Source organism: Hippichthys cyanospilos, chromosome 21 (assembly GCF_059441005.1).
Source record: "Hippichthys cyanospilos isolate Australia breed blue-spotted pipefish chromosome 21, RoL_Hcya_1.0, whole genome shotgun sequence".
In the NCBI taxonomy this organism is placed as follows: Eukaryota; Metazoa; Chordata; class Actinopteri; order Syngnathiformes; family Syngnathidae; genus Hippichthys; species Hippichthys cyanospilos.
The window spans coordinates 7,247,256-7,388,218 of NC_142389.1; the positions used below are offsets into that span (position 1 = coordinate 7,247,256).

Below are 140,963 nucleotides of genomic sequence, written 5' to 3' on the forward strand. Positions count from 1 at the left end.
TTACAACGTAATGTATGTGAATGTTTGTGTTTTTATTTATTTATTTATTTATTTATTTATTTTTGGAGGTGGTGGGGCAGATAAATAAAACCATTCAGTATAAAAATTACCGCAGTGAGGTCACATTACCAGTTTTTTTTTTTCACCTTCCAGAATAAAGGTTCAAATAATGCCTTTCCATGCAACAAATTGTATTTCCTCAACACTAACATGGCATCTTTGGCAACTCTTGAGTCACCGCATCCGGAATTTTATATTAAATTAGATTTTGCATCATGGTTGGCTATATAATCTAAAGCTCATGATCATTTCTTCTTCATGCTAACCTATTTTTGTATTACTGCCATCCATACTGATAGAAAACCTGCAAAAGAAAAATCAAATGTTCTAAGTGGTATTCGCCTCCTTGTTTTGGACAATATTCAGCATGTTACACTGCTGCTGGGGCCAAGTCTTGAGCTGGTGTGTGTGGGTCTTTTTGAACATCGACATGCATATAGAAGCTATCATAGTCTCCCTCGCCCCTTCTTTCCTCTGCCTGATGTAGTGTGACAGTGTGTTAGCCCGCAGCACTCTGCTGGCTTGGAAACAATCAGCTTTGACAGAAAGGGGGTGGAGGACGTGGTGCTGGTGGTGGTGGTGGGGGGGTGGAGCTCGGGGGGAGAGCAAGGAGGGGTGAGGAAGGGTGAGTGAGGGTGCAGGGAACTTGCGGCCGGAGGCCTGTCGATGATGAACTGGATGAAAAGAGTTGTCGACTGAGGCAAAAGCTGGATGGGCGGATGCATGGAAGGATGGATGGACAAAGTGTGTTTGACAGAAATGAGGATTGCAATACTTTGCTACACAGTTGGGTACCGGTGAGAAAATGTGAAGGCCATAGGATCAGGAAAGGAATTCGCACCAAGCTCCCGGACTGACTGTTCAGTACAGCGCGGCAAATGTGACAGCAACAATAAAACAGAAGGAGAAGTCTTTATCGAGGGTGCTGTTAAGTTAGAAACTCTATTTTATTATTTTTACATTGCATTTACATTGACGATTGCGTGAGTTATGTTTGGCTACGGCATCAGGATTTTGCAGCCGATAAGCGATCACCGAGGACCAATCGTGAGTTTTAAAAATTATAACTGATCGCCAGTTCAATCAGAATATGGACCATCTAATCTGTTGAAATAACTTGTTTAATTACAGTACAGGTGACCTCTGCTATACGTGATTGGGACCCATCTGGCCATTGGCTAGCCAAAATTAGCATATAGCTAATTGATGCAATATTAAAATTAAAAAGGGATTAAAATAATGAAATTTAACAGTTAACCTCTATTTTCTCCAAGACATTGATAAGTGTTCAATACGCTGAAAATGGATGAGAAAATCCAATAACCCCCCCCAAAAAAAAAAAAAATATGCAGGGGATTCTGTATATGCTGAGAGGAAAAAAACGACATAACAGATCATGATTTCACATAAAATTCCAAATATATGCAAATCTGTGTAAAAGTTAGCTAAAATATTTAATTAAACAAGGATTACTGTATTTGTATTTCCAAAATGTGTTGTATGAAAAAAACACAAGTTGGTTCAATTTGAAATGTTCCATGGCATGCAGTAGATAAATGAAAACTATCATTATGGTCAATCAACATTCCTGTGCCACATAAATGCCTCATAAAGTAAACGTTTCTTTTCATTTAATGACTTTATTAATGTTTAGTCTTAATTCACACACTTAAAAATCACACTCATTATTCTATTGTGCCTTTGCCCTTCTCATGCAATGAACTATTCCATCTCCTCACTACATATGCAGATTGACTTTATGAACATGGGAGAAAAACCAAGTAGCACATTTGTAGATGCTTTTAAATGGACATTAAACTTAATTAGCCTTTTTCACTGGAAAAAAATGGCATTTTATTAGAATTATTTACTATTTAAATTTCCCACTCAAGTCATGAACAAGTAATACGTTTTAAAACACATTTTGCCATTTGTTGTTCACTGAAAACAACATTACATGTAGTCGGGGCTTAGGTAACAACCAATCGCTCAGCTTGCAAAGATCACATGACCAAACACATGACCAATATATATATATATATATATATATATATATATATATATATATATATATATATATATATATATATATATATATATATATATATATATATATATATATATATATATATATATATATATATATATATATATATATATATATATATATATATATATATATATATATATATATATATATATATATATATATATATATATATATATATATATTCGGCTAGAAATGGCTAAATAAGTAAGATTAATGTAATTTAAATCAATTTAAATCAAGTTGAATGGTCGCAGCAAGGATTGTGCCGACCCAAAAAGGGCTTTGGGGACATTTGTCTAGTTCGGAAAATATGAGAATTTTCTGAAATTCACAACTAACAAATGAATATTCAAAACTTTGAGAGTGCATGAATGACGCGGGCCCTATGACTGGGCTGACTTTGGCCTCTCAGATGACTAAAATATACCCCTGGGCAAATTGTGTTAGACTAATTTGCTCATTTGAATTCATTTTAGTAGACATTGGTCAAATTTGATCAAACATTAGCCAGAATGAGATGAACTTTGACGTTATAAGCAGAATTAGCAGAATGTTGGAATCTTACACTATATTACAACAAAACCTGTTGTATTGAGCCAACCTTTTGCCAACCTTGTTGTCGCTTAACCACTTGACTTCAGTAATTTAGTTAGTAGAGCAATTGGATTCATTATAAAAGCCCCCCTCAAAGTGCAGCCACTTGTCACTCACTGATTCACTATGCGCGCGTGCGTGCGCATGCGAGGCGGTGCCGTTGACGGCTCAGCTGCCTCGCCTGCTTTAACCAGCTAATAAATATGAAAACAGCAGGTTAAAGTTTTATGTCTGAAAGGATTATAGTCTTCTATAGAGTCCCGTGAAAAATCCTGCAAACCTCATAATGCTCAACGTTGCCCCATAAAACCGTGTTGGACAAAAGAGAGAGAAGGGGTGCTTTTTCACGCATAAGGGGTTTTCTCAAGAGCACATTGAGTGGGAGCAGGATCCCGGACCCGCCCAGAGATTATGTGGCTGTCAAATGAAAGCACGGCTGGGAACGGCAGGTGCGTGTGCCAGGCACGAGGGGAGGGGGGTCACGGGGGTCTGGTGACCACGCAGGGTGGAGGTGTGTGTGTGTGTACGGAGAACTACGCAGCTGCCGGCGGGAATGTTTGCACATTGTCACTTCCATTTAACTTGCTCTTTTTCTTTTGTCTCCTCCCCTCACACGTCAACGTAGGAAGGCCAGGGGTCCCCCATGCCTCTTCCCCGGCGCAAAGATGGAGCTAAATGGTGACACTTTGACCACAAAGACCACATGGGGGGCAGGTCATGCCCACCTCCTTGCTGTGAAATGGAGAATTAAACTGATAAGTTACAATAGGGATGTGAATAGCATTAGGGCTGGGCGATAATGTCGATATATCGATGTATTGCGAAATGAAATGAAATGACACAATATGCAATACGACGTTCTCTTTCCAAAATATTGCGTGTCATTTTTAATACACCTTGTTTTCGTAACATTTTATCATACTTAATTATAACAGTTGTTTATGAATACATCACTATCTATCCATTTCTTCTTGGTTTTCGTCTTCAGTTTTTTTCCTTTCGCCAACTCGATGACGTCACAGACCCGGCGCGTTTCACTGATAGTTTAGTAGCAAAAAAAAAAAAAAAGTTTAGTAGCAAATGGCCGACCAAGATAAAGTGAATTTGTTTGTCAGCAGAGGGCAAAATCTCCCGAAATATTCCGGCCTTAAAAAGAGAAACAAAAACAATATCATGGATAAATTGCAATAATTTCATTGCGTGCAAAACGAATGTAACAATTTAACATGTGACGTCATCATGCTGCCACAAGCATGTCGGAAGTAGGATCCAACAAGTCCGATCATAAAATGGAAATTAAAAAAAAAGTCCAACGCAAAAGTCCCTCAGGCAATCCCTTTTTAGTGCATAGGACCAACTTGCTGGCCTGCTATGCCAAAGCTACAATCATTTGTATGTTTTTTTTAATGATAATTTGGAACACAGGCTATTGATTTTTACTTTTTTTTTATAAACTTCAGTCTCACTTGAGTGTGGTCCCGCTTTGATTCTAATTTTGATTTCTGCCTCCACTTATTCCTTTGTTTTGTTTGGTATTCATGCTAATTGTAGAACTTTAATAGTATTGTGGAGTGGTTAAGAACTCAACAAGAAAGTTAAATTTGAAAAAAAAAGATAACATGCAGCAAAAGGCCAAATGATTTAAAATATGTGCATCATATTTTGTGAACCTAAAAGTACTTTGTATCAGTGATACTGGAACAGTATTTCCTTATTATCAATCGCTACCAAAATCTCAAGTATCACACAGCTCAACTGCTAGCGCTCTTGGTAGGAGCTTTCTCAAAAGGATACTTAGGTTTGGAATGGTACATTAAATGTTTCAATTTAAAAAAAAAAAGTTCCAATATTATATATTAAGTTCCATCAATAATAATAATGCATCACCTTAATATAACGCTTTTTGACACAGACAGGCGGCGCGGTGCCAAAGAGGATAATCAATTCCAGCTCTCTCTGGCTTTCCTGTGTGGAGTTTGCATATTCTTCCCATGCCTGCTTGGGTTCTCTCTGAGCACTGACGTGATCACTGACTTAATAGCAATCTCGCCAACCAGAAATGTAAACATCTGTGGTTAGGCGAAAGCATAGGTGTCGAACTCTTTAGCAAGCTATGCATGATCTTGAAAATGAATCTAATCATTTGAATCAGTCTTTGAGAGAGAGAGTTGGAAAACATGTAGGACACGGGCCTTCAAGGACTCGAGTTTGACACCTGTGAGCTAAAGGATCGTTCAAAAGAAATAGTGATTCACATAAGTTAATATGTGATTATTGCAGCAGTTTTGTGATTAATCAAATGTGTTAATGCTTTAGCGTGATATGCTAATTTCTAAACATAATAAGTGCAACTTTATTGATGATCACAATTTCACAAGATTGTTAGAATGAAGGTTGTCCTGGTCAAATAATTGCCTTGCAATTAAAAGAGTGCCATATGAAATGTCACGTTCTTCATGTAAAAATAGCCTCACAATTTTGGTCAAGTAAATTTCAGATACTCGTTGAAGTGGGTACTCATTAACTAACATTTATCATTAAAGTTTGCGTGCAACGCGCAAACTGTAATTCATTACAGGGAGACTCAAAGCATCAGATGGTAACTTAACATGCTGATCTCGGACCAAACATTTTCTGGCGTGTCACATCGGCAACCCCCTCCTCAAAGACGAGCTGATAAAAAAGCACAAGGACACACTTTTCTCTGCAGGATAAACAGGCGGCTGTTTTGTTATTCATTTTCATTGCACATAATGGTGGAGCCATTAATCCCATTTTGCAAGAAGATGGTGTGAAAAAGCGGCCTTGCCCTTCTTCGACATGTAAGAGTTTTTGCCAAATCCCAGCGGAATACGTGAGACTTGGGTGTGTGTGTGGATGGGGCGGATTAAGTGAGCGCCCACACATAGCCTTAGGCCACAGTTTGGAATGGGACGGGAGAGATTAGACAACAAGGTATGGTGCAAACAGGGGGAAAAGATGCAGTTTGGGTCAGCATGGCGGACCACCGTCTTTTATGGCAAACTGTAGTCTGATAACAATGCACGGACCTTATTGTGAATGCATGAGAAGAAATGATAAGGCTCCATGAAAAGCCACATGACATGAGATTAGTTTGCAAATTTAGCGTGGAGCCTGATTTCCATTGTGTGTGTTATTTGATTGATTTTTGGCAAAGTTGCTTCGATAAATTCATGAGGCGCATTGTAAAACTGCTTTGTCTACAAGCCACCATATGTTGACGTTGTAGCTTCAAAAACGGAGTAACTTGCACGAAGGAGGCCTCCAGGATTCAAGTTTGACAAGCCAAAGAGTGTGTTGACGGTGAGTTGTGTAAAGCTTTCCAAGAAATTTGCTATTCAGGGGTGATTCTCGGAACATTTTGCTTTGTTCTATATTTCAATGCAAATGTGCCCATCCTTAGTGTGAGGTACAGTATGTGCACTGTAAAAAACAGAACTTCAAGGCAAAAACTTCATTAAAATGTTGGGCAATTCAACTAAACATTTTACGTTTTGCTGTTGCCTTTGTAGCGTCCCCCAACTCAAATATATATGTAAAAATAATATTTTTGGAGCAAGCAATCATCTTGCTTTGTTGTACTAACAGTGAGTTCATAAATGACTGTTTTAGCCCCCGCCCCCAAAACAAATCTATTCAATTTATACTGTTCATATGTACACTTTTCACTTCTATCATGGCTTCTTTAATTAATGCTGCAATAATGAGCTGAAAGCAGCTGAAACACTGATTGGCAGGGAGAAATGACATACCGTAGGTTAGGTTATTACAAGTAATAGTTTAAAAAGCACAATAATTCATCACAAATATAAGTATGGACACCGCGGGGCGATATTTGATGAAAATAATAAGATTGACCCAATAGGCAAAAATAACCAAGACAAATCCAGTTGACAGAATGTTCCACCGCTGCATTATTTTTCCTCACTGCACTATTTTTCTGTCTTTTTCCCCAGCAAAAACTCCATCACCGCAACTGCCAAGTCCGACTAAGCGGCTCGCATGAAACATATGAAAATGAAATATGAAACAGTGTGTGTGATAAACTGGTAGATAATCATCTTTTCATTAAAACTTTCATCCCGAGTGACTTAAATATTCAAGGGGCCAATTACGGCGCTTTGTATCTCTTTCTCTCACACTCTGGCTATCCTTAACAAGAGTAGTCAGCTAGCTGGGGAGGGAAGGGCGTGTGGCTTGAGGGGTTGAGTGAGAGCATCATTATGGAGTGGTCCAGTGGAGGGAGGGAGGAATAGAGGGGGTGACCTACTGTCCCTCATTGGGGGAGACAGGGAGCAGCCGGCCTAATAATGTCAGGCTCTCCAAAACCTGGGATGGGAACAGGAGAAACGGGAGACGCTAGGACTTGCAATGCAGGTGCGATGGATGATGACGGATGGAGCCGAGTATAGATTTTCCACGCAGATAGTGGAAAGATGCTCGCATCCTGATGAGTGCCACAAATAGGGTGCACGGTTCTCTTGTATGTAGAGTGGGTGTTGTGTGCATGTGCGAGTGTATTAGCAGTCGGAGCAGTGAAGCCCACAGGCGATTCCTGTGTGAGCTTGCGATAAAAGGGGGGAAAGGGAGAGGAAGTACAATGGGGGGGTGAGAGGAGGAAGTTAGTTGGTTGGATGGGAGGGTGGGGGGGGGGGGGGGGGGGTTGGAGGAGAGGGGAGCGCTTCCTCTGTGCTTTAAAAAGCCTCTGGATCATGTCCCCGTCGGTCCTTCTCGTTCCACACACACATACACAGAGAATTCCTCACCCAAACGCCCCCCCCTCCCCTCTCAAAAAGAGTGTCTTGGCAGGGTAATTAAGAATGGCCTCTAAACACAGGCGTAAGGCAGCCACGCTCCAGATGAAAGTAAATGATTAAAATAATTACAGGCTGCGAGATGACGAGCCGGAGTGTGGGGTGGCCGCCGGACATTTGTCAGTAATTAGATAATTAATCTGAATGCAAATGATGAGCCCTAACGAAGCAGTCAAGCTGAACCGGCGACAACTGCCGTGAGTGAAACGGGAAGGGGGGGGGGGGGGGGGGGGGGGGGGTAGAAAAGGGATGGGAGGAAAAAGGGGCAAAACACATCTATATTGAGACTGTAAAATATCCACCCCGCTCAAAAATCAGCATGAAGACACTCCCAATCAAAAGGCAGCATTTGGATTTGGTTGCTCGTCGTTGACAGCTCCTGTTTCACTGTTTGGAGCTTTCAGCGATGGTGACAGGCAGGCTTGTTAAGAATATTCAAAAAAGCCTTGCATGAAGTGCGACATGCTCCTCTCCCAGGCAGCTGAAATGTCAAATGAAGGATAGCAATACAATGTGGCACCAGAGGAAGCAAACAGAGCACATCCTTAAATGTATGAGCAAATTGTGGATTTACTCCCTGGCTGCAAACACTCATTATTTCTCTGCATCATACACATCCATACTAAGATAATACAAGCGATGGCAGAATAAAAAAGGATCTAAGGATACTGGATCTTTGTGACTCAATAGTAGCCCTTGGCGGCCCACCGGGAATCTTCACAGAGCTCCAGATGGGCCACTCCGGGCCTGATTAGATGCATTTTGGACCCATTTCCAAATCGTCCTTGAGAAACTTTGTTAGGAGGGTCAAATAACAAGCAGGCGTGGATTCGCCATGATTCAACTGTCCAATAAACCGAAAATAATTATGCTGACTGAAAAAAATTCACGCAGCTTGCTCATAACACCTACAGACAGCGATTTGGATAAAACGACATATGTGAGAGTCAAGCACTCCTCCTGTTAGAACCAGTTAAACAACACATCAATTTAGCTGTTAAAAAGCCTTCAGAGGCAATGTTTTACCTGCCCACGTGTCATTAAAACGTAGACTGATGGCTCACTCATTGAGCTTGACATAATCATTGGAGACCACTGCTGCATGAAGGAATGTGGTGTATTTGTCTAACAAGTCTCAGCTGTACACACTGAGCAACAGCGTGACTATAATTTGTCCACGAGCGATATACGGTATGATCATTCATTTGACTATAAGATTGAGCGCTGCAAAATCTAAGTTGACAACAAGCCATTTTCCGTTGCTGGTATTTCTTATTTGAAAATATTTATTTCCATGAGTTAACTGATATCATCAGTTTCAGCAGAAAATGGCCATCACTGAACATGCATATATTTTTTTAAAGTAGGGGTGAGATTATAAACTCCATGTATTTTATTTGTGGTGCTCCAATACTGAGTCATAAATCATAAATTGATCCATAACCCACTTAATATACTTGGTTGTTAAACCTTTTAGTGCCATTTAAAAGCAATACTTCCTTCTGCCACAGGGTAGCGCTTATCTCGAATACATTGATGCTTTCGGTTAATTTCTATTGAGACTTTGTGATAAATAAGCCTGTATGAAATGAAAAAAAATCGTACAAAACATTGATGAAATCACTTGTCAGTATTGTTGAAATTTATGACGGAAGAGCAGTGTCAAAAAGACGTATGCGTGCTTAACCTTTTGTATCTGTTGTTTAACCACTCATATCTGGAACTTATATTTTGTGTGTGTGTGAGTCTGAAATGTGTGATTATGAAATTTTGTCATTGATTTTTTTTGAGTCGCAAAATGCAAATTGAGATGACGTCACGACAATCGACCAGGAAAAGTAAGTCAATATGTGAGTCATCCGGCGCAGGTGACAAGCAGAGACCAAAAATGGTGGATGCTAATGCTAAACCAATGGTGAATCTATTTGGACTTGTTTGCTGTCGCATGGCGTATGTTCACAGTTCCAAAGTATGGTCTCTCTGAGACACCGTAGTGAGCATGCTGCATTCATGTTACACCAGTAAAGAGCAACTCTCTCAAGGGGGCTTTAAATTCAAATAAATTATAAATTGAACATTCAGTCAGCAAAGTTGTTCCAGATCAATTTTCTTCCATTATTATTGACTGATTTAATATTTTTTTCAGTATCAAACAGTTCAGTTTCTCAAAAATGTTTAAATATGGACTGACTTAATTTTTATTTCTGTCGCTTTAAGTGTTTTTGTTTGTTTGTTTCAGACTAATCTTAAAACCCTGTAAAAAGTCAAGTTAACATTAGTTAAGTTACATAGCTTAAAGTGCTAATATTGGTGCAACTGAAATTCATGTTTTGGTTGCATAAAATGTATTTTAAAAATGTAAAATTCACTCAAAGTAATTTATTTCAGTTATCAAAATGTCAAATGTGACATTGTTATGTAATAATTAGTGTACTTATTTGTTGTATATGTAAAAATATCTATTTTATTGCCTGCACTGTTTCAGTGTACATGAGTTAAGAATATATTATAAACAGTAGATTGAGTGAAACACACTTCATATATGTACTACTTATCCAATTCTAATCATGCTAATCTTTGCATTCAACAAAATTCATTGCAGTGCTTTTCCCTTCGGTATGAGGCGTTACACACTGTTGTTGGAAAATATTCCCCTTGATATTATTATGGACTCAATTTTGTTAATTGTGATGTCATATAACAAAAATCTCCAGTATTTATTTAAGAACAGCTGCAGAAATACAAGACATTTGTCTGAACATGTCCACATTACTATAACGTTACAAACAGATCAAACTGATTCATCGGAGAAAATGTAGCCTACTTGACTTGTATTTCTCTAACAATGCAAGTCGATTTCTACACAGATGGTGTGAATTTCAATACCTTAAACTTAGCAACTAAAAGTGGGTAAAAAGACAATGAAAACAGAATACGCACAAAGAACTCTCGAAAGAAAACACTTCAAAATGCTAGAATAAACTGTAAATGCGGGAACAGCTCAAACATAATAGAAATAAGTGAGTGTATACATTTAACTGAATAAAGCAGGTCATGTCCTCTTAAGTGACATTTAATCAACATGTCAATGAACACAACATGTTTCCACGTTTATTTTACTCCACAACCAACTCAAATTGTTCAGCCTCCTGGAACTCTGCGTTCATCTTGGCCGAAAGCTCTTCCACCTCCGAAAGATCTATCTGCTGGACCTTCCTCCGGCTCTTCTTCTTTTTAGGCAAAGTCACCCCAGGAATGTCAAGGTCAAGACTGCAGTTCTCGGCGTCCGAAATGAAGGAACCTGGTCGAGATGAGGTGCTTGAAACCTCCAGGACCGTCCTCGTTCGGTCCATTTTCCGTCCCACCTCGGGAGTCAGCAGCGTCTCGAACCCGAAAAGTGTCTCTCGGGCGTCGGGGCTGTTGAAGGATCTGTCGCTGATCCTGGTGTAGGATCGACGCACTTTTTGCGACCACATTGCATCGCGCGGATCCTCCACAGGATGCTGGGGACGAACCTGGTCCGGCGTTGATGGCGGAAGGATCGGCGAAGGCACGACGGCCTCCTTCCTTGCACCGGAGGACTTCCTGCTTTCACGAACGGAACCAGGAGTGGAAATCTTTTGCTTTTTCCGTTCACTTCCCCCCGAGCGCCTCGGCGTGTTTTCTTTCTCTCGCTCAGATGCAGCAGTTGTTTTTCTGGGCACTATTTTTCTCACGGTAATGTGCCGCTTGACGGGAACATTGCTGTCGCGCGCCATGCTGTTTTCTGTATTTACCAAGGGAGACGTCAGTCGCGGGGACCTTCGCCGCTGCGACGACTCGTTTGATTTCTTAGAATCGGTCATCGTCTTGTGCCTCGGAGATATTCGTCCATTCACTCGATCTTCCATCCGATCGAAGGTACGGGTATTCCACTTTTTCGAGCAGAAAACGGCGAAAATGCAGTACAAGCACCAACACAGCAAGCAAAGTCCGCTCAAAATGCCCGCCCGAGTCGCTTGCAAAATACGTCATTCTATTTCCGGTGACGATTATACGCAGCGCCGACTACTTGTAACTTTTGCTGTGTAATCTGAGCAAGCGAGGCTAGAGCACGTCATTTATATTTATTATTCTTGATTAAAATAGCTCTCGAAAAAACAGAATGGAATATTTAATCGGCATACAGGGACCAGATTATGTTCTTGTCGCTGCCGATAATGTCGCACTCAACAGCTTCCTGCAGCTGAAACAAGGTATGTGACAATGTTAGCTTAGCATTATTACCCGAATACAAACTCACAGTATGCTAATATTGTTTTATTATCCCAAGCTCCCGAATTTCTTGAACGAAATGTTTCTGTCTGTCATATTTGACCGTAGCTTTTTATTCTGAAAGTACTCCCATTCATTTATATGTTTATCTAGCCAGCCCGGGTAAAACTGCACGCTTATGAATCGCATTTTTTTCTTATGCCGTCTTCCTTGCGTCTTTCAGCATTTGGAATTAGGTCGTGTGTCGTATTAATATATTGCATGTAGCTTCATCATAATGCCTCCAAAAGACAGACAAATTCTCACGAAAACAACAACGAAAGTGAAAGTCCTGGAGTTATTACATCCGTTCATGCAACACTATTCACCGAAACAAAAACCCTCATTTACCCAATTAAAATGAAATAACAGATATCAAGCAATATCATTAGTTGAATGATACCATAATAATTACTCATTTAATATTAATAGCTTTGAACAGGCCATAAAAAGAAATAATTTTACACCCTAACAAAAATATTGACTCGTGTGAAAAATAGAAACATTCGGAATATGTAATTACAAATTATAACTATTATAAGGTAATTTGTGTACATATCAAGAATTAATTTAAAGTAAATAAATATATTTTTGTTTTCTATTCAAATCTAATATTAATTGGATAATTAATAAGGTTCTCATTTATTATTTACTTAGTACTAAGCGGTGCAATTTAATATCTCTTGTAATCTGTCGCTTCTTTCTAATTGAGTTTTTTCTTACAGTGGTCTTGCCAACAGGCACTCAAACGTCTGAAATGTACTTTGTGGTTGTTAATCCCTCTCCTTACGTTTCAGATGATGACAAGATGTTCAAACTAAGTGAGAAGATCTTGCTGCTCTGTGTGGGAGAAGCAGGAGACACAGTGCAGTTTGCAGAGTATATTCAGAAGAATGTTCAGCTGTACAAAATGAGAAACGGTAAGATCTGTTTACTATTGGAATTGAAGTCTGTTTATGGAAGGTCTTGGTAGGAGTTAATTTTTCATTACTTTGGTTTGCAGGCTATGAACTTAGCCCAGCAGCTGCAGCAAACTTCACCAGAAAGAACCTTGCAGAGTACCTTCGAAGCAGGGTAAATCCACTCAGCAATCCTATTTTTAATTTAATTTAGTTTTTTAAGAAGAAGGTAGGACTGGTGAAATATTGTATATAGGGAGAGCATGGTAATCCCTCACAGCATACAAGCCTATTCATTTCAAGGTAACTGCCATACTTATTGTTTATTGTTATTTTTCTTACAATGATTTATACAAATATTTACTGTAATCTTGAGTTCACTACTTTGAGATTTGTTTAATGCTGGATTGTAACTTTATTGCAAAAAGAGCACATTTACTTTTATGTAATTCAAGATAAATAATACCACTTAAACTTACTGTTTTACAGTCTGGTCAAATTATTGAAGGTTCTAATTTGGAAATAGGCTGTTTATGTATAGATGAACTGCTAATTGCATATATTTGGTTCTAAATTAAATCTATATCAAAATTTGCGATTATAAAACTTCACTGTACTGCATACAGCGTCTCAAAAGTAAAACTGGAAACATGTTCCAAAGAAAATAAAACATCAAATCCTTGTAATTTATTAGCCTTCACTAAAACATGTTATGCAGTAGCAGCCTCTGACCAAGTGTGCGTAACAGATTGGTTTAATTTAAATTGATATTTTGATCATTTCATAATTTATTTTTGTTGTCTTTGCTGCATTTTTTAATGTGTTAAGTTTAAGAGTGCCACTGCATTTTCACCAGTTTTCATGTAAACCGATGATGACTTTTTACCTAAATTGGTTGAAGATGTTTCTCCCTCTCAGACTGCATTTTGCAGAGTGTTAAGCCACTGAAAAGCAAACGCGCAACCTATTGATGTTGACTCATGCTAACGTTTGACTTAAGTTATCTTTTTTAGAACTGTTTTGGAAAAAAAACATCATTTGCAGATGTCGTGACGCCTACACTAATTTGTTAGGAGTTGTGCAGCTGCTTCCTTTCACAATAGCAGAAGCGTGAAAATAATTACAAAAAACAATTAGTGCGGCCGGGAAGGGAATGTGGGACACATCGAGCCAGGGATAGGGTTGGCGTAGTGGGAGGAGGGGCTGGGTTGGCGGAGGGAGGCTGTTGGTGTCCCAGCGGGGACAACTTACACTCAGAAGCCCCACACTGTACAGAATGGAGTGTGAGAACTAGGAGAAGTCAATGTACACATGGCTTTAAATTCTCCAGTGCACCAGGGAATTACTGAATCATTCCAAAAGGGTGTCATATTTCACTCTACCTGTAAACCATGATCTCATCTATAAATTCAAATGCCACTTTTTTGTTTTCCTCTCATCCATTTAATTAATTTTATGATAAGGTACCTGAAGGCAGGCTCTGACGTATTGTCAAGCTCTACCCTCCCAAAAATGCTCATGGAAGAATACCCAAGATACCGTATTTTCCGCACTATAAGGCGCACCGGATTATAAGGCGCACTCTCAATTAAGGACATATTTTAAAACTTTTTCCATATATAAGGCGCACCGGATACTCAAAGTAATAAAAATAATAACTCAAATAATAACTCAAAACTCTCAATAGCATAATAACTCAATGTCAATATGGCCAACCTTCTTCAACTGTAAACACACAAAAGAAACAGTTAAAGCTTACTTTATCAGGACATTCCCCATCTACCAATCCCAATCTCAATATTCACCCATATATAAGGCACACCTAATTATAAGGTGCACCTCCAGCTTTTTTTTTTTTTTTTTTTTTTAAAGGCTTTTAGGTGTGTCTTATAGTGCGGAAAATACGGTACTACAACTGGCTGCCCAAAAAACAAGGGATAGAAAAGAGGCATGGGTCGATTAGGTTAAATTTACACCTTTATACAATAGAAGCTATAAAATGCATACTGTTCAAAACTAAATTGCTCTTTGGAAATGAGAGGATATTCACCTAAAAAGAATCCTCGATTTGCACATGGAAGAGGGCTTCAGCATCATTTGTATTCAGTCAAGGTTGGAAAATGTTGAGCTGAATAACATTTTTATTCATGTCTTGTCATACGCTGCAAGGGAATCTTTATTTTTTGTGCCTCTTGGTTACGACTTTGGCTTTGTGAGTGCTGGATTCATCAATGCTGCATTCTCGGGAGTGCTGAGAAACCAAATCCAAAGCATTTTTTTTTCCCAACCAGCATCCCACACCTTCCTCCAGCTATGTTTCCTCACACATTCGGCAACCTCCAGAGTATTCGGACGTTTGCAAATTTTGTTGGATTAAGAGTTTTTTTCATGTTATCTCTCAGTCCGTTTTGACTATAAGGTCTTTAAGATCTTGAGCATCAATATTTCACGATCAATTTTCTTTTGTTTTAATTTTGGCTCTCCAAATTGTTTATGAACTATTGGAAATGAGGACAAAATAAAAAAAAAGCTCAATTGGTGAACTCCCTCTTATTTCCGCACTGTATCTGCCCAAATCTGCATTCTGTACTGCACTAATGAACTCACTGTTTAAAATGGTTGGCAGAAGAAAACATCGTTAAGTATCGATTTATATGAAGCTGCCTGTAGTCCTAACCTTTTATTCATTTGATGTCTGGGCAATTGTCCCAGATATTTGAGAATCGGTTTTAATTAATTTGATTAAATCACAGCAGATTCATATCTTGCCACATCCAAAAAAAAAGAAGGATTTATCAAGATAACGATTTGTTTTCTATCCCAATTGTTACTCCTCGATCCTCAAGTCATTATTTGAGTGCCCCGCCCCCTCCCCAAAAATGATCACCGCTCTGCCAGCGTATCCAAAGCCCTAGGATAAAAACTACAGGCTGATAAATTAATCAGCGCTATATTGTTAATTCGTATGGCCCTGTTCCCGCAGGATACATTCCAGATGAGTTCTATAGACTGAGAGATGTCATACTTCAGTGACTGCCGACCTCCGGGAGGTGTAGTTAACTCTCGTCAGCGGAGCATGTCTGAACGGAGGAGGCCCGACTCGGTTTACGTAGCGCCGTTCTTACCAAGCTGACTTCCAGGAAAACAACTAGGCCGCGTTATTAACCTCTGGAGAACTGCATTTACTCCAGCTTCGGGGAGCAGGGAGAGCCAGAGAGAAGCGAAACAAAGAGAAAAAAATTGGCGGTAAACATAATCACCTGAGGCTTTGACAAGTCCGCATCAGTAATGAGGCGCAGGATTCAGCGCAGAGAGAAATACAAGTCGAAGTGCCGTCGAATCCTCTCTTCTGCTGAGTTTTGAAGCTTTGTTATTGAATAGAAAAGTCGATTCAACAGAGGCAGCTGCTGAATTTGGGTCCTTGAACTCATTCAATCCCAAAGACGTACATGCTTGTTTGTTTCTTCTTCTTTTTCCCCCAAGAGTCCAGATATTCAATCCCAGTTATTTATATTCATATATTTTTTAAGTATTTAGCTAAATGAGGGCCTACAAATTGGTGAATTAAGAAATTATTAATTAATGTTTAAGGTCTTAAACTAATAGATTATTTTAGGGACAAAAATTGCTAAAGAAATTAGTTGTGAAAGTACTAATTATGTACTAATTATTTACATCAAACATTCAATGATAGTTGACATTTTCATGACATTTTCATTGATAGTGGAAACAGAAATTGTAGCAATTAAACATGACTAGAATAGTTCAGGGCACTATAACACGAATTTAGGGCAACCCTCAACAGTGATTAAAGAGAACCCTTACAATATAGATAGCTCCAGTGACCTGTTCCATAAAGCAACAGTTAGCCTCGCCACGGCCGCGTTCTACAGCTGGGCCCATATTTGTTGATGATACATTTCTAGCGCGGGCACACAATGGGCACAAATAATTACTGGCACCATATTGCACACAGCTCAACAGCTCCCGCACAGATGAACAATTAATACAACAGATTGAGGAGAAATGCCAATAAAGACAACGTGCCCCGGGGCAGGGTGCAAAATGAGGGGAGTGGGTGACGGGGGAAGGGGAAAAAAAAGAGCTGAAACTTAGAAGAAGACTTTGAATTTTGTTTGTGCTCTTGGATTTTCCTAAATATTTTCAGTTGTCTTTTGGAAGGTTAAAGGTAACACGTAGCTCTCATTATTGACTCATTCAATAACATCCACGTGTTAACTGTTTTTTTTTTTGTTTTTTTTTGGTATTCCAAGTTGGATGCCATCCACAAGTGAACTCGAAGAGGCAAGAGTTTGCAGCCGTTTTAGAGCGTTTGCACATAACATCGAAAAAATGCACTTTCATCACGCGCCGCCTGATTGCCTTTTTGTTGTCGACAACGTGACTCATGTCGAAGGACTTTGACCCATTATTTAAAAGGAAAAGGCGGCTTGACTTGTGTGGAGCCCGTGGCTGTGTGCTTGGAGCCGGCCATTTCAAACAAATCGGACAGGTCCAAAGATGACTTGGAAGAGTAAGGAGGAAAATAAGGACGTTCCGCAATTAATGGGAGGAGCTGTGTGGCATGTCAGTTTATGCGATGATATTCAGCTGTGTCAAAAAAGAAAGCATTGGAACGTCAAATCATTTTATGATTGCAACATTAGTTTCAGCATGTTCATCAACGTGCATGCGCACACTATGTTATTTGATATAGGATGAAGAAATTAATTTAAAATGACTGTCATTTTGTCATTTTATTAACATACAGCATGTGGTTTAATTGGGAAGCTATGATCTATGTAACCACTTATACTCACATTTTTGTAAAGTTCACCCAAATTGAGGTGGTGGTGGGGGGGGGCAACTTATAAGTGCATGGACTTGTACTCAGAGGAATACAGTTATATATGTGTGAGATTTCCGACAGCTTACCTGGGTTTTCTGAAGTGACCGCAACAAAAACAAAACAACCGAGACAACTGCATATAAGAAACACACTTGGGTGTCATTGTATCTCATCGCTCCTGGATGGATAATATGTGCTGAATTTGGAGTTATCACTAAGTATTATAGAACATTCATCCTTTTGTCTTTTCGGTTTGTGCATTAATACAAATGTGTTATATTGTTTGTCAATGCGAACCGAGGTGTGAGTTCAGGTGGCGGGGTTAACAAGGTGCCTTTGAGGTGACATGGGAAGGTTATTTTGATGCCAGGTTTGTATTATTGTTACTTTGTAACCAGTGAGGCAGGTGTCTGGTGGGTGGGGGTGATGCCACTGGGGCGTTCGCAGTCTCACAGAGGAGTAAAGGAGCACGTAGAAACACCCGCATGCACGATATTCAGGCCGTACCTGCTGCGCACCAACTCGCGCACACACAATTCTGCTTTCGAGTGTGTGTGTGTTTGTGTGAGGCCATTATTAACACTCAAACTAAAGCCCGCTCCACAGGGGATATAACAATCATCCCCCTCGTGGCAAATATAACGCCAACACTAGTCACAGAAATAAGCAGGTCAAATGCGAGCTAAATTGAAATGACAGGGCAGGTGTGGTGATCGTAACCCGCCCGGATCGAATGAATCACCTGGCTGCGAGACAGTATTATTATTGTTTTGTTTTTCTTTTTGCTTCTATTCCAACCCCCTTTTTCTCTGTCAAGCATTTAGGCTTCAAGATGTTTTGGAGCCCCGCAAATTGTGTTTTTTAATTGAGGAAAGAAATTAGGGTACTGGAGGGAGAGAAGAGGCTGGAAGCGTGGAAGATGTAATTTCTAAAGATGGAGAAGGGGGTGCAAGAGAAACGACTTTAGAAGTTTTTAATGAGCCCTGGCGTGACTCGGGGGCTCGGGGTGAAGGCAGCGGGAGAGGGGCGGGGGGCGAGCAAGCGAGCGAAGAAACCAAGAGGGAGGGCAAGTGCGATGGAGGAGGCAACAGGGGTGCTGACTTCCAGCAGATGTCACACTGCGAGTGACTAACCCCCCCAAAGAAACACGCATTTGCACGCTTTTGCCCCATGTCCTTCTTTCACAATCCAGAAATTGAATGAAAATGCTTCCTAGTATGTATGTCACGCAAAAAATGGAAAATAAATCCATACACCACAGCATAACTGTATACGAGTTTTAATAAATCAGGTACCATGAAATGTATCTAACAATATATCGCCTGCGACTGTCTAATCAAACTTTTCTAATTTTAAGGGGCTAAATGTAGCTCGGCTTCTGCAGATTGAGGGAAGAGGCGCAGTTTTAAAAATACACACATTTGAGTTTTCATGAGAGTAGGGCTGTAACTAACAATTGATGAATGATAATAAAAAAATCCATAATAAAATAGTCATCATTTTTAGTCAACAGCACGTAGAAAAATGTGGTCCCCAACCACTGGTCGTGGTCCGTGGATCAACGGGTACCGGGTCGCATGAGCTGCACACTAAATAATGATCTTTTGGAACTGATTTAGTTTATTCTTTAACAGTTAATTTGTTTGTACTTTGTTTGGCTTGATCTTTGTTTTTTGGCGCCGCCTCTGGCTGCTGTTGATATTACATTTTGTGGTGAGGAAGGATGACATGGCTTCAATTGAGAGCATTCTCTTGTCGGCGACGCACACGTTCTGTCTCTGTGAAACTGGCCCACGAGTGTGTGCAAGTTGTACTTTCCTTGTAAGAATGTGTCATTTATGATAATATGGCCAAAATTAGTTTCTTGATCCGACAACTTGTGACTTTGGAAATCATGCTAGCTCATGCTAGTTCTTATCTTCAGCAGGTTATATGGTGCTGCCTTGTTTGCGTTTAGCTCGTTGTGTCAGGTATTTCTTCCTGGTTAACCGTGAGCTCATTTTTTATGCGCACTTTATATTGTCCATTTGAAAAAAGTTCGAGGACCACTGGCTTCAAGGATGAACTTCACAGCTTTTTGCAGTTAGTCTAAGCTGTTTATCACAGCTGAGCAGAAATGCACATGGACCCACAGAAATGTAGTGTATGTTGAGACATCAGCTCCAAGGCTGATCTTGGGCCGCTTTCACCCTCTCCTTTCTTCAGACACCATATCATGTCAACCTGTTGCTAGCGGGCTATGACGACGCGGACGGGCCGGGTCTCTACTACATGGACTACCTCTCGTCGCTGGCCAAGGCCCCATTTGCCGCCCACGGCTACGGCGCCTTCCTCACACTCTCTATCCTTGACCGCTACTACAGACCAGGTGTGTGTTGGATCGCTACTTCGCACATGTTTCGTCTCCTGTTTTTCACACTCCACCATCCTTGCGTTACTTCCAGATCTGACCAGAGAGGAAGCGGTGGATGTCTTGAAGAAATGCATCGAAGAAGTTAGTTTTCCAACATTTCAAACTGCTTTTTTATACCATAACTTTTCGGGAAATCGATCAATTGCCACTTCTCGGTTAATTACGTTTTACTCGATTTGTTCTGATGCCGTTGTTGTTTCCGCTTCCACCAGCTGGACAGGCGCTTCCTCCTCAATCTCCCCTCCTTCACCGTCCGTTTGATTGACAAGGAGGGCATTCATGACCTGGAGAAGCTCTCTCCCAACAAGTGACTGTTCCCGGCTTAGCTACCAGCAAATCACAACCTTTTTTTTTTTTTCTACCGCTGTCCTCCTTGTTCTTTCTGTTCCAATAAAAAGTGACGCGCAGTTGAGATATACAACTCGTCCCTGTGGTGCTTTTTGCTATGTTCTCTAGTTTACTCATCTGCAACATGGAACGAGAACACGCTCCTGGCTGTGTACTTTTGCACTTGAATTCAATCACTGTGCTGTGGACACTTGCTCATGCTGGTGCACATGCAAAAAAAAAAAAAATGTGTGTGTTGGGGGTGGGGGGGGACTAAAACCATTTTAGAAACACAAGTACATGAAAAGGACAGATATGCTGTAAGGTGTAAGGCATGAACCACTACACTCACCGTTTGTTTGGAATCTTGTGAACATATGATGTATGATTGTTATCATTTGTCAGTTCCTTTTTCTGGGACTTTGATTCAGTCTTCAACTGTTTCGGAAATACATATACTGTATATATGTGTGTAGGGTGTATAAACAAAAGCATAACTCTCCTAATTTGGATCTGTATCATACCCTATTTAACCACATCATCTTAATATAATTACTCTACATCAGTAGTACATTACAGCTGTCAAGTTTAATTGAAGTAATACTCAACTATTTTAATAATCAGGTAAATATTTAGAGGTATTGTTTAACATCAAACTGTCCAAATCTTCTGATTTCAGCCTCTCAACAGTACAGTAGATAATAATGGTAATAATAATAATCATAATGATGATGGTGAGGTGAAATTTAACACACTAAAACAAAATGAGTATCATTATCCCCATAACAATATGGCCTCTAAATTTTAATTATTGAGAAAGTACCATTTTAGCTGTCATATTTTTAAATGCATATACTTCATGAACACTCTTGGGAACTTTTTGAAAACTTTCTTTTAAAACTTTATTCATATAATTTGCATTACAATAGCTATGGATAGTTCATATCAAATGTAGCCCGAAGCATTGAAGGGGCTGCCAAAAATCTTGCCTTTATTAATATTCCTCTTTTCTTAGAATTACGCAAGCATGTGAAATGACATGTTTGTGCATTCATGTTTTTTTCAACTTAAGGTTGAGTTTATTAAGACAATCATTTGATTGTATTCAAGGGGCCACATTCTGTTCATGGTTTCCCTTAGGGATTTTATGACTAGGAAAGCTATATAAAAGCACACTGGATATAAACAGTCTATATGATAGAGATAAATAAGACCATGAAAAATGATTTAAAAATATTTTTCCCCACCATTTACGTGACCTAAAACTGTTATACAAATTTTTAATAACACATTGATTTTGAATTTAGAAATTATGGAAAAACGGCAATAATTTTTTTTAACTCATTCAGTGCCAGCGCAATAGAAGTATAACTTTAACGTCTATAGCCGTCATTGGCAGTCCATGAATTAAATGTTCTTCCACCGTATGTCAGAATAAGTCAGTTATGTATGTCATTTTTATGTTTTGATATCTTTTAATGGCTGTATAGTCACAAGCAACATTAACTCAATCAACGCCAGCCCTGTAAAAAATGGATCGACCGCTAAGTGCTAAAAAATTTAGCAAGAAAGTCGACAAATATTTCCCCCCTCAAACATAATACAACGTTGGGTGGAATCTGACTTCCAAACGTTGGGTCTGACACCAGTAATTTTACAAGTACTTTCCAAATATTTTTATAGATATTTATATAGATTTAAAACCAGGACAAGCCAGTGACGCCACTGAATAGACTTTGTGTGTGTGCGCGCACGCGTGTGTGTGGCTCCATCGTCGTCTCGCCTCCCCAATCCACAGACAGGTGATTAATAAACATTAAACAATCCCTCCTCTCTCAAACACACCGGAATCTTCTTGACGGGAAGAGCAGCATATGTTTGCCTGCAGGCACACACACGGAGATGGGGAGCGGCCCTGCTGAGTGTCAGATAGGGGTGTGTGTGGGGGGGGGGGGGGGGGGCGAGGGGGGGGGGGGGGGGGCTGGGAGAGTGGCTGATGGAGGAGGAGAGCGAAGGTTAGGTTACTGAGAGGAGTAATGAGATGTGAGGAGAGCGAGCGAGATAAGACAGGTATCGGAGAGGATGCGCGCGGCCTCTGGAAAGCTGGAATAGCGTTTGGCGGACCAGGAGAGGTGGTCCATGGGAAATCGGCGGCTCACAAACAGATGGTTTGAGAGATGAATCTGAGTCGGATGGCTTATTGGACTCGGGGGGTCAAACCTCTGCATGTGCCCACCCAGGCTTTGTGTTCAAGGCTGCAGATGGAGCGGAGGCCCCTTGAGTCCCTTTTAGGCCCCCTCAGTTTTACCGCAGTCACCATTTTTTGAAGACTTTGAACTCATTCAATCCCAAAGACAGGTTTTTAAGATTCCAGACATGAAATCATCATCTCAGATACTTATTTATATACAGTATATATTTTTTTAATTTTGTCCACCTGTGTGGTTAGTCGTGCATAAGATTGGCTTGTACTAAATGAATTAAGAAATAAAGTACTGTAATCATTACTTTAAGTAATTAAGAACTAAAGATATCAATCACTCTATACATGAAAGTAATCAATTACTTAGCTAGTTTAAGTACTCATGTAATTGAGTACTTTAGGTAATGTGGTAATTGGTTAATTAGTGCTTTACCCCCTAAGGTAATCAATTACTTTTGTTTATACAAAGTAATCCATTACTTTATTACTTAACTCCTTTTGGCTAAAGGTGGGGTCTTTACATTTTTGGTACTTAAGTGATTACTTAGTACTAAATTTAGGTTTATGGTTAATTTAGTACCTTACTACTAAAGTACTAAAGGGAACAACTACTTTTGGTACCAAAAAAAAAAACAATTACTTCAGTACCTAAAGTACTTCGTACCTTAAATAGTTATTACTTTTGTACTTTTCGTACTCATATAACAACAGCCATTTTTAGTGTCACCGCATACACTTGAAAGAAATTTTGGAATTTGGACTACAGCAGACACTTAAAAAATGTAACACTATGATTTGGGGTTGAATTACCTATTACCTAAAGTAATTGGTCACTTGAGTACAGTAGTACTTAAAGTGATTAGTAACTTTTATACATTTAATACTTAAATTACCTTAGTATTACGTATCTAATGCAACCAATTACTTTAGAACTTTTAGAACCATTACCTAATTTTTTTGTGCTTTTTTGCTTAATTACTTAAGTACTTTTTGCCCCTAAACAATTACTTCAATTACTTTAGTACTTAAGTACCTTAAGTAATCCGTTCCCCTAGTACTTAAAAAGTACCTTAAATTGAATGCTTGGATTGTCAAAAAAAAAAAAAAGTAAAAATACGTCTTTGGTCTTAACTGTATTAAGACTAGTCAAGTTATGTCACAGGGGCAACCGAGCACGAAGGCGTCAACGATCCATCTGCGGCTTTTCTGTTTAAATGTTAACCTGCAGGGCATCGAGTTAAGAAGTCATGAAAGCATTAGAGCTGGTCCTCTGGAGACGTTGATGGTCTTTGGGAGCAATCTGTTTTGTAATGAGAGATGTTTTAACGTCAGAAGCGTCTCAACCTGCAATAGAAGAAAAGGAAGGCTTCATCCTAATGTTGGTGAGTCCGTCTAAAACATAACAAAACAAAGGCATGCAATGTTTTGTAAAGCAGAGGTCCCCAAACGCCGGTCCGCGACCCGGTACCGGTTCGTGGATTAACTGGTACCGGGCCGTATAGGCTGCACTCGAAATAATGGTGTGTCTGTAAATTGTACTTTATTTGTAAGAATGTTGTCATTTATTCGCAAAATGTGTTTGTTTGTTGATCTATCAACTTGTGCCTGTCTGTGGTGATAAAAAGGTGGGGAACCTCTGTTGTAAAATACGTATGCATCAAAACTAAGAAATGCATTGCTTCATGTTCCAATTCATTTGCTCTCAATTTGAAAAGAAAACAGCACTGTTCCTGTCAGGGCATAAGAAACATTACGTTTGCTGATATTTGCAGAAACTTAGCACGGTATCGTAGTCAAAGCCAAACCTTGTGAGGAAGTCATCCAATACTTCAAAATAAACTGTACTTATGGTACGTGTAACATACGACACGAACGGCATTGCCATGCTTTTATTTTGAAGTTCTTCCCGGAAGCATAGTCACTCTGTTGTTTGGTAATGAAGTTCAAACTGTCAATTCAGGGCACTCAATAAACAACAATCAAGTGATGAACTCGCGTTCATTTTTTTTCAATCGCCAGTTTTTTCTTGGCATCCTTTTGTTTTTTTTTTTGGCTGAGTTCATTTTTTGTGTTCATTCTTTTAAGTGCGACCAAAATAGCTCGGCGCATCGAGCACTTACCAAATCAAATATCATATCAAATATCATTATATACAATTTTTTTTTTTTTTTTTCAGACTTCAAAATGTAAAAATGAGACATTAGGTCAACTGGGTTTTAATTTCTACTTCCTTAGACATTTTTTTTTGTTTTGTTGCAAATGTGTTGTAATTACTATAAATTACCACTATGAAGAAATTCTTATTTTTAGATTTGGTTTGTGCATATGAAATATTTCATTAAATGTACCCAAAGGAGAGTTGTTTAAAAAAAAGTTTTGATATGTGATCAAAACATCGAAAACGTGCGTGAAACAGATCCATTCTTATTTTTTAATAATATATTACATTTATGTCGTAATACAATAACAACAGTAATAATAATAAACATACACACAAAGTACAAAATGATTTTGCTCTTTTCTTAATTTATATACACAACACGAAGAACTTCCAAACAAAAGCCAAGCCACGCCCTTAAGCTGCATTTTCAGTCTTCTCTGTCCACTGAAGAAACATGCAACTCCATTTCCCATGAGCACCCTGTTAAGAACTACAAACCCGAGCCGAGATGGAAGTCTGTCAGCAAAAGAGCAGGTTGTTGTATGGCTTATATACCGGCAAGTCCAAAACGTTTAAAAAAAAATCCGCTTCCACGAACATCTCATAAAAAAAAAAAAAAGAAATCAAACAATACTGCCATACGAAGTATTTCATCCTGATGCGGATGTCGAGGTCCGTCTGAGGTGAGGTTTATGGACCAACATTACAGTGCAGTACAGTACATCTCCTCGTGCCTGAGAGTCCAGGCTTGTTTTGTCCCACAACGCAGAGGAGGTTTGGCCTCTTTTCTCGCCTCGTCTCCGTCTTATTTACGATGCTTCATCTCCTTATCGTGGTGGCCCTTCCCGCCGCCTTCTCCTTTGTCCAGCATTTTGATGGCTTCCATCAGGTAGCTCTGGAAAGCGGAGAGCGCGGCGCAGATGGCGGGGGTGCCGAAGCCGTGGGTGAGCAGGCTGAAGTGGGTGAGGCTCCCCTGAAGGCTGGGCTCCAGGCAGGGGGTGGGTCTGCTGCCCCCGAGCGGAGAGCGATCCTGGGACATGAGGTCCACAAACTCCTTGCAGATCTCCCTTTGATGAAGGAAAAACGAGGTGAGCGGGTCACATGGCTAGATTCTGTTGGAAACGTACGCTTGTGGGACACAAGACTTGACGAGATCATCAATAAGTCTGCTTTCGCGATTGAGAAGAATGACTGATATGTTTGTTTGCACTTATGCATCATTTATCATTTCTGTCGGGTTGAAACCTATGTCTGAATTTTTCAATGTTAACTGTTTTGTTTTGGTTTTTTTCACAAATCAATACTGTTGGTCAGTCCTCATATTTTTGGTTATGAGCCAATATTTAACGTTGAAAATAGCAAGCAGCAGCATTACTGTTAAATGACATTGATTCAAGGCAGTACTTCTCAAATAGTGGGTAGGACGCCCCCCCCCGGGGAAAAAGCTTTGTTTTCGTCATGTGAAGTGAAACGACAATAAAAGATGATTTTTTTTTTTTTAATGTTTTAGGCACTTTGATGCGCTTGGTTATTTTTTTCAGTTTTAGACTAAACTGTAACCCATATAAACACGTTCAAAAATAATTTGTTGAAATGGATTTATAGTCCTTTATTCTTTTGTTAGTGTTAAAAAGGACACAGGTTTATGTATACTTATATCATTTTTATAGATAATAATCTTATAGTCAGTCATACTGGTATCACTCCGAAAAAAAGTGGTTTCGAAAATCCCTGATATTTACATAGTTGTACCCGGACTTACTATGTGCCCACCAACTTTTTGATAGTCACTTTTTAATTCGATTTAAATGTGATGAGATATGTTTTGAGTTATTGATGAACATTTTCAACAAAGATGTCTATTTTGTGTAGAATTCAAGTGCAGAATTAGAATACATCAATAGCTCAATTTTTCATGAAAACGCATCACAAATATATTCTTTTGTTTTGTACAGTGGGCTAAAATTTGAGCGAGTTAAACATATGCCATCACTTGAGTGACGTGGAAAAAAAGGAGCATTAAAATATGTTTTAACACGTGGGCAAGCAGAGCCAGAATGTCCAGTTGAGAAGGACAATCATGAAAAAGGCAATTACACCCTTGGAACTGCATATTCACTCATTCACTGCCATTGACGGCTGTAGCCGTCAAAATCTATTTTTACTGATCTAGCAGTGAATGGGTGACTTATTCCACCTGTCATTTTATGTCTCTGGTATACTCGCATTTAAGAACATTTAACTCATTCACTGCCATTGACGCCTATAGACGTCAAAGATCCATTTTCACTGGGCTGACAGCGAATGAGCGAAACGAATAGCTTTCCAAATGTCGGCCATTAATCAAAGCACTTGTATTTAAGACCGTGTACCTAATGAAGACTCGCACTCACTTTGTGGCCAGCAGCATGCTGCGTCGCGTCGGGAGCTGGTCGGGCTCGCTCTGCCTGCACAGATACTCGGCGGCGGCTCTGGCGGGGAACTCGGTCTCGCACACGTACCCGAAATCCCTCGCCAGATGGACGGCCTCACCTGGAAGGGGAGGAGGAAGACGGTGAGGCACTGTTGGCGGGTTTAATTTTAGCACAGCCAAAACGGGGCAGTTATTGTGACATCTGCTTGGGTTTCCTATTTAGTAGTCGAGAAAATGCTTGAAAGCGCCACACAATCTGCCGCTTTGTCACGTCGGGTCGGGGGAAACATCGTGCAAGCGTTTTCTCACTCGCGCTACTTACACAGTTCACTGGTCTTTTGGCTTCTTTTAAAGAACGTGCTGGAAGTATGTGTGCCTCCCTTGCTTGACTTAATATTCACATCAGTTGTAATAGCAACATATTTCCGCGTGTCTCTATCTGTTAGGATGTGAGCGGGTCAGTGTGTGCGCGTCGTACCCTCCACCAGAGATGTGAGCAGAGTGACGTTGGCTGCCTTGCGTCGCCCGGCGGGCAGGTTGAGGCCAATCTTCTCCAGACGCTCTCTCAGACAGCGGCCACCATTCTTGGACTTTGCCCTGAAGGGAGGTAGAGACAGAGAGCAGTTTTTAGTATATGCTCCGATTTGTGTGTGTGCGTGGGTGTGTGTGTGCGTGTCCTTGGTTTTTGCCGCATGGTGGGGACCAAATCCCGGGTTTTACTGGGTTTACTTTGTGGGGACTTCTTGGACGTTTGGGGAACGTTTAGGTGGAGCCCATAAGTTCAGACCTCTTTTTGAGGGTCAAGACTCACTTTTAGAGTATAGGTTTGTGTGTGTGTGTGCGCGCCCTTGGTTTTTCTACATTGTGGGGACCAAATCCCAGGTTTTACTGTGTTTACTTTGTGGGGACCTCTTGGACTTGTGGGGACCATTTCGGTGGACCCCACAAGTTCAGACCTCTTTTTGAGGGTCAAGACTCACTTAAGTGTAGAGCATATGTTTGTGTGTGTGTGTGTGTGTGTGTGCGCGCCATTAGTTTTTCTGCATTGTGGGGACCAAATCTCAAATTTTACTGTGTTTCCTTTGTGCGGACCTTTTGTACATGTGGGGCCCATTTTAGTGGCCCTCCCAAGTTCAGACCTCTTTTTGAGGGGCAAGACTCACTTGTATAGATTTGAATTGGATTTTGGTTGAAGTTAGGGTAAGGGTTAGGGTTACACAAAATGTCGTAATTGTTAGAGTTAAGGTTAGGGGATAGGAAATGCGTTACGTCAATGGCATGTCCGCACTATGATAGAAAAGCCACCGAGAGTGTGTGTTTAAGGCTCTGTTGGTTTTTATTCATGGACCTTTTTTTTTTTTTTGAAAAGCTATGACAGAGACGGATCGCCATCAAGCAGGAGGTCGCCTCACTCCATAGAGGAGAAAGAAACTTTTACTTCCCTTTAGATCCTTTAATGAGCCCCATCCATGAGTTTGCGCTCTCGCCCCGAGGCCCGGCTTCATTAAAACGTTGCCTCCACTTGTGATTTAGTCCCATGACCCATTTTGGGTCCTCAAGCTCTGACCTCACTGTTACTTTGTATAAGTGCTTTTACTCGGAAGATATCATCAAAGAGGTTCGCATGGACTGAGACGACATCAGTTCCACGACCGACTTGAGCTTGGTCACTGAAAGCACAAGGCTGTTATTGAGGCAGCATCGTGGTAAAGCGTTTTTGGTGTCATAATCACAAATCACTCTGCCAATATGAAAAAGCAGCGGAACAATGAAAGCCTTTCAGACGTTATTATAAGTGGCCAAACATTACAATATGTCTGTATGGCATTTCTTTCATTTTATGTACCGGATTTTGGAATGACAGACTCACTGCTCCACTAACAATAATATGCGCGATAAATATTTGATTAAACATCTACATTCTTACTGTGGGTAACCCGCCGACGTTTTCACTTTTCACTTTTCACTCACAATACTGCCACCATTGCAGAGTGAATGTTTACTTTTATTTTGTAATGTTCATCATATAATGCTTGTTATTGCATATTTCCTTTGCCAACGCTTACTTTTTCATAGTAAAATACCAGTTGATATAAAAATACTGGAAAATTTGACATGCCGCTAATTTTCTCAAGCAAGGCACAGTTAGCTCACTAACTGAATCCTGATGCTACAATGCTAATAATAGCAAGAAATGTCAAATGTCATTTTACTGTTTTATTATACTGTTAATGTACTTGACAAAAGTAAAAAAGGTAAAAATTAATAACTGTCAATTACATCTCTGTATGACAGATATATATATATATATATATATATATATATATATATATATATATATATATATATATATATATATATATATATTTTTTTTTTTTTTTTTTTTTAATGCTGCCTGACAAGATAAATCAATTCCTGTAATTAAATTGCTCCTCCATGCATGATACATTCCTTATTTTTTTTCCACCTTATGAAACCCAAGCTCTCAATCAATCATGGTTTCTGTCTTTATTCGTCAATGCTGTCGTCATCCACGGAGGTTGAAATAAGTAACAAGCCTTTGTTGACAATGTAAAACACAGGTGTTAAACTCAATGCCGGGGGGCCAAATCTGACCCGCCACTTCATTTTATGTGGCCCGCAAAATGCTAACTATGACTTCAAGGTTCTATCTAAAATATTAAATTTGTTAGTTGTCTTCAACTTTTAAAAGTTTTTGGGGAACAACAAGAATTTTTTTGTTCCCAATCTTTCTTTTCAACCGTTTTTGTGACGAACTTATTTCAAATTTATTTATCTCCACAGTCATTCAAGCCCTCTGACTGAAACTATAACGTCAATGTGACCCACGATAAAAATGGGTTTGACACCCCTGATTTGTAAAAAGTCAAAAGCACAGGTATGTTTTCAAATGTAGGGAATAAAAGTCAAATATTCTGAAAAATTAACACTCAGTTATAGCACAGATACCTGGCAAATATAAAGTAATAAGTCACTTCACAAGGTTAGTTTGTGCTAATGCTAGCGAGCTTGCTATCTAATAAGAATTCATTTATGTCTTTACTTTTATACTTAAAAAAAATCAGTTCTTATTTTTTGAAGGTGTAAATCAGTGCATATTTACTTTCAGTTTTTTAATCTACCCAAATACCTGACTTAAATTCAGATAATGAGTTTTTTTTCACCTCCTAATTTTTGTAACAACCAAGTAGAGGGTTGCACACAAACTACCAATTCTTGAGACCAAAGTTGAATATAAAATGCTTGACAGATTCATCTCAATTGTTTGTAGCTATATAAAGAAAATGGAGAGATTTTTGACGTTTTGTTTTTTTTCCTCTCACCTACGGAGGACTCCGCCCAGCAGAGAGGCGTTGAGGCACTCAGGCGGCGAGAGCCGTCGCTGCACCTCCCCGACGGTGACCTTGTACTTGGATGTGGAGCTGAGCAGGGAGAGGCGGCCGGGCACCGAACAGAAAACCTCGGCCGGGTTGGACACGGCGCCCATGCCAATGCCATCTTTACCGAGGGACAGGGCAGACAGGGACGAACCATTCAGCTTGGATGGGATAGGAACTGGAAAACCATAGAAGAAGAAGGTATGTATTTTCTGTGGTATCTTGACAGAGCAAGAAACTTATCCTAAAGTTTTCCCATGAAATGCAAATAATCAGAATCAGTATGTGAACATTAAAATTCCAGTACACGCAAGAATATTGATTTAAATCCCCTTTTGTCTAATTTATTCAGTGTCAAGTTGCCCCAGTGGTGACAGCTCTAATTGTGGAGTGCGGCTTGTTGATTCTGTTGTTTAAACTGCAGGTGGTTAAGTTTTATATGTCTGTTCTAAAATAACAGTTTCACACCTCAAATACATTAATTCACACTTAATTATCAGTATAACGCTGTAGAGTTTTTCTCAACGTTTTAATCTGTCCATTAAAAAAATGATATGATCATTTAATCTCAAATTCACATGCTACACATTGTGAATTGATCTGATCGGGATTCGAGGCTTAAACTGAACCCGCTTTTAAATGTAGTCTAAACCCTAATAATTTGCGATGGATGTTCGGTCAGCAAATGCATTTTTTTTACTCTCTTGTATCAGACTCCAGCAGCTTTTCGTGCTACTTTGAATTTTCTAACTGTGCTCTTGTCTTCTAATAGGGCCACAAAAAAAGCGTCACTCAGTATCTGTAATATTAGCAAGATGGTACTGCAAATTTCCGCACAACTCTGTTTTTATCTCCGTTTTTTCCCTTGGCCCACTTCTTTTTCCTTTTCCTTTTTCACTTTAATCCCTTTCTCTCTTTCTCCTCTCTCTCTCTCTCTCTCTCTCTCTCTCTCTCTCTCTCTCTCTCTCTCTCTCTCTCTCTCTCTCTCTCTCTCTCTCTCTCTCTCTCTCTCATATGACCATGAACAGTTCATTAAGAATGTGTGCCTTTGGGGTGAAAGTCTGCAACTGAGTATTAGAGGACTTCTTGACTTCAAATGAAATAGCAAAACAGAATTATTTATAGTTTGTGTGCGTGTGTGTGCGTGCGGGTCTGTGTGTGTTAGCAATGCAGGACTGGTGTAGAAGCGCCATTACTAAACACAAAAACCCCTTCAGCATGTATAGCACAATTATATAGTTGCACACTTCGAACACAAGCCCATGCCATCTCTCTTCATATATATATATATATATATATATATATATATATATATATATATATATATATATATATATATATATATATATATATATATATATATATATATATATATATATATATATATATATATATATATATATATATATATATATATATATATACACACACACACACACACACACACACTCATACATTTTATGTATATTGGGAGCTTACCTTTTTTAATGACGGAGTGGTCCAGGATGCCCAGGGCTGAGCCTTCCTCCATCCCCTGTGTGTCAGACAGACAGTCACTATCATCAATTCACTGGCCTTATGGTTGACACACACACACACACACCCTCACTAACAACAATTCAGATTTAAAAATCAGAGAAATGCACACACACACACACATATATATATATATATATATATATATATATATATATATATATATATATATATATATATATATATATATATATATATATATATATATATATATATATATATATATATATACAAACACATATACATATTTTTTTTGAGTTATCAAGTTGCACTTTTTTAAAGTTGGTGCTCTTTGTTTTTCTGTCATTTAATTCCCTTTTTTTCCACTAACATACTGTGTTAAAGTTCCCTTAAACATTCACATGTAATAAAAGTCTACAGTCTAACAGTGAGTATTATCATTTTTAAGCGTTCCACATAAAACAAAAACGCGAATATTGGGTCTGTGTTCGATGAAAACTATTACTCAGGTTGGTGTTAGTTTGACTTAATTAAATCCGTGAAATGCATTTGCTCCATTCATTCAAACGGTGATAAAAGGAGACAAGGCGAGCTCCTTTGTGCTAAATTCATAGTCCGCTTTAAAGGTGCAGGATATCGTCCATTAATCAAATAAAGACGCTTGTCGAGCAGGCCTCCGTTTAGCAGCGACATGCTTGCCCGCCTCGACTGTGTTCTTGGCGCGCCTCTCCGACTTGGCTTTTCTTAATAATGAGCGTGCACATCAATTGGTCGCGGTGTGTTTGTGCTGCACGCAGGGCAACAAACAGCGTCTGCAGCTGCACCTGCTGCGGGGAAGCTGACTGCTCACGAAACCTTACAAACTATTCTTCTGGGCTGGAACAAAAAAAAAAAAGATGCATAAAGGCGGGGGGTCATTTTGTCTCATACGCCACGCGCAAAAAAGACGCGATCCATTGAGATGTCCATGAATAGGGAGTTAAAAAAAAATGGACATCCGTTAAGGAACATCTCACCTCACAATGTTAGAAATTTATTTGAGGCGAATTTTACATTTAAAAAATTAACGGCTTAATTTTATTTTGTGTATTGAGATAGAAATACATTTCAAACCGTTATAACTAACAGGCTAGCTGATTTTTCCATTTAGATTTTTTTCAAATGAATTTCATTAATGCGATGCCTTGTGAATTTTAAGGCAGACTTTTAGAGGGAAAAAAACACTTATATTTATTCAGCATCTTAGTAATTTTACATTTTTTGCCAACCTTCAAACGGTGTATTTTGGGTATGATATAGTACTACACAATTAACGTTTAGATTTTCCACTATTTTCACAATCTGATAAAAGTGGGCTATTATATTGTTTTCGTAATATACATAATCGCCTTAATGTCAAATCAATCATATTAAACTGATGTCGTTTCGATTATTTTATTTGATTTGCATTTTTACGTCATTGCTCTTTAAAAATGATTATAACTTTACGCATTCGTGGTTCATTACTCAGCCTCAACATTCCAACTAGAAGACTGGCAAAAAAATATGAGAGACCACCTGAAGCTCCTCCAGGCCGTGATGTCCTATGTGCATCCCGAGGGGTCCTTCCCCGAGAGCGGCGGCCCCTTCCCCGAGACCGTGAAGCAGGCGAGGCACGGCCGCGTACTCCCTCCGGGGGTCGAGCCCGAGAGCCCGATGCGTTTGTGACAGAAGCCCCCCTTCGTCGGAGCGCGACCTCTGGGAGTGCCATGCGGCTTGCTGATGCTGATGGATGGAGTTAATGGAGGGGTAAGGGTCCGACAGGTGGGAGTAGGCCGAGTCCTGACTCTGCGAGTATGACAGGGAGGACTGCGGGTACGGGGGTGGGAAGTACGGGGGCTGGAAGTCGGAGGCCGGAGTGTGGCACAGGGGGGGAGCCGAGGAGTAGGCGGTCTGGTTGAGGGAGGACAACTGCGAGAGGCGTCCGCTCGGCGACGAGCTGCTCAGTCCGTCTGTGCGCTCCTGCACAAAAAAAATAATAATTCCAAAGTTTGATCGAAGAAAAGAAATCAATTCGTTGGTAGCTTTGCAAAATGTATATGAATCTGCAAAACATGGCAGGGTAATCTTATTTAACTGAAAGAATTGCCCATCGGAACTTGCGATGCGCTCCAAAATTATGCACCGTCATATATACGCAAAATCGCTTTTGGCGTAAGTCTGTCAAAAAGTTGTTATTTCCGCCGTAGCCCGTGCACTTTTAAACTCACACACATCCTGACAATTGGATTTTTTTTTTCCAGAGCTGGGTCAGACGGATCAATGTGGCTCCATTATTTGACAGACATTCTTTCCTCTTTATCCGAAGCCAAGTTTTAACTGTACAACATTTTTATTATCTGAAGTGAAATTTAAAATTGTACAAATAAAAAGAATCCACTTTGAATGCCATTCATGCAGATCGTGCGCAAGGACCGTAAAATTAAACCCTCTTAATACAAAACAGAAAAAAACGATTTATACTCAAGTGAACCACACACAAAAAAAAACAATCAAATGGGCGCACAATTAGCTGTCACATTCATTTCAAAAACAAGCGCAAATATTTCAAAGTAAAAAGCGCCACACTCACCATAGCCGAATAGGTGTGGATTAACATCAGGACCCACTTTGAACACCCCCAACGTTAAAATTGAAAAGAAAGCAAATCAACAAGATATTTAACCTTCCAACGGATCACCAAATTTCTCCGCGATGTAATCCAGCTTGGTTTCACCGATCCATTAATGAACTGGATGTGTTATTTACTTTTTCTTCAAGGCTCGGCACAAACACACACACACACCCACACCATCACACGCACACACATACACGGAGGCGTGGATGCTCTCCATGAAGGCACTACTTATAGTTTTGCTGCAGCTGCGAGAATAAGGGGAGGGGTCGACAGGGTCCACTTCTCTTAAAGAGATATATTCAGTCAATTAGTACGACATTCCCTTACATTAAAAAATACGCGCCGTTATGCTGATAATATAACAGAGAAACTGCATTTTATGTCTGAATTGGAATATTTTTCAAGTGACTGAAATCAGCATAATTCGTATGCATTTATGAGTTAAAAATGAAAACTTCCCACTTTCAGTTGTGCATTAAACGCACCCGACGTTTACGGACGGTGGAACTAACGTAAATAAATAGAATCGATACCTGCATTGCATCAGTCTTGTTCCTGGCCTTCCACAGCATGCTTTCGGTAGAAAGAATGCAGGTGAAGGGTTAATGACAGAAAAAGAGGAAAAGAAAAAGTGATGTTTGGTGGCGAGGTGAGAGAGATGAAGTGAGTTAGTGTGTCACACCATGCAGGAGTTTGTATGAGTGAGGAGTCGAGAGGACAGAAGAGGGAGTAGGAGGGCACATTTCAGAAGAAAGAGGGCGGGAGGTGTGAAGTATAGTAAAGGGGGTTGATTGAAACTTTTTACGTTTTTTGTGGCGAGCAGAAATTCTCAAACGTGCGTTACCTGCCCCCACTAGTGTACATTAACGCCCTCTAGCGGCACGATAAAGAATCACTGCACAAGCAGTTCAATTTACAGCTACTGTAGTTTGTGCGTTAGATTTTTAACATTTAAGTCGAATTCACGTTTCAATTTTATGTGCAATACATTGGAGTTGAAACATTATCAAAGAACATTTATATTTTATATATATTAAGCTACAAACAGCATAAAGGCTCGCAATATACAGTACAACCCCAATTTCAGGGAAGTTGGAAATAAAAACAGTACAACGATTTGCAAATTATCATCAACCAATAATCACCTGAAAAGACTAAGGCAAGATTTTTAATGTTTAAAATGATAAACTATTGTTTTTTATGCAAATTTTTGCCAATTTGAAAATGGATGCCAGCAACATGTTTCAAAAAAGCTGGGACAGGGGCAAACAAAAGACAAAGAAAGTTGATGAATGCGCAAAGAACACATTTTTGGGACATTCCACTGGCGAACAGATGAATTGGAAACGGGTGAATGTCGTGAGAGGGTATAAAAGGAGAATCCCAAAATGGCTTCCACAAGCTAAGTTGCAGGCTGAGGGTCACCACTTTGTGAGCAACCGCAAAACTATTCCTATAGTTGGAGAGCAAGGTTTCTTTAACTGTGAGAAATTTAGGGATTCCATCATCTACAGTCCATAATATCGTCAAAAGATTTTGAGAATATAAACTTTTCCACATGCAAGCAGCAAGGCTGAAAACACCCACTGAATGCCCGTGACCTTCGATCCCTCAGGCAGGACAGCATTAAAAACAAAACAAAAATGTCAGTGTGTAAAGGATAGTACTGCATGCGTTTAGGAACATTAAAGATAACCGTTGTTAGTTAAAACAGTTTGTTGCTACATATACAAGTACCATGCAAAGCCATGCATCAACAACATCCCCCCAAAAAATCATGGACGTAGTTTGTTCCCAGTTTCACATTAAATATCTTTTCTTTGTATTGTATCCAATGCAGTTGGTGTGTTTGGGCGCTGGTGTATCGTTGGTATGTAGAGAACTTTGTTGAGGTCCCTTTGTTTGTACCTTTTTATTTTACATTTCCAGTGATTCAGGCATCATTTAAAATTCCACAGGAGCAAAAATATTTATTTTGGGAAAGTTTTGGTTCGCTTAAAGCTTAGTTTAAGGTCATTCCACTGGATGTGTAATGAGCATAAGGAGCTGCATTTAGAATGGCAAATCCATATTTCCAGGGTTGTTGGTGAGAGTAATGCAATATGAGTTTAATGTCTTACATTTCAAATACAGTAATATTATAATGTACTAATCATTTTGCAATGACAGTAATAATCAATAATGCATTAGTTTTGAAGTAACTTGCCCAACACTGCCCATTTTTATTGCTGTATCAGAATTAATACCTTCCCTTTATTCAAATGATGACTTTTAACAATCTATCTTGTGTGTATTGTCGTGAGATTTGTTCAACCATAATGTATCAAAGTAAGCGTTTTTTTTTTCAATTATTAAGACCCTCTCCAGTGACTAAATTCAACGGAAATATTATTACCCACTTTTAGTTTGGTACGACACACTTCCATAAGAATTTGGTGTAGGAGCCACGATTTAGCTTTAGTTCGTAATCAAAGTTGTTTAACGGTTATAAATACACCGGTGGTTTTTAAAAAAGTAATTTCAAATGTCTTAAATCAATTACATACGCTGAAGAGAAGTCTCACAACACCACCTTGTGGCCAAAACGAGGAAAAAAATCTACTTTGAAGCGAAAGGCAGGAAACAATATGCAATAACTGTTTGCTGTGAAAATATTTATTAAATTCTGTAACATTAAGAAAATTATTTTCCATGAAAATGACAAAAATACAACTGAGCTCATTGGTAATTTAAATGACCAGCTGCTAGTGCTTAAAGCTTTACTTTTTCATTCATTTCACTCCTATAATCTTCTTCAGGTTCCTCATGCAGCTTAAAGCGCCTTCATCATTGCTCTTCATTGCATCTCCAATGTCCTGTTTGCAGAGAGGGCATTGACTGGCCAAGGCACACAGAGCCTCCTCTAGCGCCTCCTGTGTGTGCTGGTCGGGTAGTGCGCTACAACATCCCAGCATGCCCAGCGTGTTTCTCAACCATCCTTCCTCTCTGACCAGGGCCGTCAACCAGGACTGAGAACGGAAGCAGCCCCCCAGAGCCTGCAGAGCCAACCTCCAGAGCTCGGCCACCTCGTCCCAGCTTTCTTCCCAGCCGGGGCTCACCTTGATCGGCCCCGGGCTGAGCGCGCAGTCCAGAGCGCTGTGGAGAAAGCGGAGGGCGGTGGAAAAGAAGTGCCGCTGACTGGCTTCGGCTGAACCTGCAGAAAAGAACAATTTAGGTTTACTTCTTACCATTAAAATCGTTTCCGTCAAATTTCCATGGCGCTTCTCGTCAGGATGGCTTGGATAAATTTTAAATTCATTCGTACTATATTAGCAGGGATTAGTTATAAACTATGACATATTTCTACAAAAAGAACTTATGGGACATAAGCAGAGTAAAAAGTTTTTCATGGGCCATCTGAGAAATAGGGCATTTTATCAATTAATGACAATTCGTCAAGGCAATTTTATTTTTTTAATTGGATTTAATAAGGAAGCTAGTAAAAAAAAAAAAAAAAACACTTAACTGGTGACTGAAAATGACAGAAAATGGCTGTAAATAAATTTTAAATATAAACGTATTAATGACTAACTTCACATATTTTTTTTTTTATAAAAGGAACTTTGCATAAGCACTTAAGTGTATTTTGAAGAAAGAGACATGCCCTCTGTGACTGTTTGAAGCTCATGGGGAATAATCGTGGCTGACAAATGAAGTTTTGTAAAACACGTAATATTTTTCAGTCCTCTAGATGGCACTCTTGGTTTGAAGATGCAACAAAAATGTAATCGTTTCCTATACACTAGCATTTTTCTTTTAATCAAGAGCACCATCTAAAAAAAAAAAAAAAAAACTTCATGAAGCTTTTTTTTCCCCAAAACATAAAAAAAAAATTGCTGTTGGAAAAAAAAAGTGTGCTTGTCAGTAACTCCCACACGGGAAATTAAAAAATAATCATTTTGAATAATGCTTTGGACTTTGGATTTATAACAACAAACAAAAAAAATACAGCCTTTTTTTCTTCCTTAAATAAATACTGTTAATGACTGACTAAAGCAAGTTTACCTGTCGGATCCGACTTGAGTCTGCCAATCATCAAACCCAATGTGACGTAATTAGCCGCGAGGACAAGGAGGCTCGATTTGTGCACCAAAACAGGAAGCGCTTCGCTCAGGTGCTTCTCCAAAGTTTTGAAGCATTGATCCTTGCTGGAAAACATAAAATTGCACACAGAGAAAATCCCATTTAACTCATTCATTCCTATTAATGACTAATGAGGTCAAAGCTCCATTCTTAATATGCTGGCTGTAAATGAATTCATTTCATCTATTTCTTCGGCCTATCACGGGAACACGTGTGCAAATGATGAAACAGCGATTAACACTTGGGCATTGCGGGAATGTCAAACGTTTCTACCGGACTCTTTCAGGCTCCGTGACGGAGAAGTTGAGGAGGGCCGAGCAGGCCGTCTCCATGCTGGGGTCCCTCACCGAGGACGCTCCGCTTTTACCCTTCAAGTAATTAAAGTTGTGCGAAAGGTAGCGGACCAGCAAGGCCGGCGTGTCAAGGGTGAGCAGGACCTTCCTGGGACCTTCCTCGGCTGAGAGGTGACACAGAGCAGGCAGGAGGTACCTGAAGAGAGGAGCTGCGTTTCAACACACCGACGTAATAATAAAGCCATAAATCAAGGGACTTGTTAATGTACCTAAGCGCCTCTTTGCCCGTCCAGGTCCCGCTCTCATTCGCGACCGACATCTTGTCCATCCATTTCGAGAGCCCCGGCTCGGAATCCTCGGCCGTCAAGTGGCTCCGCGAGTAGTTGATGAGGACCGGCAGCAATGTGCTCACTTCCTCTTTTAGGCAGGAAGTCTCCTCGGCCAGCCATGAGCACAGGCAGCGGAATGTGGCAAAAACGAAAGGGTCGTTGTAGCGGCTCTCGTCCACCTTGGAAAACAGGAAAGGACCCGAGATTCTGATAAGAAACAAAGCGTAACACGAGCACGCAAACACTGCGTTCTCTTATGCACGGACACACACTAAAAACTGTAAGACATACAAAGCTAAAACACAATTATAAAATACACATAATTACATGTGCAAACATTCTACTAATTTTGGCAGACTAACAACAACTAAGACTAACACACACACTTTTATACAAAATCCAAAAAGACACACACAAACACTAATTGTAGTACAATAACACCCACACACTGAGTTTCACAATCACACTATGGCTACAACTAATTCGTTTAACACTCAGAGCGTCATTGACATAAAAACATAAAAAAATAACTCCACCAAGGAAAGCCACCAACATCAACTATGCTCTTACGGATATGTTTTATGGAAATAGGGAAAATCTTTAATAGATTAAGAAAAACACCATCTATGTTTAGTCAAATGCTTGAAATTGGCGGGTAGGTTGTCTATTTTTTTTAATGCATTTGAATAGTTAATAATATATTGATTAACCAGAAGAAAAATGTTTTTTGGGGTCGGCCAAAATTCCAAGATGTCAACGTGTCGTAATTAGCGTCATGTTTAAAACAACCAAAAAAGCTTAATTTAGCTAGCACAAAAATGTAATAGATAAGCACTGATCCAGTACAAGTCAGTCTGCTTGACACCACAAATTAGAGAATATATTTTTGGTCTGGAAGCTGAAATTCCAAAGATTTGGAGAGATTTGAATTTAAAAAAAAAACACATAAACGATTAATCGATTATCTAAAACAATTATTGATTAATTTGAACATCAATTAATTGATTAATCGCTGCACCTCTTATGCACACTAAAACGGTCCATTATCATCCAAAGGTGGCATATTTGATACTGCTCTTCCAGTAGAACATTTTGCAAATGATACTGGCTTACTCACTCCAAAGTGGAAGCTTTTCATAACTATCCTCTCACCTGTTGCAGGTGGTACATCAGAGCCGAGAAGGCTTCCTCCAGCACGCCAAGGACCTGCCTGCTCTGCTGCAGACTTAAGAAGGAGATGGAACTCTGAGCAGGCGGGGCAGCGGACAGAACAGCTGGGTTACAGGCCTGCTCTATGGCCGCCTCCATGATCCGGTAACAACCTGGACAATTATGAGAAGGTTAATGGTGTTTGAACACGTTAAGCTTCACAGCGCTACCTCATTTATGACCCAATTAACTTGTCATTATTTATTGCCTGCCATAAGGTACATGGGCCTCGTTGCATTTATCAACGCAGTATTATTTATATTTGCACCTTATGATAAGAAGAAAAGTTGCTAACCTGTAAGTGTGTCTTGCAGCTCTTGGCTCAGAACGTTTCCAGGCGGCTCCTCCAATCCCATCCGGACCTCCACACAAGCCCGATTTACCAGTAAGCAGCAGAACTTTGGCGACCCGGCCAGTTCCCAACCGTGCAAATCAAGCAGACAAGCGCTGAGTACCAAAACTGGGCCGATCTGTCTCGGCGTCAATTTAGCCTGCACCATGGGTCGCAGTGCCCCCCACGCTCGACTCACGGCTTCCTTCAGAACCTCCTTCTCAACTGTGACTCCAGCTGGGGGTAAAACGTTGATTAACTGGGAGCACATATCTAGCCTGGTTTCCTCTGGGGATGCGCAGAAGTCTTTGGATAGCTTCACCAGAAGACGCAGCAATTCGGCCGAGTGTTTACGCCACGCTTTGTCTTTGGTTTTACCCGAGAGGAGGCAAACAAGCAAGGGAAGCGCCATTTTTTGGCTCAAGGGCTGATTATATTCTAGAACCTGGCAGAGAGCAGGAACAGCGCCTCGGTTGAGCAGATGGTCAGGACCTCTGGGTTGGGCACACACGGCGGTCAGAACCTGGTAACAGTCAGTGGCTACGGCCTCATCAAGCTTTCCAGGTGGTGGTTTTGGTTTAGGTGTAGATGCACCGTTATCATCATCCTTACCCTTTTGCTCCCTGACCTCAGTTTCTCTTGCTGACTTTGCCTCATCACGCATCTCGTCTCCACTTGTCTGCTGCAGGTTGATCGGACTCCGTGCTAAAATTTCCAGAAGTAGCGGAATGGTGGCAAGGAGCTGAGGCTGAGAGGCCATGTCTGGATCTGTGCTCAAGGCAGACAACAGAGCTGTACCCAACGAAAGGAGCTCATGTGGGGGCAATCCAGGGTCCCCGCTCCCCTTCGCTGCCGTCACCAACAGCCGAGCCGGAAGGTTGAAACCCACGGCCTCAAAGATGCGTCTCAAGGTGGGTTTATCCAGTTGGCAAGCTGGGCACAAGCGTGTAATCTGAAAAATCATGTTGAAAGGACTTTGATTCGCAAAGGTATTTATGAATCATGGGTGATGCTTTATGATCTTCTCTTTCGTCTAAGTGATTTCCTTGCACCTTGTTGTACATATACTCAATTACAACAAATGTTCATTTAAAAATGATCTTTTTAGATAAAGAAGGGACGATGAAAACGTACCAAAAGAAGTGCAGCCAGTGTCTGGCTATCATTTTTAGCATGTTTGAGAGCGTGGAGGCATCTCTCCAACACATCCCTCTTCGCATCCGTCAAACCACCTCCTGCATCATTCTCTTGACCTTCTCCTGCACTTTCTTCTGTTGGATGATCCTCTCCTCCGGAGAGTTGACCGCTAACATCAACTGACGCGGTGTCAGCCATCGTGGCCTGACTGTCAGCACCGAGTCATGAGAACTGCGAAATGGTAGGGATTTAATCATAAGCGGTTAGCGATGCACTATAAGTTTGCATAATGCAGTCACTGGCGTTTAAGGTGCCGTCCAGATTGATATAATGAGCAAATACAAATGTCTTATTTAATAATAGCTTACTTCAACACGAAAGCTCCCGTTACGTTACTCGTTTGCTGCTCCTTCAGATGGACTAAGTAAAGCTACAAATAGCCAATGAAAACGCGCTTACAAAAAGAGTTGACCAATCGCAACAATGGTTGTTGGAACGTGCTATCGCCATTTTGCTTCATTTCGCAACGTTGTTGACGCAAAATTGGCCAGAGATAACGAAAAAAAGTCTTGCGTCCGTGTCTACCACATAACCGTCTTCCACCATTCCAAATCGTGCAAGAAATTCGCAGCAAATAAGTGAGTCTTAATGGTTTGCATTTCTTTTGGTAGTTTCGCAAGTGACGCAGACCGGAAAAAGTCAGATTAAGATACAGTAACTTCTCCTTCATCAACTCCGAGAACGTCAATATTTTTAGTTTAACTGATACACGGATTCAATAGTTTAAAATCCTGCAACTATTTTGATTTTTTAAAGCAAGAGAATGTGCGTGTCATAGCGTCTCCATCTGTCATCAAAAGTCGAAATTTCTTGTTCCGATTTATTTTACTTTTGAAATTGCTACCGGAAATGCACGTATGTCCTCCAAGTGGCTTGGTGAAGCTTATACGGGAACATCAGCTGAACGAGTGAATCGGGATAGTGACCCAATTTGAGAGACGTTAACGAGGATTTAACACGCTACGGCGATCTGGAGAAGTTAATGACGATTACGGGTTCCTTCTTAAACGGCGTAGCAGGAATAACATTTTGGAAAACCCCACGCGGTGTACCTGTGGCCACGGCGAGTAAATAAATCGAGATGAGAATCGTGATGCCAGCAGCTGTTAGGCTCAAGGTGCCTGAAAGGATCTTGGATTAAACAGGTATACTACTCCTCGGATGTCTGCATGCAATGCGTAAAAGTGATCCACCAAGTGCGGCAGATTACTGATTCAAGCGTTTGTAAATGGCGTGTTAAATGTAATGGACTGCAGCGATCGGCCTCCTACATGATCATAATATGATTAAACAAGAGGCATTAAGTCAAAATGAGCTGGCTAAAATGTACAGTGATGCACACCCACCATTCAGAGTTTATGATGTTTTCAATTCATATACATACTGTACATACAGTACGTGCATGCATTTGCGTTCATCTTTCAATTGGTAACGGTCACTTCACGACTATCAAAATTGTGCAATTAAAAAGATAAAATTTGACTGATGCAGGTTTTGCTGCATCTCTTCTTTGTAATCTAATTACACTTTAAAGGTGTTTCAGTGTAAAAACAATAGTTTTACACAGATCATGCATCATTTGAAGGACTTTTAACAGAATGAATCAAAATGTGCTTGTTTAAACAGGAGATTTATTTAAATGCATTTCTTCTTTTTAAAGAATACATTTTGTGTGGAAATTGGCGTCAAAGAGTGGCCCCCACCTGTCTGGAAGCAAACGTGGTCGGCAAGCGTGCTTATCTTCAGGAAAGATAAATAAGGAAACCAAAGCTGAGACCAGTGCCTCTTTGTCAACGAGGCCATTATTCTGATGGAGATTCTCAGGTGAAAAGGAGCCTTTTGGATGGGAACGTCTCCAAATTGGCATCAACACAGGTGACCAAGCTGACTTTTGCTGCTGCACATGTTGACGTTCTGACCCAGCCTTGAAATAATAAAAAGGGAAACTAACAACAAGGTGGGACAAATGTGACTAAATCATTTGTTCCACCCCAAACATATTTTGCTCTGGCTTATTCTCATTTTTGGCCTGGAGTGTTCTTTTTTTTTTTTTTGCTTCAAATGCTCTGAGGTTGCTGGAGGGGGATGGAGACAGACCGTGCAATCAGGTTTGTGTCAGTTAATGTTGGCTTCCAAAAGGCTTTGGAAGTGCTGCTTTACCTGGTAAAAATGTTGCTGAGTTTGAATGTCTTTTTTTCTAGCAAAGTGTCTATGCAGCGGCTGCGTGTGAAAACAACTTGATTTATTTCCCGATTAGCTTGTAATAGTCTCCTGATGGGACTCTGCTGACAAACTCAAAATATTCATGAGTCAATTATGTTGTAGAATGCGCTCATGCATTTTCCTGAAAATAACACATAAAATTTAGTTGGATTGTGTTAATTAAATGTTCACATGAAACGATTACCTGAGGAGTTTCATTATAATTGTGGTTCTATTAAGTAGGTTGATATACCATCAGAAGGCCTGTTTGTGTAAAATTTGAATCCTTTTTCAGTAACCAAAATATTAGAAACATCTACACAATACAAATATATATATATATATATATATATATATATATATATACACACAGTATATATACAGTATATATACAGTATATATACATATGTACTGTGTGTGTATATATATATATATATATATATATATATATAAAATAATGCATGTGTACATTTTTATCTTTTACTGTATGTCTATTAATTGCAACCACTGATTATTTTAATAGTGGATTGCTGTCTAATTTTTTTCATTAATCAATGAATTGAATTTATATAAAACGGTTTTAATTTCCGTCCCTTTATTGAGAAAAAGGCCTTTTTTTTTCAAATTGACAAATCAAAAAGTTTTTATCATTTGGTTGCTGATTTGGTCCTTATTGTTAGAATATCAGCAAAAGTCGTAATTGCTTTCCAAAGTAAAAGCAGATGTTTGAAATTGCTTTGTTTTGTTCGAAATAATGATAATGAATTTGCTTTCATGGAGGGCTAAAGAAATATGAGCATATTCCCTGCTAGTCTAAACATAGAATTCTGGTTATTATTGCTATTGTGGAATATACATTAAGTAGCAAAATGCATCTATTTTTATCCATCTCTGGGTGCAGCCATTTTGTCACTTACAGTTACTTACAGTCACACCTCACTTGTTTTCCGAGTTTGGTCATTTGACATTGGCAAGCTGAGCCACGATTGCTTGCTCCCTTGGGCAGTTGTGATGTCATTTTCCGTCAACAGCCGAGTGGCAAAATGACCGCCGACTTGAGATGGCTAAAACAGGTGAATTTTGCCACTGAATTCATATTCTACAGACACAATATTGATCAAAATAGCGTTTTTAGATTACTGCAGCCCGACAGCAAATATTATTGTAAAGAAACGTTTTCGACTTGACTTCCTCTGTAAGGCTAGACTTGCCTGAGGTGTGATCGGCACTCCTATTAGTCGTAAACAATGGGTATTCGTATTCAACACGTTGTTCTCTGTGTCTTTTCTCCAGCTTCACGTTTGAGCGTTTGATTGTTTGAGGGCAACGCTGACGGCCATGCTGCATCTCCTCCCCGCGTCGTTGCTCCCGTTCCTCCATCACCAATCGCCTCTCAGCGCCTTGCTGCCAACCTAGCTCCACACTGCCGCTGACTTACTCCACCCAGTAGCATCTGCCTGCTGGGACAAAAGGTAAACCGTAGGTGCTGTCAGCATACTTCACTTGTTAAACAGGTGCATCGTTTCCTTTTGCCCAACCCTTGCAACAGTTGCTTGTTTCTTGGGTGTGTCCCTAGGCATGTCGCGAAGAAAATTGTCACAATACAGTACAGTGGTTCTCAAAAATTTTTCAGTGATGTACCCCCTGTGAAATATTTTTTCAGCCAAGTACCCCTGTACTGCAAAGCATTTTTAGGTTAAAAAAAAGACTTAAAACATGCCATCAGTGTCTGATTTATTAAATTTTAGACCCTTTCAAACTTTATTTGTATTGGTCCACAAAAATAATCAATCAAAAGTGTCCTCTTTTAGATCTTCGGAGAAATCTGTTGTCAAAAAATATTTTTTTTCCACCAAAAAATAATCGATATGAAGTGTCAGAGCTGTTTTAAAAAATATATAAATAAATATTTGTCCACAGAAAAATATTAAACATAAAGCGTCCTGTTTTGGGGTTACAGTAGAGCTCTGGTCACAAAATAAATTATTAACTTAGTTATTAATAAATATTTACCCACAAAAAATAATCAACAGTGTCAGACCTGTCCTCAAAAAGAATCGTAAATAAAGATTTGGCCACTGAAAAATATTCAACATAAAGCGTCTTGTTTTGGGATTACAGTACAGATCTCTTCACAAAAATAAATCACTAACTTAAATTATTAATAAACATGTCCCCCCCCCCAAAAAAAAATATTCAAGATTAAGTGTCAGACTTGTTCTCAGAAATAAATAATTATAAATAAATATTTGTCCACAGAGAACTTAAACTTAAAGTGTCCACTTTTGGGATCATAGTAGAGATGTGTTCACAAAAATAAACAGGTAATGTTTTATTAAAAATCTCTAGTACCCCCTGAAGTTCCTTGAAGTACCCCCACTGCTTTATACTAAACCAGAGTACTTTCTTCTCTCTTAAGGTCATTTAAAAATGTCTTCTGCATACCAGCATCTACTCACGTGGAGTTTACCTCACCTCCTCCTCCTGCCGCTGATGCATCTATGGCTTTTGGCCCCTCCCACAAGTAAGGCTAATTAAAAATGTAAAGAATATTTCTTGACCGAGAACTGATAAGGAACTCACGTTTGCAGCTGTTGAAATATTTGCGCCACAGCCACTGTGGTTACCCAAGGTGTGTCCTTATCCTCTTCGGAATCTGGCTGCTTTTTGCTTGTTTTGGTCTCTTTACTCATCTGATCTGGTGAACCAAATAGAGAGCGTGTGTTTTTGTGAGTGTGTGCATGTATTTGTGCGTGCCTGCGAGCGTGCATGTGTGAACTTGGTTTTGCTGCATCGTGGGGACCGAATTCCAGCTTTTACTGTCATTGTGAGGACTTCTTGCACTTGTGGGAACCATTTTCATGGACTCAGGCCTATTTTTGATTTTGGTTGAGGTTAGGCTAGGCAACCGGTTTTGATGGTTAAGATGAAGGGCTAGTAAAAGAATGATGTCAATGGGATGTTCTCACAATGATGGAAAACCCCCCTTGTGTGTTGGGGGTGTCAGTGTTGACAGTGTGAAACAGAACAATGGGTGCTCTGTGTGTCTTGAGGGTGGGTAACAGAAGAAGACTGGACAAGAGTGGGGTGACTAAACAGAGGCTAAAGGATTTTTTTTTTATCAAACAATCATGGGTTTTGTGAGAGCAAAGTCATGGGATTTTTTCTTCTCAGAACTAAGTTGAATAAAGTCCGCGGTCAAGATAGCATTAATTTTGCTGCAGCGCATGCATGTTCTCGTTGACATTTTTTTTTTGGACTGCAAAGGGCTTTTGCATGTAATTTACCGTTAAAGGACAGCACAAACTGTTCCCTGCTGTTCTACATTTGAAAAATGATATTAGACCATGCTGTAAAATAGGGAAGTATAAGGCATGATATACAGCAGGTATAGTAACAACAATACATTGTCTGACATCTAGTGGTGAAAGTTGATATTGCATCTTAAAACTAGTCAAGCACTGCTTACTCATGGCTTCCCATATTCAGTTTTTTGTTGTTTTTTTTGTATTAATTATAACGTTAATTTTCCAGGATTTTGCTCCCCATTTCCACCTGTGTTTTTTGGTAGAAAATATGTAATAAATGTTTGTCAATTTAAAAAAAAAAAAATCGAAAGAAGTACTTAACATAGTAACCCCAAAATACTTTTTTGGGAATTATATACAAGGAGGCACTCAGAATGTGTGGGCTATTAGCCGGCAGTTGCCCATCCCTGCACCATCAAGTCAAGCTCAATTTATTTATTTATTTATTTATTTATTTTCCATGCTTGGAAAATAGAAATGATAAACGATCATTATTGTTCCCTTCACAGCATGTGTGTCAGCCCGTAAACTCATTTGCAAAGTGCCGTAATGCCATCAACGAGGAACAGAATGTAGCAGCTCACTGCAACTGACAGATGACTGCTGGTACCGGTCGGTTCAAAGGGCGGTGTTTTGTATTTATAGCATCATGTGTTTTGGGCTGTAATCAGCGGGTGTTTTGTTTTGTCGGCGAAAAACCTATTTTCTCCTTTTGTCTAAAATAGCTTGGTGTCACTCAAGTGAGAGTAAAAAAAACAGTGATGATTAAAGATCGAAGTAAGGTAGAATCTTACTTTCTTTTATTAGGTAAAGAATGGAATCCAATCTTTGTAGTCATACAGTTTTTTGTCAGCCTTGAAAAATACGTCAAAATGCTCGTCTGGCACTCTGGGGGTTGCCTTTTCAGACAGCGCTTGGCACTGAAAGAGTTCATCTTTACGCTCTTTTGAACTATATTATTATAGTACAGAACTGTAGCATTCGGATGTTCTTGATTAAAATACATTCCAGAAACATCTGTTAGTTGTTTTTGTTGGTGCTGAAAGGAATTAATAACACATTTATCATCACATGTTGGGGTTGAGTTGCTCAGGGGCACCAGAAACCAGATGATTGTCTGGCAGCTAGTGCCAGATTTAATATTTGTATCCATCCGCAGCAGGATTCTAACATGACACTGTGAGAGTCATCACATGACTTTTTTTTTTTTTCCTCAATGGCGCCATTTAGGAGCTAATGGACTTCCTGTGGCTCTGTCCAGGTGTTTCAGCAGATGTCTGCCGTGTTACCGGAGGGGTGCTGGGGCTCCACTGGACAAGCGTGGTCAGCCTGGGCTGGTCCCCTCTTGCAGATGGGAGAGGTGGGCCCACATGCTGGGAGACCTGCTGCTTGAGGCCGCGTTGCAACGCTGTGTGGAGCCTCGGCGGGCGTTGTGTCCTTCTTAGTTGCTCCCTGAAGAGGGGCTGTCCCATCTTGTTTTTGCCCCAACCTAATCAGGAGTCTCTCGGCCTCCTTCAGATACTAAGCAAGGTACGACTGGATAATTGCTAAGCATCAGTTGTTACATTTCGTTTAAATAAAAGAACATGCATAACGTAAAATTGATTTGAGTGACATTTGACTCAGAATTAGCGGTTCAGCTTTGATTCTTCTGTTTTGTTTTTTTTTTTAATGCTATTTTCTTGGTCTTTTCTTAAGGGTTCCGTCACAAAAAGAAAGAGGAGCGTTCGACAGGCAGGGCATGAAGTGCAACCACAACAACCTAACATGGTAATTACATTGACTGATTTATTTAACATATATAGACTAAAATTAAAAAAAATGTATTGCAGTTCAGTACTCCCTTCTTTTCTCTATTCATATTAATACTTTTCTGGGTTATTCAGATCCCAAAACAAAACACACTCTCTTAACACGTGCAAATAATGTTATGTGTGAGCTCAACTTATCAACCTTTTTCTAATTACACACATAGATATATGAAAACAGAAACGACAAAAACGTTAACATGTGTGCAGATAATCTTATTCACCTGATTTTACTTTTATACGTGATTTTGATATTTTGTAATACCATATTCTTGAAATGCTTATTTAACACGGCGAGTGACACAAAAGCAGGAATATTGACCTGTAATTTGTAAATCTGTTTCTCCCCACGTTTATAGATCAGAATGACTTTTTTAGTTTTCATTTTTGATGGGAAAATATCACTATTGAAGGACAAGTTACAAATATGTCAATCATTGCACTACATAGTCTACATATTTTTTTTGATGTCATACTGATGTTAAAACAGTCCTAGCACTTTTTATTTTTTAGTGTTTTGACAATGTTTAATATTTTTATATAATTGACAGCACTAGTCAACATAGGAATTGTTCTTAATACTTTAATTTATTTCATAGTTTGGGGCTCAGGAATTATAATCAGTAGTTAAGTGCCTGAATAAAATATTTATTGAATTCAATTCTTGTGTTATTTTATCAATAACAATGCTTTTATTTGTATAAAACATTCATAGGTCATTTGGAAACTTTATTATATTTCAAGTGCAATTACTACCTTTAAAAACACAAGGAGAATTTTTTGAAAGGTATTAAACGATTCTGAAAACTAACGATCATTGACAAAATCAGAACACAGAATACATTTAGTAGCCCTTTAAAATGAAAGATGTGAAGTTGTCGCACATTTTATGCTTTTTTTTTTTTTTTAACACTTTCTTCAGGAGCACCCAGGACTGCCGATGCCCGACCCAAGCGTAGTTCCACTAGCAGACCAAAAGAACATTACTTATACAATCAACAAGACGAGTGAACATTCCTCACAGCAGAACGCCACAATTTTAGACACTTCTCCGTCTTCCAATAGCAGTGATGTCAGCACGCCCATTGCAACTACCTTCAGTGTTGCTCCAACACGGGCCGGTAAGAAATCCATGATTATGTTTACGGAGACTTTGCTTCTTGATAATGCTTTCTTTTCTTTTTTTTTTTGAAGGGGTGAGGGGTTATCCTTTGTAAATCACTGTAAAGGTCCCACATTTGTTCTTTTTCCTTTGTCTAATGGGAACAAAATGGCATAGCGCAAGTTCAAAAGTCTGAATTTTGATAACCTGACTACACATTTCTTGCAAAGTTTTCATACGGACTGTTCATAGTTCCTCTGCGCTGCATATGTGAAGGAATGTGCTGAGACAGGCGTCCTTCAAACAAACAAGAAGAGCTTGTGTAGTCGGTTTCGCCCGATGACAAAAAAAATGATTTGTCTTTGCAACCGAAAACTTATAACTGCAACGCACGTCGTGGCACATGACAGTATTCAGCTAGCCCGAGCGAGATTAATTTCAAGCAGATAACACAGCATGGAAATAGCAACTTCTGTACACACAGTGTCAAAGGAGATATTGCGTAAAGGTCATCTGTGGTTTGAAATAAGATTAAGTGATTGACACACTATGTAGCCTCTCAGCCCTCTGTAACTGTAAACAAGTAATACCACTGGTTTACTTTACTAATACATGTCAGCTGTCAACCTTTGGCCCACATGCATTCAGCTTTTCTTGACAAAAGTTCTCTTTTTTCATTATTTCTTGTTGCCTTTGGGGGACAAAAATCTTTTGAAATCTCACAAATGCAATCAGTTTGAATGATGCTAATCAACCTGAATTTTCCAAATCCTATGAAACAACCAAGATGACATCATCTACGTCCTTAAAACCTTTGAAAAGAATCTAGTGAGTTCAAATACCTTACGCAAAGTAGCAAATTATCATCTTGCTCTAACTACATGAAAATTTCACGCGGTTTGACACTTTGCAGCTAAAAAAATACTTGTGAAATCCAAGATTCCATTTTTATGAATGTTTAATGAACGTTCCAATAAAAGCTTTGTTGCTGTCGTCGCCATGCACTGTTGGCATCATCTGATTATGTTTTCCATTCCAGTGAAGGAACTGGTGGTGTCAGCAGGGGAGAGCGTCGAGGTCACGCTACCCCGCAACTCAGTCGAGCTTAACGCCTTTGTGGTGCCACCGCCTCCGTCAGGTAACTCGGAGAACTTCGTTAACAGACTGCTTCATTTTGCTTCTCCCATTTTGTCTTCTTGATGCGCTTGAATGATGCCAAATGAAAATCCGCCATTGCAAAAATGATCATTATCTATGTTAATTCACCGCATGAGCGCTTTTCGTTTTCTGACTTTTTCCCGGCGCCGCTTCCCAACAGATACAAAGTACGCATTTGACTGGCGTTTGATAACGCATCCCAAAGATTACAGCGGGGAGATGGAAGGAAAGCACAGCAAGACCCTGAAACTCAGCAAGGTACATCATACTCGCCTTCAAAGTGTGTTAGTTATACATTGAACTGATTGAAAGCAGATATATAGATATATAATAATAAATACACTTTTCAAAACGGATATTTACATTTCCAGGCGACTGACTGGAAACAAATGATCGTTTCCTGAGTATGAAGTGGATGCAAATTGGGACGTTTACATAGTACTTTGAAAAGTGATTAGAAAATTGCAAAAAATGATTTTGCGCATGTGCATTTTTTTTTTAATTTAAATGAGAATCATTAATCTTTTTTTTTGTATAATAAAAGTTCTAAAAATGGACAAATACCACCAACGAGTTAAGACTAAATTATATTCATTATTTTACCATTTCAAAGTGAAACTGCAGAAAATTCTGAACAAATACATTAAGATTCAGTTACTGATTTATTTAGTCCGTGTCATGTCAGAGAAAAAGCAAATGTTTGCCAGTGCTTAATTTTGATTCAAAACAAATGTTATAATTCTGCTTGGGTTTAGGACTACATAAACCAGATGATACTGTTAGAGGCTCAAATTCAAAGGGTTTTGACCATTGTAAATTAAACTATGTCTTGAAATGATATATCAGTTATCAATCATATTGTCAATTATTTGTTTCAGCCCTATTTCTTTGTATTTTGACTTATATTTATTTTCTCAGCTCACAGTTGGTCTGTATGAGTTTGAGGTGACCGTGGATGGGGAAGGGGCCTATGGAGAAGGCTTTGTCAATGTCACTGTCAAACCAGGTATGGGAAAATAAATTTGTGTATATATATATTTTTAAGTAATTTGTTTTACTCTCTAGTCGTACCGTATAACAAATGCTATGTTTATGCTATGCAGCATGCAAGTGCTAATGATAGGTCTGGGTCTAGTATTCTATTTGACTCATACACAAACATTTTTGTGCCACATTCACTTAAAAAGGACACTGTGTAAGATTTCGACCGTTTTTCATGATGGACAACAGGAGCTGCTGCATTTACCATTGTCCTAGCTACTAGAAACATGGCAGCCACAAGAGACGTGCCACCCCCCAAGTAATATAATGTAATGATGAATAGAACTACGATATATTTAAAACATACTGTTGGTCGTTAACAACACATTTGTTTGCAAGTTTTTGCAATTTATAATCATTTAATTGATCTTTTTTTTTAATGAAAAACGGTCTAAATCTTACACAGTGTCCCAAGTGTTTTACGCCTCACTAAGCATGCTAAGTTCTTGTTTTCCACCTGACAGAGCCGCGGGTAAACAAGCCCCCCGTTGCCCTGGTTTCCCCAAAGTTCCAAGAGATCTCCTTGCCAACAAGCTCGACGGTGTTAGATGGCAGTAGTGAGTTTTTGAATCACCGCACACGTGCAGACATTGTTACAGCTTGAGGCTACATGCTTTGACTGCCCCTTTTAACACATTTTTTTCCCCTCAGAGAGCACAGACGATGACAAAGTAGTGGCGTGGCACTGGGAAGAGGTCAAAGGTCCCCTCAGAGAGGAAAAGGTGTCTGCTAACACGGCAGTCCTGACCCTCACCAACTTGGTTCCAGGGAACTACACATTCAAGTACACTTTCACACCTTTTGTCATGGTTGCCTCATCTTACATTTTTTTTTTCACTGTACAGTTCTTCATCTGTGTTTAATATTGCCCCCCCCCCCCATTATTTGTTTTATTTTGTCAGTTTTACTGTCACTGACTCAGATGGCGCCCAAGACTCAACACAGGCCACCCTGAATGTCAACAAAGCAAAAGATTACAAGCCTGTGGCCAACGCTGGCCCAAACCAGGTCAATATTTTTACGCAATGCTCAAATGATGTATTCATTCATTGTTTTGTTTTGGTTTTTTAAAATTTATTTACAGTTTATCCGTTTGGCTGTTTGTTTTGTATGTTAGCAGCAAAAATCTCTTAAGTGAACTTGGTAGACAGGTCTGACTTGGACTAAGAAATCAACCATCAAATTTTGAATATCAAATAAACAACTTTTGTATTCATTTTTTTTTTCCCAGGTCATCACTTTGCCACGCAACTCCATCACTCTGTATGGCAACCAGAGCACCGATGACCATGACTCCCTTGCATACGAGTGGTCCCTCAGTCCTGAGAGCAAAGACAAAGTGGTGGAAATGCAGGTAAGCGTTTTAAAAATAGTTTTTTTTTCTAAATGAGACACATTCTGTACGAGTGTTGAATATGGTGTCCTGTGTTTTGCATTTTATTTTTTAGGGCGTGCGCACACACATCTTGCAGCTGTCAGCCATGCAAGAGGGAGATTACACCTTCCAGCTAACTGTGACCGACTCTGCTGGACAGCAAGACACAGCCCAAGTCACAGTTATTGTGCAGCCAGGTAAACTGTTGCAAGCCGCATTATATCGATTCCAACTTGATTTCATGCGTTGACAGATTTGATCTTTCATCCCACAGAAAACAATAAACCGCCAGTGGCAGACGCAGGTCCGGAAAAAGAACTGACGCTACCGGTTGATCGAACTATGCTGGATGGCAGTAAAAGCAGCGATGACCAAAAGATTGTCACCTACCACTGGAAGCAGACCAAGTCAGTTGCATTTAGTGACAATAGGTTATGATTACCGCAATTCTCGAATTTATAAAACACTTTTTTTTTCTCCAAAAATTAAGGCCAAAAGTATGGGCGCATCTCATGAACGGTAATTTAAAGATTACGTTTATTTTTCGATGATATTCAAGAAAGACTGCAGTTTTGACATTCATGAACATTTCTATAACGGATATATTCTTACTTACTGTAATTACGGTAATGAGATGAGCTAGATTAGAGGCAGTCAATTGGCTGTTAGCTAAGGCTAACAGGCTAACGGCCCTGGCAGGTCGACTTCGAGCGAAACCTAAAGTTATCACAAGGAGGTACTATCGGCTCGCTTAATCACTTGCTTGCTCATTCATTTGTCCGCAAATTCAAGTCGACATTATACCCGCTACAAATGCAATATTAAACTCATGGATATAAATATAAGACGATATGAAGAAATGACAAAGATGTGATTTATTCTGTTTTGCTGTAGTTTTTACAATATCACCAAACTGCCGGCGCAGTCTTATGCACTGTAACATAGAAAATACCAGAATTTGACCCTAGAATCAAGGTTGCGTCCTATACACAGGTGCATCTTATATTTGGAAAAATACGGTAATTAAAGTGCTTGGAATACTGTATGTATGTTTGTCTAATTAGTTGCCACTCCTTTACCCTAATATTAAAAAAAAAAAAAAAAAAGTACATGGAATTTAACGTCTGTAACGCAAAGACACAAGTACCTCTTTAGGGTTAAATGAGTTCACACCAATCAAAAACTTCGAAATGAAATTTCTTTCACTTTTTGTCTCTCGCAAATTCTTTCCGTTGTAAATTCTCTGTCACACTTTTCCGCTTTTTGCCATCTGTTTCTCTGCCAGGGGTCCTGATGGCGTGAAGATCGAAAAGGCAGACAGTGCCGTTGCCACGGTGACAGGTCTAGAGGTGGGCACTTACGAGTTCACCTTGACAGTGACCGACGAGAGGAAGCTGCAGAGTAGTGACACGGTCACGGTTATTGTCAGAGAAGGTGGGGGCATTGTCTTTATATGACCAAAAACTGATAATTAGTTTGAAGGTTACGCTGTAAGATTTGTTTATTTTTATATGTTAAATTGGCTTTTTATTGAAATGGTGTAGTTACCCGATATTTTATGAACATTTTAATATCTTTTCTTCGGACTTCCCCTATTTTTAAAGTCTTTGCAACCAAGCCTATACATTTTTGATTAATACATTTTTAGGATTGCACTTGAATCCACTAAAGTGGATGTTCAATTTTAGTCATTTACATATGAACTACTTTTAAACCAGAACTGGACCAGCCACCTATAGCTCGCGTGGTTTCCAGCCCGCCCATTTCTTTGCCTGTGCGGACCGCCACCCTGGATGGCTCTCACTCCTCTGATGACAAAGGTGGCATCAGCTACCTGTGGACCAGAGATGACAGCAGCCCTGCAGCTGGGGTGAGACAATAACTGATTTTGTTGACAATTGACCAATAAACATATAAAAAACTGTATTCCACAGTAAAAATGTTTTAAACATAAGCGTTGTGAGAATCGTTTTCAGGTAACCCGCTTGCTTTGAATGCCACTTGATAGCATTCAACTGTCAGTCATCCACAAAGTTTCACTTTTGAGAGTCCATCAAGTTTAGAGAAAGAGTTGAAGCATATCTTGCCAGACAGGAAATGGAAATTCAAAGTTGTGTTGTTGCTTCACCCTACTGCCACTCAGAGCAAAACTTACTTCCTGCTTGTTTCACAGGACGTTCTAAACAACTCTGATCACCAAGCTGTTTTGTTTCTTGGGAACCTGGTGCAGGGCAAGTATAGCTTCACCTTGACTGTCACCGACAGCAAAGGTCAAACCAGCACAGACAGCGGCACATTGGAGGTCAAACCAGGTACACACGGGGGATAAAACTGAAAAGTGAAAACATTTTCTTTTAGACGGAAGCAAACAAGGCTCAACTTTTGTATGTTTTTTACTGTTTGCCTTGGTCAGACCCATGGGAGCGTGACCAGGTGGAGCTGGTCTTAGAGGTGCCCGTAATGCAGGTTTCCCACCGTCAACGTGATATGCTGCTAAGGCAGGTTGGCGTGTTGCTTGGAGTTCTAGATAGTGACATCATTGTTCGAGAGATTGGCGCCTTCAATGAGCACAGGTGAGTAGTTGCATCGAACGTAGAGCAGTTTTCGAATCAGAATTGTCCAATTTCCACTTTATTTTAGCCATTCGTTATTTTTACTGCATTATATTGTATCGGCAAATCTAAATCAAACGTTTTTAGTGTGTTTAGTGCAGCTCCAAAAGTAGTTTATTGCCCACAGTTCACTGGTTTTTAAATTAAGAGCAAGCTAATTGGAACGGTAAGCAACTTCAGGAGTCCAGTCCATTGTGTTAATTGTTAATAGCACAGCACACTCTTTTACATTTTTAAGGCCGAAAAAAAATAAATAAAAAAAATCTAGATCTTTGAAAAAAAATGGTTGAGAACAACTGAATCAACACAACTTGTCTCATCTTGTTCTGGTCTTAGTACCCGCTTGGTTTTCCTGGTGTCAGGAGGCCCAGGGCGCCCTCCTCTGCCCGGTCACAGCATTGCACTCAGCCTACGCAACAAACTGCGTAAACAGAAGAATGACTTCCTCATTTTCAAGGCCCGTCGGGTGGACACTGTCAGTGAGTCCTGTAATGTACTTCTGACACTGTTTTAGGAAATTGTGGAATCATTCTTTTATTGTATTTTCCTGGTAAAGTCCTCTTGCACCAAATCATTTCATTTTCTCCACGGATGTTCTATAACATGTTGCCCTTATCCATTTACATCCATTGTCCTCCTCAGTCTGCCAGCTAAACTGCTCCAATCACGGCGAGTGTGACTCATTCAGCCGACGCTGTGTGTGTCACCCTTTCTGGATGGAGAACTTCATCAGAGCTCAGTTTGGCGACGCAGAGAGCAACTGCGGTAAGAGATGATGACATAGGCAGCAATAAAGCACCCAAATGAGATTGTTGACAAAACTACAACTGAACTTTTAAAATAATGCTGCCGTTTGGTATGCTTGCAGAATGGAGCGTGCTTTATGTGACCATAGCGTCCTTCATGATTGTGGTTGCAGTGGCAACAATTGTCTGGGGATGTGTGTGTTGCTGTGACAGGTGAGATATTCTATTTTTTTAATAGTACCTCGATTTACAAGTAACTCAGCATTTGAGATTTTGTTGTTGTGTTTTTGTTTCGACTTGCGGTTCAAAATTACATTTTCGAGCGTTAGATATTCACAACAAGCAAGTGTCCCCAAAACCTGCTGTTTATCTCCACCTCCATCTTAAGTTTGCTATCAAACTGAACTTAAAACAATAAAAACTATGTGTACATTTTCTTTGTCTAACCAGGCAAAAAAAGTTATTGACATTAGCATGGTTATAACAATAAAAAGAGACCAAAATACGAATATCAAAAGCGCATACTACATTATATACAGTATACATCATGTATGTATACAATGTATGCAAATATACTAGTGATAATATCAATACAACATGATTCAACAACAGATTTGCCATGTTGTCGAATAGACTTAGTTTCACATTCTACATGCTTGAAACAACCACATAACTTTGCTGTAGGAAACTGTTAGCTTAATGCTAATACACAATAGAAACACCCCAGACAAGCTAACGAATTGTATCTGTTTCATGTTTTAACCTTTTAATCAAGAACATTTGAACCAAACGGATGTAGGCAAACAATGTAACAATAGTCATAGGCATGTTGTCTTTGTCTTCTGTAAAAAAAGAAAAAACTTTAGTTAACAGTTGTGATCATCTTCATGGACTGTGTAGCCAGCCCGTGCAATATCATGTGATTGTATCACCAGACCAACATTTCCTTTGTGTGTTTTCTTTGTTTTGCAACCAGACGTAAGAGCAAAGCACGCAGAACCAAAAGCCGGTATAAAATGCTGGAAGCTGAGGAGCACGATGCTCTGGAGCTCAAACCACCCAGAGCTGGTGAGACTTACACAGAAGATCCAAACTGCCTATTATACAGTAAGTCCCGGACGCAGTGACTAATGCTCTTGTGCCACATCACCAGGCCGCATCAAGCCTGTACCCGCCCCCACTTCCTCTGCCCTGATGCACTCCGACTCCGACCTGGAGAGCGAAGACGGGCAGGTCGGGTTTTCATGGACAGAGCAGGAGCGCGGTCACCTCCTGCGACCGCAAAACGGCTCTTTGAGGAACGGTCAAGGTCCCGCGAGAGGAAAGAAGCACAGAGAAGAGCTGCTATAACAATACGAGGTGAAGCTCGCGTCCGATCCGTCCTTTATGCTTCATTTCACCCGCCTTGAACTTGAAAGCATGTCACACTGTTACACTGAAAAACTGAGCCACGGCGGAGGAAAAAGCCTATCGTTTTCGGAAGTCAGTACTGTGTTTCGAGTAGAGAACTACCAGGACCCGATTATTAAAGCTGAGGTAAAACCAGCAGGCCCAGATCATACTTCCCAACCTTTCTTCTGGTCAACCTACAGTACATGGACGCACATGAACCGTCTTCACACTGTTAAAGGTTAGCCTGACGCTACCAAACACTGCCCATAGATTATTAAGTCGGCACAGCTGATTTATGGGAAGAAAAACAGCACTGGATTTAACAAAAAAAAGGGGGCATGATGCTTGCACTTTGCCCCGTTTCATTCTGGAATCATCACCTGCATGTTTGTATGTTTGGATGAATGACTATGTGTGTGCTTGGCATTTTTTCCCCCTGGCTGATGTGCCAAAAGTCTCTTCTTCAAAGTGTTGTATGTGTGTGTAGGTAACTGCTGTCAGAAAAATGCATTGAGCCAAACATGCTGCTTTTATTCTGAAGGTTCTGCCCTACGCAAATGAAGCCACTGGAATATACACCAGATCATACGACCTTAGTGAAGACCACTTTTAACAAAATCTTCCTATTATGATTCAATGTTCGATGCACTTTTTTTTTCATGTTGAAGTATCGCTTGTATCTACTTGATTCACAGACAGCATCTTAATCTTTCATTGCATTGTTGGAATTGTTCTTATTTGGAACAGTTAGTCTCATGAATATATTAAGAAAGGAGGGTTCAGTTGCTGTGTGGAAACAAATAAGCTAAAACCAAATGTTTTTTGTTTTGTTTTTTTAAATAGGCGACTACCCTCACGACCACAAAGTAAGAAGTATGTTTAAACAAAGACATGATTATTTTGAGAGGCGCTTTACACTTTGTGATCACTTTGCATGCAGAATGTGAAACAACGTTGAATGTGGAAAGGATTACGTCACAGCTCATCTCGGACTGTAATGAAAGTGAAGCAATCACTTTAATGTTTTGCAGATAGATGTGTACCGTACCGTCAAATTATCTCATGAGCTCAGCTCTGCTGCGCCACTTTACTGTCCAGTCACTGGAGTGCATAGCAGGATATGACTTTTTAATTTTTTTTCATTTCAGCTGTAGACAAAGTCAAATTAAGCACACCCAAGTGCCAACTGTCTTTTTTTTTTTTAACTGTTCAAAATGGTAACATGCTCCCATTTGTTTTCAACTGTCTACGCTCTAAAAGGTGATTGGAGGGGGGTGAATTTTTCATAAAACTGCCAAGAATTGATGTTGAAACAAAGAATGAAGGGAGAGTAATTTGAAATGTTTTAAATGAGGTTCAGAGGGAAGGAAGGATTACGCTTGTGTTGTATGTGACCTGAAACAACTGGATAATCTGGGAATTAGAATAAAGACTTTTCATTTTATTCTTGAGGATAGCTGTTTATTTATGTTCTTCTGTGAAAATATTTGGGGAGACCAGTTGAGAACATAATTGTGTTAATGCTGTGGGACAAAAATGACATGGGATTTAAAGTGTTAAAAAAGCAAATGATATATCTTATTTCACCATTTACTTCTCACAGAAAAAAAACATGATTGTGAATACATAGCGTGGGATAATTGATGGAAATGAATGAATTTTGGTCACTGTATAATTACTGAACTGGACTGTACTGCAAACCCAACTCGAATGGATGTGATCATCTGTGTTGACTTTTATGAACCTATTAACTCCATTGGTTGTCCTTTGCTACTCTATTACAACTCAATGGAGAGAATAGGGACATTAATTTTATTATAGACATCTGCCCTTTATTAAACATGATTGAAGCAGAGGTAAAGATTATCACGCATTCTGATTAAATTATTTTCTCATTAAATAAAGGCCAGGCCCAACGCCTTACCTGTTACTCTGTGTGTCCGGTCAAAATGTGTATTGAAGAGCTTTAGCATACAGTACACCCTGCATGATTCACTTTTCAGGTTTTAATCTTTTTTTTTTTTTTTTTGTATGCTTGTGCAACAGCTTTACCAAATTGAGGGATTACAAATGGATTAAAAAAAGACAAAATCCACTTTTTGTGAGGAAGAGAGTTTGAAATATGATAAGTGTATTGCAACTGCCTGCAATAGTGCATTGTGGGAAATATGGAGCCTTGTTTTTATTTTACAGTCTTAAAATGTAATCTTAAAACTGTAATGATGTGAAAATAGTCGTTTGCCTTCGAAAGTACAACAAATTGACCAATAGACATTTTTAATTACATGGATAATATGATTTTGCTAGAATTTAGGATTAGGGTCATGTTTAGGATTCTTGGGAGTGAAAACATCCCCATTTATTTGTGCATGTTTATTTTTCAAAACTTGTTTCTTAAGCTATTGGGGATCATCAGTTGTACCTGTTTTTCAGACATGAATGACCTGCAGAGAATCTTTGAAAAAAAACTTGACTTGTGGGATCATTTTGGAGAAATTGTGACTTGGATTGGAGTTTTATTTTTGGTTACAAGGGTCTTCCCTCCATCAGGATTGAAAGATAAATTACAAACTTTGCAAAAATGAACAAAAAAAATGTAACAGTAAAATACAGTCGTGAATTATATTTTGGGGTCACAACCTACCAGTTGAAAACACATTTATCTAGACGGCCGCTATCCTGCCATTAAATTACTGTTTTTCAGAGCAATTTCTACAGAACTGTGATATTTATGTCATTAGAAATGAAAAACTAGTTTATTATTTTTCACTTTTTCCATTTTTCTTTCCGTGTGCGACTCACGCGCCTTATATGGCAAAGGAACGGGCACAGCAGACAAGGGCGGAAACGAAGCGCGGTGACAGCTGGGTAAATTCATCCAGGAAGAAAAAGACCAAGCTCGGTCTGCCTTTCTCTGGCTACACAACCCGACTTCCGAATCAACCACCGAGGGAGCAATTGACCCATTTAGTAGGTAAGCTCATAGTCATTCCACCTAACCGGAGGGTTTGTAAAAGTATCTAAGAATCTACCGTAAAACACAACGGAGCGTTGCCTCGTTCCAAAATCAACATTGCAATCGGTGGGACGCTAACACACCCGGCTAGCCGATGTTGCTAACACTACCGCAGCATTGTTTTAGCACATAACGGAGTTATCTCACTCCTTTGCTTTTTTTAATCGAATAAAGCAAATTGAGGAGGAATATCTTCTAGTGTATGATAAGCATATGCATACACAACATCTTGGCACAATCGTGCTAAAGCGAAGGGCGTGTTAGCCACAAAAACCAGGAAATGCCGAAGCTAGGCGAAAAGCAAAGAGGGGAGCAGTAACAAGACAGACGCATTATGTAAGCGTTTTACGATACTTTACTGACAAATCAGTTTGTGCTGTTTTTAAATAAAACGCCGGTTGCAGGGTTACGGCGTTTCAGTGTCGCATTTGATTCTCCTCGTGCATCAAGACTAAAAGAAACATTTCCGCATCAAGCCATTTACTTTAAATTTAATCTAAAATACCAACCTAATCGCACCGAATGACAATCCATTGTTGTTGTTTTTTTTTTTTTTTAAATGAAAATGTTATTCCAGAGAGAGAGGTCGTAACTTGCAAAAAAAAAAAAAGCAGATTCCGCAAATTCCTTGCCAGGCAATCAGCAGTTTTCTTTATCGCGCATTTCTTGAAATTACATTTGCAAGTAAATTTGACGCCTTGAAGCGCATTGCCGCAATATCTGTAGTCAACGGGGCGGTCTTTGTTTTTTGTGCAGCATGATCATTGCGTTTTGAGAAAGGAGCACCTTTGACGTTTGTTTGCCCAATACACTCAACAAACGTGCGTTATTGTCAAAATATGACCGCCATAAAGAAATGACGTTCTGAAATCATCATGCACTTGAAAGAGTTTTTTACGAGTTTATTGTTCGTCAAGGACAAAGACCTCACACTGCTTCGTTGCAAACGAGTACAGTTAGTTTACGTTTTGTATATTTGGCGTTTTAAAAATTTGTTTTTTAAATGTTTTTTTTTAATGTAATGTTTCAAACATTGCAGCAACATATACATGGTACCAGGTAGTACTTTCTCAAAAATCCACAGCAATGCTGAAAATATATTTGGATAAAGTTTCCATGTTTGTGCGAAACATAGCTGTTTTCAAAGGTGAGTTCAGATTTTGTATGTAGAATGTTCGATTTTCCGATGGACACTGGAACGCACCTTCATGTGAGCGTCTTGCCGCCGCGGAACCTCTCACAGGTTTTCTACCTGCTGCCTGGTGGTGCTCAATGACAACAAACGTCTCCCACAGATGTACGTAGGTTGTACGACTTAGAATCATGTATAGCAAGATTGTATCGAGGTGTGAATCTTGATTGTTTACATTATTTGTGACAGGAATGCGTATGTCCGTGTAAGTAGCATCCACGTTTTGGCTGGGCATTGGCAAAACCTGAGCAGGTATTTCTTTTGTGTGTGCAGTGGCTCCAAACTTTTAGGGCTGCAACAATCGATTTTTTTTTTTCTATCTTTCAAAGTTTTGTTAAATCTGATTGTTTTAACAAAAAGTTTCAACCTGGATTCCGTGAGAAGTGACCAGTATGCTTATTATGTTCCCCTTAGGTGACCAATGCACGTTCACCAAAAGGAGCAGCACAATGTCTGTCATAACTGTATGTTTTTTGAAATATATAAATTACAATATTAGGGTGCCATATTACACATTTTTTGAAGGGAGGCTGGAACAGACTATTTGAGGTGCTAGTCCTATGCGGTACATGCTGTGTGTTATCAATCCAAGCGGCCACTCCCTTCATCAAATGCTGCATAAAGCAGGAAATATTAAAGTTAGTTCAGGTGCAATGCTTTTATTGGCACTCCAAGGCAATTAGGTCATGGGTATTAGTGGTGAGTGCCCTTCCTTAATCTAATTATATATCCAAGCCTGGTGGAGAAATGAATTTGCTGCTCCCTCTCGTTGAGTGCCGTCGTCAAACTGGTTGAACATAGCTTGCTAATTGAAGCAAAAAAAAAAAAAAAAGAAGGAGAAATCACAACTGATTCCCGTATAGTTTGAAAACTGTTGTGGAGCTAACACTTGGCCGTAAAGTCATAGTTAGCACACCTGAGGTCTGGTATCAACATACCTTTTCTCAAGTCCTGACCTGCTTCCTTTCACTTGCATTCTTCTATTTCTTACCTGAGTCTTAGTCCTTCAGGTGTAGCCTACTTCGCAGGAATAATTCTCAAGTAATTTTGCAGATCAATGTTGTCAAGTACATTAACATACAGTTTTTGTTATTCTAAATGGTCTGTCTCATAGCACAAGTAATTGTTTTCACTTTCTCAGCTGTAACAAGTTTTTACATGTGACTTAAAATTCGTGTCGCTTCATCTTTTCTGATGGACTCATGAAGTCTCCAATTTTATTTTTTTAATAAAGAGTGGTGTCACAGTTCCAGGCTATGTTTGAAGTATACAGTCATAACGCCACATTAGTTTCACCTCGTCCTGATTGGGAGACATTCCTAATCGCTTCTAATCCTGTAGGTATGGCAGATCTGGCGAATCTAGTGCAGCGGCTGGAGTTGGCTGTGGGACGTCTGGAGGCGATGTCGGGCTGCAGCGAAGGGTCTTCTGGCGGAGGTAATTTGAAGAAAGAACTTACAAAAAAGTATTAAAATTCTTGATTATCGTTTATTGACCAATTACTTTTTCATTTTTCATTCAAAAACGCACCAAAACACAGGTTAAATTGTTCAAATGATGAGATTAATGTACTCCTCAGCTTTTTGAAACTGATTTTGTTCATGGTTCGATCATTGTTTTCAAAATAAAAGCAGGTGCTTGCAAATGTCATGTTTTGATTAGACATAAAAGATACAATAGTTAAGTAATAAAAAAACAATTATTGTTGGTTTAATTATTGTGAAGTTTAAATAGGAGAATTTGAGCAATTTTAAGTTAAACAATTACCTTTGTATATTAAATGCTACTTAGATAGTTAGCGAAATGCTGAGTGACTGATTTCCCTCTTGCTGTTTTGTTTTTGTTTCTAAACAAATGACGCTGCTCAAAGATGTGTAGTTACTGCCTGCATCTAGATGTTTTGAGAACACAGCTCTATAGTAGACTTGACTTTTTGCACTTGTTGTCCTGGTGCTTATAATAAACCAGGTCAATTTTCCCCTAAAAAGGCTGCTGCCAATTATTTAGTCAAAAAACATTCTAACTAAAATGCCGCCTTTGCTATTCTGGCTACATTGCCTCGTTAGCAAACACAAAACACATTTTGTCAAATTTTAAAATTATTATATTTTGAAAAATATCTTAAACTGGGTGTTCACAAGCTAAACACATACAAGGCAACGCGTTATAACATGCTGAAGATAAAATTAACATTAGCTAGCATGTTGTCTACGGTCACAAGTTGGACCAACAAACAACTCATTTGGGGCATATTAGCAACTGCTCTCAACTGAAACCACACCATCCTTCCCCACCATAAAATGCACTATCATCAGCGGCCAGAGGCTTTGCCAAAAAACAAAGTCTAAGCCATTTGAAATTGCAATCTTTAAGAAAAATTATGAAACTTGTGATCTTTAAAAAAAAAAACACGAAACGAATTGTAAAGTTATTTTTGATTGTGATGAGATTTTTCGTGTTACAGCTGTATCAGCCTACATTGACGCCTTTGACGAGATCATCCGTGGTCCTGTGAATCAATATTACTGCTACAGTCAGCAGATAGGAGGTGATGTGTTGAAACATGTACGTAACTTTTCTTGAATTTTTTTTTCTGTTACCAAAATCCTAATGCTACATATGTCCAACCGCAAACCTTGTTACTGATTGTGTACTTGACAAATGTTATGTTCTGTCCTGTTCTTTTCGTCTTCGCAGGCAGACATGGTTAAGCAAGCATTCTCCAGTCAGAGACAAATCCTTCTAACAGCCTCCACTACCCAGAAGCCCTCAGATGTATGCCACTCAAAATGAGTTAGAAAACCAAACGATTGTCAAGTTTCTGCACAATTCTTGTAAACTATTGTAACTTTCAATGTATAATCACCCGGTCATTTATTTAGGTGCGACTCAGCCCGCTGTATTGTTTCATGCCTGTTTTCTGTTTGTCAAGGCGGTTCTGAGCACACTTCTGCGGCCGATGTCAGATATCATTGGGCAGGTGGTGGGGTTCCGCGAGCAGAACCGCACATCCCCACAATTCAACCACCTGTCCGCCATCAGCGAGAGCGTGCCTGCCTTCGGATGGGTTGCCGTGGTGAGCAATTTATTCATTATTTTTTAGGGCTGTATGACTTTATTAGTGTTTTGTTTTAAATGAACATATGGTTATCAACAATATTCTTTGTCCTAGTCCCCAAAGCCAGGCCCGTATGTCAAAGAGATGCAGGATGCCGCCATGTTCTACACCAACCGTGTGCTCAAGGAGTACAAGGAAAAGTAATGAAACCTCGCTTATTCTTCCATCCTCTATTTTTTTTTTTTTTTTCTGCTGAGGGTTTTTTTCCACTTACTGCAAATGTGGTAATTGTGAGGCAAAATGTCAAGCGCTATTCTTCCTTAATGTTTTTGGTTTTTTAAGTTTAGAGTTATGGAGTCAGCGTAAACTGCGGATATGCGTTGGATTTCCTGTGTTAAAAATATGACTTGTATGTTTTACAAGTTAAAGACAAAAGGGCAACTTTTTACTTTGACATGTGCAGTGTTGTCATACTGAGCTGCTTTAAAACCTGATTTGTTTTCAAAGTTAAATGGGGAAATTTGTCGCTAAAAATAGCTCAGCTTCAACAAAAAGTTCAGGGAGTGCCCAGCACTCTTGCTCAGTTTTATATTGATCAATTATAGGCCGTTAGAGGGTTAAAGAAAGGCCCAATCCAGTATTTGTCCAAATGCAGACTTGCTGACTCTAACACTAGTTTTGATATAAGCATGCCTCCTATATATTTTTGATGAATCCACTGTAATGAATATATTAGTTCCAAATGTGCATTAAAAGTGAGTGTTATTCTTATGACATTTCCTCTTATGTTCAAAGGGACAAGAAGCACGTGGATTGGGTGCGGTCCTATTTGGCAATCTGGACTGCACTGCAAGATTACATCAAGCAATACCACACCACCGGTCTGTCCTGGAGCAAGACTGTAAGTACCGTAATTCTTAAATAAAACAAGACCTGCCAAAAAGCCTTGCTTTTGAGTGGTATAGCTGATAAAGCAGCATGTGCTTCTGGTGGAGGGGATTCCGAAACGTTCTAATTTCCTGTCCAGGGCCCAGTTGCTTCAGCCTCTGCAGCCCCTCCCAGCAGGCCTGGCGGAGGCGCTGCTCCACCCCCACCCCCTCCCGGACCACCTCCTCCTCCCGAGGATCTCTGCGGCTCCTCTGGACACGGTGACAGTGACGCCCTGAATCGGAATGCCTTGTTTGAGTCCATCAACAAGGGGTTTGACATCACCAAAGGTAAACTGTCAAAAGGAGCACAATAAAGTACCGCTGCAGGCACTGATTTTTGTCTGCATCCTAGCTGTCAGGTCGGGTGTACCGTAAATTCAGGAATACAAAATATACCTGATCGAAAGCTGCAGAAATAATGTACATTGGTTGCAACTTATTGAATGATGACACCCCAAGCTCAGTAGCCACTTCCCTTTGAGAACATCCTGTTTGTAGTCAGTCAGTTGTGAGGTACTGTTGATCAATTCTTTGGCGGCATCTTGTCTCATGATGTCAAAATGTGCGCTGAAGAATGAAAATGACATTTTTAGTCTTGATTCTGAATGAACTAGGAAATGTTTTGTTCAATTAATGGAAGAAACATTTGTGAATTTTATCATTGCTTATTCAGAGTACTGCAAGTTGGGCAAAAGTAATGAACCAGGTTGATGTTGAGAGAGGTTTAGTCGATATGGGAAGGTTTAGTGGTTTAGGTTTGGACAAAATTTCACTGTTAAGATGAAGAGGCCTAGCTAGAGTAGAGTAGTGTGTCTATACAGCATTGTACTTGAGGGATTAAAAAAAACTACCAAAGTATATTTGGAAGGTTGGACAGTTTACCCTTAAACATTTCTTATAATATCCTAATTTCCTTTTTTTTTTTTTTTTTTAAGGCCTCAGGCATGTTAAGGATGATGAAAAGACCCACAAGAATCCCAACCTCAAAACTCAAAATGCTCCCGTGCGCACCGGACCGAAACCCTTCACTAGTCCTTCCCCCCGCCCCGCTGCATCAGCCACCGCATCACGCAGCGGCCCCCCCGTGCTTGAGCTGGATGGCAAGAAGTGGAAAGTGGTAAGTTGTTTTGCCCTCCTCATAGTTTGGCTGCCAACCCGAAGCCAAGCTATGATGTGGTGTTGAGTGAGCAAGTTTTTCCTGATTGTTTGTGTGTGTGTCACGCTGCAGGAAAACCAAGAAGGTGCCCAGGACTTGGTGATCAGTGATACTGAGCTCAAGCAGGTGGTTTACGCTTTCAAGTGTAACAGTAGCACTCTCCAGGTCAAGGGCAAACTCAACTCCATCACTATTGGTAAGGTTTTTTTTTTTTGTTTTTGTTTTTTGTAATGCAAGTTGCGCAAATGATTTACTTGAATGTCACTACTTAAACAAAATTAGGCATAAATGCATTTTATATGACACCCATTCAACTACTAGTAAGACAAACACAACAGTTTGTTCAAAAAACATAAGATAGCACATACGCAACAAATCAGGCATAAATGTTTTAAATATGACACCCATGCAACTACTGGTAAGGCAAACACATGACAACATTTAATGTCCTTATGACTATATTCGTTGTGCCCCATAATGCATGCTGAGAACCAAAAAGAAAAGATCCAAAAAGGACTTTAATAGTGAAAATCCACATATAATTGACACCTATTGAAATGTATCGGGAGAAAAGAAATACTATTTTATTATTTTTTTTTAATGAATTGGCTAATTAATCTGTATTCAATATTTTTGTCCTAGCAAAAATCTGCATCGGCCTAAAAACATCCAACTGCAGTTTAGAGGCCGGAATTCTCTGTATCTAGACAGGTCCTAGGTTACTGAACAATCGATTTACAAACTAATCGTAGATTTATTTGTGAAGTAGTCGTATATTAATCATTGCAACTCAAATGGCAACAAGCGGTACCCATGCGATGCTTGAATATTCCCATCAGATAACTGTAAGAAAATGGGTCTGGTGTTTGATGACGTTGTCGGCATCGTTGACATCATAAACTGCAAGGATGTCAAAGTCCAGGTACGTACAGCTGACTAAAATATTTGATCAAATGAGATTTTAGGCAGCATTAAATATGAGAGTGCACCATCACGTGCAGGTTATAGGTCGTGTTCCCACCATATCCATCAACAAGACTGACGGTTGCCACGTGTACCTGAGCCAACAGTCGCTGGATTGCGAGATCATCAGCGCTAAGAGCTCAGAGATGAACATCCTGGTGCCTGGCAAGGATGGCGAATTTGTGAGTGTCCCATTTTTTAGTTTTGTCGGCACGCCTAAATCAAATCCATTAGAAGATGTCTGGTGACGCCTCACTGTCCTTCGCAGTCGGAGTTCCCGGTTCCTGAGCAGTTCAAAACGGTCTGGGACGGCACAAAGCTTGTCACCACATCATCAGAAATCGCGGGATAAAGGGGCAGCATCCATTTTCTCAACACCTCACATGCCCCCTGCCCCCCATTTTGCCAAGCCCACCTGACTGATGACCCGCACTCACCAGCTAACCCACACGCTGTCAAGTTGAGAATGGAACTTCATGCGTTTTCCCCCCTTCCCTTCTCCCTGGCCAATCACAGCTTTAGCTGTTTCTTCCCACAGCCAATGAGGACTGCTCACATTTATCTGAAGCTTTCCTCCAGCCAATCAACAGGGAGCACTTTGCCAATTGCATCTGTATATTATTGATCCAGTTGATGCTGTACTAAATTAGCAGTTATAGTTAAGTGGATATGCAGCCACAATCGTCAGGATGCCTCATGCACTAATTATCTCATAATGGCTAGGAGCCTCCCCCCCACCCCCACCCTTTCCCTTGAATTTACGGTATGGTAGGTTTCTTTAATATGCAATTCCGTTTAGCACTTGTTGAATCGTTTCCACAGCTGCTACATCGCACATTACTAAAATAATAACGGTTGTGTATGTTAAATATTCAACACATTAGGAGTAAAATGAGGTCTCATGCGCTCACATCTAATGTAACGTGTTTCCATTTCTGTGATCTGACTTAGATCATTTGAATAATTCCCATCACAACCGTGCGATCTTGTATACACATTCCCAATTATTAGACATTCCATGGAAAGAGGCATGAAAAGAAAAGGTGCAGTGAAGAGCAATGTGTAATTGATCCTGATAGTGATGGGCTCCTGTTGTTACTAAATCAAAAAGCATCTCCCATAAAGTGATGTTTCACCATGGCCTTGAAAAGAATCTTTCTATATCTGCCTAGAACTAGATTTTCATCATCCACAACAGGTTCATCAGTGGTTGAAAGCAGTGGATTGTCTTTTATATTGTCTCTTCTTTTACCTTTTTTTTTTGTTGTGGTGAGGGAGTTGGTTTCAGGTTTCTGCTCATTAGTACTGGAGACTTCATTAAAATGTTGCAATAATGTTTTCCTTCTCTTGGATTTCGATAAGTATGCACACATGAGTGTTAAAATCACCTCTTTATTCTTCAAAAAGGTTCTCAACATTCCCAAAAAAAAAAAAAACATTTTACCAAGGAAATAAGAATACCTCAGAAGTATTACAAACAAGCTTTAGCAATAACCAACTACTCAGCATGCTACAGATCAGTGCAACGAGAGGGAATGCTGTGCTTTTTGCATTCCCAAAGCAAAGTGTACCCCAACCCCAATTCAACAGCTTCTTTTCCTAGCGCAAATAAGGCAGCAGATTTTTATTGAACCATTCTCTGGTAAACTGAAGATGGTCTCCTTCCGAAGCAAGAAAAACAAGCTTTCCTGCCTTGTCCATGGCCGCCAGTCCCAGGCGATCCTACATGAGGACAAACACTTGTCAATATGTACAAACAGCCCAGTGTCTCTCACAAGATGAACTCAAACTCACCTCTTTGTAGAGAATACTCTGCTGCAGCGTTTCAGTCTCTTTGGCTTGACCCGCTTTCAGGAAGCCAAACCACTAGGATGAGAGAGTGCTGGTGTAAAGCTTTCGCTAAGCATCGCATATTAAATTTGATGTGTTGGGTATTTTACCTCAGAATCAACAGGATCCACCACAGAATCTTGCAGAAACTTAACCATGACAAACTTTTCAAGCATTTGCAGATTCTTCTTGTAAGTCTCATTTACAACCTTCAAAAACAGTAAAAGAATCAACAAAATTGTTCTACTTAATCAATGTATGTAATTTTAGGCATTTTCAGAGTTCAGTCCATCTAGTTTCTAAACTGGTTGTCCACATTAGGATCACTGGCTTACTGGTGTCTATCCCAGACATCTTTTTGATCATTTGATATATGCAATTCTTGAAAAACAATACGGTAAAGGAGTGGGGGTTATATGAGTAAAGTGCATTTCACAGCCCAACATACTGACCCTCTCCTGGTTGATATCAGCCAGGAAAACACTGTGCTTCTTGTACAGGTCATCATTTAAAGGGTCATGCCAATACTGGGCCTGCACCAGGCTGAAAAAGACAATGGGCTTAAAATGTGGATGTGACTAGGTCAAAATGGGGAACTTAGACACTAGTTTACTGTTTTTGAACCGCATCGCTGTAAGCTTCAGTGTTAAGCGTCTTCCTGATCAAGTCACAGATGTAAGATGCCTCTCCTGGACACCGGGGCAGCCCATACACACCTAAGGGTAATACAATGGTAAATAATACGTATTCACCATACTCTCAGCTGTGGTGATATTCATACCTTGGTGTTGGCCACCGACAGAAATGAGTGTCTTCATTGGTGGATACGGGCACCGCTGTGCCACGGCTCTCCTGCAAAGAGGGGTAGTGTTTTTTTAATGTCATATGCAAATTCTTTGTGCACTTTTAAGGTAGTTGACATACAGAAATTGAGCCCCTTGTGAGAATCCCATTGCATTATATCCTCCCTTTAGTTGGGGATCTTCAGCCAGCTGGCTGCACACCATGGACACCTGCTTGTTCACATCCATGAAGAATCCATTTTTTGTGTCCTGCAAGCATACATATTCCCACTGGAGTCAATTAAGTGTGAAATTATTACCACTTATTAACTTTTTGTTGGACACACACAAAACACATAAATCATTTGCTTCTTTTTTCAGCATGACAGCTTTCAAATGCTTGGATAGTGAGAATGATACCTCCACAATGTTATTGCCGATCCTCAATGAAAGCACGTATAGGCCCGGAATCTCTTCCTGGATCATTTTCTTCACTCCTCCCAAGCTGAGTGGGTTACAGCAACTGTCACCTGGACACATGAAACATTATTTAAAAATCAGAGTTGCGGAACACTGTGCTTTCTAGCTACATTGAGATTAATGCCATATATTTCATATTAGAGGCAATTACATCTTTACTACAACATATGAATTCATAATTTTAAGTACTGCACTTACCCATTCCATGCCACATAACCAAAGGTAGTGTGCCATTGAGGGAGCCTTGAGTAGGCCTGCTTGCAACCAGCAGTACTGGAGCCACCAGGAGGAACCACAGGACAAACATTGTCATCCTGAAACAAGCAATGCATGAATTATGTCCGATTCTCAACCACTATTGACACAAAAATGATACATACAGTATGTTTTATCATTATTCATCTAACTATGGCAATGACCTATATCGACAAGTAAAATGCTTTTCCACTAAGAACAGAAGCTACAACTTCTTCTTGACATTCATATGACTGTATTTACTTTGTGTTCAAATAAACAGGAGAGTATATTTGCAAGTAACTTGAGACGAGATCATAATTATTTCCGTGAACAATCCGTGACATTCTTGTCTTGTGGTGCGCCGATGTTTTTTTTTTTTTTTAATTGTATTTAATACATGCCATCCCAAGGTCGTTATGCTGAGATTTTAGTGAAAGGTGCTGATATCACGTTGGCGTTTAATCTGTGGTTTAAAAATCTAAATATTGTGGTTGTTAAAAGTGTGGCTTTCACGGACTCATTATTTGTTCGTCATACAGAATGCAGATTGAACACGCTCGCTAATGGGGATAGCAGGTTTTATCATGTTTTTTTTCATTATGTATAATCAATCACAATAATAAAGCACAGAGTTGTCATTAGTGCAACATAGCAAAATATTTTAGATCGTAGCTTTAAAATCGTGTTAGAAAGCATTACTCACCGTTCTCTAGTCTTCCGTATCTGAACGTCACATGACAGCGGATAAGCTGACCAGCCAATCGGAGGGAAGGGGAGGGGCCACAAGCCAAAGTGGCAGACTTCACTTGTGACTGGTTTGTGTACTCGATTTTTAGTCCAAATAAATTGGACTTTTTATGATGTAATGACACTTTAATGCGTTTGTACATTTTTACTCGCAGAACAAGAAGCTATAATTCGGTTGAATGTGTTGTTTACACGTTTTTCACCGGACATAGTGTGTCTGCCAAGTTAGCTTGCCATGCTAGCTCGCGTAGAACATTGTCGACAACATTCTTCGTCGGATCATTTAGACAGTTGAATAACAGCTCCGACTCCGGTGACTTTGGGCCATTCAAGCGGTTTGGGTTCGCTCGGCAACGTCCACGATGTCGATAGAGTTTGAAGAGCCAGCGTTAACTGGGGGTTACGATATCGTCGGCTCGTTTCCCAAAAGTTTTGGTTACGGGCTGGAGGAAGCTGACACGGAGGAGAGCCCCCTGTCAGCTGACAAGCCGAGGATACTGCTGATGGGACGGAGGCGCAGCGGAAAGTCGTCCATTCAGAAGGTAAAATACGAAATAAATCAATTGTATCCCCAAGAAACGAATATCAAAACTACATTTTACTGTTTCAATAATCGACACGTGATTTTACAGCCGAGCGCAACAGGTGCTAGAAATTACTATTCAAAAACCTGTGTGTTTCCGAGTCTATTTATTATTAAAGGGGTATTTTTACGTGATTATTTTTTGCATCATTGTTGCAAACTTTTTATTATTACTCACATAATGTGTTTTATAGTTTATTACACACGTTACAATGATTTGTACAATATTTATGTACTTCAGCCCAAATAGTTTTTATTATTGCACACGTGCGAGTGTATAGTTCATTACACGCACATTTTTTAACTTCATGTTATATTTTTTAATTGTACATCGATCACATTTTTTTCCCGGAAGCAATTCCGAATCATCTGATTTGCTAATACAGAGTCCCTATTCGATGTGTGCATGTTTGAATTGTTTAGGAACATGGGGAAACCTCTATCAGATTTGTCTTTGTATTTATTAATTTATTCATTAATGTGTACGTACATCCACACACACATACGTACTGTACACGCTTGAATACATAAATACACACCGTACATCCATACTTTTATTTATAGGCTTAGATGGAGGCAATTGATTTGCTGTGATGACTCTTGAACTCTTGATTTGTGGAATGTCCAACGCAAATAATGGTGCTACATTGTATATTTAAAAACTTTATTTTGGAACTATTTAGATACTATCATGTTTGTGTAAAGTGGGGTTAATATAGCTGTCTAAAACAAAAATATAATATGATGGCCATTTGTACAGTACTATATTTTCTAATGTAAGTGCATAGAAAGCAAATGTTTAGCTGAATGGGGGCCAATCCTCGACTGAAGGGATCATTGTTTTTTCTTTTGGGTTTTGCTCAGGTGGTTTTCCACAAAATGTCACCCAATGAGACTCTGTTCCTGGAGAGCACCAACAAAATCTACAAGGATGACATCTCCAGCAGCTCATTCGTCAACTTCCAAATCTGGGATTTTCCTGGCCAAGTTGACTTTTGTGACCCGACTTTCGACAGTGAGATGATCTTCAATGGAACGGGGGCATTAATCTTTGTCATTGACGCTCAGGTGAGATGTGATTGAATCGTGAGTAACAAGGTCTTAAATAAACATCTCCCATCCTTTTTCCAGGATGATTACATGGAGGCTCTTGAAAAACTGCAAGTGACTGTGTCACGAGCTTACAAAGTAAATCCCGATATCAACTTTGAGGTGTTCATCCATAAAGTTGACGGCCTTTCCGACGACCACAAAATAGAAACACAAAGAGACATACATCAGAGGGCCAACGATGACTTAACAGATGCTGGTTTGGAGAAAGTTCACCTCAGGTAACAGAAGTATTGCATGGTGTATTTCATTATGTTTTGTTTTATTCCTTCCATTTAAATTTAAATTGAATGCTATCTGAAAATTTCTTTTGTTTCCTCCTAAGCTTCTACTTGACCAGCATCTACGACCACTCCATATTTGAGGCCTTCAGCAAAGTAGTCCAGAAGCTCATCCCTCAGTTGCCGACTTTGGAGAACCTCCTAAACATTTTCATATCTGTATGCTTTCTTTTTTATTTTTCCATGAAAGGCCATTTTTCAATCCTGTTGTTCTTTTGTGAAAACGCTTAGTGCCTAAACTCTCTTGAACCCGTGATTCATGTGTCGACAGCATTCCGGGATCGAGAAGGCCTTCCTGTTTGACGTCGTCAGCAAGATTTACATCGCCACAGACAGCTCTCCTGTGGACATGCAGTCCTATGAGCTCTGCTGCGACATGATCGATGTCGTCATCGACGTCTCTTGCATTTACGGGTAAGATGTGAATTTTCAGAGTATTTATTGTCATGTAATTCAACTTGGGAGCTGCATTTGGACTTTTGCGTATGCAAATTTCTGTTATTAACATTATCTGTTTTATATGTGTCTCGTCTGCCGGAAAATTGCAGCTATAATGAAAACTTAACAAAATATCGGCACATGTTTTGCAAAGTAGTCACAATAACACTATTTAGCAATGGGGTGCTTCATGTTCCAATTAATTAGCTCTTAATTTGAAAATAAAAATGAAATCTTCCTGTCACGGCAATAAAAAGCATGAAATTAGATGTCGTGGAACAAATACCTTCACATACGCCTCGAGGTACTCGGACTCCCATTTGCAAATCGATGGCTTCCATATTTATTATCCCTCCGCAGGTTGTTGGATGACGGCAGCGGCTGTGCCTACGACAAAGAGTCTTTGGCCATCATCAAGCTTAACAACACCACGGTGCTTTATTTGAAAGAGGTCACTAAGTTCCTAGCGCTCGTTTGTATCCTCCGAGAGGAGAGTTTTGAGAGAAAAGGTGAGTAACTTGTTGCAATAAGAATGTTTGTCGCTCAAGATTGACACGGAACCCTCAAGTCATTTTGTTACTGTCACGTTTTCTTGCGTGCATTTTTCTGTTGACCGCACAAACTCTCTGTCCACAGGTTTAATAGAGTACAATTTCCACTGTTTCCGAAAAGCCATCTATGAGGTGTTCGAAGTCGCTGCCTCCAACCAAAGTGCTGTCCTGAAGAGATCAAACTCGCCGAGCAGCAACCTCAAATACGCCGCGCTAAATGGGAATGGCATTTAACCGTAATAGCAAAATGCTAAGGTCTCTCCGTTTTGTGGCTTTGTTAAAGTGCCACTGTGTGTGAGACAGGTTTGTCAAAATTCCAAGTGATGCATATATGGCTTATAGTCTCCCATATTATGCATTTTTCTTGCTATGAAAATGCTGTCAGCTTTGTGTACCTACTCAGCTAGTTTGCCGTTGTCGGTACTGCTGAGGTGTTTCCCGTCACACTCAGCTTGCTTTCTTCTCGTCTCGGAACTATTTACCCTGAAGGGGCCTCTCACACCAGTGTTTTCCTGTGTGGAGTTCCCTAATAATACAGGGACTTTACAGTACGTTTTAATTTTTCGAAAGGCCAAAAATGAAATTACAAATGCCATGATGATTTATTTTTTACTGTACATAATCTTCTTGTAATAAAATGTTTCTATTTTCATGATTGTAGCTCATCTGATGATTTTTCACCAACTTTATTAGATTTTTTTTTTCTGCACATATGTTAGAAAAATTTAGGTCAAAATTAGCCTCAAATTCTTGTCAGCCCAAGTTGCATATTTCAAATTATTTTATTAATCATTTTGATTAATTATATAAACGTTTGTTTACTTGTATTTTATGTGTTTTTTTCATACATGTATGAAAGAGTATACGTTGTATTATATTAACTGTACACAGTATCTCACCAAAGTGAGTATACTGCTTACAGTTTAGAAAATGTGGGAATTGCCATATTGTAAACCGCAATGCTTTGACAATCCATGAAGACATGAACATTAGTTACCTTGTACTTCACATTTTATTTGAGGATGCTCCTCAGTTGTCAACACTTAGTAGGTTCTCGAGACATGTTGAGCTATGGCTCTGCCCCCCGATTTTCTCATGGCTCATTGAATGACTGTTGCTCATTGCTTATTTAGGATTCACCAGCGCACAGGACAAATGCTTCCTGCAGCTGTTTCTGCGCTTTATCAGTCAGGTATGTTTAAGTGTAATTGGTAAGTTCCGACACAAGATGGCAGCATAGCTCAACGTTTACGCCTGAGCTCTTAATGCATGCAGCATCCACCTGTAGACCTTGAAAATAAACTAAATTGCTTTCGATCGATAAAGAAACAAACCACGCATTTGTGTATTTAAAAAAGATAAATTGGGCGGGGGGGTGTTCAACTGATAGCAATGACTAAGCTTGGTTAATTATCATGGAATGCAAGCACAACTCCCATTCTGAATGATCATAGTAAACAAACACTTAAGCGGAAGTCGATTCTTCACAACCCTTTACCCTACCCCCTGTTCATGTAATTATCTAAACACGCACTCACTGCCACAATCGCTCTGCTTTCTAGGAGTGGGAACTCCCGCCAAGGTGCCAAGAAATGTCCAAGGAGACACCGAAAGGGGCGGTGTTTAAAGAATGCTTGGCGTTCATCTGATGCGCCACTTTCAAGTCAGTGTGCAAACACATGCACAACTGAGCCCACAGGAACCCACGCAGGACTGAAATCTTTTGTCGTTTTGTCCAAGGTGCAGCAACGTGGAAAAGATACAGCTGAGAAACGCTTCCTGCTGTCTTCCGATGAACAAAGGAAGGTAAATCCAACACTTTATTGATTCTTTTATCGGACTTGCAAAGAAGATGCTGGAACTTTGAATGTCTAGGCGTTAAGATGTATCAACAACTTGTATCAGTTTTGAAGCCTCGATAGGGATGTGTATTGTAAAAATCACAAAATGAAAGTAAACTTTCCTAATTAAAATGGGAAAAAAGGTATTCGAATTGTAAAGTTTCACTTGAATAGATGTTGTTCCTAATTTTTAAATGTGTTTGATCATGCCAATATTTATTTCTAATTTCTTTTTAAATCCTCAATCACATTTTCCCAAATGTATAAAATCTATTCCCATTTTCATGTGCATTTTAAAGTAAAAAATGTAAGCATTACCACCCAGGATGCACCAGAAAGGATGTCCTTTCTTTAGAATACGGAAATGGTCTGAGGGGGTTGGTGCGTTAAGACAGGTCAAAAGTGGAGAATCATTTTTATAAGATGCTCTTCTCCTGCTTTATCTTGGTTACTATCACAAGATAATTTATGCTTTCAAATTAGCCCGATGCATGTTTTTAGCTCATTCATACTCCGCATGAGTTAAATGATGTCATGTCTCTTCTACTGGATGACGCCCCCAACCAGAAAACCCTTCATTAAGTTCATAGTTTCCATCACCAGCGCACCAGCATCTTGTTCTTGTGCCACTTGGGTGAAACTCCCGCAGACATTCCAAATCTCCTAAGAAAATGTTTTTTGTTGTGTTTTCTTTGTTTGGGGGATGTAGGGGGCGTATTGTTGTCTGTTTCACAGAGCAATTCATTGTTTGCACTTCACATAAAACAGGGTGGATAAAAATGTTCTTTTCTACCCACTTCTTAGAAGCGCATAATTTTGTCATGTTTTGACCACAGTCACATTCCTCCAGAATTCTTATGTGAGCGAAAGTTGAGACCGTGTCCAAGAATATTCAATAGAGAGAAGCCATTATTATCCTGTCCAAATCTTTTTTAGCCATTGGCTCACAATTAATAAATCTTTATTAAGTTTACAAGCTTTGTTGTAAGGAACCTTTGGAGCAATTGTCATGTAAGTGTTAACCAAAAATAAGAATAAGAGCTTGTGAGATGTCTTCACATCTCACTCGATGTCATGGAATGTGAAACCTCCACGTTTGGCGTGTCTAGAGGCCTATTTTAATGAAAATTACAAATTGAATTTATGCGGTTCTGAGAAGTTGTGCCGTAGATTGTTTTTGGACTTCGGCAAAAATATTTTTTTTAACTTGAGTGATGGATCTAGATTTCAGGACAAAGACAGGTGACCTCGTAAGTCAAATTCTAGTGATTGAACATCCTCTTGACTTTCTGGAAGAAAATGAAAAACACAAACATACTCCCCAAATTGTAAAAACAGTTTCCTAAAGCATCTTACGTCACCTCCTTGTGCAGGTTTGACATCTTGCCTTTCGCCATAACCATTTATAGGCGAAAAACCTCTGACTCAGAAAGTTTCGCCGCACACAAACTGTTACTCCACTCTGCGTCACCCAGACAACAAACACTTGTGACATTAACACCCAAGACCTAAACGGGACACCCCTCTGTCAGAAGACAGTTACGAGGAATATGTTTATTTTTGTTTGTCTGTAGTCAGCGTTTCAACTTTTAACAGGCCTGTGGTGCATGATGCTATCTGAATGATTTACCCTCACTCCACCTGTTCCTTCTCATGTAAATGTGAAACTGACATCCTTTTTCGCTCGAAGAACTATTCAATGATTCATTTAGGCATGCATCAGAGAGCTTAACCCAGCCCCCTTTTTATTACTATTCTGTGCAGTCGGAAGGTGCTTTAAAAATGGCGATAATATGTTTAGAATTCTCTGGAGTCGACATGTCATTATGTGCTCATAAAGGATCATTTTCTTTATAGTTTATTTATTTCAAATTAGTTTGTATTTTTACATTTCAGTTAGTTTTAATCCACTTTTAGAGTGGTTTGTTAGTTTTTTCCTTCATTTTTTATGTAAAATTTTTTTCAGTTTAGTTTAGTTCTTATTAGTTTTTTTAAGTTCTTTAAATCATGGAGTATTTGGTGGATGCAATATAAAAGGCTCAGACGGATTCATCTCTTTTTGATCTCATGTAAAACTTTCTGAGACAAGCCCTCAACCAGAAGTGTTTTTTTTTTTTTTTAAAGACACATTGTATTATTATGGCAGATTAGAAGATAGATATTTAACAACAGAAGTTTCACAAACAGTAAGAATGGTGCTGTTTTTCCTTTTTAAATCTCCAAATAAGTATAAACATTAAAATTAAACACTGTTCATTGTCTCCATCACAGACTTGCTCAAGTTTAGTTGGCGATGGCTCGCGCCATTAGCTTCTTTTTTGCCAATGTTAGCGCTGGCTGCAGTTGCAGCTGTGTGCTTTGCATTTATGTGGTAAGCTAAAATTGAGCTGCTTCTGTGGGAAGCAAACTCCTTACACAGAATGCATATCACTCTACCCTTATTAGAGGTGCACTTTGGAATTATAAAGGGCCCATATACTATTTTAAACTCTCCACAGTTACATGTATGCATAAATTACATTGGACACAATCGTGTTATAATTGCTCATGAAATATAAGGGTTTTTTGTTACACTTATAACCAGGAAGTGAAACTCTTGTTGACTGAAGCCGTGTCTCACACCGTGTGACTCATCCATCCATCCGTCCATCCATCCTTAGTCACGTATTTCCAGGGTCACAAGGTGCTGGAGCCTATCCCAACGGAGTGAATTAAGGAGCCAAAAAGAGGCGTTTTACTTGCATCAAAATGAACTCAATCGCCAATAAAACAAAACACGTTCCTCCTATCAAAATTAAATTAAATACGGTTACAGTTAAAATACAGTTTCAGGTATCATTTTAATAGTTAAGCGACTATAGAAAATGGATGACACGTTCTGTTATTTTTGTTTTGTTTCACATGTGACATTGGCATCGAGGGGCTGCAAACAACAGCACATTGAAGGTCTTTGTCCCGCGGATGAAAGGTGACGCAGTCATCTGACGGCTGTAATAGAGCAGCTTTGTTTCTTTGTTTTTACTGTTAACGCTTTGCAAACCCGAGGGTGTCACTTTTCCTCCAGAGCTGCAGGCGGAGCTCCTCTGTGGGTCACCAGCATTGTGTGCGCACCTCCATCAATATTCTCTTTCACCCCCCAAAGTCAAGGGTGTGGAAGTCGAGAGCCAAACAATACTTGAACTGTGCTGAGAAGGAGAAAGCCGTTAAAACGCCTCCAAATCTATTCCAGTGGGAATAAACAGTTTAAAGTGGGGATGTAATTATAAAGCCACTTTGTTACTGACTGTACCGCTCTGGGTCATTTGGCGAGTGTTACTTTAAAGAAAGCGCTGATTGTTACCTTAGAAAAGAAAACAGCTCTGTTTTTCTATCCAGGTTCTGTTCTCATAGTTTTTTCCAAGCATATCATAATAATGTGCGGCCAAGTTGGAAAATGTTCTAAGATGTGCTGCTGATACTTTCCACGAACAGAACCGTGCAACAATAATGTGGTCATAAACCAGCACCATGCAGATGCAAATAATTACACCTTAATATAAAACGCACCATTTACGCCCAAATGGGTCCAACATGAGAGCTATGTCTAAGTTTTGTATCAACATTTAAGCTTAAAAAACTAAAGATTTTGCATGACAAAACCATTCTTCTCCATTTCTTTTGGCTTACATATTCAAGCCACTCCGTATTTAACAAATTCCAAATCGGCTCATCTACTGTGTATTACGTCTAAGGAGCAAACCAATTATTTGAGTCAATTGTGCCAAAACTGTGTCGCCAAACCGCAGCCTTACTCCGCCAACTGATGTTTAACTTTAGAAAAATACAGAAATAGCCAAAAAGGCTTTTTGAAACCCAATGTAGTCCAATTCAGGTGTCTCCGTCAGGCTAGGAATGAAACTGTTGTACCCCACGCCCCCAAAAAAGGTGCCGAGACAGATTTATAATCGATAAATACTGGAATATCATCACAGATCCTACACTGCAGTTTTCATCATGGAATAATTGTCTGAATTCCTCCACTGGGAAAATAAACAGCAAACCCAGCAGCGCATGTAGGGCTGGTGGATTTCCTGGCTGCGGTCGTAACAAACCTGTCACGTTGCTCTTGAGTAAAACAACAGCGGAGAGCCACATGGGGACCTTAGACAGGATTCTTAGGAGATGATCCTGGGAGACAGTTGCCATTTGGCTGCTGCTACAAAGAGTTCAGACGCACTCTGCTAAAGCTCTCAGTGGGACGGAGTTTGTTAAATGCAACATTTACACTCACAGAGGTGAAGGGCAAGGTTTGAAGAGTCATGGCAGGTCTGCAATTGACCAGTGGTTCTCAACCGTTTATCATTGATGTAATCCATACTTTGTCAAGTATCGTATTTTTCCGGCTATAGGTCACAATGGTAGTCTCAGCAACAAATACTATTACATTCGCAGATAAACCGCATTGGACAAAATCCTCAGGTGGTAACGTCAGATATTTACACAGAAAGATGGTAATTGGACATTTTTCTTTCTTTTTTTTTTAACTTAAAACGTTTTTTAAAATTGCCTACTAACAGCAACATTCTATCTCCAACAGAGTGAACATTTTTGACATATTTATAGAAAATTGATGGATATTTTCAACAGAACATAAACAGAATACTGCAGTTCCAACTCAAAATCAATACTTTGATAGTGTCCTCTTCTGTCCCACTTTAATTGATTATTTTAGTAAAAAATTACACATAATTCATATATATAATCATACATGCAATGTACAGTATATACAATCCTATAAAAATCAAATTTACACCACAAACTTTTATACAAAATCTTATCGTATACATATTTTTTTATATTTTTAACCCGAAATATTTTAAAACTTTTTCTGTGCACAACCATTGATTCACATCTTTTCTGTTCTATCCCGTAATTGTTCTATAAATTGACACATTGAACAAATACACACATTTGCTTGATCATGGATTGTATCCTAGTGGCAAAAAAATCCCCCCAAAATCCTGCAGATAAGATGCAGTGCTCAAATCATCAGAAAAAAAGTTGTGCCTTTATTGTCCAGAAAATACAGTACCTCCTAACCAGGGCAAAGCATGAAAACACAGTTCTGTTCCCCATCCGTGTCTGAATTACTAAACTTTGAAACTGCATTTGTACTGTTATTTCAAGGCATATTTTTGTTCAGAAACTTCTGAAAATAGATCGTGTAGCATCATGTTTTATTTTGGCTAATCTGCTGGAAAATTGAGTCATTAATGACATTGAATATAAAAGCGTTCCTATAATCCATTTTAACAATGAGTTACCTCATGTTCCAGTCAATTTGTGTCTTAATTTGAAAAGAAAAATGTTCCGCTACAATCAGAGCAATAAAAAGCATAACATTAGATTTGCTCATACCTACGGAAATCCGGTTAGAATCTCGAATACTCCCTGAAGTGCCTTCACGTTCTCCCATTTGAGAACCACTGCAATAGAGAGATGGATGACTTTGTTGAGGTCACGTGTTTCTCCGCGAGACCTGTAGTACACACTTTACACATATCATGTGGGTGTGATAATTCCAGTCATGTTTTAGTCAGTCTTAACAGCAAAAAGTCATTATGGCGGATAGTTTGGAAAAGTGATGAATAGAAAGAAAATATACCGGCCCATTTAGGACCAAAATGACATCAGAATTGAAATAGGGGATTCATTATTTCTAAGCATTTTTTTGCAGCTCACAAATTTCAAGAAAACAGTTTCCTGAAAATGTATCTAAATATATTATGATTTTTGCCAGCAAACCAATGTTTAAGGTGCACAATGAGGGAAAAAAACGAAAGACAACAGCTGCTACTCACACAATGCATCTGTTATGGCTTGAGATGAGAAACAAAAGGGGAAAAAAGCCTACGTCCGGAAGGAAATTCATTGTTTGTCGTGGCATTGATCTCAGCCAAGCGTCAACGTGAATAGAAAAGACATTTTTAGACATTTTCAGAGGGAAGTCGGACTAGCTTCCCTACTCGCAATTTGTGAGACATGAAACACGCATGGCATGGGATGTTTTGACTTGACCAGTTTGGTTTTCCTCTGAATGTTGTTTTTGACCCAGCAGGAGGAAGCATTTTTGATATCAGTGGGGCGGGATGTCTTAACTCCCGCCACTAAGACACCGAAGGGTTAAAGGAATCGCTTCCCAAATGATCCAGCCTCGTTCCAGCATCTTCTGGAGACAGGGCCAAGAAGAAGCTGTGTTTATCTTTTTGTGTGTGTTTATCTGATATAGTTGCAGCATTGGTTACTGGATTTAATCGCTGTGCAGACATGCGGAATGTAAACTAGATGTAAAAGATGAGTCCTTTACACACCAGATGCATACTTAAAGCACAGTGTCCATAAAGGTCAGCATTCTGGAGCAGGAAACATTTTCATGAATGATCATTATTTCTTCCCGCCTTCATAACAAACCACAAAATTTAAACACAGAAAAATAGAAGAGGCCGTTGGTCGTTTGAGAGCTCTGGGTCATGTCATTGTTTCGACTGAGTCCTCCGCAGAGGCAGTAAGGGGGAGGTATTGGCTCGTTCTATGGTCCCCAAGGAGCATTTCCGAGCCTTTGGTTTCCCAGTTGCGCTTTGTTGAGGCCATATCATCTTTTATGGTGTTGTAGAACACACTATAAAGCCTTATTGTGCCCAAATTAGGATAAAAATAGAAATGCCATGTCCTTGTAAACGTTAGCAAAAATCCACAAATGATGCATATATATTAATTCTGATCATAGCGGAGACTAAAATACTGCTGAAGGAGGAATTGAACTCCAAGCAAATAATAGACTTTCTAGGACTACCATTTGGGGGCTATCTAGTGGCTAACGGGACTATTAATGCTAATATTGGTCCTGAAAATATTCAAGCAAAGGCTAAAACATATTGCAAACACAATGATAACTCCACCCAACAGTGCTAAGGAGACAACCAATCAAATACAATCAAGACTAAAACATTGCTAACAATAACTGTTTCACCCTAAAATCACAAAATAGACAACCAAGGAAATGCAACGAATAAAGACTAAATGCATAGCTACAGCTAATGCAAAGTTGTTTAAGGTTTCGACTAATGGTGGCAGTTGAAATGCTACAAGTGGCTAATATAGATGAAAACTGTGATAAATGCAAGTGGATTAGGGGAGCTAGGGCCCAGGTGTCAAAATCAAGGCCTGGGGGCCAGATCCGGCCTGCCACATCATTTTATGTTGCCCGCGAAATGCTGATTTGACTTCAAGTTTCTGGATAAAATACCAAACTTGCAAGTTGTCTTCAATTTTTAAAAATTGTTGGAAAAAAAATAAAAATCATTTCTCGATCTCTCTTTTGAACAGTTTTTACTGACCTCTGAATTCCAAACTAGCTAAGTGTGCAACAACTCCAAAATGTATTTGACTTAATAGTTATTTTGGCCCTTTGACAGAAAATGTAACTACAATTTGAGCCACGATAAAAATGAGTTTGACACCCTGTGGGGCATTGCAATAGTGATGTAAAGTAATACAATAAACCCAAATAAAATTGTTGCAAACTGCAATTGGCTGGGTACCACTCCAAGGTATGTCCCACCTGTCCCCCCAAATATCATTTGGAATAAACTAAAGCTGGAATGATAAAAATGGATGGAATTTAAGGCTATTATACTGTAATTAGGTCATGCATTTCTTCTTAGGAAAAATAACAGCGTAATGCAATAATCCTATAAAAATTGGATTCAAAATTGCTAGCTCTGTTAAAACCTTGAGTCGACAAAGCGCCCCCCCCCCCCCCCCCCCCCCCCCCCCAACTTTATAAGAGAGCAACTTTTCAGGTCAGCCTCCGATTATTGATATTGTGTGGTTATTCTTTGTCAATGCCAGTACACCATAGGGGGGTTGCACAAGAATTAGTGGAAAGAGGGGGGGGGGGGGGGGGGGGGGGGGGGGGCACTAGTTATAGATTAGGTAATGGCCAAAGTACTGATTCACAGAGAATCAGTCCTGTTGGAATTTCTTTAAGTATTACCTCATACGCTTTGTGGGTTTGGAATAGACACATTTGGAACAATATTTAACCATAAATGTCTCCAGGGTTAAACTGTAACCATAAAATGTTGCTTCTAGGTACATCCGTGTGACTTTTCTTGATAATCCACATATCTGGAAACCAGCGGTGGCCCTTCCCTTCCTTTCCGTCTATCTCACAGTGTTTGGCCAACTCCCTGGTCCCGATCCTCCCTCTGCCTTCATTTAGTTGCTAATGTTTGCTAAACTGCGAATTCTTTGTTTGCAGGAGGTCATCTTGACATCATGAGTGATCGGTTCGACTGCAAGAACTGCAACGAGTCCTTGTATGGACGCAAGTACATCCAGGTGGAGGACAACCCCCACTGCATCCCGTGCTACGATCGCCTCTATGCCAACACCTGCCAGCAATGTAAAGAGATAATCAATCATAATGCAAAAGTAAGATTCCTTTTTGGATTATTGTTTACCTCTCGCCAGGATTAGTTTATTCGTCTGTAGGATTGCACGCTTTGGTGCGAGAATTAATCTACAGCTTGTTTTCTGAGTTTGGTCATGTGACGTTCTCAAGATGATCCGCAATTGGTTGTTGTGGCTTGATTCGTATTCCAGAAACACAATCAGTTGACTATCTTTTGACAAGTGAGTCTGCAAAAAGCATCATTGCAAAAAAATAGTTTTTTTTAAATCACTAACTCTCTGCCATTGACGCTATTGGACGTCAAAGGCGTGACATTGAATAACAAGATGGATGAAGTTACTTGGATGTCGTCATTCTATTTTCACGGTTATGTGACAAAAACATTGTCATTGCATCCAAATGTAATAACTTTTGGATGTCTCTCCATGTTTCATGAAGTGGCTTAGTTGGGGGGGGCGATTTAACTTAACTTTTATTTCATAAACAAAATAAATGGATCAGTAGATGTGAGTCATGTGACTCGGACCCCCCAACATGCCATTGTCGGTTTCCTAGTGCTATTAATCGATTGCAATTTTTTTAACTAATTAATCCCAAAATGTTACACACTTACGAAAAAAAACCTGGCTCCCATGAAGCTTTTAACAAATATTTACTTATTTCATTTCAAAGACTGTTGTAATAGCTTTCTTTGAGTTTGTAATCCGATTCATTTTCCGTAAAATACAACTGCTGAACAAAAGTACCAAATCTGACTTATCATTACAGGCATTTTTGTCCATCAGCACCACATTCCAGCTGTGCTTGGGAGTCACTGTGGAGGTCATTTGAGTAGAGTGGTTTGCTATGAGACGTACAACTCATTTAACTAAGCGAATTTTTCCTTTTTCCGAGGAGCCATTGAGTAATTGTTTCGACACAGCTGTTGTAAACGTTAGTTTGTTAATTTTTCCTCATCTTGTAAAAGCTTTTTAAAAGCGTTATAATTAAAATTATTTGTGAATATTTTTTTTCTTTAACCAATTACATCGTTCAATGGCATCAATTCTGACCATACACATGAAGGCTAATTTTATAACGCCCACAAAAAAAAAAAAAAATGGTATGATCTGTCTTTGTAGCCTGTGAAGGGATGATGACACTAAGACATAGCCATTAACTGGTCTCTACCGCCACCTTTTTTCTTGCGATGAAACTCAAGTCAACAAAGAATTTTCTGTTTGTTGACGTAGTTTGACCGCAGGTCAACGGAATGTTGCAAAAATCACAGAAAAACCAATGTAATAATTCCTCTTAAAACACATCTCAAAAATTATAATTATAATTGTTTTATATGGTCCAAAATGTGGACAATGATTATTTTTGTACACAAAATCTTGCATGTCCTGCTGAAATCACATCGAAATGTCAATCATTGCATTTTGTAATTTTACATGTTTTAATCACCTGCTGTAAATTTCAACTCCCGTATTTTCTTTTCCATCGATTCATTTACGATATAAAACAACAAGGAATTTCCATAATTTGTAACATAATGCCACAAGGGTTAACTCTTTACGAAAATTGAAATTAATCCCCAAAATTAACGCTTGAATTTTCTACTATTTGACTTTACTCGCGACAACTCTTTTGAGTTCCTTATGAAAAGAGAACCTCTCAAGAAAACACCCAGTAATGTCACAAAGGCCACGAGTGTCCTGTGAATCATGAGCTCCCTGTGAGGGAGCAACAGTAAATTACACTCGCTGCTTACTTTGGCCCTCTAGCCTGCTCACAAGACGTAACGGCGGCCATCCCTCATCCCTCTCTCTCCCTCGCCTGTAGTTGTTTTTCACCAAAGCCGGCGCTTGTAAAATACGTTTTTCACCCACTGTTCAATGGGCCCATTTATCAAAAGGCCCATATGAACTGCTGTTGAACTGCTGTTGAACTGGAACATAAGCAGCTGTTGTAGAAAACAAGAGAAACGGCCGTTTTCTCAACTGCTTGTCCTAATTAGGGTTGGGGGGTAACTGGGGTCTATCCTACCCTGGACGTGGAGATGGTCCAGAAGGGATTTCAACAGGGATCTCCTGAACTTGAGCCAGATTGGTTAACCACAACCCAACCATACTGCCAACAGAGTGAAATCAGAAACCTCATCCAATGGGTGACCACGATTAGAAAAGAGGCTAAACATTGAGAACAAAACATACTGTGCTTGTGTTAAGTCAGGCTTAAGTGCAGATGCTCGAAGCGCCATTATTAGTCATTGATCGTGAGTAATGTGTTATGGCTGGGGGTGACTTTCGTCATTATATCATCACCACATCATTTGGAGCGGTCATATCCTAACCAAACTAAATACCCGCTGAAATCTGTCAAGTTTTTTTGTCTATCTATTTTATCTGGTCCCAATTTAGGCGAAAAAAGACAAATAATAATCACGAGGTAAACCTGCAATAGATATGGTCAAAAATGAATATCCATGTAATAGAGGTTGATCTTTCTTTTATTTTATTTTATTTCTTTATTATATTGACTAGCCTAACAAAAAAGGGAAAAAGGAAGGAAAAAATACAAGAAAAGAATGATGTAAACCTGCAATACAAATAGCAAGGGAATACTGTAATAACATTGAAATATTTGAATAAAAATCCATTCGAAAATGTACCGTATGTATATCTGTTTTTAGATGAGCAGGATCAAAAGCATATACTTGTTGATATTAAAATTGATTGGTTTTTCTCTTTCAATGGTATACTCTCAACTTGGCAGTACAGAAAATTGGCATTTTCTTAAACGTATTTTTAGAGGAGAACATAGAGCTCGGACCGACAGGTATGCTGGAATTATGGACGTAATCAAAGGTTTGTCAACAAAATTACATACCTGATCCAGTGAAATCAGGCTACGGTGCAGATTTCACGTCACATTCAAAAAGGAAGTAAAAAAAAAAAAAAGTTCTTTACAAAAGTATTTTCTATGCAGCCCAATCATCCACTTGCAGTGTTTATGATTAATATTGCATCTGTGGAATATGAATTAAGCTTTCAGACCCATAGAACATCACATAAGCAAACATCTACATATATAAAGAGATTCTTGTTTTTATAGCTATATTTTATACATTTTTAAATTGAAACACCTTTCCTAATTCAAATGTGATGGGAGGCTAATTTAGTTTAACTAATGTTTGTTTATGCATGGCTGCAGAAAAAAGATCTTTAAGAACGTGCTCTAGATTTTTTATAGCATCCCCTCTCACAAAAATTCCACCACTCACCACTATTCCGTTTTTGATTTACTGTATGTGTGGTACAATTTTATGGATGAAGCTGGAACGAATAAAGTTTTGTGGTATTTAATGGATAAGCAACGATCATGTGATCATTATTTTACAGTTACACAGAGCACCATACACTTCACAAACTTCATTAGTATCTGGCTGTATTCAGCATTCTGTTCAGATAAATTCTACTTGGGACATGGCGATTTTGAGACGATATGTATTTGTGTATTCCCCCTCCAGGAGCTCTTCTATAATGACAGATACTACCACGACCACTGCTTCCGCTGCATGCGCTGCGACCGCTCTCTGGCCGACGAGCCCTTCACCAGACATGACGACGCTTTGGTGTGCAGCGAGTGCTACAGCAACGAATTCTCCTCCAAGTGTGTGGTCTGCGACAAGAAGGTCATGCCCGGTGAGATGGCTTTCTTTGTCACGTTTCTTTGTGACAAAATGACAAACACGGCCCGTCACTGTCACTGAAATAGATAGCTAAACAAAGGCCTACAATTTGTATTGACTAAATGATTGGGTGATCTCTCATACAAGGAAGTGTGAAGCGTTGTCAGACAATGGCGCCACATATGCAGAACAGGTTTAACCATGCTGTTGAATAATGACATATTTCACGTGAACTGAAGGTGACACAGGAAGATAACGATCACATTTTCACTACTTTTTTGCTACGTGCTTTCCCTTTGACAGGATCAAAGATGTTGGAATACGGCGGCTCCACGTGGCACGAGGACTGCTTTGTGTGTCACGGATGCGAAAAGCCCATCGGCGCCGAGGCCTTCATCCCAGACAAAAACAATTACTACTGTGTGCCGTGCTATGAGGGCAGACTCGCTCCTCGGTGCAGCCACTGCAACAAGGTGAACGTGGCCCTGCATGACATTTGGCTTTGAGCCATTCATTATATGGGATGGAATAGAATAGAATAGAATAGAATAGAATAGAATAGAATAGAATAGTCTTTATTGTCGTTAAACAAGTGTGCAATGAAATTGGGACCGCTGCCATTCTATAGTGCGACATACCTAAAATACAATAAGAAAAACATGTAATGTTAAAAAACATTCATGACAACAAACATGAACCCCCCCCGCCAAAAATAAATAATAATACATATAATAAATAATATAATAAATACATAATTTACTTATTCAGTGGTACCTTTACTTATGATTTTGTTTTATTGTATTTATTTATTTATTTATTTTGAATGAAAATTCAGGTTGTAAAATGCCTCCGGAAAAATATGTAATATAATAATAAATTATATATATATACATATACATATATATATTACATATATATATATATATATATAAGATATTGACATATCTTTATGACCTGCAGGCTCTGACTAAAGGAGGGGTGACCTACAGGGACGAGGTGTGGCACAAAGAATGCTTCCTCTGCACGGGCTGCCAAACCACTCTGGCCGGGCAACCTTTCACCTCTGAGGGGGATAAACCTTACTGCGTCAAGTGCTTCAGCAGCCTCTATGCCAAAAAATGTGCTGGCTGCAACTCAGCCATCACAGGTCAGTAAATCCCCTGCCAACACTCATGTTGGTTTCCAGGACTTTTATTTGTTGGCTGGTTGTGACTTCCTTTATTTTTAGTTATCAATGATGTTCCTTCCCGTTGTTTTTTTTTTGTTTGTTTTTGTCCAATCAGATTTCAGCCTGTGTGGTTCAGTATATCAATCTCATGTTTTGCAATGTATCAATATGTCCCTACAGGGTTTGGCGATGGCAAATACGTTTCTTTTGAAGAGCGGCAGTGGCACCAGCCCTGCTTCAAGTGCTCCCGGTGCTCCGTGTCATTGGTCGGCTCAGGCTTCTTCCCGGACCGGGACCAGATTCTGTGTACGGACTGCAATAATGACGAGTGACTGAAGCATAAAAGTTCTAAAATCTCAGAGGTGTATATGAACATTGCAAATGCACCGGTTAACTCCAAGCGTATCCACCTTGCACATTGGAGTTGTTATTATTATTATTATTACAGTATTTTGTATGTAAGCAAACACATTTTTTATCGTGGTTTGCATATTTTAACATACATTATATTGTTTTGCTATCTTGAGTAATATCTTTCAGGGCGTTCCCAAGAGTATTACTTTAGGATCATTTCTACAAAAAGAAAAAATAGCATCAAAATGAAAAATTTTACTTGCATTTTCATTGGGTTTGGTTTGACTTTTAGACTGCCGTGCTGAAAAGGGTCTGAGTAGTAACTACCACCAGTTTTTGTAAAAATGTTCTCCTAAATTCTCATGTGAACACAATTGCCACAAGACAAACCAAATTCACTTTTGCAACACTTTGATACGGCGCACGACTTGTGCGCAAAAATGTGTTTTATAATTGGCACCTTTGTAATATAACATTAGTACCTTCAAAGATTTGCATGCTCATTTAAAAAAGAGTACACCAGATATATAGAACCCAGCAATGTAACTTTTATGGATTTATCAATGCATCTCTATCGTTAATGCAATGCCTAAATATTTTCTAAAAAGCCACGAATAAGTATTGCCTTTTATTATTTAATTACTCCCTCCTGCAATCGAAGCTGTCATTCAAATGAATGTTTGTTTGATGAAATAGTTTAACTTCAACTTTTGTTTTATTTTACTACTAAGACTCATACAAGGCAGAGCTCCTCCCACTTTGCATCCCCAAAATAGCACTCCCATGCGAACTGACTCTTACAATTACCTTGGTAAACCATATAAATATTTACAGTTCAGCACCCCGTTTCCAGTTTTGTTTATATTACCATGACATCTTGACTTAGAAATACCAACATCATGTGTAACAGCAACTGGTTGATCTTTTGCGAATAATAAAAGCCACCCGTACAATAAAAAACAGATTTAAAGTGGCATAAATGTGAACACATGACCTCCTCTTAGGCCTGTGTTATTTCATCATTATCCCGAATGTGTGGTTGTCATGTGATGACATGAACATCCTGCCACTTCCTGCTTTTGATCACCATTTATGACCCTTATTGTAACAAGCCCCACTGGCCCAGTACTGTGAATTGGGCCTTTATCAACTCCAGTTGAAAAATAAATAATCAAAGAGCCATGTGGTACTGTTTTTTTTTTGTTTTTTTTAAGTTTCCCAGGCCTTTTACTGAAATATATCTGACCTTGTTTGAGGCAGTGAAGGAGAGAAGGACTTGTTTGCTCCCAAGAGGAGGAGGAGGAGGAAGCACATGGTTGAAGTTCCGCGGCAAATATTCACAGTGTCATGTCATCCCGCTCAATCTCTGTGGACTCCAGGCTGTTTGAGAAAAAAAAAAAAAAAAGAAGTAAGAGGCAACGCTTGTTTCACTGTATTATGGTGGTGGGTGGTGTCAAGTGAAAAAATCTTTACAATAATATGTTCTGTGGAGCACCTCTAGTCTAAATATAAGAGTCAAATGGTGTTTAAGCAGCAAAATCCACCCATTTTTATCCATCTCAGGAGGCAGCCATTTTACCGCTTGCAACTGTTGCGTGTCAGTCACCACCGGCAAATGGCAAAATGGCTGCCACTTGAGAAGGATAAAAACAGGTGGGGTTTGCTCCTTAACCTTCCCGCTATGTTGTGGTTCAAACTCACCACTTTGAAAGTTCAAGGGCCGTAACATGAAAAGTCAACACTTTGTAGCTTTTGTTCCATTGTTGGTTTCTCGCCCTAAACACTCCCAAAGTGTTATTTTCCTTCATTGATGCATTTCCAACCATTCCTTGGTTAATCTGACTCTCGCATCGGCCCCGCCTGCGCAGATAAAAACAGCTTGAAATGCCTCCATTATACTACCGGTGCAAGAGAAAATACACGCCGACCTTATCCACGTATTTTTGTTTCGTTTTGGCTCCGGAGCTGAAGATATTTTGCACCGAGTCAGCCAAGTAAACAGTAACGTTTCACTTGTTAGCTACAAAAAAGTGGCCAAAATATGTGTTTGGGATCACCCAGCCGGACAATTGGCGTCAGTAGTAAATAATTCACCCACGGGCGGAATTATTGTTATGAGTACTGAGTTCCCATGGGGACTGATTTGATAGGAGGAATTTATGTTAGCGAGAGCGGTGTATTGACGTCGTTTTGTATGTTAATGTCCGTAAAAGCCTGTTTTTGGCCCGTATTGGAATGGTCTCCATCAGCTGCGAGCCTCATGAAGATGAGCGGTCGGTCGAGATGATGGATGGATGCATGTTGAAGGGAAAGTCAGCTATACGGTAAGAAAACTGGTCTCCGCTAACAAGGTGTTTTACTTCCTGATTAGAAGTATCGCTACCATAAAACTCATATTTAATAAGAAATTAAATTGTACCGAATGTAATTAATTTGCACATGTTACACTGAGGAAAGAAAAAATATATTATAGGCCCTTAAAAATAAATGTTGGATATAGTTTTTCAGTACAGGACTTCTGCATGACTTATGTATAATCAACATATTGATTGGAAGATAGCATTGGCTTGCATAGTTTAATTTTTTGTTGTTTTTTTGGGGGTGGGGGGGTGGGAGTAAAAAAGCCAGACCTGGGTCCAAATGACCCAAGAATTGTATTCATTTTCTTCACAATATTTGTTAATTAGAGGGATTACACTCAAAAAACGTTTCTGAGATTTTTGGATAATTACACATGACCTAATGGCATTACGATTCCAGAGAACACACCGGTTTCATTTAGGTTTTAGATAAACACACTACCCTCCGTGTCATATTGCCTAAACAACAAATTAAATTTGGATTTAAATACATTTCTAACGCATTTGGATGATTAAATACGACCTGTCCCTTGCAAACGAGGAGAGTTCATCCATATTTCCTGGACACGATTTTAATTACAATGCCATGTTGACATGAGTGAGGCTGCATAAAACTTGCATTATTCCTGTAAACAATCACAATAGTAAACATAAAAAAATAAGTATTTCGAAAATCTAAAATGTAAGCTTTTTAATCTCTAAAATTGACTTGGTTTCCATTTTTAGTCTCTTTTATATGATTATGTGTCAAGCAGATTCCATGAGCAGCTTTTAAACTGTAGAAAACAAAGCAGGTCCTTTGACATGTCATTTGAAACCGACAATTTTCTGTCCCCCCCAAACACAAACGCCTTCAGGCCACAGACTGCCATTTCCTCTCTGCACTCAAGAGAACAACAAAAATAAAAGTCCCATCCAGTGACTCTCTTGATAATTACGGTATAGCTGCCGTCCAAACACACCGCTCGAGACATCCAGTTCCATCTTAGGAATCCTGCTCAGCTCCGCAAGTTGCAATTAAAAATTTGGTTGAATTTCCTGATGTGACAGGAAACTCCGCTAACACATACAGTAGGCATTTGCCTCGTCAGTGGCATCAGCAAGTGGTATGCGGTGTAATGTGATCATAAATGTTTCCAGACAGTGAGCGACTGAGTCATGAAACTTGGTTCCTCTCCGTCTACTACGGCTTTAAGCGTGAAGGACATAATCACACATATTATCAGAGGTGTCCAAATAATTTTCATTGTGGGTAACATTGTTATTATGGCTCCCCTCAGAGGGCTGTTATGACTGCAAAAATCAGAAAAATATATTACCTCATATCATTTTAGGTGTTTAGCAAAAATTTGACACACACACATATACTGTGTATACTGTTATACACACAATATTACTGCATATAATTCCTGACTAAGAGCCAATCAGAGTGGGATCGTCCCTTTGCAATGTGCCCCATTAGTTACTTAAACTCTTTTTACCTGCAGAAAGACATCCCAGAATGCTTTGCTCAATTATATGCAAGCGATTTATTCATTCATATCATATCTAAAAAGTAAAATAACACAAAAATCTTTCAATAATCAATTCTAAACATTGTTTTTTATTTTAGGTCTGTACAATGAATGCGCAGAGCAAGACTTTGTGCAGTATGCAGTTCAGTTGATGAAACAATGACTGAAACACAGCCTTAAAGGGACAATGAGTTGAATTTAGGCCGTTTTACATGAAAAAGGAATAAATTAAACTAAAAAACTTGCAAATAAATGGTCTAGATCTTACACATTGTCCCTTTAAATGAGGAGAAAGTGTTGCTCGGTGCCATTCACAAAGGAAACGTTTTCTTCGAATAGTAGCTGCTGCAAACTAATGCTCTCGCTCTTGGCCAGTCATTGATGGATGGATGGATGGATGGATGGATGGATGGATGGATGGATGGATGGATGGATGGATGGATGGATGGATGGATGGATGGATGGATGGATGGATGGATGGATGGATGGATGGATGGATGATTGCTGCCTATTGAGACTGTGTTAACACTTTCATACTTCCAAATATATAACAGTTTAGTGAGGATGTAGTTGATTATTATCGAATAACTCAAAATATCCTTAACTTCCTTCCTTTCTAGTCACATTTTCTTCGGATTATTGTTTTAATAATCAGTTTGATTAAAATGTGAAACTGTATAACTACTGTCGTTCACATCTAAATATCTAATTAAGAGGTAGGTCCAGGGCTGGAACTGTCGTAGCATAAATACCTGTCATTATGCCCGTTTTCCTCTTTCCACTGTCCTTGTTTGCAAAACAGCCACTTCTTAAATTGCCCTTCTTTTTGACCTCAACTATGAGTGTATGTTGCACAACAAGCTATGTATAACTGTGACAGATTCTCCCCGCAGACAAGCCATAATAATAGCGTCTCCAGTACATTTTGGAATGATCCCTCATGACAGAAGATTTTCAGACCATCCCTGCATCTAATGCCTTCTAATCGCCTGAGTAACTTAACCATCAGTCTAAAGTTTCTGACCCTGAAGTTAAACATGCGAAGGCCTCATCGCTCCCGTTTAGGAAAGCTACTTAGGAGACCGGTGAGCCAAATGAAATGCGACTCGAGGATGGAAAGGCGGTGGAGTTGCTTTAAACCAGGGAATGTATTTTGGAGTCTTGACAGTTTATCCATCACTGCCTCTGCCAGCATAGCATTAAGTTCTTTTTTACAGTTTCCATCTTCTTTGTCATGTGATCGTGCTACTTTTGTTCCATGTGAAACATGAGGGGCATATTTGGAATGTTAATGTGATGCTCAGAGTACAAACCAAAGGCAAGCTTTTATCCACTTCTAATATTTGTTCCATGATATTGTTAATTTTTTCCCCAAAGTTCTATGTTCATTTTATTCCCTTTTTTTTTTTGGAATCTGAAATGCAGAATTCAGAATCAGCAGTGCTACCCAAGTGGCCAATATAACTTCAAACTACACTGCATGTGGTGAATGTGAAAGCCATATTGTTGCCTTTCAATAGTGAAATTCAACAATGCTTTTTTTCTTTATTGTCATAAATTCAATACAGAAAAAGAAATGTATGAACAACTATGAACATCAAAAAAAAAAGTAGAACCTAAAGAGAATAACAGAAAGAGAAGGAATCAAAAAGAATAAAGATAAAAAGATAGAAGAGGAATAAAACACGCGTGTATTGTGAACTTGTTAAAATTGCATACAATATTTGTATTCTTTTTTTCTGCACTTTGTCGACTGTTCATCGTCCTAATAAAGTGTTTGTTTGTTTTTTTTTTAACTAAAACAGGTTACTGCTGCATCTGCTTGCACGGTGTGTAGGTCGCCCAATTTAAGGACATCGTGTTTGATGCAGAAAGGTTTACCGTCTTCTGATTTTTTTATTGTCTTATACGCAAACTGGAACTCTAAATGTGGATTAAACATGTTTGAATGGCAAATGCGGTTAAACATCTTCCAAGTACTAACGTTTAAGTACGTTTAAAAATACTTTCAACACGCATGCAAATTTAATCTAAAGGCAAAAAAAAAATGTAGCATTTTCCCCTAAATGCCATGGGCGCACGTTCTGTTCTGTGGCAATATGGGGAAAATACTGTTTGCATGTAGCCTTCGAGTGCATTTGAACGTGTTTGTGTTGAATTTTTGTCATAGTAGTTCAACTGCAATATGGTTGTCATGAAAAACTCATGTTTGCTATTGCGCTCGCTTCTTTCTTTTGGGTCAGTTGTGGCTCTACGCTGCCACTCACAGGCCATTCTTGGTATTACATCAGAATTCCGTATGGTACGTGTGGTGCTGTTCATTTTTTGTAAGTGCTTTACTATCATATCGAATAGCAGCATCAATTATGCATAAAACACGTAGAGGGACAAACTGCTACAGGGGGAAAAAAACACATCAACTTGCCTGCACAAATTCATCATCCTCACAAATGTACGTCTACAACTGCAAAAAAGTTCTAGTCTAAAATGAATATATGAACAAAACAGTGGTTATAAAATACAGTTATAATGTAGTCTGCCTAATTAAATGGTATCACTTTTCAACTTCACCTCATTAGTATTTACTAATGAACTTAACATGTTTAAAAAAGAATAAAACACCATTGGTATTTTATTAATTTCATGAAAAACACAATGACATAAAAAGAATACAGACCATCAGAGGGGATTCACAATAATGTGGCCTTCACAAAAAAAAAGTTAATGGCCTACAAAATAAATAGTCTTTTTTTTTAACACTATACAAAATGTTACTGGCTGAATTGGAGTAACATGCAGGACGCTTGGAAGCTGGGGAATGTTCTGAGAGCTTTTCATGCATCACAGGTGAAATGTGACAACTGGGGGGGTGGGGGGCGACATATGAAGTTCACAAAGTCTGTCATTTTTTTTTCTTGTGGGTCCACATCTTGCACTCGTCTTTCTCAGGTGGAATATTCCTGCATAAGGAGGGAAAATGAAAAAGATGAAGTTCAAAAAAGTAGAAAGCCCTATTTGTGTTAAATTCCACTTACAGCTCTGGGTTTCTTGTTCACTTTCATGTCGAACCTGTATTCACAATGAAGAGATGGGTTTAGATACGAGGAGAGGGTCCATTTTGAAATCATTGACAAAAAGCGGTGCCACTACTGTACCATGAGGGAGACTAAATTCCAAACCATAGCAAAACAAAAAAAAAAACAAAAAAACCCACTCAACTTTGAGATAGTTTGTTTTGCAGACAAAATGCAGCCAACCCATCATCTTACAACAACAGCACTGCTTTTAACAAGCAAACGCGGATGAACTATCAGAAAAAGATGTGACGCCGGCCATGTAGCAAGCCATGAGGAGTGATGGATGCATTCAAAGGCATGCAGCACGACTCAAGAACTAGCAGAAGAGTTCAGGATGCGGTTATGAGCAGACAGGCTGTGCAGACCGCAGGAGCAGGAAATAAAATTCGGAACTTACTCAAAGTCATAATCAAACATGGCAGAAGGGCTGGGGGGGAAGGGGGAGGAGTCAGCATTACAACAGGAGAAGGAAAAGATCAGCGGCTGTTAGTTAGTTCACCAACCACAGTCTGAACCCCAATATCTACACAGGAATCCGCAGTGACAAAGGCGTCCTCTCAGAGAGTTAACAGGAGAGCCTGCTGGGTTAATAGTGAGCTGGAATGCCCGAAAATATGGAAAAATAGGGAGTAGACAGCCACATTAAAAAACACAAAAAAGTACAACTATTTTAAACCCTAATTATAATTCATTTAGGTAAACATCCAGTACCTCGAAATTTATTGTTTTTTAATTATTCACGTTGTATGCAACTGACAAAGTGATTGTCAGTTTATTGCAATCGATACATTGCACACAAGTATGGAAAAAGCCACAAGAGGGCGTTAGAAACCATAATCTTGTACAATAAAGTAGGTTTGATGGTGTGCGTCAGAAAGAATGTAAAAACGCATATGTACAGGTTTAAATAAAGTCAAATACATTCACAAGCAGCAAACCGTGACTAAACGGATGAACACTGCAACTAGAAAATCATACAGCCTAACCTATTACGCTGCATTATCAAGAAATTGTCTTTGTAATAACATGCTGCCCCCCACAGGTCACTTTTAGTATTACAACAGAAATATGACTCAGACAAGGGAGTCTTAACAACTACCAAAACCGAATTAAATGAACACAGATGTGCATTTAAAAATTATCTGCAATTTAGAATTCAGAAAAAAAAAAAAAACGTTTGAGTGCAGCAATTAAAGTTATCAAGAATAAGTGTAATCCTGCTTTGTTGTGTGTACCTGTGCCTGTTTTTGTTCTTTCTCTTCTTATGACTTCCATGATGGCTGCCCGATGATGAGGAAGATGCAGCTTTTTGAGGTTTCAGGTCCTGCAGAGTGGAGTCCACATCCTCAGTGTCCTCCTGGCTGGGTTCGTTTTCTTGGTTCTGGAGGTCTGGCGAGGCGTCGCTTTCTGTGCCGCTTCCTGCCTCACCTGATGAAAAAACACGGAGCTCAGCAGGTATACATTACGGCATCGCAGTTTTCATGCACACATCTCTTTACTCACGTTTTTCGCTCATGTGATCTGGTATCCCGCCTAGTGCGCACACTGCCTGTGAGAATACAGAAAAGATTAAATGCAAGTTCTTCCATAAGACGGGCCGTGCAAGATAACAGTAACTTACTGCAACTGATGTGACAGATGACTTGCTGAACAGTCGCTCTGCCTCCTTGAATTTCCGATTTCTTCTATCAGTTTTACTGTTAGAATTTCTGTGAGAAACATTACACGCATTATTAAAAAAACACACACACAAACACCAATGCAGCCTTTGCAACTGCATTTACAACTTACTTTTGGTTGGTGAGGTATCTGTCCCATCCTCTGATGATGTTGCCATACATCTGGGTGTCTTCTAGGTAACTGCCTTCAAACGCGTATATTTGTCGTTCCAAATTCACAAGTGTTTCCTACAAGACCATTGAAAAATGACTTAGATTTGAAGCAGCCCAGGTATGAAATTCTATCCTGCTGTAACCACTATATTGTTTTTACTTTGTTTGCCTTCACTACTTGGCGGTTTTTAATGAATAATATGAATGTGTGTTTGAATGTATATGAATAAAAACGTCTAAACTGTTATTTAATATCGGCAAGTTTGAAATCTGTCCATTTTTTATGACGTAGTAACATTGAAATCACGCGAGAACTTGAGACCGCGAAGTCCAACGTAGCTACTAGCAGGATAGCCTACAGAAAAATTAAGCTCGTGCAGACAAATTGAACGTATTCAAGTGTCTTGCAAAATGTCTAGGTGTGAAACTACAATCTTTGTCATAATAGATAAAACGCATTTTTAAAACAATCAATGTGTGCCCAAATGTGAAATCCTGAAACGACGCGATGCTGGTAGCAGTTATTAGCCTAGCATTTAGCGAGGCCTACGCTAGCAGTGAACATCGTGGCTCAAACGTTAGAATTATCGTGAGAATTTCCGCCTTCTGCGAGACTCCGCGCGTTAAAACATTTCAAGCTAATTTTCCGTTGTACATAAACATACTGCAAGCTCTTGTTTCCTCTTGACCAATTCGGCAAGCTCCCGGCGGGTGTCCGGGATCTGCGGCGGAGTAGCTTTAGCGTGCATCGCCATGATGGACCGAGCAGTGTGGATCGTAGGGAGAAAAAATTGGAGGGCTAGTTTGCAGCACCGCCTAAATTCGTCCACGCAGTCGACAGATGGCGCTAAAAGGCCGCAGAAAGAAGTTGCGAACGCCCTGTTCGTCACATATCACCATAGCGACAACCTTTAAAACGCCATTTCATCATTGGGAGATTTCACTAATGTTTCCTTATCCTATTTGTTAGGCTACGAGACCTTCAGCAAGAAGCTTCCTGCAAACAAATATTTACACCCTGCAGAGTTCACTCACTCCTAAACAATTGTAACTTCAGGACTCAAAGATCTAGCGTGGCCCTTGCTGTGGTTCATTATCCCATTCTCAAAAGACCAGTCCCAAATTGTTATGATGAGGTGTTTACCTTGCGGGTATGTGCTGCCTAGGAAGTACCTAAAAGGAGGGTTAGGGTCCATCCATCCATCCATCCATCCATCCATCCATCCATCCATCCATCCATCCATCCATCCATCCATCCATCCATCCATCCATCCATCCATCCATCCATCCATCATGACAGACCGGTACAGCATTCACATCACAGCGGATGCTGCACTGATCCACCTGTTGATCTCCCGTTCCATCCTGCCCTCACTCCTGAGCAAGACCCCAAGATACTTGAAGTTCTCCACATGGAGCAGGACCTCATCCCCGACCCTGATCAGCCACTCCAACCTTTTGGGCCACGGCCTCAGATTTGGAGGTGCTGATCTTCATCCCAGCCACTTCACACTGCTGCGGACTGCTCCAATGGGAATTGGAGATCATGGCCTGAAGAAGTCAACAGCGCCGGGCCTCTGGAAGCACCAAGAGGTTTAAGCTGCAAGACTCATATGCTCTTGTCAAACATGCACAGGTAATAATGCAATATTAATAGTAATGCCTCTTATGTGTTAAGATGGAGAAGATGGGATGCTATTGCAAAGTAGTTTTCACTTAGAGTTTTTTTGTATTGTTACATTTCTCTGCTTATTATAAATAAACGGTAGACTTGAGTTATATGGAAAATAGGATGCACTATAATTTTGAATGGCATAATTTTCATCTATAATTACTTGGTGTTTTATAAAGCATTTTAGTACTGCACTTAGTTCTACCAACCCACCCAACTCTTGAGGAATAAGGGGGTGTTGCTTTAAATATTTATTTGTGAAGCAGTCTTGAATTCAAGTGTCTCCATATCATGGGTGTCAAACATACGGCCGGTGGGCTGGATACGGCCCGCATAGAGGTTTAACACGGCCCAAGAGATGTTACTCAAATCAACATAACTCCTGAGCCGTTTGTGTTAGCAGCTTAATTCTAATGGATTTTGAAATCAGAGAAGCTGAGCTTTATGTCGATACCACAAATTCCAGAGTTGTGGCACCTTTTCAAATGTTAGGAAAAGCAGAAGTGGGACATTGTAATCGTGGAGAGACTGGATTTTTCTTAAACCATATCTGCGTGAAAGCAATAATTTCAAGACAAGCAATAATTTGAACATGTTGCCACTTTGGAGATAATCAGAAAGAAGATAGCCGTTGATGAATCGTCTCATTACACATGCAAAAAAAAAGATGTTATATCCACTTATATCAGGCAGCAATGTGATGTAATTCAGTTCGCCGACGTTATTTGCTATCAGTCCAAAATGAATAAATTGCCTCAAGAGTTTGGCCATTTAGAACGTTAGTGAAGCAAGCAGTTAAAAAAAAAACAAAACATCTTTGGTCATGCTCACAATTATTAGTTTTAAGAAAGAAACACACAATCTGATCATCTGTTTAAATATGATTGTTAAACGGTTGGAGCCCCAAGTCAATTTTAATATTGGTAATAATACGCCTCTTTAGTTGCACAAAACTGGTACAGCTAGCTCAGCAACTACCACAGAATTTATTCAAAATACAAGCTTGTTTTTAATCAAGTGGGGCCTCAGGAAGGAGACTGTATACTGCAAACTAAAACTAAAGTATGCTAATTCATATTGGAAGCAATAGTGCTATTTATGAATGACTTCACTAAACTAATATTCTGATACTCCCCTGCGGTTCTGATATGTGGGTAGGGGTTTCTGCCATCCCATCCCAGCTGCTGCGGCTCTAGTCAGCGCTCCGCCACTGGAACAGCTGAAAGCTTGTGATGACACCAATGTGCCAATTGCTCCAGGGCAAACGGGTAGGCAAAGAGTGTGACTCTCTATGTGTGCAATGTGACTGAGTGGGCATGAGGCCGGGAAGGGACAAATGGACACACCGGGCGTACCCTCAATTAGTACGCTGCAAGAAATAAGGCCGTGCTAGAAGGCCAGGTCCAGTAGTTTTATAACTTTTTATACTCAAAATTAGCCCTTGCGGTACTGACATCATGACCAACATTGAAAATGAGTCATTTATTAGGCCTAAGTGTTCATCAGAAAGAGACTTAAACGGATAATGTAAGCCTAGCTTAATGTGGACCGGTACCAGTACCAGGCTGTCATCTGCTCGCAAGATTTTCCAGATTTTTCACCCTCTTCATAACAACTACTCCACTCCCACACACAGCAGCTGTTGTTATATTCAGATTATGACCTCAGCCGTGCATTCTCCAAATATGTATACCTCCGCTCTTGTGCACTCGGGGGATTTACAGTGAGAAGGTTTTTGTAACCGGCCCCCTTTTGTCCAATGTGCAAAATGCGCCCTTCCTTCCAATTCAAAGGAGGGATGTAGACAAGCGGAACTGGAGGCAATCATGAGTTTGACCCTTTTTTTTTTTGTGCAGAGGAGGAGGTGCAATTTCCACATGCTTTTGTGGAATGATGGGAGTCTCTCTGATCCACCCCGTGTTTCAGTGCGGTGAAGACAAGCGTGGGCATGCTATTCCCCTCGAAAGAACAGTCACAATAGAACCAGTTTTTGTCCACACGCTTGTGTACATTTTAGGATAAGATTAGAAGAGCTCGAGCTCATCTGGTTGCAAGACTAGTCTGTCTGTTGTGAAAGTAGTCTGTTGTTTCATCTTAAGGAGTTTTTTAAGGGCTAATACTGATTATAACTCGTTCAGTGCCTTTGACGCCTATTGACGTCAAGGATTTTTTTTTTTTTTTTTTTACTAAGGTTTACTAGACTTCATTTAGTGAACGTTTGCAACCATGAACAAATCATGAGGAATCCATGATATGAACCACCACCTGCAAATGTTTGCCCCTCGGTGGGATAGATGCTATATTTTTTGTTGAAACACTCACTGCCATTGACGACTGTAAACGTCAAAGATCCATTTTAACTGGGCTGGCAGTGAATGGATTAAATGACTTTTGAGATTTGCATAGTTTCTTTTTATAATGTAAATTTTAGGGCTGTATTATGGCTGACTATAATCTTTTGCTTAATGAAAGATAACTATACACACACATAAGACCAAATAAAACCTTTCCAGGTAAATGTGAATGACCGAATTGTATACATCTTTTTTTTTTTTTTACCTAAATTTAAACTGTGCTTAGAATTACACTACTTTCCTCCTCTAACTCTTTCTCCATAAATTTAGAGGACAAATTCCCTTGGCTGAAATAACTCATTTGAGTCGGCACTGTTTGTTAAAATGTGATCAGTAGGAATGGCTTCTGTGTAGACCATAGGTGTCAAACTCCAGTCCTCGAGGGCCGGTATTCTGCATTTTTTCAGGTTTTATCTTCCCAACACACCTGATTCAAATAATTAGCTTATTAACCGGAGCTACAGGAGCTTGAAAAATATCCTAATCATTTGAATCATCTGTGTTTGAGAGAGAAGGTTTGAAAATATGCAAGATACCGGCCCTCGACACCTGTGGTGTAGGCTGTCAGTGTCAAAGTGTGCAGAGTGATTTATATCTATCACGTCAGCTTATATGATTCACCTGAATGACTCTAGCTAGCGGCTAATTTTTTTACTAGATGACTCTAGGGTAATGGCGGTGGTATAATGGGGTGAAAGAAAAAAAGAGGAGTCTACTGAAAAGTACAGAAAAATCACAACAGTCATGAAAGAAAGTTATGACAATCCTAAGGGCCCCTAGAAAAAATAATATTTCGATTTGTGGTGTTGAAGCGGTATCGCTCAAGGTGTTATTTTGTTTTCAGAGGGCCCCATATCCCTGCCGGCATCCTGCACTACAGACTCACTGTTGTTCCCGCCTGGCTTCTTACACACTGTCCTTAGATATAAGTCAAACGTTGGCAGATTCATTCACTGATATATACAGTAGTCCATATCAATTTTCATGTTTATCTTCCAACTTTTTTGCTGTTGTCGTTCTCATCTGTATCGCAAGATCGTGACTGGTGCTACAAAGGCTCCATTTAGCTTCTTTTCCTCCTGACTCGCAGCAACATTTGGACAACAGCACAAGATTACAATGTGTTCAGTGTTTTGGAGCGCTTCTTAATGTTATACCTGAGTTTCATGCAGTAGTATACAAAACATTTATCGATGCAATGAATATTCAACGAACATTTGAGATGATTGCTTATTGCTGCTAAACAAAACAAAAAAAATCTCCAAAACTTTACAGAGCATGTGAGATTACTTTTCATAAAAAAAAGTCCTGAAGAAAGTTTGAAAATGAGGGCTTTCATATAATTATTCTTAACATGAATTATGCAATCATTCTTACCATATGTCTCTTCATGTACTGTACATCCTTCACTTTGGCGAAAAGGCGATGCATGTGCTCATCTCTTCATCCATAATTGATGGAGCGGAAAATGGTAAATGCGATGACCATCAGCTGATCTATTTATAAAAGCAGGCACACACAGGACATTTACTTGCATTTTATTTAAAGCTGCACAATGCGCTAGTAGTTAACATCTGCCTCACTGTCTTGATGTTTATGGTTTGAATTTCGGCTTTTCTATATGTCCTGTGATTGACTGGAAACCAGTCCCGTGTATTCAATAAAAAACTCCCGCCACCCTAATGACAATAAATGGCATAAAAATCTAAGTGTAGATTATATTTGAAAAATGTGTACATTTCTGTTTGACAGCAATCGTTCTTCTGAGGCACATCTCATTGCGATAAAGACCTCATCATGCATGTATATTAATAGTTAATAAGATTGTCATCACAAATCATATGACTGGCATAGCAGATAATTACTTGTCACTTTTTGTTCAACTGAAAAAAATGGCCTCATTAGCATTCAATTAGTATCACAGCAGTTAATGTTCTGGAATATATTTTCCTTATATTCCACCTTCGATCTACTTTTGAAAACGAGTTCAAGTGTTGTCAGAGGTTTGCACAATCGAACAGTTGCAAACAGTTAACTTGGGCCTTAGTGTTGAAATGACACAGACAGACAAGTCATCCTGTTCTCAGCTGCTCGAAATCATCTGATGGATGAAACCATTCCGAGTTAAAAGAAGTAAGCTGCCCTTCTCGGGAAAAACAAACAAACTCAATGCAACTAAAAGCAAAAATATGTTTACATCAATACTTTGATTTGCATTTTTGTACATAAATGATTGCATAATAACAAGTTCACTTCTCGACCAAGCACATGGTAAAGTCCAGTTTTCCGGCATGCGGTTTTCTCAACGAGCATCAACCATGTAAAGTTGATCATGACGTGTAAGGACAACAACCGGAAACTAAAATATTCCTCCGTAATAAAATATACTCAAGTTTCACAATTGTTTCCACTCAAAGTAGACCGATCAAATGACTCAAAACATGTAGTTTAAATGTACAATATCGGACTGAATCTTGTATGCAGGCATTAATTGCCATTGTGGGATTTAAAACCATTTTTGTTAATATAATTTCGTAGTTGTGATAAGTTTTATAGTATAACTCTAAGCGGAAGTTGGTAGTTTTTTCCTCCAACTTGACTCATTTGCTATTGCAAGACTGAGGCGTTTTATTCCCACTGTGGATTTTCCACAGAAGACGCGTTACACCCGCTCATTGCCAATTAGTCATATATTAGCGAAACACTTGGGCCATTTTGCGTAATTTAAAATATCGATCGTTGATCGTTGTTTTCTGAGGGAATCGATCTACTTTGATAGTTTTTGAGTTCATTTTCTGCTTTCCGGTCAGATTTTAGGAAGGGCGTGTTTGTGCGAATCTCGGACCGGGAGTTGCAGCTCCTGCACTTGGGAGACTGGTGAGGAATGACAGCAACTGGAAAGTCACTGCAATCCGCTTGAATGGACGCAATGGATTTTAAGGACCTTGGACATCATTTCGATGAGAAGCTGACACTGACAGATAAATGTGAGTACGCAACACTGCATCAAAATAGGTCACGGTGGCTTGTAAAATAAAGGCGCTGCGATTGTGACATTGTAAAACGGGTTATTTGTCTGGTGTATTTTGAAATGACTCAGTTTCTCCCCCGCTTTACCTACTTGTTATATATGCAAATGTTGGCATGTCCGTGTCATTCCCCAACATCTCGGCTTTGCAGCTCAGAAGTAGAGCAGTGGAAATACTGCACTGGTCCTCATTAGGCATGCAGACACATGGAACATCTCTGCAAAACGTTTATTTAAGAAAACATTCCACTCACGTATGACGGGTGTGTATAAATGATTCATTCTCAGTCTAACTCCATTTCAATGAAAAATTTGATGGAGACAGACATCTACCCTTCATCTCCCCTTGACCTGTACATCTTGATTGACGATATCGCTGTGATTCCTCCCCCATGTTTCTAACAGATGCATTATCTTTATCACTGTTGCCATGTTGCATGTTTGAAGAGTGTGGATGTCAATGCATTGACTGGTGCATCAGGAACATCAGTTTGGGAGAGAGGGGCTATCCTTGAGAGTTTTTAAAGGCCTTTGAGGGTGTAAAATACACCTTTCCTGTTATTTTATTTTTTTTTATATCGCTGCAGGGTCATGGTTAGTGGGGTCTGCGTTCCTTCCCTGCTTACTTAACAAGATGAGTCTTACATGCTGAACTGGTTACCGGTAAATCATGGCACATTTTGCACCCCTATTCCCACTGTTTTTGTCTTCTTTTCATGTCTTTACTAGTCATTAAAGCTTTTTGATTGGAAAAATCAGGTACTACAATTTGCAAGATTATCCAATATGATAAAATTCAGTCAACATTCTGAGCCCATTTTGAAGGGCCACTTCAACATGCCTTCAGCAAAATTTAGTCAGCTACCGTCCTAAGGAAACCTGGCCAAAAAGCACATTAAATGGATGACAACATTTATTTAAAATCTCCATAAATTATTTGTGGAGGCGAAAATGCAGAGATGTGAAATGGTGATTAAAATTGTTGTCATGTTTCAAATGCTAGCACTTGCTCTAAAATGAGATTTAACGAGTACAAATAGAAGATTATTAGAAAAAAAATGTAGGCAGTGAAATAAGTCACATGCTTCTGTAGTCCTTTTTTTTGGTCATTTCATGTTTTTCTTTTTAGTAAATTCCACTATAATGGTAGCTGCGCCACATTTGGATCCTTCAAAGTAGTACGGTGTGTTCATAGTGTCACTTGGCATTTATGTAGTAGACATGACTGTAAAAGTTGAAATTTCACCAATTTCATGTCTTTGTTACATTTGAGCTCATTTGTGCAGTAATATAGACACCACAATCTTTATTTTGCTGCACTAGTCAGTTTTATTCCTGGTCTGATGTCCAGGAGACTCAAACGCAAAAGACCCTCATGCTCATTTGTTTTTGTTTATGGCGGTGAATGTAATAATTTGGTTTCCAGCCCTTCCACTGAGAGCATGTGACGTTATCAGGAATGTGACACACCAAAAAAAGCAGGCACGTTAGATAAACAGAAACATTCTTTGTCGGTGTCTCCTCTCAGCTCAGTCTTGTAAAAATAGCAAAGTGAAGACAAAAGAGGAGGATCCCAGCCAATGGTTGTTTGCTTTTTACAGCGTGGTGTGCATGCAAAGCTCCGAAAGGGTATCATATTCCAGAAATGCTCAAAGAGGAGACCAAAACAATTTCTGATTTTATTTACAACCATGCTTGCAACCTACTTGTGTTTCTTTATACGTTTCGTAAAAAGTCCTATTTTTTGGGGATGGCTTGTCGAAGTCCTGTCATAGCGCAAAGAGGGACCAAAGAACTTTGGACTGTTTTTTTGAAGGGATATCAGCCTGTTTGGGGGGGAAAAAAATTAGACCACATGAGTGGTGCAGATAGGAAAACTTTGGACTTGTTATTTGTGTCCTCTTCCGTGGCATTGCCCTGTAGTCTGAATCTCAGTTTTCAGTAAAACACGTCATTGTGAAAATAATCACGAGACGTCGACTCACTCCCTTTTGTCCAGATTGCTCCCGGGCTATGTTGACGTAATGTTCTTGGCTTTCTGTCAAGATCACTGCCGGTCTGGAAATACAACCTCAAAACCTTGCAACACCAGCTGACATTTGCCCCTTGGATTATTACATTGGCATTGGTATACACATGATCAAGACATCAAGACACATATCAAGAAATTGGAACATTTCCATTTACAATCAGTTATTATAATTTGTATGTGAACCATAAACGGCTCAAAACTGTCCCACATGAGCTTTGAGGACACCGTGCCGTTACACACTGCGGCCGATCTTAACTTTAGTGTTTACAGAAGTACCACAATGGATGGCGTAATCGATGTACCTGGTGATGTCATATCGAAGCCAGAATATTATAAATTTGTTAAATTTTTAAGTACGGATTTGAGGAGGATAAGGGGGAGTTTTTTTTGCCTCATCCGCCATCGTTGTTTTGGTTTTCCAACCTGCTTTCGGCCTTTTTGAGCGCAGAATTGTGGTGTTTGTAACTTGTTGATCAGGTTGGATACGAGCGACCTGGCTGTTCAGACTGAAGTTGCATGACAAAAGATCTGAGATGGATCAGTTTCAGGACCACATACTCAAGTGGTCTGTGTCACGTTTGAACCCAAAATTGGAACCATGTCCTTCAAACTGCCATTTAAAGAGCAGATACAGGTCGCATAGTGGCTGAAAATGGAAACTGGGTCACTTCAAACTGCTGTATGAACGTAGCCTACACAATATTCAGATTTTTTTTTTCCTTGGAATATGAATTAAACCGCAAAACCATTTTTCTCCATCTCGAGGTGGCCATTTTACCTCCTGCTGTAAACTAAAAATAACTTAGTTGATCAGAGCTCAGGAAACAACCAATCTCATCTTCCAAGTACCACATGACCAAATGTTGAAAACTGGCGAACCGTGATTGGTTCTCACCTGATTTTTGAGCAACTGTGATGTCATTTTTAGACAACAGCCAATGACAAAATGGCCACCCTTGCGATGGGGGAACAGGTGGATTTTGCTGCATAAATCATATTCCAAGACACAATAATATTTAGCCTGTTGTGTTTAGACCAGTGGGGGCGCAAAGAATATATTATCTTCGAAAAGTTATAGGTTGGCTTCCCATTTCTTTTTTTTAATGCCAGAGATGTTTTAAGAAGACAACCAGCCAGCCAAGTCCGAGTGTTCTAACTGACCATAGTTAGAATATATTTCTATCCTAACGATCAAACCAGAACTGCCCAAATCTTTTCGTTGCCTGTTCCCATTAAAAACAAAATGAAAAACCATAATTGACGTGAATTGACGTCTATGGCGCGCTTCAGTACGGTTGCTGTTTATGTCCTTTTATGTCACGGCGGTCAAAGTGTTATACCAACCTACTGTAGCCAATTTTATCACAGGTGAACTTGAATTTTGCAATTATAAAATAAGTTCTGTACCTTTTTAATGCGTAAAAATATTTTTTGCTTAAAACTAAGCATATGCAAGTTAGGTAAATCACGTTCTTCAGCTTTCGCAAATTAAATGTCATTTCGGTTAAAAGCTAACATGTTATAAATATGTGAGATCTCCCTCTGCACTCACAAAGACAAACCCGAGCCCTGACCAGAAAGAATGCACAATTTTGCCAAGTGGGTGTAGGGTTCTACAATGTATGTGAATTGGGAGTGGAATGGGCGGGTTTGAATGACCGAGAAACTGGAAATTATACTAGATCTGGTGTTTGGGAGGGGACGATTTAGAAAAGGAGGAGACCAGACTCTTCTCTGTGCACGCTCCACGTCAGCGAAGCCGAGAGCAGATGTTATAAATCTCAGCCCTGACGCCTTCACAGGAAAAGGAGAGTAAGGCCTTCGTTCTGCTGCGGACTATAAGGAAGGAGAATGAAAGAGCTTCCTGAGGGTTTATGCTCAGATTACTCATGTTGCCTCCTCATTCCCTCTGTTGGTTTGAAGGGGAAAAAAAATGCCATTGATGTCATTAATCCTGTTTGGGGGATTATTTCCTGTTTTAGGCGGAGTTTAGGCCCAAATAGAGCCATCATATCACATTGGAGAGATTAGCCATTGTGGCAGCGGCTTTTCTTCCTGGGTTCTAAATGATTATGTGTGTGTGTGTTTGTTAGTATATAATGTATATTGGGGCTGCACAATATTTCACAATAATGATACATGCAATATACATATTGCAGCAACGTGCAGTAAGTTTTATATGAAATGATACGCTTATGTTAATATGTTAATGAACACCGCCATAATATTAAGTGAACAGTAATTAACCACATTTCTAACAATAAGTAATGGCCATACATTTTAATTGGCCCTTACATGGATGCATCAAAATTCATATATTTATCTGATACATGAATAAAGACCTACCAAGGAAGATGCAACAACCATTCACATATCCAATCTAGCTACCATGCATGATTTTGGAATGCGGGGGGAAGCCGAAGTGCCTGGAGAGAACCCACACGGGCACGGGGAGAACATGCAAACTACATACAGGAAAGCCACAGCGAGCTGGAATTAAACTCGAGACTCTGAACTGTGAGGCGGACGCGCTAACCACTCTTTCACCTTGCCATCCATTGCATGGCAATAGCGTAATACACTTTTATTTTGAATTTGGCCTTACAGAGGGGCTAGCTAAAGTATTTGCGACTGTTTTTTATCGCAGGCGCATCAGAGCTACTAATATCAACACATTGCCATTTAAAGTAATCCTATTCAATTAAAAAGCGATTAAAAACTTTAGGAAACCGCTAATCGATTACCTTGTCATTCTATGATACGGCACAAATGTTTAGCTTTGGCTCTAGCCGCTAACTACGTGTTGCGTTTGGTGCATTCAAATTTCATTCAACCCTGATGGAATAATTTCCAGCAGTTTTTGTATAAGGGATGGATTGTTAGAAATGTATTAAAACTGACTCCAACTCTGCAAAAACACATGGTTGTTGAAAGGGGATGCGTTTTTAAAGTTCACCTTCACCTGGAAGTAATTGATTTGAGTCCCATGGATGCTCATCTCTATCTTGTCAGGAGGTCTCTATTGTGCAGTAACTGCGCTTGAATGTTTGTGTTGATGCACTGCTCTAACCTCAGGGGAATCGCTAACAGATGCGCCACCACTCTCTGCATGTCCTTGAGTGTTCGTGTGTGCGGCACCAGCAACCCCGGTTGTCCACTTAACAATCACGCACACGTCATCCAGCAGACATCAATTATGCCGCTGGACCAGCAGACTCTAAGATTAAAATGGAGAAGTCGGACATGCGCATGTACTAGCGGTCAGCGGCTGTAAACGTTTCATTTGCTCTTCGGTTTAATTTCATGCTTTCCTGCTTCCTTCATGACTATTTTGAGCTTACTGAACCAGTAAAACTGCAGCTTCTGTTGCACCGGTCAAATTGATTACGTCTGCAGTCTCCGACATCGATGCTGCACAAACGATGAATCTTATTGTCTTGTTGTGCTGCTTAGCTTGTGGCGTTTTTTTTCTTTTCGACAAGATATTGTGTCGCGTCTTTGGGAAGTGTCTGTGATATGCTGTGGCCAGGATGGAAAAAGTGAGACATCAGAGATTAGTTCATCACCTCACCTTTGACAACACACTTACCAGGCCAACATTAGTCAGCCATACAGAGCTATGTCCTACTTTAGAAGTCCCAAACAGGAATGCTGGGAGGGAGGAGGTCAGCTGTGGTTTCTATGCTGACTCTTGTGTTGACTTGATTCGAGTTTCCGATACAAACACGACATGCATCTTTAGCCTTGTTTAATCTTGCGGAGTTTGCATCCCATATTTGCCACTAATAAGATTAGTGGTGAATTGATACTGTGAAGAAAAAGTAGTCATACTCAGGACTAGGATTTCAATGACAAACTTGTCTTTTCTTAATGGTAGTGATAGCTTGTAATTGAGTAAATCTTATACTACCTGCATATTATGATGATAAGTACATCATAGAGGTATCAAGTTATTATGAGAAAGTATGTCTTATAATTGAGATAAATGGAAATTGTAGTTTAGGGTCATCAATATATCACAGGATTAAAACCCATGTATCAAATTTTATTTTGAGTAATTGTTAATCCTGTTCCCATGTGGGGTACATACATCCATACTCATCTGTGCTGCAAAAGTATGATGCAGACCATATTACTTCGTATTTTTACATATTTTTAAGTCTCATGTGTATGGCTAAAGGGGGATCTAAAATGGTTAACGAATTTGGGAATTAACCTGTTAGTTACAAAAGTTACTATTACTTTGGTACCAAAGGTACTTAAGTATATTGATTACTCAAGGTACTAATGTACTAAAGTAATGAATTACTTTAAATAATGACATTCCAAAATCATTGATCACTTTAAATATGTAGGTATTTTGAAAAAAATAGCACTAATACCTGTAATTGAATGTCATATTATATATATATATATATATATATATATATATATATATATATATATATATATATATATATATATATATATATATATATATATATATATTGTGTGTGTGTGTGTGTGTGTGTTTAAAAAAAACATTTTTAACATGCAGTAAACATTTAATTTCATCAATACATGTTGAAAGATATCAAGACCCATTTAGTTTTTTTTTCAAGGGTAAGTCAGGTAAAACATTTTCTTGACAATAATGTTCTATACACCCTCTAATTGTAATTGTGGAATATGAACTAAGCAGCACTATCCACCAAGTTTATCCATCTCAAGTATCCTATCGATTTTTCCATCAAATTGTAATTTTGAGTAATCCCCCCCCCATTTAAAAAAAAAAAATACCAACAATATGCATACGATTTTTAAATAATCGAAGCTTGAGCGTTTGGAAGTGGGAGTACATAACCACTCAATATTTATTTTCTTCTATACATATGCATTTTCATATGTCAACAGAATTTGCCTAAGCTAGCATCTGCGATTGCCATTAGCGCTAGTGATTAGCATTTTAGGTCACGTGCAGACCATGTTTCAACAATAATTCATCAATAAATTTAAAATTGAAGCTGCCTGTTTTGTTTACTATGAGGTCATTGAATTCCTGCTCTTCTTCTTCGTCCTCTTCTTGGTGTGCATGACTGCCCCCTACTGGTTAAAAGATGAACACTTAAAACCAAGCCACTATAGATTGTAACAACAGGCTATGTTCTTGAATAAAATAGCTCTTGTGCTTTTTGTTAAGTTCTTTCTGAGTACAGCTGGGATAGGCTCCAGCATGCCCATGGATGAGTGGATGGATAGACTTACTTGGGTAGATTACCAAAACAGATATTCCATGTTTTGACTTCATCCATGCCACATTTTCATTTAAAAGAGCAACATATCTTGAACATCTGTCTTTATTTGTGTCATGTTCTTGCTCACCATAGCTACATTGTGGACATGAGCTCATGATGAGGTCATGGCCTAGGAAATAATACTCTTGGACTTCAGTCTGGATCCAGGACTATTTTCTAAACCTTTAAAATCTATGCTCAGCTGCTGTATAAGTGAAATGCAAAAACAAACAAACCCCAACTTCACTGACTTTCTTTAAGTATCTTTTCTCCAAGAGTGAACCAGGAAAATGTGAATAATGAATCATTCATCTATGATTAATGCTGTTCCTGTGTTACTGCTTTGTGACTGGGTAACCCACTTCTTTGTTTAAAAGCATCTGGAGACCCCTCCTCTCCAAAGAGTCACATCCTGCCTTCCTCTTCCTCTCATAGTCTGTTTTGACTCTCTCAAGTGCTGCCGTATGGATGCCTCATGATCACCAGGACGCAGTTTTTCAAACTCACTTTTCATGTTCTTTATTATTCTTATCATACTTCCTGCTTGTGATGTTTCCTCTGCGCCTGTTTTGCAACAGCTTGACCTGGCTAGAAGTAAATATGAAGTATTTGGGGCACTTACTCTAAAAATGTTTTGTTTTTTTATGTGAAAACATACAAAGGTAAATACAATCTGCACATTGATATGTAATCACTGGGAAAAACAAAGGAAAATACATAAGATTTAACAAAATTGCTGCTTAATACCAGTGAAGAAATTGTCAGATTGTACACTTTTGAAAATGACGGCACACTTACTCAGGGCTCAGGTAACGCCCAATCACAACTCAGCTTGCGAATGTCACGTGACCAAAATCAAAAAGCGGATTTGCCGTCATCTGTGCCTTGAGCAATTGTGATGTCATCAATTGTAATGGATGAAAATGGATGAATTATTAATCAGAATATATATATATATATATATATATATATATATATATATATATATATATATATATATATATATATATATATATATATATATATATATATATATATATATCAATTCCAATTTTTAGCAGTACAAAATATATTGAGGTATTTGTTAAATTACAATTTCAATCTACTACCTGTTTTCATTATTTAATTTTTTTTTATCGTATTTGTGACGTTGCAGCATTTCAAAGAGAAAACAGATGCTGGCTTCCACACGTGCTGTGCAGTTACAGTGAAGCGCTATTCCTCCATCTGTGACTGTGATTAGTAGCTGCTCACATTGTTGCCTGTTGTCGTATCCCGGTGCCCTTTACAAACACAGCTGTTGGTCTGCTAAACTCTCACGACACAAGCAGGCGATCGAAGGGTTCAAAGGTTCACGTTGCGCTTCTGGCCTCCAAATGTACAGTTTGGGACATTTTGATTGTTTACCTCATTGCGCTTCATCTCATTGATTTTCAGTTTTGTCATCTGTCACGAGCCGTGGCTTGGGGAAAAACATACTAATTAATATTAAATGGAAAATGCCAGGAATGTCACACACTCAGCTGGCCCGTGTTGTTTTTGCTCTCAACAACTCAGGAATGTTCTTCCTCTTTTTCTCCTCCTCAGGCGTGGATATTTGCTGCCTGTGAGCATTTCCGTATTTTTAATACACACAGGAAATGCTGTCAGGGCACATAAATGACCTGTAGCTCCAAAATCATTTATGTATTTAGATCCTCTTTTTCAAGTAATTCGACTTGTCAAATTGATGCAGTTTGGGTAGACATACCTACAAAACATATCTCTTATGTATGTGTGGAAGTAGTGTTGTGGATGCCGGAGATTCCTGAGGTGGCCTGACCCAGATCTAACGACACACTCTTCTCATTACAAAGACACCCTCGTGTCCAAAACTACATGGAGTTTGACCTGCTTCACACAGTGTGGGCTAGGGAGGGGAGTGGGGTGGGGGTGTTTTACTACCTGAAATGGAACTATGAGTTTTATGAATGAAAAGTTTTCAGTATCACCCTAGAAACAGTTATGACATCCATAGTGGTTGCAGACTATAAATACATTTTGTCTAAAATGGGAAAAAAAAACAAAAAAACTATACAGTAGTTCCAAATATGCTCAGAAAAGCATATCTAATTATAACTATGGATAGATCAATTATCAGCTGGCCTGATTATCGATGGTTATATTCATTAAAGTGAGAAATATTAGCATCAGCTTTTTTTGAAAACGCCTCTGGCCAGTAAGAAATCAGTGAAACTGTCTTAACTTCAGAGCTTTTGTGAACTAGATTCAACTTTAGCTCACTTTGGAGTATGGCTGAAAACGAGTCTATCTCCAGACATTACCCGCTTATTAGAGTAGGTATCAAACAAGCAACAATTATGTATGCTCTGCACGATAGTAAAACACACTGGAAATGCGGTAAGAAGGGAAACTTCAAAATATACCCTTAGTTTACTAAATAATACGTGAATGGCTTGAACTTTTTTATTTATTTTATTTATTTATTTATTTATTTATTTATTTATTTATTTATTTATTTATTTATTTTATTTTATTTTAAGTTCTTCCTGGCAGCGTATCACCATAACAGCTTGACTAGTCTTTCTACTGCAACTGTTTCTCCCGACAACGCCCCGTTGTTCCAAAATTAGGTTCAATCGTCAACTCAGGGCCCTAACAAATAATTTAATTACGCTGACATTGACATATTGCACCTGTTGCTAGTGTTTATCATGGCCTGGGCACCATTGTAGCTGTGTCTAGCTAGCTGCGCGAAAGTGCTCCATATAGGCTGGCAAAATTTTATTTTGTAGACCAAAAATCATGTGGCGAGATGTCTAAAATCAAATGTTTTAAATGAGGAAAGAGGGAAAAAAATGTTACTCATCAAAAATGTATAAAAAAGTTGGTTATTCATAATTTGATGGAAGTGTATTATTTGGCCTTTTATGTTTATAATTAGATTCAACAAGCAAAATTCTATATTTTTATCCAAATACTCTATACCTTCGTTCGCTGCGCAAGTTGTTGAGTACCATGACTACTAATAATTGATATCAGTCCTTGAAAAACAAAACAATCATTTCTTCATTGGATGAGGGGGCTGAACTGGATCTCAACTCCTATCTCAGCTGACTTTGGAGATGACTCCTTGGTCTGCTTGCCAGTCAGTCACAAGGCACACACTCACACTCATTGACATAGTCACTGAGTAAAAATTAAACCCAAGTCGGGCAAGTGATTCATTACTCTAGATTTAGAGCGAATAAAGTGATGTTTTTCCTCTGTTAGAGACCCAATAAAAGGTTACTTGGCATCTGTTTTTTGCTTTACTTGGTCACTGCACTAGACCAACCTACTAACCCCTCACTTTAATTTTGCAAGGATTTTTACATTCTATTGCTTGGCTTTTACTAAAATACCTCAACCTCTCAAAAAAAACAAAACAAAAGAAAAAAAACTGAATTTTCAAAAGAATTCCGTGAAAGCCATCCGGCATCTGTGGCTTCGATTTAATGTGGATACCAAGTCTTTATTTCCATGCTCTGTTTTAGTCTGTTACTTGCAGCTGCAGTGTGTATTGTACCGGCCGGGCTCAAACCAATCTTCAGGAAATGTCTCCTGACACATGCAGCAGTTACCCTTCTCTGTGGAGCTGCGCCTTTGGTCAGCTTGCCGTACGTACCATCTCCCAAGGTGCTTCAGCAGACACCCGCCCCTTTTATGGGTCACATTCTCAGTATGCCGCCCATCGCTATTTATAACCCCCAAGTCTGTCACAGTGGCACAGAAACCTGAGATTGCAGTGAGGGTGAGGTTGAAGGGGGGGACGGGTTTGTTGAATTTATGATTCTGTCACGAGGGCTTGATTGCACGTGATATGATCCCATCCCCTTGTACGCCTCGTGGTCATATTTTGTTGTTTAATATCTGTTGTGAATGAATGAGAGTCTACACTGACAAAGAAGCAACAATATTTTTTTTAGGCCTGTTTTACTGATGTTATGACATAGAACTGACATAATATGTCTCACAAATTTTCAAAACTATGTACTAATTTCTTTTAATTCACAGCAATGCATTAAATGCACTTGATTTTTTGATTGGGAATCCATGTGAAGATTTTTATTTCAAACAATGTTCTTTGCATTCCTGAGTTCTTATTAGTGTTTGTGGAATATGAAATAAGCAGCAAACCCCAACATTTTTTAATTCATCTCAGCCAGCAACCATTTTGTGGCTTGATTTTGTGACGATTGAAATCACATCATAGTGGCTCAGCATTCAGGTAAAGAGCAAACACGGCTCGGCTTGTAAACGTCACATGACCAAATTCAGATGACAGGTGAGTAATGATTGGCCCGAGCATTTGTGACGTCATTTTCAGATGACAGCAAGTGACAAAATGGTCGCTTACTGATTAAAAACAGATCTGTTTTTCTGCCTAAATCATATTTGACAAACACAGTATTAATCGGAATATGTTTAAACTAGCAGACTTGCAATAGTTCTATTACCGTAATAAAAAAAAAATGCTGTTATTAGAATTAAACCTGGACACAATTGTTAAAATGAACAATATGTATGAGATTAGAAACATTTTTAACAAAAAATATGTATTTTGCTCATGGTAATTAATTTTTTTCTTCACCTTGTAACTTACGATGACAAAAGTGATGACAAACCACAAATGGAATGTTTTCAAAAAGGGACAACATTTATTTTGTTATATAATGTGGCTATCTCTCTAGTAATGCTTACAGAAAACAAAGCCACGCCCGTGTTTTGCTAGTAGCAACTGGACATGTTTCTTGCAGCCTCGCCCTGTCATGTGATGGACGGTATTCTTGTACCAGTCAGCCTTTATTCTGGTACTGTATGTCTTATCACGGCACCGCCTGCTCTTCCTTATGTTGCTATAATTTGTGATTTCTTTGTCTACATCTTATGTCAAACTTAACAAAAATTTACACTGCAGTATACTCTAGGGGAGAAACCACACAAGTCTAACTCATTACAGTTTTATTTATATATATATAATATATTTATATATATATATATATATATACACTATCTTTTTCAGTTAGTTGCACCGCATAGGATTTGGTCATACACTTTTATGGAGGGACAGCATCATCATATTTGTTAATGTATGTTTGTGTTGATTTGCACATCGTAATTTCATATTGACAGTCACTCAAGATTATATTTGTAAAATATTTTACTGTAACGAGCGGTCTACAAAAAGTAGCGCTTGGCAAAATGGGACAAATACGATAAAACTTAAAAAGTAGACATTAGGGGAAAGAAGGTTTTGCATTTACTGTATGAACATTATTTTGTTCAGAAGGGTGCGTTTCCTAACTCGGTGTTTGTAAGCACATTTTAGGGGGTGTGTGGAAACTTATTAATGTTGGAACGACTGCTGAAAACGAAATTAAAAAAAACATGCTCTGAATATGGTTCTAGTATAGTGTTTTAACACTTGTTTACGTGTTTAAATCAACAAACGCAGTCACACGTGATGAACAAATAATCTTCTCCAGTTAGGAACAGTACAGAAATTGTCTTTTTGCCTAACACTTTTTTTTTTTTTGTTTGGGACAAGTAGCCATCCTATCTAAGCAGCTTTTTTCTTATTGTTTCTGTGCCGTTGTAACAATTTGGATCCATTTTTACATCCCGTGATTTGTCATTAGTGCCGTACAGTAGGGTGCATTGGAATGAAGCCCAGTGTTAATCTGTAATTTATGTGGTTGGGTGAGCGCTTGGTCAACCCAAAGAGAGCGTCCCTCTCCATCTGCCCGATGTTGGCAAACAGAGGAGATGGCCTTCAGCCTCTCGGCGCCCATCTCTATCTTCTCTTGTCTTCAGAGGGAAGTGTACATTTGTGTCTTCATTTTTTTTTTAATTATAATTTTTTTTTTCTTTTTAGTAAGTTTTATTTTGAGGGCGCATCCACTTACCTGGGGTGTTCTTTTCAAAATATGACACTTAACATCCCATGTGAATTTGAGCCATCCAGTTGTTTTAGGTTGTGTGAACTTCATGAATTTGGATAGTCGCTGTTATGTCTGCTGGCGTGTTCAACAAATGCTGACAGGAGTTTTTTCCGCACTTCTGAAAGGAAAGGAGGGGCAAGTGTTGTCTTGTCGCGGATCTGCTGACGTGCGTGTGAATGATGTGTAAAAGAGATGTTAATGATTTCTAATTAGTTTGGAGTGTTTGCGATAATGAAGCCCCTGTGAGCTCCTGAGGTTAGATAGTGAAAGTGTGCCAGAAATGAAAGCAGAAAGTCAGTAGGTGAACAATATAATACCTTAATATTCAAGACCAGAAATTCAAAAATTGAGTTAATTTTCATTTCTCTGTCTCTAGCTTTACCCTTGCAAGGCGACTCCCAGTCCATCCAAAATGGAGACAAGTGTTTGGGAAGCGTAATTCTGACGCCGGACGACTCGGCCATAACAGACCTTTCTCCCAAGACCGAGTCCTGCACCAAAGCAGAAACCCCCACAGAGACAGATGCTTCTTGCAAGACGGACAAGTCGGCCCCCAGCACCAGCGGCACCCCTCAGCCTAAAAAAGGTGAGCTTCAAATTGTCATATGCTGTTTGGCTAATACCTAGTATAGAATTACAGGACCACCAGGGATCTAGCTAGGCTTGGCTGTATGTTGACTTCAAAGGTGATTGGTAATATGAAGTGTGTACGAGCATCCACTGAGATAATATACTGTAGATTGGATTTTACTTTTACATTGCCTAACACAAATATCTGATATGGCCCAAAATAAAATTTTGGAATATTTTCATTTTAATCATTCTGATTTAGGCATGGATTGGTAACTGGGGTGGCGGTTTAATGCGGTGTTAAAAAGTCTAATACTGTCTATACAATGAGCGCTTTTCTTTTTTGCTTAGTCTAATAAATGGACCGTTGAAACAGAATAAAATACGATTGGGCTCAACAAGCCTCTTTGAAAATAACCTTCTTGGCATGCATGCAGGATAAGGGGAATTTGAATGGTTACAACTTTCAAAGTTATTTTGAAAATAATTTTTTTGTCAGTTTAGGGGGTCTCACAGTGGACATGAAATTGACAAGTTAATTGAATTAATTCAATATACTGCCGAGCCCTAGTTACACTGTAATCTTTTTGCACTTATTGAAACATTTTGTTTTCTTTTGTTTTACTCCGCTTCAAAAATATTTTAATTTGTTAAAACATAAACTTATTAAAACTCTATTTTTGTCTTGTTTTGTGCTTGATCTGATTTTCTTCCCCGAAGATTAAAATATAAGAGGCAGACTACAATTTAATATGTCGCCAGTTAGCTTGGTGCTAACATTTAAGTCCCTATTTGATCACCTGCAAAGTTACTTTTTTTTATAGTGTGAAAAAAAGTCTTTTTTTTTTGCGCTCCTCCTGTTTTTGTATCAGCATTTAATGACGAATAAGCATTTTCATTTTCCTGTAAGTGCATCACCACCTGCTTGTTCATCCGACTTACTTCTCCTGCACTATTGCCCACCATCAAAATGATGTCTTAAGATTATTTTAGAATAGGTAAAAAACAATTAATGCTGTATTTTTGTCCCTTTTTGCTGAAGACAAAAAAATATAAAGCACATGTGTAAAACGCAATTCAATGCGCTTATGACAATTACGTAATTTTGTCTTTTGTTGCTGATCAGTTGATTCCTGCCAGACAGATGGCTTTGGACAAAAGCCAAATCATTTGTGACGGGCAGACTAAGGGTGGATGGACACTTAAGTGTGTGGGGGGAGGGCCAGGCACATTTAATGGCGTCTCAGTGGGGCGTGGCCTCTTATGTATATCTGCTGGACCGGTCATATACTGTACAGCCATATAACAGACCCAAGGTGGAGATGGAGGAATTATAAATGTGGTTGCCACGGCGATGGTACGGAAGTGACGTGACGGTTGACACACATGGCACATGTCTTGCATTGTATCGTGGCAAAAGACTTTGATTGTCGAAAAAATCCCTAATTAAGTCTCAGCTGATTTTATACTGAGCTGCTTCGACCTTGAAAAATCATTATAACCCGTGGTGTGAAAAACTGGGTCCTGCTTATAATAATGACGAGGATTTTTTTTTCACAGCTAAGTTACGAGAGCAAGGCGCTTTAAAATGGATGGCGTTAAATAATTGTCAATGCAAAGGACGGCAACCTTCAATTGTTGAAAATGAAATGTATTCTCATACAATTTAATATATGCAATGAAAGCTATTTTTTTTTGTTCTTCAACAGATGCCATGAACTCAGAGCAGCGACAGAAGCTCGCCAAGCAAAGAAGGGAGGAAAGAGCCAGATATATTGGTGAGTAGTAAAGTAGATTTATGTCCTAGTGGTCAACTGGGTTGCACACTAAACAAGTTAATGCATGTCTTTTATTCTACCGTACTTTATTCTAACCTCTTACGGTCCTTTTTCTGGCTCTCTGCTAATGGTTATTGACATTATTTATTGTTGTCTCCTTGCATGGCTTTCAGAACAGCAAACGCAGTTGCAAGGTAAGGCGCTTCACTAAAACCGTCAACATCCTGCGATCACTCAGAGATAACAAATGATTTTCTGGGTATTTCACTTTCTGGGGCATAACACTGTGATTCTTGTTTTATAGTCTTTAATCGTGTTTGACCTAATTTCTGATTTGATTTTAGAATTTTCATCCTCACCTATAATGCATGTTTTCATATTCAATCACCATTATTGCTTTTGACTGAAAAATGAAAAGAAATGCTGTTGGCATCACTTAATCAATTAATTATTTCATGAAGAAATTTTTGTTATATTTGTGCTTCAATTTTGCGCTAACAGCCTTTTCCAGCATGAGATAAAGGTATGGATCATTCATAATCTGTGACATCTGACCTTTTGGATGCTCTTTTAAATGAATGAAAAAAATGGGCAGTCATCTTCCCAGAAGAGTGGTAGAGGAATAATATAACGGAGCCTCGGGCATGAAAGATAAGCCATCGTTAACGTGAACAGAAAGCGGGCCTTGCAGACCGATTAGATGTAATTACCTCATTCATTTGCGACGCTAGTGTGGTCACGCTGCTGTCACACCGCACTTGGAACTGTATCTTTGTTATCACCGTATTCAAGATTGATTCTGCTATAGTTGCTTCTAATTTGATGCCGCCTGTTTTTGTATACGGATGTCCAGTGTTGGTTTAAATATGCCGTAAAGGTTTGTGTCCCTCAGCAGGAAAATCATTACAAAATGCCCAAATCTGACCTCTTGTGCAATATTTCAGCGTTGATATGAGTGGCGCATTCTACTTTCGACCTCACTGAGCGATTTTGGACCTATGACGAATTCCCAAAAGAAGGAGGAACTGCTGGAGAATGCTGATTCATTCTGAAGCCTCTAAGCACAAAACACAAGCTTTAACTTAATGTATTTTCTACTATTCTGCAGTAATCCTGCAGGCATAATGGGATTTTTTCCCCTCAGAAATTGGATTACCACAAGAGTTCGTCATTGGCTCTTCTCTGCAGTGAAGAGCCGCTGAACACTGAATGGGAGAAAATTCTTATCGTTTCTTGGCATGGCGCTGCTACATTCCTCATGACTAAGTCCGCAAAGTATTTGTAATGCTGTTCAATTCTTTGAAAAAAAAAAAAAAAAAACCTCACACACACACTCTCTTTGGAGACACACCCTAAATCCACAATTCTGCCATATTTTAGTCATTTTAGTGGTTCGACTACTTTTGGCATCTAATGCATGAAAAGTACCAAAAATATCCACGCCATTTAAAGTTTTTTTGTTTTTTTGCAGTACAGTGATCCCTCGCTACTTTGCGGCTTGGTGCGTCACTTTTTTTTTTTCAAAGGACAGTCACCTCAGAGCAGCGCATAATGCACTGCAGCACTCCCACACTCAATCCTAACGTGGATTCTGAAGCAATTTTACAGTCTTAATACACAATCTTGTTCAAATGAAGGTGCTTTTGCTTAAATCTAAACCACTACTTTTCTACATCTGACACTAAATAAGGATGTTAGACAAAAATCAGACTAGCACGGCAGCACCGCTGTGCGATTATATCTGACAAACGTGCACAAGCTTATTGTACATGTGGGGAGGGATTGGGTGTGGGCTGATACAACAGAGATGAACTTTCATGTGAAAATGGAGGGGGAGAGAGAGGTGTTGGCAGAATGCAGAGTGACCTGGCATGCAGAAATGAGTGGTCTGAGAAGAAGGGGTAACCAATGTCTGCAATGGGTGGGTGGGATTAACGGGGTTTTTTGGTCCCCATTTACCGGAAAAAACGACGGATTATTGTGCTGCACAAATTTAACGGGAACTGTACCACTTGTTAGAAAAAAAAGGCTCAGCTTTCTAAAGTAAAGCCACAGCTCAATCCAGCTTGACAGAATTTTTCTTTAAGCGCGCTGATTGCTGTTTAATTGTACCCTGAAGAAATGAGCCGTGGTCGTGTAAAGACTGGCATCTGTGCAAGTCGTCTTTGAAGCACCGCTGGAAATTTCTATTTACTGTTGCAAAGATTTGTGTGAAAGCACAATCTTTCTTGTTTGACTTCCATTCTTATTGTATAGATCATGTGAGGACAGTTTGAGAATGTGTGACCTGAAGGTGTATCCTGAAAAGGTTGTGACATAAGTCTGTGGTTTCTTTCAGCGGCAAAGAAAGCCCAGTGGCTGGAAAAGGAGGAGAAGGCCCGGCGTCTGAGAGAAAGTCAGCTGGAGGACCGTAGGAAGAAGCTGGAGGAACAGCGACTAAAGGCTGAAAAACGCAGAGCCCTTCTGGAGGAGAAACAGAGGCTGAAACTGGAGAAGAATAAGGTTAGCCTGATGCCAACATGTGTATTAACCCATTCACTCCCAAAAACGTATTTGTAATTGACTTTTTTAGGAGTCCATTCATTAACACATTTTGTTTTGTAATTAATGTGTTCTAATAGCATACTGGTGAATGAATATTTCTTTTCAATTTAAGAGCAAATTAATTTCAATTGTTTTTTTGCTAAAGTGGGTTAGCGGCTGCTTTCGTAACATGTTTTATGGCTTTAATTTGAGCTTTATAGAGATGCGAATTGTGAGTAGTGACGTAATAATTTGGCAGACCAACAACAACAAAAAAAGATACATAATCTGTCTTCGAGTTTCATAATAATATACCTAGAATTACCACTACAAATCGAGTTCAAAAGTTTAATAAATCAGACACGAATGGCACAGCACTCAGTTTTGTGTGTTATGGGATACATGGCTGCAAAAAAAAAAATAATAATTCACAGGCGGTTCAGCATTGACCACAGTTTGAACCACTGGTCTAGAATTCCATTGCCATGTTCACAATTGCACAGACAAACCTGCACTGCAGTGGAAAACAAACTCCTAAGATGGAGCAAAGGAGTGTGAAAGCAGTCTTTGTTTGGACCTCTCTCCAAATAACCTGAGCTTAATACTTTGCGGTCTTTGCGGCGCAGGAGCGATATGAGTCAGCCATCAAGAGGTCGACAAAGAAGACGTGGGCCGAGATCCGTCAGCAGAGATGGTCTTGGGCGGGCGGACTCAACCAGACGTCCCGCAGGGAAAGTAAGTTTTGGTGGCCAGCACCCCGAGACAAACAAACGCATTACGTCCTCACTTGATGGTAGGGCTTGAATTTACCAAGCGTTGCGCACCCTCATCCGAGGCCAGTCTTCCAGCTGACGCAATTCAGGGAAATAGTCTCCGGAGGCGTTTGTGGTCGCGAGGGCGGAGTAGCAGAGCTCCCGCACATGATGTCAGTGCTGAGAATTGTCCTGCGATATGGCTTTGAATACCTACCCAAACCTTCCCCATACCGTTCCTCAAAATGTTCCCTTCTCCCCTAACTGGGAATTCAGATTGGTCCTTGACGAATTGCCCATTCGACCCCAGGGTCCGGCGTGTTGCCACCCGGTCTCCAAGGGTACGATCCAGAGCAAGGCTTTGCAACATATAGCACCGCGGTGCTCATGTGAACAGATGTTGTGTGTTGCGTTCTCTCCGGTGCAGGCAGATGCTCGGCCTCCACGGTCAACTTGCCGAGACAGGTGGACCCTGTCATTAACAACAGGCTGTCCAAGTCCTCTGCCACACTCTGGAACTCCCCCAGCAGAAGTAAGGACGACCCAACGTCAATGTCCACCAGGCTTCCCTTCCCTCCTCATCCCGCTCCACCTTCCCCCTTTTCGCTTACCCTAATCTGGATTTTGGTTTTTCTTTTATTATTATAATTGTCGTGTCTGGTGACCTGCCTGCCTGCCTGTGCTTGGTGACTGGTCATTCGCCACACGCCTCCCCAACACTCTCACGGTCTCTTATGCATCGTGTTTTTTGTTTTTTTTTTGGATTCATTTTGTTGTGTTGTGTATAATTTAAGTCGCCTCTGCATTTTGGATCTTCTTACTTTTGATATCATAGCACCATGCTTTGTGGCATTTTCATGTGGTGTCTTTTTCCACATTTCTGTTGGTGGCTTGGTGTGATGGTGGTGGTGCTATCGGTGGTAGATATAGAGCGCTCTCAAGAGCTAATCAGGGTAACAGAAAGTGCATGAATGTACGTTTCTGTTCATGATATTGAATTTTGACAAGACTGTCTGTGTTTATTAAACAAAACTTTGCTTTACTTAATCAGTATTGTAGAACAGCAGTTCTCAAATGGTGAAACCACTTCTGGGTTTACGTGAGATTATCAGAGATGATCAGAATATGATAGGATTTTATTTAATGCTGTGACAGGAACATTGCAGGTTTCTTTTTCAAATTAAGAGCAAATCAATTGGAACATAATGCATTGTATTGCTAAATGGTACTGTAGCTTTTGCAACTCATTGCATGCCTTTGTTTGTTGGGTTTTATATAGATGAATATATCATTAGTGTCCAGGAGACAAGCCAGAAATAAAAGTAGATGGTCTTCTGGAGATACTAAATAAAACAGGCCTAGAGCTATCGTTACACATGCAATTCCAAAGGTTAATAAATCATACATGGATTGCACAGCACTCTGTGTTAGATGTACATAGTTTTTGTTTGTTTTTTTTCATCCAAAAATGCATTACGCTTGTTGCGGGGTACTTGGCTTAAAAAAACAGAAAAAAAAAACACAGAAAAAAACTTCACAGGGGTACATTATTGAAAAAAGATTGAGAACCACTGTTGTAGAATACAGATTGAACCCTACTAATGTTGTTAAACAGCATTATTGTTAAGACAACCAAATCGACGCCAAGAGCAGGTACTTTTGTTTTGTCGTGCTGTAAGTCAGCTTGCTAATATGCTCAATGGGATTTTTTTTCTTCTTCTTCCAACTACAATATATATATATATATATATATATATATATATATATATATATATATATATATATATATATATATATATATATATATATATATATATTTGAACTTGTATCAGCCATTTCAGATATACCAGTCTCATATACTATTCTAGACTGTATCTCCTACTCTGTAATTAGCAGTTACACGCTGTTGTTGCGAAGCTTCAGGTTTATGCGTGATTGTTACATCTACGGGCATTCGGGAACTGAAACATATTGCATCTTTACAAAGTTGCAATCCCAGGGTCATTGGTAGAGAGAGTCTGCTGACATTTCCACATGAACGCAACCAGCACACTACCCACACACAATCAGCAACAACGCAGCCTCCTTCTTGCCGCATTGGAGAAAGAGGAGAGGAGGCGGCGGTACACCGCCGTTGCCTAGCAACAGGAGGTAGTCAATTTATTGGTTCGCCGTAAAGCACACAGCGAAGGTGACAGCGTGTGCTCTTATATAAAGAAGGCAGTTTATGATCCAAAAGCAATTTCACATGTACCCGTGAGCACTAAACATGGTATGATTTCACTATCATAGCTGCGGTGTATGCTGATGTTGTTACTGTGTATACTTTTGTGAATGTCAGCTTTAAAAAAAAAAGAAAAAAGAAGAAAGTGAGAGATTCAGCCATATACAGTATGAATCTTGTGGAACTGTTTTTTTTTTTTGTGGAAGGAAGGAATTCTGAAAGCTATTGACCACCCTGATAAGAGTCTGAATAGTGGTTTATGGTTTACATTTTCCATGCATCTTCCTCAAACGGTCATGATTTTATGAAAGCATCATGACATGGTTTGATTTACATACCAGAAAACATTTGTTGATGCATGAGGTTTCCTCGTCCCAAACCATTACTATATAAGTGTTGTGATTAATCACATGACCAGCGTTTCCATCATAGGAAAGTTACAACTTACTAAAAATGACCCCAAACACTTATTGTAGTATGTTTTGTCCAATAAGCAGACCAGATGTTTTGGTTTGTGTGTGATGTGTTTATGCTGGCAAATAAGCATCATGCTTGTACATTTTTCCGTGTGTTGTCATTTAATGTCTGAACATACAATCATATAGTAATACACATCCAGTACTTAAAATTCTCAGTTGTACTTAACTTGAAGGGATACTTTACTGATTTTAGCCATTTTAGTTTTCTAAAATTAATATAACTGAAATTATTTTCTTTTACAATGAATACCTTGTAAAATACATTGTGCCACTTAGTGTCAAGCCTCAACTGAGTGACATCAAATGTGCCGAGCGTTCGGGTAGTAATCACAGCTCGCCTTGTGACTGTCACATGACCAACATAAAAAAAAAAAAAAACAGGTGAGCCGTGATGGTTGTTGTGGTCGTTGCTTAAGCCTTGAGCACATACGATCTCACTTGTGCATGAAAAATAATGTAGTTATCAGTTGGAAACAAAATAAACATCTTTTTTTTCTGCCATGATTGGCTAAATTATTAAAGAAGAACTCAAATTTTGACCCATGTTAGCATATTACAAAGGGATCGTAAACCTTTAGCTTCATTTTGTGAGGTGTGGTTTATGACGTGCTAGTGAGGTTCTTGGTGCTTGCTTCTGGGTGGTAATTAATAGTGTGGTAGGACTATTCCATTTTTTATTCACGCAACCCTGAACATTGGCGAGCACGATTCGGATCAAGAAAGACTTCAGAACAGGTGTTGCAGAGTTGACGATGGCCTGATATTGACGGTGCCCTCTTGTGTCCAGCCCGCAGCCTGCGTCTGAGCCCGTGGGAGAGCAGAATCGTGGAGCGGCTGATGACGCCTACGCTGTCTTTCCTGGCTCGCAGTCGCAGCGCCGCCACCCTCCTCAACAACAGTGACTCTTGTGAGTGTTCAAGTTGAAGCATGCGTGCGTTTGTTATTAGCATGAGGTACTAGAGATAAGACACAAATCCCATGAGACAAGATGTCTCATGAGATTGAGCCCATAAGAATGAGACAAGGCGAAATAAATTGTACATAATAATGTAAAAATTCAAGTTTGCAAGAAAAAAAAAATCTAAATCTAGCTGAGGTATATATAGTTCAATAAAATGCACACATTTTTTTTTTTTTAAACCATTTCTTCAACTGGTATACCAAAATAAAACCACACAGGTGATTTGAAAGTAATAAGCACATTCTGAATCCCTCCTGGGCTGCTTTTAGGAAACATTTATGGATTTGGATAAAAGTATAAAACGATGTTTTTTTTAGGGTATAAACAGGAAACCAAATAACACATTTCCGCTTAATAATGAATTACCTTTTTAAAAAATATATTTAACAATCATCATTTTTTTAACTTAAGTTTAAACTGAGATTTTAGACTGGTCTCCCCCCAAAAATATTTTTCAATGAGACAATGTGATTTCAGACATACTTGACTCAGCCTGGTGCTTTCAAAAGTGATCAGTGGCAACGGCAACCGTTTTAGGTCATCATCAGTGTAAAGTTGTGATTCAAGCCTATTGAACTGCTATATTGCACGTTAGTGCTTCTAGCTAGCAGCTAATTTATGCGCAACGCTGTGCTAAACTCTGGCAGCAGATAAGAGAACATCTGCTTAATTGAGTGGATTTTTTTGAGTGGCTTGACTTGGCAATTGAATGCAGTTTCAGAACAACATTACTTTATTTACATCATGAGTCGTGACTCCCACCTCACTCTGAGAGAGGAACAGTTTGTGCTTTAGTCATCGTTTGTTATTATTCCAACATGCTTCCGGGAAGAACTCCAAAATAAAAGCGTGCCAAAGGCATTCGTGCCCATATATCATTTGGTATCGTAAGTATTGCCGTGCAGGGACGAGAAATTTCGTAGCTTTCTAATCTCAGGGAAACGTGTCGTACGAGATCTTGTCCCATACTTATGAGATACTAAAAATAAGGTCAGACAATTTATTATGGCAATATGCTATGTCTTGTGAACTTTGTCACCCTTGATATTTAATAACACCCTGCATGGTGTGTGTAATTGTGTGTGTGTGACCCCCTGTCTCTGCATGTGTAAACACTACTCAGACCCTCATCACTGCTCCCGTTCAGCTTCAGCCAGTCCGCTCAACGCCTGCTCCCACCACCAGCACCAGAGCTCGGCAGAGCGCTGGAGGTTCTCCTCTGCCAGCACACCTGACATCACTCAGCGCCAACGTCAGCGGAACTCCACACCGGTACGCTGTGCCATGTCGCGGTCAATCAACTTTTTGTTGTATTTAACATGGGTGTCAATAAGATGATGAATGTAGGAAACTACCTTAATTGAATTTCATACTGAGACATCTAGTCCATACTTAGAATAAAGAGCCACCCATAACGTTCATAATGTTGCCAGGCAACAAGTGTGAACTTGCTTTCTTTTTTAAAGTCATGTGAGGCTGTACATACTGTTTATTTTACGCCAGTAGTTCTCAAATGGGACCGTCCACGTTGAAAGCCTTGAAAATTTGAATCCTTTAAGTTCTTAAAAATAAGTTTGGAGTAAGATATTCAATTTCATTATCATAAGAACTCAGTCTTTCCCATGTCAAAATGACCCAAATTGTCATATGCCACTTCGGACCATCTCTCAATCAGTCTATAACTATTTTTTTTCATATGTGAATCATTTTTAAAATTGATCTTTTGTGTGATCACAAAGAATAGCACACTGTGTTGATACTAATTTATTTGCACAAATATTAATTCCCAATTCATTTTGTTATTATTTTTTGTGATTGTTTTATTTCCTAATAGTTCAAGAGACCACTATATCAATCCAAGTGTTTCATAAATCGGACTGTTGACACAGCACCTTTATTTATTTATTCATTTTCACAGGCAAGTACACAAGTGGCTGAAAAAAAGTTTGACAACCGTTGTTTTATTCTTTAGGACTTTGTATTCAACCACCAAAAAAAAGAGCCACGCCCATTTCTAAACATGATTTATTTTGACTTGGTTTCAAAGAGTGATGCGCAAATAAATCCTACAGGCAAGGAAAAATGACTAACCCATGGTTGGACAAGGAACAAACAATTGTTGGAAATAAATAAAATAAATGCTACACGCCTCTATAATGCAAATAATAATTATAATAATAATAATTAATAATATTTTTTTTTAAACCAAACAAAAATGAAAAGCAATAATAACTTATGAGAAGACATATGTACTGTATGTATCTGTTTGATATGAAACTCAAAGAATACCATATAAAAGGATAAGAATGAATAAACTCATCCACCTGAATAATCGCTCAAGGGGAGCTCAGCAAACCTCACATCCCTCCAGCAAACAATAGTTTCCATTCCGGATGCTAAGATAACTGCTGCATGCTTCATTAATATTTCTGATTCAAGAGCTACGTGGTCGGTGTCCTAATCCAAAGTAGTGCAAGTATCTTGATGAATATTGATGACTTTTCACTGTGGCCCTGTAAAAATACATTTAGCTGCTGGCTGCACCTTCACACGAATAGACAAAATGAACTGAGAAGCGGTGTAAATATGCAAGCCTCAAGGCTGCCTTATGCAGTGGAATGGAAGGATTAGAGGAAAATTATATGAATAATACTCATTGCTAGTTACTTTAAAGTTGACCTGAATACGGTAATTCCCCTAATATAAGACTCATTTATGCATCTGATAAACTTTATCTTAAAAATGTGTTTTTTTTGTGTTTTTTTTTTTTTTTTTTAAGTTAGACACTAATCAAGGATGATTGATACGAGTGTTTTGAGTTTTGACGCACAGATGTGCATTTTTGTATCGCCTTATCCTTATTTAAAATAATTACCGTAACGGGACGAGCTAGGTGTATGCCAATTGGCTGTTAGTATCAAGTGCCTGTTGCAGCTAACAGCAGCTGAAGTTGCTATGGCATTTTCATTAAAAGAAGCGAACAGACTGAACCAAGGTCCGAGTCCGTCCTTGTTCACGCACAGTAATATTACTAAAAATGAGAGGAAAAAGTTTTATCTCCAGTTGATTCAAATTAAAAGTGCATCGGTTTGAGTGTGGAAAGGTAATCCAGTTGACTTGTTTATGAGTTGCATATATACACGATCATGAACTTGGTGAAACTCGGATGCTGCTCAACTGTGGGTATTTATGGTAAAATTAACTCGAACTGCGTCGCGAGGAAAAGGAAAAGCAACAGCTTCCTGTGCATTCATCATTACGGTGGTGAGGCACTCACTGACCGCTCACAATGTGGGAAATCTGAAAAACACTTAACACGCAACAAATATTTTACGAATATGAAAACGAGAAAATATGAATAGTTTACAAAAGATTAGGTTTATTCTGTTTTGTTATAGTTGCCAAGTGTTGGCCCATCTTATACACTGTGATGTTGAAAGTATTAGAATTTGACCCCTAAATTAAGAGTGTGTCTTAAACACAAGTGCGTCTTAAATCTGGAGAAGAATGGTAGTTCATGCTTGACTGCGATGGCGGCTCGGTGGAACACTGAGCAGCACATGCGCCTCGCAGTTAAGGAAACCGAGTTTGAATCCAGCTGGCTCTGGCCTTCCTGTGTGGAGTTTGCATGTTCTCCCTGAGCCCGCGTGTGTTCCCTCCGGGCACACCGTCTTCCTCCCACACTCCAAAAACATGCATGGCAGGTGTCTTGGACATACTAAATTTTGTCCAATGGTTGGTTTGTGTTTGTGGGCCCTGCGATTGGCTGGAAACCAGTTCAGGGTCTCCAGGGTAAGCCTGTGACCCTTGTGAGGATACGCGGCTAAAGATAATGGATCGATGGATGCTTGACTGCCCCCTACTGGTTAAAAATCAAACAGCAAAAACTGTGCCGATACACGGTTTGTACTGACAGATTATATTCTCAACTGCGTGCATCTGCAAGAAAGGTCGACGTAAAAAACGGCGCAGCAAATACGTTTCCAGCGGATTTATTTTTGTTGTTGTCTTTTTCAAGGTTGATAAAAAGAAGAAAGAGAAGAAAGACAAGGAGAGAGAGAATGAGAAAGAGAAGAGCGCACTGACTAAAGAGAGAGTACAGAAGAAAAGGCAAACCGCATCGCCCACCACAATCACAAGGGGATCCCTGCCAGATTCCAGGTATTGCTTCTCCAAAACTTTTCAGTGACCCAAAAAGCATCTTTTCTGTTTTTGTAACAGTTAATCCATCATAGAGGAAAGTTATTTATACTTGGAGCCGTATTGTTTTGAACAGATGGTCTAAAATGCTCTCATCTGAGTACTAAGAGTAGCTCTGCTGGACTCGGTTCATTCACCCTTTCGGGCATGAGCGCGACTATTTGGATGAGAGCGAGAAGCTCTTAGACAGCTTTCGTCTTTCACCTCCCTCGAGCTAGAAAATGGTATCAACACAAAGTGGAGTCCCTCTCACATATGCTTCCACTTACCCTAGTTTTTTTTTTTTTGTACACTCGTCTAGCTGGAAACTCACTTCTTGACACTGTGACAGTCCCGTTTGCTTTTTGTTTCCTATTTTAGCACCCCCAAGCCAAGAACCAGACCTCCATCACCGGCTCCTCCCAAAAGTCGGCCCTTATCGCCTTTGGCACCAGCGGGTTCTAAGACGCCCACGGGGAAAAAGACACCCCCCCCTCCTGGTTCCAAGACTCGACCCAAACGGGCCCAGACACCCGCCAGAGTGCAGCCCCAGACGGTCACTACGGTCGCCGTGGAAACCAGCCAAGAACCCAAGGAGTCTGACTCGCCACAAGAGAAAAAGGGTGAGTGTGGTAACCATGGTGATGATATCTGTCCTTCAAGGTGACTTCAGCTTTTGGCCGCCATCCATATTGCAGCACTGTTGTGTGGAAATTTTAGGGCCCTGCACAGTATTTTGGGGAATTTTGTTTTGAAACACAAATATATTGGTGATGAATACAGTGCACAAATATGCATGGTCTTTAATTGTTAAACTACAGTTTTTTGACAATTGCATTTTATAAATTCATTCATAATGAGTTATTTCTATTTCAAGTAACATATAATGAAAGTAACTATTGAGTGTATTCAGAATGGCTTTTATTCAATCTTAGACATAGAAATTGAAGATTAATTTGATAGCACTTTTTTAGGCCGATACAGAAATTAAAATACAGTAGATTACTCAATTCATTTCAGTTCTTCAATGTGAAACTCCTGTAGAGTCCTGAGACATAAAGTGTAACGTTGAATGATTTTACTTGTTGTAATTTTGATCATTAAAGCTTACATCTAACCAAATTCAGTCACCATTTCAAGAAATTAGATTGTTACTAGCTTGTTTATTTGCTTTCTGCTCAGTATTTTCCAGTGGGTTTAATGAATCTGCGTGTTTCGCTTTTTGAATTGTTAAATAGATTAACTATTTTTACTTTTGGTCAAATTTATATAGATGCACCATATTGTCTTTATTGTATGTATACTTTTTGGCGAGATTTTGATTTCTACATTTGGCTAGATGGAAATCTGAACTTATTCATTGCCGTTCTTGTCAAAAGTCATCAGTGGATCCCAGTAAAAAAATATTTTTAATGTCAAAAGGTTTCTCATTTTCTCCAGATGCGGTTTTAGAATTTTTCCTTCCTCTTCTGGGAACTTTGTTCAGGGGATGCCGTTGTGTATTTGTCATGTTCTGCATGATTTCTTTTTCACCTGTGAATCCCTTTGAGGCTGTGGTGATTCAGGGTTATACAAATAAACTTGAGTTCACTTCACTATAATAAATATTTTGTCAAATTTGTATTTACGTGACCGTGTCAACCAAAACTGAGCATTATTGTGTCTTTATAGTTTTTGTGTTCGCTCTCATCATTAGAATATGCGGATCTATCAAATAATTTGGTAAATGTTGCTTATTCAGACACACAGCACTGTAACTATGTATATTTTATGGCATATAATTTTTCATGAATATGTCCCATTCCTCTCCCGTAGACTCCTCTAGTGTGTCAGCTACTACCCCAGCTGCATCTCCTTCCCCCAGCCCATCACTTGTTGATTCCTCCTCTGGTTCCACACCTAAAGAAGAGCTCCCTGCAGTCCACTCCGCAAATAATCCTGCCACCCCTCAAGCTGCGGCGCCCAGCAGACCCTCAGCCGGCACCAACGACCCCGAGGAAGCCGCTCGCGTCCTGGCTGAAAAACGCAGGCAAGCGCGGGAGCAGCGAGAGAGGGAGGAGCAGGAGCGTCAAGAGCAGGAGCACAAGAACAGGTCGGCTTGAGGAATCCATTATGCGCCATCCTGTATGTGTAGACGTCAAAAAAATACTTCCACGTCATGCGTACCGTGCACTCATCCTTCCAGGATCCTCCGGGAGGAGGCCATGGCGCGGGATGCCGAGGAGAGAAAACGCAGAGAGGAGGAAGCTCGTTTCATGGCCGAGCAGCAGCGTTTGAGGGATGAAGCCCAGCGAGCTGAAGAGGAGAAAGAGGCCGTGGAGCGCGCCAAAGCTGAGCAGGAGGAGAACGACAGGCTCCAAAAACAGGTCGGCGCTTGAGCGAATGAGGGATTTATTTATTTCCGATACGTGATAGTTAAAGAGATACTAAGCTTATCTAGCAATAAAAGGTTTAGCCTTGTATAATTATAAACACTAGAAAACACTTGAATTATGACAGTATATTTTAAGAATTAGATATGTGTGTGTGTATGTATGTATATGTATAAATGTATATATATATATATATATATATATATATATATATATATATATATATATATATATATATATATATTTAAAGAGAGAAAGAGAGAGAGAATGTTTTTTTTTTTGTTTTTCTTGCTTTAGTACTATGTGACTGCTGTACTTTGTTAGTTTCACACTCTTAAAGGGATACTGAATTTATTTAGCTATTCGATGGAGTAACTTTTTCTATTGCAGGGTTACGTCGATATTTTTCTGACAATTATTCTTCCTTTTAAGTCAAAGTAGTCATAAACTAGTAATTTTAGTTGTTAAAAAAAAAAATCAAATTCTACCGCGTGGATTTGCATTATTTACCACATCTCTTTCATTCTTATCTTGCTATTTTTATTAATATTTATGCCTCCTTTTAAATTGAACTAGACGGAAAAAAAAAAGATAGAAAATATATAGATTTGGTGTACCGGTGTTTCTTTTTTTAAACAAAAGCAAAAAAAAAAGGGACAAAAAAGCCCCACAATAAATGACAGAACGCTGTACTTAATTTGATATCTAAACTATTTCTCGTTTCTCAAATCATTTTTCCTAATGCTGTCGACTGAGAATGCACAAGGCTCAGGTAACAACCACTCACGGCTCACCGTTTTCTGGGTTCGGTCATGTGAGCTGTGATTGGTTGTTGTCTGAGTCTCGAGCTCATGTGATGTCAACTTTAATCTACAGCAGGTAGCAAAATGTGTTTTTAAATGTACCAATTGTACTTGACATATAATCATCAAATTATTAATAGACACAACATTAACTTTTTACTGCTCAAAATGGATTTTGAAAAACGTTTTCTATCCTTTTAAGAGTATGAAACCAGCACATTAAAGTGCAGGTCGCACAGTACTAAAACAAAAATAGAAAAAAAAATCCTCCTAATTTAGCATGTTCAAACAGAAGCTAAAATATAAACAGATTGTCCTTAAAAATATATACATTGTTTTGTCTTCTAATAAGTTGTTAATCACTGTTGTCATACCGTGTGCCACTTTATAATTCCAGCATTTATCCTCATACACAGCCACACCTCCTCCGCCTACTAGGTCTTCTCCAATAGCATCCAATGTAAATACTGTTGGTACTGTAAAGCCCTCAAATTTCCATTAAGGACACCAATCACCCATCCACGCTGAGAGGCCATTTACCATCTGGGCTGTTTAATGCATAGAAGCATGGCCTGCGCTGTCTGGCATCTGGGCAGATTAAGAAAGGGGAGAATATGTACGCCGCTGTCACGGATTATATGCATCACGCGTGAGCCCTAATAGTCAGAGAGGTCCCTTGTCTGCCCTGGCACATGCCAGCTGGTGACCTCCATAATAGCGATGAGTGGCGGCTGAGGGAGCCATTGTGACGGAGGAGATAGTGACAGGCCTGTGTTGCTTGTGTCTCCTTCGCTGATCGCCTGCGGTGGGCTGACGGGCAGACAAGCGGCGTCAGTGTACGCCAGGGTCCAACTCTCGGCTATCCTTGACTTCCCTTAGCTCCTTCAATGGATCCATTGTTCTAAATGACAGTGATTGAGACTGGCGCTAATCATATATGTCCTGCACAAGATGTTGGACTCGGTCTAGAAATATGTGTGGATATGAGCTACCTGCCCGTTTTCTTGTCTGCTCATGACAGAGCCGAACTGAATATTTTGCAGTCACTACAAGTTTGATGGCATTGCTAACTTCAGCACATATCTGCTCGGGGCGGACTGAGTTGTGTAAACATTCACTCAACCATGTAATAGAGTTTATTACTACTGTACCGTACATCAAATAATCCCTGTGGCCCGCAGCACTGGCTGGCCATTAAGCGCCCTCTGGTGGATGTCTGCAGCAATATGTTTTGCTGTATATGGTCTATAAATACTAAAGGGGCCTCAGTTGTAATTTCAGGAAATAAAGTTGTTTTGGGTTTTATTGGGGGGGAGAAATATTTTGAGGTTGGAAGATTGAAATTTTCAAAATTTAAGTTATAATCGCAATGTGTATGTTTTTTTTTAGATAAAGTATATTTTATAGTGATGAAATCACAGGAATAGTCATACATATTATTTTTAAATAAAGGTCATAAAATACAAATTTGAGGTTAGAATTCAACGCAATTATATATCAAAATCTATTTTCAGTGAATCAAGATTTATTTAAAGATTTGACTTGTTAAAAAAAAAAAAGAATCCGTGCAAATGGTTCAGACTGAATTTAAAATAAGTGTTAATGTTAACATAATGTTAACTTGCTTAAACGTCACAATTTCCTGTTTAGTAGTTACTGCAAAGATGTCATTTAAACCACCCATCCGGCATTCAGCCAGTGATTTAGCTCATTTTCAAATAATTAACTTTTAAAATGATCAATTAATCACATTAATTTGATTTATGACCCAGTCTTAATAGATATAAACGGTAATATTTTTAGGGAAGGAAATGCTTTTGGGGGGGGGGGATTAAATATCTTGTTCCTACTAAAAAAAAATGTAATGGTAAAATGTTTATGTCAATTGAAAACTCTAGTTTGTTCTTAGGATGGATAATAATTCATGAGTAAATTATTACAAAGCAAACCCAAAATTCCATGCTTGCATGCGTGCCTTAGAAGGTGTATATTTTGACCCGATTCCAGAGGGAGGAGGCCGAGGCGAAAGCACGCGAAGAGGCCGAGCAGCAGCGCATCGAGAGGGAAAAGCACTTCCAGAAAGAAGAGCAGGAGCGACTGGAGAGAAAGAAGGTGAGAAGAAGCATATCCTTAAAGGTCCACCCTAGTCCATCTTGAGGGAACCACAGCTAAACGTTTTGTTTTTTGCTGTGTGTTCAGCGTCTTGAGGAGATCATGAAAAGAACTCGTAAGAGTGACGCGGGAGAAAAAGTTAGTGGAAATCTTCGAAAATAAAATCTGCTGTCTTTTTCTGTTGTTGTTGGAATAACATTATGATTTGTGTTGTTTACAGAAGGATGTGAAGGTGTCTCCACAGGTCAATGGAAAGGACACAAGCCTTAGTAAAGGTAAAATATTAACCAATCTGTGCTACCATAATGGACTCAAGAAAAAAAACTGTTTTCAAAGATGAATTTGTGCCATTAACTGCACCAGAAAATGACAAACTCAATATAGAGGGCACTAAAGTTTTTTTCTCCCCAAACACAGCCCTTAAACATTCCATAATATCATCTTTGTGACAGGCGAAAACCTGCAGAGTCCTGCCGCAAGCGCATCCGGTCCTGCTGTAAACGGAGTGCAGTCTGACAGTCATCAGAATGGCGTGGCAGCCAACGGCGAGTTTGATCAGATTATGCAGCTGAACAGCAACGCCAACCCCGCTGCTGCTCAAAGCGGACTGGTCACGGGAGGGGAGCCCTTCCTGATGAAAGCCGGCCCCATGAAACCTCAGCATGTTGCAGGTATACAAAGACTAACTGATTGACATTAAAATATATATATATATATATATATATATATATATATATATATATATATATATACAATACGTTGAAAAAGTGTGTTGTGTTAGTTTTAAAGTTTAAATTGATGTACATGTGTGGTATGGGAAAAGTAAACTATAATAATAAATAAAATAAATAAAATATAATAAATCATAAAATAAATGATGAACCAAGGAATACGACACTTATTTCGGCATTTTCCTCTTGTAAAAGTTAATATTTTGTCCACGCTCAGCTAACAACCAATCACAGTTCAGCTTGTGAATGTCACATGACCAAACCCAGAAAAAAGGTGAGCCGTGGTTAGCTGAGCCCTAAGAACATTTTCGTTTTCAGTCGACAGTATTAATAATTCAGTTCTAATATTACACAAAACATGAACTTTTATTGCTGCAAATGGCTAAATTAGTATTGTATCAATTTGAAAGAAATGTACATGTTCACAAGCCTTGCGAACATTTTCAACAGCATGTGCTAAAGTGTTTTTATTAAAGCTTTGATCATTCAGTTGTGATTTTACACAAAACATTAACTTTTTACTGCTGCAAATGGTTAAATGAGTTAATGTCAATGTGAAACAAAAGGAAAGAAATTTACACTATCACAAGCCACTAAAAAGTCCATTTGTATAATGTCACCTATAATATAGCATAA

At 39.3% G+C, this 140,963-nt stretch overlaps 11 protein-coding genes across 25 annotated transcripts in view; 6 read left to right on the top strand and 5 right to left on the bottom strand.

Moving 5' to 3' along the window:
* Positions 1-10,232: 10,232 nt before the first annotated feature.
* Positions 10,233-11,529, bottom strand: cdca5 (cell division cycle associated 5). The gene has a single exon (XM_088405463.1). It carries the CDS (start codon positions 11,427-11,429, stop codon positions 10,656-10,658), a length of 774 nt encoding a protein of 257 aa, XP_088261589.1. The 5' UTR covers positions 11,430-11,529; the 3' UTR covers positions 10,233-10,655.
* A 44-nt stretch (positions 11,530-11,573) lies between these two features.
* psmb2 (proteasome 20S subunit beta 2) lies at positions 11,574-20,414 on the top strand. Its single transcript, XM_088405464.1, has 6 exons — positions 11,574-11,774; positions 12,630-12,752; positions 12,836-12,906; positions 19,786-19,948; positions 20,025-20,074; positions 20,206-20,414. The coding sequence occupies exons 1-6, from the start codon at positions 11,684-11,686 to the stop codon at positions 20,302-20,304; spliced, it is 597 nt and encodes a 198-aa protein (XP_088261590.1). The 5' UTR covers positions 11,574-11,683; the 3' UTR covers positions 20,305-20,414.
* A 4,526-nt stretch (positions 20,415-24,940) lies between these two features.
* tfap2e (transcription factor AP-2 epsilon) lies at positions 24,941-35,328 on the bottom strand. 2 transcript variants are annotated; one of them, XM_088405310.1, is made up of 7 exons: positions 35,182-35,328; positions 33,550-33,993; positions 31,975-32,029; positions 30,442-30,673; positions 27,576-27,694; positions 27,078-27,216; positions 24,941-25,751 (listed from the first exon to the last, which is right to left on the bottom strand). In XM_088405310.1, the coding sequence occupies exons 1-7, from the start codon at positions 35,218-35,220 to the stop codon at positions 25,490-25,492; spliced, it is 1,290 nt and encodes a 429-aa protein (XP_088261436.1). In that variant the 5' UTR covers positions 35,221-35,328; the 3' UTR covers positions 24,941-25,489. The 2 variants fall into 2 exon arrangements, with proteins under 2 accessions (XP_088261436.1, XP_088261437.1); XM_088405311.1 differs by lacking the exon at positions 35,182-35,328 and adding an exon at positions 34,604-34,855.
* Positions 35,329-37,285: 1,957 nt separating this feature from the next.
* ncdn (neurochondrin) lies at positions 37,286-42,596 on the bottom strand. Its single transcript, XM_088405090.1, has 8 exons — positions 42,438-42,596; positions 42,067-42,300; positions 40,897-41,884; positions 40,545-40,714; positions 39,333-39,571; positions 39,044-39,259; positions 38,693-38,835; positions 37,286-37,841 (listed from the first exon to the last, which is right to left on the bottom strand). The coding sequence occupies exons 2-8, from the start codon at positions 42,265-42,267 to the stop codon at positions 37,420-37,422; spliced, it is 2,379 nt and encodes a 792-aa protein (XP_088261216.1). The 5' UTR covers positions 42,268-42,300; positions 42,438-42,596; the 3' UTR covers positions 37,286-37,419.
* Positions 42,597-42,600: 4 nt separating this feature from the next.
* Positions 42,601-61,839, top strand: kiaa0319l (KIAA0319-like ortholog). Of its 4 annotated transcripts, XM_088405089.1 has the most exons (26): positions 42,782-43,274; positions 43,790-44,004; positions 45,625-45,803; positions 46,751-46,855; positions 48,901-49,169; positions 49,338-49,409; positions 50,370-50,568; positions 51,589-51,687; positions 51,868-51,965; positions 52,626-52,713; positions 53,213-53,305; positions 53,400-53,532; positions 53,651-53,756; positions 53,980-54,102; positions 54,197-54,320; positions 54,398-54,530; positions 55,409-55,557; positions 55,842-55,993; positions 56,297-56,435; positions 56,537-56,696; positions 57,072-57,214; positions 57,378-57,500; positions 57,604-57,694; positions 58,458-58,549; positions 58,635-58,840; positions 61,694-61,839. In XM_088405089.1, exons 4-25 carry the CDS (start codon positions 46,762-46,764, stop codon positions 58,829-58,831), a joined length of 2,877 nt encoding a protein of 958 aa, XP_088261215.1. In that variant the 5' UTR covers positions 42,782-43,274; positions 43,790-44,004; positions 45,625-45,803; positions 46,751-46,761; the 3' UTR covers positions 58,832-58,840; positions 61,694-61,839. The 4 variants fall into 4 exon arrangements, with proteins under 4 accessions (XP_088261213.1, XP_088261215.1, XP_088261211.1 ...); XM_088405087.1 differs by lacking the exons at positions 42,782-43,274; positions 61,694-61,839 and adding an exon at positions 42,601-42,707 and having other exon boundaries at positions 58,635-60,803; XM_088405085.1 differs by lacking the exon at positions 61,694-61,839 and having other exon boundaries at positions 42,784-43,274; positions 58,635-60,803.
* Positions 61,711-70,521, top strand: cap1 (CAP, adenylate cyclase-associated protein 1 (yeast)). 4 transcript variants are annotated; one of them, XM_088405094.1, is made up of 14 exons: positions 62,838-63,036; positions 63,133-63,186; positions 64,423-64,518; positions 65,546-65,646; positions 65,779-65,856; positions 66,014-66,157; positions 66,254-66,339; positions 66,935-67,040; positions 67,167-67,356; positions 68,004-68,185; positions 68,297-68,420; positions 69,064-69,146; positions 69,226-69,369; positions 69,456-70,521. In XM_088405094.1, the coding sequence occupies exons 1-14, from the start codon at positions 62,976-62,978 to the stop codon at positions 69,537-69,539; spliced, it is 1,533 nt and encodes a 510-aa protein (XP_088261220.1). In that variant the 5' UTR covers positions 62,838-62,975; the 3' UTR covers positions 69,540-70,521. The 4 variants fall into 4 exon arrangements, with proteins under 4 accessions (XP_088261218.1, XP_088261219.1, XP_088261220.1 ...); XM_088405092.1 differs by lacking the exons at positions 62,838-63,036; positions 63,133-63,186 and adding an exon at positions 61,711-61,847; XM_088405093.1 differs by lacking the exons at positions 62,838-63,036; positions 63,133-63,186 and adding an exon at positions 61,726-61,843.
* A 42-nt stretch (positions 70,522-70,563) lies between these two features.
* ppt1 (palmitoyl-protein thioesterase 1 (ceroid-lipofuscinosis, neuronal 1, infantile)) lies at positions 70,564-76,351 on the bottom strand. 2 transcript variants are annotated; one of them, XM_088405097.1, is made up of 11 exons: positions 76,290-76,351; positions 74,987-74,995; positions 72,478-72,593; positions 72,220-72,329; positions 71,942-72,069; positions 71,799-71,869; positions 71,631-71,733; positions 71,470-71,560; positions 71,128-71,226; positions 70,982-71,053; positions 70,564-70,909 (listed from the first exon to the last, which is right to left on the bottom strand). In XM_088405097.1, exons 1-11 carry the CDS (start codon positions 76,349-76,351, stop codon positions 70,787-70,789), a joined length of 984 nt encoding a protein of 327 aa, XP_088261223.1. In that variant the 3' UTR covers positions 70,564-70,786. The 2 variants fall into 2 exon arrangements, with proteins under 2 accessions (XP_088261223.1, XP_088261222.1); XM_088405096.1 differs by lacking the exons at positions 74,987-74,995; positions 76,290-76,351 and adding an exon at positions 73,220-73,247.
* On the top strand, positions 73,288-76,876 carry LOC148406401 (ras-related GTP-binding protein C-like). Its single transcript, XM_088405095.1, has 7 exons — positions 73,288-73,805; positions 74,711-74,914; positions 74,978-75,177; positions 75,282-75,396; positions 75,509-75,651; positions 76,036-76,184; positions 76,312-76,876. Exons 1-7 carry the CDS (start codon positions 73,626-73,628, stop codon positions 76,458-76,460), a joined length of 1,140 nt encoding a protein of 379 aa, XP_088261221.1. The 5' UTR covers positions 73,288-73,625; the 3' UTR covers positions 76,461-76,876.
* Positions 76,877-77,224: 348 nt separating this feature from the next.
* LOC148406402 (four and a half LIM domains protein 3-like) lies at positions 77,225-92,897 on the top strand. 2 transcript variants are annotated; one of them, XM_088405099.1, is made up of 7 exons: positions 77,225-77,889; positions 77,967-78,032; positions 86,370-86,542; positions 90,034-90,208; positions 90,499-90,668; positions 91,156-91,342; positions 91,544-92,897. In XM_088405099.1, the coding sequence occupies exons 3-7, from the start codon at positions 86,387-86,389 to the stop codon at positions 91,693-91,695; spliced, it is 840 nt and encodes a 279-aa protein (XP_088261225.1). In that variant the 5' UTR covers positions 77,225-77,889; positions 77,967-78,032; positions 86,370-86,386; the 3' UTR covers positions 91,696-92,897. The 2 variants fall into 2 exon arrangements, with proteins under 2 accessions (XP_088261225.1, XP_088261224.1); XM_088405098.1 differs by having other exon boundaries at positions 77,884-78,032.
* Positions 92,898-98,193: 5,296 nt separating this feature from the next.
* Positions 98,194-101,307, bottom strand: meaf6 (MYST/Esa1-associated factor 6). 2 transcript variants are annotated; one of them, XM_088405673.1, is made up of 8 exons: positions 101,166-101,307; positions 100,460-100,575; positions 100,290-100,377; positions 100,172-100,217; positions 99,904-100,096; positions 99,066-99,095; positions 98,627-98,660; positions 98,194-98,551 (listed from the first exon to the last, which is right to left on the bottom strand). In XM_088405673.1, the coding sequence occupies exons 1-8, from the start codon at positions 101,253-101,255 to the stop codon at positions 98,537-98,539; spliced, it is 612 nt and encodes a 203-aa protein (XP_088261799.1). In that variant the 5' UTR covers positions 101,256-101,307; the 3' UTR covers positions 98,194-98,536. The 2 variants fall into 2 exon arrangements, with proteins under 2 accessions (XP_088261799.1, XP_088261800.1); XM_088405674.1 differs by lacking the exon at positions 99,066-99,095.
* A 5,870-nt stretch (positions 101,308-107,177) lies between these two features.
* Positions 107,178-140,963, top strand: part of map7d1b (MAP7 domain containing 1b) — a 34,649-nt gene continuing 863 nt past the window's right edge. Inside the window, exons 1-17 of one of the 5 annotated variants that reach the window (XM_088405245.1) lie at positions 107,178-107,513; positions 121,220-121,429; positions 123,123-123,191; positions 123,365-123,385; positions 125,530-125,693; positions 126,341-126,449; positions 126,894-126,998; positions 129,957-130,076; positions 131,254-131,402; positions 134,149-134,291; positions 134,691-134,932; positions 136,125-136,401; positions 136,495-136,675; positions 139,492-139,596; positions 139,684-139,734; positions 139,817-139,871; positions 140,049-140,267. In XM_088405245.1, coding sequence (XP_088261371.1) covers positions 107,447-107,513; positions 121,220-121,429; positions 123,123-123,191; positions 123,365-123,385; positions 125,530-125,693; positions 126,341-126,449; positions 126,894-126,998; positions 129,957-130,076; positions 131,254-131,402; positions 134,149-134,291; positions 134,691-134,932; positions 136,125-136,401; positions 136,495-136,675; positions 139,492-139,596; positions 139,684-139,734; positions 139,817-139,871; positions 140,049-140,267 — 2,287 coding nt within the window. In that variant the 5' untranslated portion in view covers positions 107,178-107,446. The remainder of the gene's footprint in view (positions 107,514-121,219; positions 121,430-123,122; positions 123,192-123,364; positions 123,386-125,529; positions 125,694-126,340; positions 126,450-126,893; positions 126,999-129,956; positions 130,077-131,253; positions 131,403-134,148; positions 134,292-134,690; positions 134,933-136,124; positions 136,402-136,494; positions 136,676-139,491; positions 139,597-139,683; positions 139,735-139,816; positions 139,872-140,048; positions 140,268-140,963) is intronic. The other 4 variants (XM_088405248.1, XM_088405249.1, XM_088405247.1 and 1 more) reach the window with 4 other exon arrangements.

Excerpts from the sequence above, each read along its gene's own strand:
- meaf6 (XM_088405673.1), bottom strand. The coding sequence starts at position 101,255 with ATGGCGATGCACGCTAAAGCTACTCCGCCGCAGATCCCGGACACCCGC. Across the intron at positions 100,378-100,459 it reads AGATACCTCACCAACCAAAA|AAATTCTAACAGTAAAACTG; the intron begins GTAAGTTGTAAA and ends TGTTTCTCACAG. Across the intron at positions 99,096-99,903 it reads AAGAACAAAAACAGGCACAG|CCCTTCTGCCATGTTTGATT; the intron begins GTACACACAACA and ends CTTCCCCCCCAG.
- LOC148406401 (XM_088405095.1), top strand. The coding sequence starts at position 73,626 with ATGTCGATAGAGTTTGAAGAGCCAGCGTTAACTGGGGGTTACGATATC. Across the intron at positions 73,806-74,710 it reads GAAAGTCGTCCATTCAGAAG|GTGGTTTTCCACAAAATGTC; the intron begins GTAAAATACGAA and ends GGTTTTGCTCAG. Across the intron at positions 74,915-74,977 it reads TCTTTGTCATTGACGCTCAG|GATGATTACATGGAGGCTCT; the intron begins GTGAGATGTGAT and ends TCCTTTTTCCAG.
- ncdn (XM_088405090.1), bottom strand. The coding sequence starts at position 42,267 with ATGGCTGACACCGCGTCAGTTGATGTTAGCGGTCAACTCTCCGGAGGA. Across the intron at positions 41,885-42,066 it reads CACTGGCTGCACTTCTTTTG|ATTACACGCTTGTGCCCAGC; the intron begins GTACGTTTTCAT and ends ATGATTTTTCAG. Across the intron at positions 37,842-38,692 it reads ACTCAAGTCGGATCCGACAG|GTTCAGCCGAAGCCAGTCAG; the intron begins GTAAACTTGCTT and ends TCTTTTCTGCAG.
- LOC148406402 (XM_088405099.1), top strand. The coding sequence starts at position 86,387 with ATGAGTGATCGGTTCGACTGCAAGAACTGCAACGAGTCCTTGTATGGA. Across the intron at positions 86,543-90,033 it reads TAATCAATCATAATGCAAAA|GAGCTCTTCTATAATGACAG; the intron begins GTAAGATTCCTT and ends TTCCCCCTCCAG. Across the intron at positions 91,343-91,543 it reads CTGCAACTCAGCCATCACAG|GGTTTGGCGATGGCAAATAC; the intron begins GTCAGTAAATCC and ends ATGTCCCTACAG.
- psmb2 (XM_088405464.1), top strand. The coding sequence starts at position 11,684 with ATGGAATATTTAATCGGCATACAGGGACCAGATTATGTTCTTGTCGCT. Across the intron at positions 12,753-12,835 it reads GCTGTACAAAATGAGAAACG|GCTATGAACTTAGCCCAGCA; the intron begins GTAAGATCTGTT and ends TTTGGTTTGCAG. Across the intron at positions 20,075-20,205 it reads TGAAGAAATGCATCGAAGAA|CTGGACAGGCGCTTCCTCCT; the intron begins GTTAGTTTTCCA and ends CGCTTCCACCAG.
- tfap2e (XM_088405310.1), bottom strand. The coding sequence starts at position 35,220 with ATGCTGTGGAAGGCCAGGAACAAGACTGATGCAATGCAG. Across the intron at positions 30,674-31,974 it reads CCACTCCGTCATTAAAAAAG|TTCCTATCCCATCCAAGCTG; the intron begins GTAAGCTCCCAA and ends ATGGTTTTCCAG. Across the intron at positions 27,695-30,441 it reads CTGGGCGGAGTCCTCCGTAG|GGCAAAGTCCAAGAATGGTG; the intron begins GTGAGAGGAAAA and ends ACCTCCCTTCAG.
- ppt1 (XM_088405097.1), bottom strand. The coding sequence starts at position 76,351 with ATGGCTTTTCGGAAACAGTGGAAATTGTACTCTATTAAACCTGTGGAC. Across the intron at positions 71,870-71,941 it reads TCACAAGGGGCTCAATTTCT|GAGAGCCGTGGCACAGCGGT; the intron begins GTATGTCAACTA and ends CCCTCTTTGCAG. Across the intron at positions 71,227-71,469 it reads CTGATATCAACCAGGAGAGG|GTTGTAAATGAGACTTACAA; the intron begins GTCAGTATGTTG and ends CTGTTTTTGAAG.
- cdca5 (XM_088405463.1), bottom strand. The coding sequence starts at position 11,429 with ATGGAAGATCGAGTGAATGGACGAATATCTCCGAGGCACAAGACGATG.
- kiaa0319l (XM_088405087.1), top strand. The coding sequence starts at position 46,762 with ATGTCTTCTGCATACCAGCATCTACTCACGTGGAGTTTACCTCACCTC. Across the intron at positions 54,531-55,408 it reads TACCACTGGAAGCAGACCAA|GGGTCCTGATGGCGTGAAGA; the intron begins GTCAGTTGCATT and ends TTTCTCTGCCAG. Across the intron at positions 56,697-57,071 it reads GGCGCCTTCAATGAGCACAG|TACCCGCTTGGTTTTCCTGG; the intron begins GTGAGTAGTTGC and ends TTCTGGTCTTAG.
- cap1 (XM_088405094.1), top strand. The coding sequence starts at position 62,976 with ATGCTGAAAATATATTTGGATAAAGTTTCCATGTTTGTGCGAAACATA. Across the intron at positions 63,037-63,132 it reads AAACATAGCTGTTTTCAAAG|GTTTTCTACCTGCTGCCTGG; the intron begins GTGAGTTCAGAT and ends AACCTCTCACAG. Across the intron at positions 66,340-66,934 it reads CTCAAGGAGTACAAGGAAAA|GGACAAGAAGCACGTGGATT; the intron begins GTAATGAAACCT and ends TTATGTTCAAAG.